Genomic DNA, 144,179 nt, shown 5'->3' on the forward strand with positions numbered 1-144,179 from the left:
TATCCAAAATACATAAAGAACTCATACAACTCCACACCAAAAAAACAAACAATCCAATTAAAAAATGTACAGAGGATCTGAATAGACATTTTACCAAAGATGACATACAGATGGCCAACAGGCACATGAAAAGATGCTCAGCATCACTAATCGTCAGGGAATGCAAATCAAAACCCCAATGAGATATCACCTCACACCAGTCAGAGTGGCCACCATCCAAATGACAAGAAGTAACAAGTGTTGGAGAGGATGTGGGGAAAGGAAGCCCTCATCTATTCTTAACATATAACTGTGTATTTTGTACTTGCTTTACACTAGGGAAATAATCTATAATTTAGCTAAAGTTTCTGCTTAATGCATTTCGCATAATGGGAAGTTCCAAAAAAAGTTCCTTTCTACATATTTATGTAAAGTTTTGGTAAAGAAGGATGAGTTAAGTGAGAAACAGGAAACAATTACTAGAAACAGGATTGGTGAGAGAACCTTCTCTTGGTTTGAAGGAGACAAATACAGAGACCATGCACCACGGAGGAAGACAGAGAACAGTGAATACCTTGGCATTATTCTGTTACTTAACTGGAATGGGTGCTGGCACAACAGGGAATGTGGCTATTAGCCATGTGAGAGGAGATGTATGGAGATATGTTCACTTCTTGATTCATGGTCTCAGGAATCAGCTGAGGGTTAATTAGTGGGGAATTAAGGCTTTGGGAGACTCTAGGCACCGAAGAGTTCCTCCCACCCTATATAATTGGAAAAGAATACAATACCAACCCATAAAATATAAATCTTACACGTGTTCTGGAATTAACATTTTTTTCTTATTGAAAAATCAGGGTTTTCTCTTTCTAATGTGTGTTTTATTGGATTGAGCTTTGCTTAGTTTTGTCAACTAAGTTATCGAGTACTGAGCAGTCAAAATACAAGGTTCTAAAAGGCCAATTAATTGTGAAAAGGAAAAACAGTAGTTAGTCTAAAATTCTCCAAATTCTAAACTGCATGTCCAGCAGCACTTCATGCACCCTCAAGCAAGGCATTAGACCAACTGTCGTCAAGCTGCTCTGGGAAACCTGAAGGTCCTGCAGAGAAGCTTCTGAGACTCTGGAGTGGGATGGGAGAGGAAGCGGGATAGAAGGCCACATGCTCCTCCCTCCTTTCCCACTTAAGTAGTTCCACTTTGATCTGTGTATCAAAAGGCCTACCTAAGATTTTGTTTGGAAATGGGAGTTCTGCAGCTGAAACCAAACAAAAGCAGAGCATTGTACAACTGCTATTTCAGTGCTGGTGACCGGTCAGAAAAATGGTTCCTCTGATGCTGAAACTAACCCCCATGAGTCAATCCAGCTATGCTCTCATCTCCGTGAGGACAGAAACCGGCCTCGCCCTCGCCTGCCTCTGCCCAGGCAGCTGGCGCGGTCCTGTACATGACGCGGACTAGCAAAGTGTTGTCTGAATACATGCCGTTGTTTTTTTCCCTAATATTATATTCAGGGTACAGCTTATCACTTGCTTGCAGGAAGTTCATGGAAGAAAATTAACACACTTTTTTCACTGGTGTTGATAAAACTTGTGGTACATTTAGTCCCACACTTTATGGGTCCCCCACTTATTAATAGTTCTCTAATTGTATATTTTAATAATTGATTTGGACTAAAATCAATCTAAAGTGGAGTCATATCTCCAAATTTTTAGTGAATTTAATTTCTTGGGATGCTTTGCTGCATGATATAGCAAAGGTGTTGGAAGTGTACTACGCACAGTGTTCTAATATCCCAGAGAAACTCTACGTGACTGACATGGGGGTGATGGCAGCTTTGCTCTCATAAATGACTATTTAAAAGGCACTTTTGGTATCACGAATTACAAAAAAAAAACACCCCAAAACAAAAGAAAATGTACCATTGAATTTCCCACAGAGGAAAGCAGAAATCATGGACTCCAAAGCCCTTGGTATAGACTCAGGGAAATGAGGTTTGCCCTGGGCCCCTCAGTACTTCCTCCCTTCAATCTGTTCACCTCTGTGTCATTTTTCACAATGCTTCAGGCCACTCCTTCCCTCCTGAAAAGAGAATTTGATAAACGCACTCATGCTAAGATGTCACAGGTGGAGGCAATTTAATGTGTCACCCTCTCCTCATGAAAAAGGCTGGCAGGTAAGAAAAATCAAGTCAATGGTGTCATATTAGAGACCTAGATACATGTGAGATTTTTCTCTTCTTTAAGAAAATTTTTATAAGGCCAGGGTAGGCTTGATCCTCTCAGCATCTTTATATCAACAAAGCGTGATGAAAAAAATTGCCCCTACCCTCCATGAACTTAACATGTGGTGGTGCATTCACAGATAACTTTTTTTCTTCGAGACAATTTGATGATAAGCATGCTCCCCAATACTAATTGTAGCTGCTTCTGCCCTTACTACTCTGACAGAGAGTAAGTCAAGATATGATCTGGGTGTACTGAGCTACCATGCTAAAGGCAAACACTTTAACCTGCCTTCCATGGCCTCCAAGGCCTTCCATGGTCTGACCACCTGCCTAGCCAACATTATTCCTTGCTAATCCCCAACCATCTGCAAATAAGCCATTTCAAGCCCTCGGCATACCCTACATTTTCATGTTTTTAAAAATTTCCTATTGCTATGGAAACAAACTGCCCCCAAAATTACTGGTTAAAACAATAATCACTTTTATTTTATTGTAAGTTTCTGTGGGTCAAGAATTTGGGAGGCGCTTAGCTAGGTGTTTCCAGCTTGGAATTTCTCTTGGAGGCTGCAGTCATGCCTGGGCTTAAGGACCTGCCTCCAAGGCGGCTCACTCAAAAAAGTCAGTGTTAGTCGTGCGGCAGGGGGAGGTTCCTCTCCATATGGATCTCTTTCAGGCTGTTTGAGTTTCAGTTTAGTCGCTGGCTTCCCTCAAAGTGAGTGATCCAAGAAAGAGCACTTAGGTGTGAGCTATCTTTTTTATGACCTAGCCTCATCAGTCATACAGCATCACTTCTACTATATTCTCTTCAGTAGAAGTGAATCACTAAGTTCATATTCAAGGGGAGGGGAATTAGACTCCACCCTTGAAGAAAAAGGCCAAAGAATTTGTGGACATATTTTAAGCCACCATAATGCTCTTGCCCAATTGTTCTTTGTTCCCTCTGCTTAGAATGTCCTTTCGCATAGCCCAATCCTACATGACTTTATATTTAGCAGTATCCCTGGTCTCTTTCCACTGGATATGAGCAGCACAATGAACCCCCAGTCATGGCAATCAAAGATGTCTCTAGGTGTTGTCAGAAGTTCCATGGTGGACACTAATCACCCCTGGTTTAGAACCACAGTGTTCTAGCTGTTAAGGTCTGTGATTCATTTTGTAACCCCAAGAGTAAACAGTTTTAGTGTGTTTATGTCACTGCCCTAAAAGACTATTCTAAAAAGGTTGGAGAAGAATATGACTATTCTTTCAGTCTTTATGCTGCTGAAAACCCTGACTTGTCCTATACAACCTTTTCTAGGTTTCCTTCACTCCTCTGGGTGATTCCAAAAAGCCTTTCAATAAATTCCCCCACTTTTGTGTGTTTTTTTTTGCTTGAGTTATCTCCTGTTGCTTTCTACAGAAAGAAACATAGCTAACGGAAATCATGCATACTTCAAAGCCTGGCTCAAATACAACTCCTTCCTGTTCGCCCAGATGTCCTTGGATGGAATTTGTCTTTTTCTCCCCTTCTGATTTCTATTAGAATGTTTTCCACAGCCTGGTAGTAGAGACAGGTTTACATATACCCAAACCTTCCCTCCTAGATGCCTTCCGGGGCCAGACATCTTGCCCAGAATAGTATAGGCTTGATCTAATTTTGAATGAAATGGATTTTCATTTGGGCTTTAATACAAAGGGATATGGGATATACCAGGTGACCACATCCTTAGGGAAGTAGAGTTTCGAGGCTAGCCTGGCAAAGCTTGCTCTCAATGCTTTTTTGCTATTTCACATTTATTACAAGTTGTTAGTAAAATGAGGAGGTTGAGTTACTCACTCTGGATCATGACTGATTAGGTTCAAATCCTGTCCCACTCACCATAAGAACTTGGATAAGTTACTTAATTGTTCATCTGTACAATGGTGATTGTTACAATACTACCTTATTAAAGGGGTTAAAACATACAACAGATTAACTTGGAGCTGCTCTAGCTGAATCAGGAGAGGGAGAGCCAGAGGCTTGCTCACTTGGCATTGCCCCCACCAGCTGTCACCTCTGAGGGAATCAGTGCAGCAGCTGAGGGCTCTCCAGATGAGTTTGAGACAAGCACTGACAGCCCTTCCAGTGGTTTCACTGATAAGGAAGTTAAACAGGTGAATAAAAAGCTTGCCCATGGCAACATGGCTAGTTAATGGCAAACAAGGAATAGGATCCAGTTTCCCCAAATCACAGATTGAGTGCTCTTTCCACTGACTCCAACAACTCTAGTCCTGATGTCAACTATTTCTACTTGGTTAATTCGTTTTCTTTTCTTGAACTGGCATTATTGTTTCCTGCCTTACCAATAGGCTCTCTGCCCTATACAGTCCATTCCTTTCTACAACTTCTTGACTACTTATCGCCCTTAAATTTGAAAGCTGTAAAATAAACTCCTCCAGGAACTTTTCAGATAAACTAACTTCTATTTTACTTTTTTCTCTTAGTTTAAAAAATCTTCCTCTTATGGCTTGTTCTCACATCATACCAAATTATTCATAATACATAGTTTTGCACTGCTTCACTCATTATTTTAATGGTAAAGATACAAGGCCTTTTATATGAACAGACAATTCTCCAAAGAAAAAATTCAGATGGCCAACAGGTACATGAAAAGATGCTCTACATCACTAAAATATCAGGGGAATGCAAATTAAAACCACAATGAGATATCACCTCACACCAGTTAGGATGGCCAACATAGAAAAGACTATGAACAAAAAATGCTGGTGAGGATGTGGAGAAAGGGGAGCCCTCCTGCACTGCTGGTGGGAATGTAAATTAGTTCAACCACTGTGGAAAGCAATATGGAGGTTCCTCAAAAAACTAAAAATAGAAATACCATTTGACTCGGGAATTCCACTCCCAGGAATCTACCCAAAGAAAGCAAGATCTCAGATTCAAAAAGACATATGCACTCCTATGTTTACTGCAGCACTATTTACAACAGCCAAAAAATGGAAGCAACCTAACTGCCCATCAGTAGATGAATGGATAAAGAAGAGGTGGTACATATACACCATGGAATATTATTCAGCCATAAGAAGAAAAACAAATCCTATCATTTATTTGTAACAACATGGATGGAGCTAGAGAGTATTATGCTCAGTGAAATAAGTCAGGCCAGAGGAAGACAAAGACAAATGATTTCTCTCATTTGCGGAGTATAACAACAAAGCAAAACTGAAGGAACAAAATAGCAGCAGCCTCAGTCTCCAAGAAGGAACTAGCAGTTACCAAAGGGGAGGGTTGAGAGGGTGGGTGGGGATGGAGGGAAAAGGGGATTGAGGGGTATTATGGTAAGTTCACATGGCATGTGTGGGGAATCATGCGGGAGACAGTGTAGCACAGACCAGACAAGTAGTGACTCTATAGCATCTTACTACACTTATGGACAGTGACTACAAGGGGGTATGGGGGGAATGCAATAATATGGGTGAATGTAGTAACCACATTGTTTTTCTTGTGAAACCTTCGTATGAGTATATATCAATGATACCTTAATAATAATAAAAAAAAGATACAAGGCCTTTTGCATTTAGTGAAAATTTGCTTTGTAAAAGTTCTCATACCCATCACTGATCTCTCAGAGCACTTAAAATTAGGTGCTTACCTGTGCTATACTAGTTTTTATATTGTATTATTTAATCTTTTTAACTAATTTCTTAAGTTTACTAATGACAGTAGGGATTGTTTACAATGTCTGTATAGATGTATTTATGTTAGATATATGGGAGACAAGTTCAAGCAGTAATTTTTCTCTGTATTCTCTAATATGGTTGATTCCACCAGCTAGAATGTGAACATTTCAAGACTAAGCATTCTCTTTAATCTTATAAACCCCAATAGTGCCTACTATAGAGTACTATCCTATAAGATAGGTACTATTTTTATTTTAAAGTTTAAAAATAAAACAACCTGAAACTTAGATGAAGTTAAAAAAAAGAAAAAAACCAGCCTCAAATCATTCAGCTAGGTAATGTCAGGGCTAGAACTTAATCCAGGTCTAATTTCAGAATTCATACTCTTAACTACCATGCAGTATGTACCAGGGCAAGTCTTCTCCATTTATTGAGTGGGGTTAATAGGAGGGCTTTGGCAAGGATTAAATGAGTTAATTCATGAACTTAGCACAATACCTTACGTATAATAAATACCCAATAATCTTCCCTCATTATCATGACACTATGACAGGGTTATAAGGCCAACTAAGACATGCTCCCTGTCCTTGAAAAGTTTTTCTAACTTGTGGTAGGCAGAATTCTAAAATGGCACCCCAAGATTTCCTGCCCTATGAATAAATACCCATGATTGTATTATATGCAACAGGGATTTTTTTCCAGATGTAATTAAGGCTACTAATCAGTGGGCTTTCAATTAATTGAAAGGGAAATTATCCTAGTGTGCTACATCTAAATACGTGAGCCCTTAAAAAACAGTTTTCTACAGCTGGTAATGGATGGAAAAGTCAGATTTGAATGAGACAGATTCAAATCCTCCACATATCAGATAAGATGTGCCAGATTTAATGAACTGTTGCTGGCTCTGAAGACTGATGGGGGTCACATACAAGGGCTGGAGAGCAGTCTCTAAGAGTTGACAGTGACCCTGGCCAATACACAAGCATAAGGAGCTGAATTCTGCCAACCTGAATAAGCCTGGAAGCAGACTTTTCCCAGATCCTCCAAATTAGAGCCCAGCCTGGAAGACACTGTGATATTAACCTTGTGGAATCCTAAGCAAAGAATGCACTGGAGCCCATCCAGATTTCTGATCTAAAGAAATGTGAGATAATGAATGTGTAGTCTTTTAAGTTGGTAAGTTTATGGTAATTTGTTATGTGGGGGCAAATTCAAAAAACAATTACATAGGGAAATATAAAAATATGAACAAGGGATTAGACTAGAAATAGAGGATATATAAGGGACAAGGAAAGAGTGTAACTCTACGTAGGTGGAGAAGTTGAAGAGAGCATGAGTCTTGGTGAATTTAGAGGTGATACTGTTTTGAAGAAGGAATAAAGTTTTCTGATGGTCGGTTGAGGGAAGCCTACATGAAGAGGGAGGAAAGACATTCCAGGCAAAGAGAATAGCACAAGAAAATGATGAACCATCAGAAACTGCACAGATTGTCGATGTACTGTCCAAAAGAGGAGAGCAGCCAGAGGAAAGTGCTTAGTAGCCGGGGGACAGAGAGGAGCTGGGCTGTGATGCCTTCTGTAAGCTGTGGAGAGGGGAATGGACTTGCATTCTGCTAGCCCTGGCAGCACATTGTAAAAGAATCTTTTAAGACTAATTGAAAATATCTGGATTGAAGACTTAATAGAACATATGCATGAATGCATATGTATATGTATGTATGTGCATCAATAATTTTATACTTTGTATGTATAAAGCATGTATGTTTTAATGCTTGAGGTAAATGGATGGATAACTCTTCTTAATACTTTCTCCCCTTTAACATAAAATTAAAATTGCTACAAGTTAAAATATATGTTTTTAAGGTGGCTAAATTCAACAAAAATGTATCCAGTCACAGAAAAGAAATGTTTTCTTTTGAGTAAACAAACATAAAAAATAACAATATGACATAGAAAAGTATCCATTTCCAAGATTTTATTTCTAAATCTGTAAAGTAGCCAGAAATACTTAACATTTCTTTTTAGAAAAGAAACAATCTATTTTCATATTATGAAACATGTTTATGACACAGCATAATTATGTATATACAAGATTTTTTCAATTCTCCTTTAGTAGTTACATTAAGAAATTATCATATCTCTCAAGGCAAGCTGCTGCAATTTAAAACATAATTCTCAGTTAAGATTGGGAACAGTTTTGCCTAGCTCTGCAATTATCAAACATGCCAGGATTGGTATTTTTTCCTATATTCAGATAAATTAAAATGTTTGTTAATATTTCCATAATAGTTTAATTTTTGTTAATTGAAACTTAAGGTACTTTGCTTATCAGCACATTGATTAGTAGGCCTCTCTCCTCAGAAGAAGGGTAGTTTTTTTCTAAAAAGAAATGTTAAATATTTCTGGCCACTTTACAGATTTAGAAATAAAATGTTGAAATAATAAAACCGAGCCAGGATTGCACACTTCTCTCACCCTCCCCTGAGGTGCTCCATGGCAATCACTGAAGGAAATGCATTAAAAGAAGGAATCTCCTTGTGGCTAACAGCAACTGAGTATCCTAGGTCCCTAATTTATTTTCAAGAATGACTTACACTCTTAGGGAAAATCTGTATCACTAACCTAAAACTAAGGTAACATATGTGGACTTTTAAGAGTACACTGTAAGGGTTCTATACAAACATTTTCATAAATGTTAGTTATACCAAAGCTATTAAATGTAGTCTTATAATAATTAGCACCAGCTATTATGGAGTATGTCTCTGATTAAACTGATTTCACAAGACTTTACTTCCATCAGTCTAGCCCACAGGGGATACCTTAAGAAAACAGCTAGAAAATTTCTACATGAATCAGTCCTTTTAATGTATAGAAGTTTTAAGCAAATGACCTTGACTTTCGTACCAATCTTTGGTACTTTAAAAAATAGACATCTATATAATACTTTTTAATCCAGAAGCTTGACCCATATTTAATTAAAAGATAAAAGTTACAAACAATGCCAATTATACAAGCATGTTATAAAAAAATAACACACCCTACGATCTTTTCAAATGCAATCTTGTCTTTAAAAAATCAAAGATAACATTTTTTCTAGTGTTAACTAAGAATATGCATGATCCATAACAAACCCGTTATGTAACTATTATTAGCAATAAAGCAGTAACATATAACATGCAAACATTTAAAACAGTAATGTCTTTGAAACATTAAATGCAAAAAGTCAACTCCATATTATAGTTTAATAATAGGAACAATGAAGAAAACTACTAGAATGCAAATGGTTATCAGTCAAAGTTTAATTAATGTTCAATAATCCACTCTTTTAAAAGACAATGAGTTTTGATAAATTCTGACCACAGGGACAGATATTTTTCATGCCAAAGCACTTCTCTTGTTCATAGTACAACAGTCTATCTATCTAGTACGGTTGTTCCTTATTCATGGTAACACAGGTGATTACATTCAAATGGCATTTAACATAAATAGCATCAAAATGCCCTATAATTTCATTTTGGACTGAATTAATTAACTTCTCAGTAGGAGGCTGAGATGCTGAACATGAGCCTAAGGAAACACTTAACTGCTTTACCTACCTTACATGAATTGTCTCTAAATCAAGGAAGCTTCCATTTTTAATAAATAGTACCAGGTAAAATGCATTTAGTAGGATCCTAAAGGGTAAAGATAAGGCATTTATAATAAATGGATTTAGTTTTCCACACACATGCACATCCATTTAAAAGAAGTCAGGGGGCAATGCAGACAGTTAAGAAAGATTTAATAAACTCTCCAACAGTTGGCATGCCTGATATTTTGAAAGACTGTTTTCCTTAGGGGGTGTGCATTTTTAATAACAAAATGCCTTTGTCCTTGTAAGATGTTTAAATAAAAAACTCACCACTAGGTAACAACTAAAGATAATTTACTATTCTTAATGCTATTGTAATTTATATCCCAGAGCTTGAAATGTAAATGTAATTTCTAAGACATTATCTTCAGGTCATCAGAATTACATCATAAAATATATATTCTTTCTATTATGTTTCTCCAATTATAATATTATTATCAAATCTGACAGCTCTTTGTTTCAAGTTTATAGTCTTCATATATCAAGAAACAAAAAGACAAACAAGGAATGTGAAAAGCCAGCTCATAAAAACCTGAAACGTCTTTTATTACATAGCATATTTTTCTCTGTCATAAATTTCTGGCTTATGAAATAAGAAAACAAATACTTTTTTTTCACAAACTCTTTGACAAAGTGTTTAACTTCGCATTTTCAGCTTTTTTTTAACTGTGAAAGGAAGGAAGGAAGGAGAAAGGAAAGAAGGGAGGGAAGGAGGGAAGAAGGAAACCCCAACTTTGTGTTATATCTTTTAGGAGGAAAGCACGACGTCAGGGAAGTGCAGCTGAAGACTTTAGCCTGATTTCAAAGGCTGTGTGACATACAGCGAGATGGGCCCTCCTGAGACATCCTGAATAATTTTGGGAGGAGAAGGAGGTCCTTGGTCAGGCTTCACATAAAATGGTTTTAGGAAAAAGGGCTTCAGCCTTGTTTCAAAGTTCCCCACCAAGGGCACAATTGCTAGGTAATTTCAGTTTGCATAAATTCTTTTTCCTGTACAAATTAAATCTTTATTTAGATAATACACATGAGCAAAAATGATAATATAATTTGGAAGTTTTAACACTGGTTTGTTATAAGGAAGGTTCCAATAACAACAAAAAAATATGTTTAGATGCTGGTTTCAAAAACAATTTCGCCTGCAGCATCCTCTAGCTCAATAATTTAGTGGCAAGGACAGTCATGATGCCAAAAACTGAGGTTTCAAAAATAAACAAAAATTCAAATACTATCAAAACTTTAGATTTTTAATACATCATTTACTAAATTGGCAATCACAACAGAAATTTACAAGAACTTTCACATTAGAAAAAAACAAATTAATCCTACCTTTTTAGGTTTTCATATATGTGATTGCCTCTATATGATATCAGGCAAGCATGTAGGACTTCCTTCTTATCAAATACTATGTCTATCCTGGTGTCTCCAGTCACAAGAGACCTTTTGTATCACTACTCCCTTGAGTTCTAATTCCTACTAGGAGTCCTGTGCAAACACAAAAGAAACCTGGTAGTTGCATCATTCTATATAAATGAAAAGAGGCTGCTACCTAAAAATGATGAAAGGCTCCATTTAAATTAACGTTGTAGTTTATCAAGTGTTTGTTTTACTTTATGATAATGTAGTTCTGATCCAAATAGAGTTCTTATGAGCTTTAGAAAGATCTCTAGAGGTTATACACAGGGCAGTAATCTAATTATTGTATTTGTATTGCTTGCAATGACATTTAAGATTCAGCGTGATATGAGATTTTTAGTGCTGTTGCTGACACCTTATGGAAAACTGTTTTATTTGGAAATTCTGATTAGATTTTTAAAACTGTTCAGCTCTTGTTTATAAGAAGTATTATTATAAAAAATGGATTTCTTATTCCTTTAAGGTATTCATCCTCTTACTATTTAGTCCCCACTTGATTTAATAATCCTGCTTGGGTCACTATGATTAGTTGCTATGGAAATTACCTCCTATGGAAATGATTCCAATGTTATTGTTAGAAGAATATGGCTTTTAATGAATAATATCAATAGCAGACATCAACCCTTACTAGAAAAAGGAAATCTAATTAAACTTTTTTAAAAGGATTAATTCTGAAAATTATCATCATGGCCAACTTTTCTGATATTTTTGATTCAGCCACCGGCTTTTTAAATAAGTATTAAATGAATTTTAAGGTGTTAATCAGCTACTCACTTACCAAAATTTCAATGTCACAATGGAAATTAGCACCATGCACAGAAAAGTGGAAGTAAAAACATTTCTTCTATCTTTTCTCTAAACTAATAAATGTTATGCTTCACTTATGAGAGTTAATTTCAATAGGATTTCAAGGCTCATCAAGGAAACAACTCTGAATAGCACATTTCAAAATCTCTTTAAAGATGAAGAATTTAATATTCTAGAATTTATCCCAGGAATATGAAAGGTCAGTGAGTTAACTAGTGAGCTAAACAATAGATGAGAGCCAGTGAACCATTAGATGAGAATTCCAGAATGCTAAGAAGAAATTTTCTTGGGTGGATTCTATAATTTGTGGTTTGAATAAAACTTTTGAAACATTCCATTAGTATTAAAATTTTCACAATGAGAACATGACTCATATTTAACACATTTTAAATTACTAGACAGTCTCTACCCAAAGAAAGTTTAATGCTTTCTTCAGCCTAGTGCTTGTTCATTGCCTGGTACTAATTTAGGAATAAATTAACCCTTCCAACCATTAGGATATTGTCTAAAAACTGCCTCTTGAACTCTGCTGGGGAAATTACTCACATTCTGAAAATCAAAAGTAAAAGAGAAATCCATTTCTTCATTATAAAACATTTTAAATACCTAATAGATCATTAATTATTGATGCAAATCATTATATTTACCTACATAATTATATATTACTACATCTGTAGTGCTTTTGAATTAAGCCTCACAGTTATAGATGCTGTTAAATGCTTACCACATTAAGGGTTTTCTATACTTGTGCCTGCAACCATGATCTAGGGTCCAAAATGTCTTTGATAGATTTCTGCCTTGGGGCTGGCACTGGCTTGACTTCAAAACTGGTTTTAGTGTCTGTGTGTTCACCATCAGTTAAACTAGTTTTCCTGGAAGGAAGGTTTTCGAGGAGCATCCACTGGTTTCTGTAAGTGATGCATTAGGGTTGATAATTTGGTGTCCAAATGTGAGGTCTGAGATACACTTGTTTTTTCCCAGTTTTCCTTAACCAACTTATCTGTGTTGCTCTGTGTGCCTAAGCTGAATGGAGTTTTATCAGGAGGAGGAAGGGGAGCTCGTCTCTTTTTCCCTTTCCCCTCATGGAACAGCTTGCTTGGAGGAGGTAATACCTTTTTCTGAACTACCAATTGATGATTACCATCAAAGAGTGTAGCCCAAGGAGGTGGTGAGGATTCTTCATGCTGTCCAATAAGGAACTGTCCATTTGTCTCTTCTATTTTCTTTTGTATTATATCAGTTAAACTTTCAAGTCTTATAGGTGAATCAATGCCTATAATAATTTTAAGAAAGAACACATGGGAGAGAATTCAAAAGCAGTACACACATTACCTAAGTTATTATTTTCCAAACCAATATGCTTTCTATAATGGTCATAAAAACAGAGTAATACAGGCAAGCGTTTGTTTTTTTTTTAACAAGCATTTACTTGTCAAAATAAGCAAACCAATAGCACTGCATGTTCACACACACACACACACACACACACACATACACACACATAAATACACAGAAATACATTCCTAAATAAATGAGTAAAATCCAGATTTCAAAGGACTGGAATTATATCAGGAGGTTTTTCAATTCTATAGATTACATATTTATTAAGTAACTTTTCTTGGATTCAAAATCCATTCTAACTTCTAGGTAAGAGTAGATTCCCTTTTTATAAAAACCTGATGTGTAAACTGGGAAAAATATAACTGGGTAAGTATTCTTTCCTGTATACCAGCAAAGTCTTTGTTAATAGAGAAAAAAAACCCAAAATCAAAACTCTAGTGAAGTGAAGTTCTGATATCATTTTGGTGATAAGGATGCTGGATGAAATGTTCCTTGGGAAAAATAAGAAAACAGAGATAAAAATCTATTAAATGCATCACTGGTATTTTCAAATGTGTAAATCCAAATATATCATTTTTACTCTATCATTTTAAAGTATTGGTAAGTACAGGGACATTGGTGGTAAAACAGACTAGAATTTATCATCGACTTGTGCTTGTTCACAACACTTTTCAATAAGGTAATCCTATAAAGATAAATAAATACTCTTCAGAGTATGGGAAAATGGAATATTAATGAGGTCTAGAAATTAAAAAATTTCCAGAGTATTAAACTTGGCCAATTATTTTGGCCTGAGATGAAAGCTTTCATTTATTAATATTCATTTACCAATGCTACTTTAGCACAAATTAAATAAAATATAGAAAAAAAAAATCACTGAACATGATTACATTTTAGAATCCACAAGTTTACATTTTCAGAATTTCCATCAGCTAGTCAGCTAATATTTACTTTCAGTGCACACTTACTAATTTTGAAGCCTTAATATTTTTGTTTGATCTTAAGCATTCAAACTAAGAAAAATGTGTATTCATTAATTTTGCATTAATTCATCTATTAAATATGAATTCCTTAATCTATAATCATGGTCTTTTTTCATTCATTTTGACTGTGTTCTGAAAATTTTAGCATTTTAATGTCAACAGAATAAGCTGCTTGAGTATGGACAATGCTGTTTTTACCCTGCAGCTTAGAAAAGACAAACCCCACTTACTCATATCATAGTAGACTGAGGTCGCCTCTTTTGTCAAGAACAAAGGTGGTTTCCGTGGTGACATAATCTCAATTTTCATAAGTGCTTCACAACAATGCTTCCATTGGCCTAAGAAAGACAGAAAAAGGCAGGCTAGTTTAAAACATACATATGAAGACATTTTCAATAGATATCAACACATTTTTTGCTTTGAAAAATAACAGAATTTATAAAGCACTGCCTTAAGAAAGCGACAAAAAGCTAACACTATTCATAATTTCATAGCCCAAGTCTGTGCATAAAAGTAATCATTTAAAAAATAAAAGTTCTATGTTCAGATATTAGGCTAAGATCTCAGGCTATTAAGTATTGTACTATTTCATAAATGGTCAGTAAGTAAAATTTCTATTCATGGTAAAAGTTTGTACAAGTCTTTTTCTTTTAAGTGTTAAATAAAAACATCCAGTGTTTAAGACGGTTGAAAGATAAAAATCAAATGAAATAGTTACCTAGGAGGAAGTAGAAAAACATGTAAAGGAGTAGGGGTTCTCAAAACCTGTTTTTACTTTGAAAATTCTAATTAAGAAATGAGAATTGTTTACTTAATAATCTTCTCAAGATGATTATCAAGATGAAAATCATATAGCTCTAGAAAAATGCTGTTTTCACTTAAGTAAAAGGTATGTAAAAGCCTATTACTATAAATACATATCACTCAAAATTCTAACTGGATCTAATTTATTTCAGGAGGGACACTTCAAATAAAGCCATCAGGCACTCAAAATAAAAAAATACTTAAATATGATGTTTCAATTATTAAGTTAAAATTTAAAAGTATAGACAACATAATCTTTCTTTCAATTATGTTTTACTATTTTCATCTTAAACTAAAGTTCAGATTTACTTCTCCTGAGTAGATATAAACAAAATTTAGTTTTTCCATATTTATTGTCCACCTGCATGCTGGATAACAACTGTGCTAGAAACTATGAGTCTATATATTTATGAGTAATTGAAGTTCCCCATTCTTATATTCTATCTTATGTCAGTAGAAAAGTAAATGTAATACACATATGTGACGTCTTAGAATGATTTTTATGATCTGTATTTTTGTTTTATTAATTCTCAATCTCCATATTCAACATTCAACTTATAAGTATTTTCCATGGCTTAAAAATTAAAGATATTTCATGTTTAGTCAAAACATGTATTCATTTTGTTGTTTTAAGTCTAATATACTGCCATGGTAATATGCATAAATTTTAAATCCATCACCTTAAACAGTTAAGAAACATAAAAAACATTTTAGTATGTCTTATTACAATGCTAAGTATAGAATATGATAAAAATTTCAAAATAACCACCACAGCAACTCATAAAAGGAATGAAAACTTGAGTGTAAGGCTACAAAGGTTGGTCTGCAGCATTTAAATCTAGTAGGATCTGAGATCTGATAACTTATTCCTCCCCTCTACTTCCTTTTTAAGATAAATATATAAAAGCCCGCTTTCCTTTCTTGGGGGCAGAAAAAAAAAGGCCTTATCTAATGGAAAAATAATGAAACATTTTAAACTAGCAAACATTTCTCTGTCATATCTTAAGACAAATTATAAAGTGCAGTATTTTCTCTATATTGATAGATGAAAAGTTTTCATTGTTAAACTTGTAGCAGAATACTAATCATGCTGAAAATTGGAATATAAAGTCACATTATCCCAGGTGTTACTGAAGTCAGATGTACAAATGTGGGACGTTCACTGGTCAAGGCTTCACAATGGAAACATTTATTTTACCAGTGAGTAAGTTAGTAGGCACAGATACACATGATATTAATAAGCTCTCATAAAAATAAAGGCCCTATGAAATAGTAAATGGATATGTTTTATTCACATGAAATCTATATGATGTTTCCCACAATAATATTTATTGTTACAATGTTCTCAGTCAGAATGATCTGTTATACTAAGCTACTTATGTAACTCAATGTTTATGTTATAAAATATTTCTCAAAAAATTTACCTTGGACTCATCATTCCTAGCTCTATCCTCTTTGATCATCCAGAACAAGTGTCGCTTCTCTTTTACATACTTGTGAGCTCTCAAATATTAAAAATTAGCTATTACATCCCCCTTGTTTCCCAACCTCCTCTCCTCGGGCTGCTCTTCCACAGACTAAACAGACCTAATTCAATTAATGTTTCTCACAATTTCTAACTATCCCAATTACAATCCTTTTATAGAGTTCTGAAATCAGCTTGTATCCCTGATTTTCTACTCTTCAGTGTAGTTAAATAATTGAAATTTTCTCTAAATATTAAATTACTCTTATTTTATTCTGGCCTAAATACCTATCCTCTACTTTGCCCTACCTATCACATTTCACCTAAGATGACAAGAGGCTCCACTTACACTAGTAAGGTAAAAAATTTAAAGTACAAGTCAATCTTTATTAGGATAAACATTCCATCATTGCTTCATATTTTCCTACACAAGGAATTCTAAAGTGCAAATGTAATAGAATTTATACTTAAAAACTAGATAGACTGGCAGGTTTTATCCCCAAAACTTAAAACACTAAAGAAGTAGCCAGGCCAGAGTTGTCATCACTTTCTTATTACTTTGGCAGTACAAAAATGTCATTAGATTTTTATCCCTCCAACTCCCCACTGTGCATGATAAATTATTGTGTATAAGCTGGAGAATAAAAACATTAGACCATCCAGTAGCAGTTGGTATCCAGACTATAATATTTTAGCATTTTTATCTCCCATTACCCCTTCTTCCTGTTTTATAGACATAAAAATTATAGAATACCAAAATCATTTCTAAAAATAATAGAGTCCTTTATAAGACAGACTCTCTAAATCTAGGCACTTATGAAAGCAGTTAAAATTTTAGCTGTGATCAGCAAATCAAAGGAAGCTGTTGTCTTTTAAGTTATAAACCTAAGATCAACTGAAATTTTAAATAAAGAAACACAGTGAGTGCTGATAAGCATGAAACAAATATTGAAACATCTATTGAGTGTCTAGGGATAACATAAAGAAAACATCCTTAAAGAGTCCAAAAGGGCCATGGAGAGAATCCTGTAGTTCCCTGCAGTAAGGTAGAAACCTCTTTTGGCCTTAATTTTCTCATCTCTAGAGCAAAGGGAAATAATTTTTTCCTCGCTGGGTTGTTATAAGAAATAAATGAAGCCATATGGTATGTGGAAGGTAATCAATAAATTTAATTACCTTTTTTGCCCTCTCCCCAACCATCACTGTAATACTTTACCAGTCAGTGGGTCAGAGTAGGTTTATAAAAATTAATCTGAGGATGGCAAGTATTAACCCTTTTATAGAGTTCCTGAAATCAGCTGTAAGAAGCCTTAAAATCATCTAGGATTATTTCAAGGAGATGCAGAAATTATTTTCTGTTGTTTGAAAATGGCTCTACTTTGTAATTCTCTAGAAAAAGCATCCTAAAGACATAAAAATACTAGTTCAATCTAACAGTATGTTTAGTTTGCTTAGAAATTACTGTTATCAAGAGCCTACATTTTCAATATACAATTCAGTATTTCCCTGTCGATAAAATTCTTCCTTAAATTGAGAATATTAGAACCTCACATATTTTATATACTACAACTCTATTACATTAATATCACACTGTTTTTCCATGTCATTGGACTGTATTATTGAAACTGAAAGATCTTTAAAAAAGATCCCTTTGGATGATGATCAACATAATATTATAACGAATATGGAGTTAATAGGTTACATAAAAATAAGTCTTCTTCTGAACATTTCAATATTTTAGTATCATCACAATCCTACAGAAGGTTTTTACTACTCAAATGGTTTCTTATCCCTTTGATCAAACACACTGCCTTTAGTTAAAACCTAATATTTAAAGGAAATGTGGTCTTATTGTTTTAGGTACCAGGGAAACTTAAAAGTAAGAGGGAGGGATACTAGGAATTCAATGATAGAATATACTATAGTCAGTCAGGCACTATAGGAAAGTTGAGAAAAAAAAAGCATCCATGTATTGATGATATACTACCATTTTATTCAAGAGCATAAAAATTCTTGATATAAACTATAAGATTATAATATTTTAATATTTAGATTGCTATGTGCATCCTTTCATACAACATGAATATACTATTAGAAAATCCAAACATCAGCTTACTAAGATCAAAGAAATGCTGCCAGAAGGCCTCCATCCACTTCTGAAGATCTTCTCTGTTGTCAGCTGTAAAAATATGAGTTACAGCCTGTCCAGCAACAGGGTTGATGACAGAGAAACTAAGGATTCTTTTTTTGGCATCTTTATTCATTGCCCGAATTCTGGTTTCCTAAAAATTAAGACAAAATTGGTGTTTTACAAGAAAATGTTTCTGTAATGATCAAATAAATGTTTTATTGCTTAGCTGCCATATTTATACCAGATGCAATTATAATTTTATTGCTGTTCATTTGAAATTTAAAATATGTAATTTAGAGAACTTTCAATATTCAAACCAAAATCTAGAATGTTTTTTAAAAAATGCTTTATATTAAAAATACTGAGTAATGTTTCAAAGTATGCTACATATAGCACTTATGTTAATTCACAGGAGATTAAAACACAACCTCTGTTTTGATCTCTCAGTCTCAGGGTTTGCTTTCTTTTATATACATCTCACAATTTGCAATTAAACAAGTACAGCATGTCATAAGTGTAATATGAATTATGTTAACTATATTTCTAACAGTAATAAAATAGAAGAATCAGTAAAGTATGTTTCTTATTCTAATATTCATACATAATATACAGGGTTATCAGTTAAAGCAGTAACATGGTATCTTAGGGTTTATTGCAGCAAAACAGGTTTTCCTCATTAACATTTATTTCACATGTAAAATTCATTTACAAAGCTCATAGCTAAAGATCCATAAAGTAATATAACCCTCCTAATGGAGGGTTTTTTTTTTAAGTGCTGAATGTAGCACTCTACAACAAAGACAGTGGTTCCACTCATGCCGAAAGCCTGAACCTTTTATCTGGATAATACTAGGTAGAACACTGTGTCGATGCTTATTTGTGGGACAACCTAGTTACACACAGACATGGCGATGCCACATGACAAGCTAGCAACTACACATAGTTTCCAAGGAACCTTGTGGAAAAATGTCTGAACAGGACTATCTACTACCTACTGCAAAGAAAGGATGTGGCTGCCTGGATAATGATTGATATTACATTACGCTAGAGAAATGCTGTCCATTAGAAATACCATGCGAGCCACATATGTAATATATGATTTTTTAGTAATAACATTAAAGAAGATGAGACTGGTAAAAATAATTACGTAATAATTAACTGTAACATTATTTTAAATAACTTATTTTATATAGATTAACATATCCAAAGTACTATATTAACATGTAATTACAAACATTTTTTGAGATATTTTACATCCTTTTTACTTGCTAAGTCTCCAAAATCCAGTCTGTATTTTATACTTACAGTGCATATCAATTCAGAACAGCCACATTTTATGTGCCTAATAGCCACTGGTGGCTAGTGGCTACTGTACTGGGCAGAGCAGTTCTAGAGGAACAGAATTAAGCTTACTGTATGTAGTGTGTACAAAAGAGTGTTTGCCTGGCAGTTATAAAAGCTGATTAAACAGTGGGAATAAATTCTTCACTTCATTCAGTATAAAGTGAAGAGAGACTATGAACAGTTACACATAAAAAAAGACATACACATATGATGATGTCTCTGTGGACATTACTGAAGTAGCAAAGAGTTAGGAAGGAAAGCTATCCAGTGAAAAATGGGTAACTATGGGCAGATGATCTCTACATACAGTAGCTCTCCCTTATCCATGGTATCGCTTTCTTCTGTTTAAGTTACCCTGAGTCAACCATGGTTCAGAAGCAGCTGAACCTCCTAACATTTTGTCAGAAGGCCAGCGGTAGCCTAACACTATGTAATAATACCTATGTTACTCATCTCACTTCATTTCATCACGTAGGCATTTTATCATCTCACATCATCTCAAGAAGGATGAGTACAGTACATAGTACAATAAAATATTTTGAGAGAACACATCCACATGACTTATTTACAGTATAGTTATAATTGTTCTATTTTATTAGTTTTTGTTAATGTCTTATTGTGCCAAATTTATAAATTAAACTTTCACATAAGTATGTATGTATAGAAAGAAACATAGTATGTATGGTTTAGTGGTTTTTAGACATCCACTGGGGGTCTTGGAACATATCCCCCACAGACAAGGGGGTCTACATAAGAAGTTTATTTCCAAAGGAAAGAATTCTTACTCAAAAATCACATGAGAAAAAGTGTATGCTGTATAAAGTAGCAACACCACTTTGAAACTTTGGAGTATCACAAAGTATAAGGACTTCTTAGAGACAGTCTATCCTGTAATTAAAAAAATGTGGGAATATGAGCATTTTCAGAGGATTGTAATGGACTTAGGGCCAATACTGCAACTTTATAAAGAAGTTTTTTTGCACTCCTATGCCTTGGTAATACATATCTATGAATTAACTCTTCAGTGATTATTTACCAGATGCAAAAAAAATGGTGCCCTAAATGGCATCCTTGGAGACTAAAAATGCATGTAATCAACTTCTTTAAATAAAAAGCTTATTATCACTAGCAGAGAATAATGTAAACTCTAGGAAGAATCTTTGATATGCTTCTCTACAAGACTAATTGAAGGCTGACTTACTGGGTGGGACAATGGGAAGAAAAACCTTCTATTGCTGCTAGTATTTAAAAAAACCCAAATAATAAAGTATGAAATCTTACTGGTGAAATTATGCTTCTCCCCTCTCAAATCCATCTTAATACAAACTTCTGACTACCATTTGTATATAGGCCTAAAATAGATTTAACTCTTAAGTGTGACTTTTTAAAGATGGATATGTTGATTTTTAATAACACCAAGATACCATTTTATATGAAAATAGCTATGTAGCAAATTAGATGAATTGGATCATTTATATTCTTCTAAGAAAATATAATGCAATAATATATAAATATTGTACAATGTACACTCTATTAATTCTGGTAACCATAAATACTGCTAAATTTTCAAAACACAAGAGGTTTTTAAGAGGTGCAGATGACATACAGATCACTTGGATTAACTTCTATATTTTATCATCCAGAATAACTTAACTAATGGGGATTTTTTTCTACCAAAAAACTGCTTGTCAAAGAAAAAGTAATTAAACAAAGTTTCCAATAATGTCAGAAAGTTCATGCAAGCTGATTTTCGGTGTAGGCAAAGTATATTAACAGGGCTCAGGATTTCACTTCTCAAACAATGAAGGAATGAATTAGAAAACACAAGGTGAATTTTAGGACTGTTATTACTGTAGGTTCACAGGATGTATAGATGAGGGATGTATCCCCTTCACAGGTACAAAAAAGAAACTTGAGTATTTTTGCCCCCACTATTTCTACCACCTAAATTATTGCTTGGTACCCACTAAGTGATTGAAAAATACTTGATGAATATGAATGAGCTAGGAAAAGAACAACTCAGATAATGATAAAAAGTTTTACACTGATAGACTCAGACTATAGGGGTAATCCTAATACAGCTCTAATTTATAGATGAGGAAATTTATGTTCTGAGATAAGAGTTCTATCAAAAGGTTAGAATTTCCTGTTTTGCTTTTGCTAATCCCAAACCTTTTAATTTGAATGCTTTATAGTCAATATTTATTGATTTGTGGAGAGATCTGAGATTATTCACTGTGCCATTTTAATTCTTGACTGGCTCTACTTTATTGTTAATCAGCACATATCAAACTGTAACGTTCCTCAGCATAAGATGGTAGGTACCTGGAGAAAGCCAAGTAAAATACGTAACAATATTATCTGAGAAGCTGATATTGTAACAAAATGAACTCTAAAGTCAAAGGAAGTTTCCTTTAGGTCATTCATTATTTTGAATTAAAACTGTACTTCACCTCTCCATTTCTGTGAAATGGAAGATACCAGATCAGGAAGAGATTTATTAATTATTTCTTAACTTACTTTTGACAATATGACCCTAAAAGTCTACTATGTATCCAGTTTATGGTTTCCTTAGAGAAATAGCTGATTCTGAGCGTGGGTCAGTATATATATATATAGGATGATCCTAGAACATCTTGTTCTACCGGGAATCCAAGATCATTGCATCAGAAGAACTCAAGTTACCTTGAAAAGGCTTCCAGTAGCCAAAGATGGAGCAATCTGAACATCAATAATAACAATAATGGATTGATGCATGAAATGTCTTTAAATCCATAAATTCATAATGATATTTAAAAACTAATTCATTGGTCACCTTTAAAGGATGCCAGGGAACCACCTCATTGTTTTGGTAACTAGTATATAAGTGCAAAATATCAAGCCTTTATCCTGTCTTTCCTATAAGAATTGTATCTCAACCAAACACCTGATGATGTAGAGGATTCCTAGCTAATAAATGAAGGCTGTATGTTAAAATAACACCAGCTTGCAATCACTAATGAAATAAATGGATCTAAGCAATACTCATCAATGAATGTTAATGAGTGGTACACCCAGACATATTATATGTCTCCAAATATAAGTACACAATAATTTCTAAGATACATTATTACTAACCAATCAACCAACAAACCTAAACCTGATTCAAATTTAGATGAAAAAAGACAACTTGAAGATGCAGTCAGCAAAACCCAGACCTATGGAACATTGTCCAGGATAAATGGCCCAATTTCTTCAAAAAATGAAATGCGTGTGTGTGTCAGGAGGGGGTGAGTGGTGGGGAGGAGAATGAAAGTCAATAGATTAAGATATTTAAGAGACCTAATCAATTAACTGCAATGTATGGCCCTTATTTGGATCCTGATTCAAAAAGCTGTTTAAAATAAATTACAAGACTGGGAAATTTGAAAACTGTCTGGGTTTTTGATGATACATTGGCTATATATATGGCTATAAATTTTCTTAACTATGACAATTGTAATGTTTACAGTAAAATGATGTGGTCTCTAGGATTTGCTTCAAAATAATTCTATGGTGGTGGTAATGTGTGAAGGGATAGATGGGTTCATTTATACTATTCCCTTTATAGATTATCTTGAAATTTTATGAAAAAAAATTTTTTTAAATAAAATACAAAATACTAAGTGCTTGCTTTCTTATCTGTAATACAGAGGTAGTATTTCACTCACACCCTCCTCAAAAATTTGTTGTAAGGATAAATTAGTTCTTTGAAAGGTGTTTGGTTTAAATCCTTGTTACTCAAGAATGAAGACAAAGTGTTGCTAGGTTAAAAAAAAGTTTTAGACTTTATGTAATATTCTAATGACAAAGAAACTGTATCTTCACGATACATGATAAGGAATGTTTAAAATATGTAAAGCACAACCAGAAATTAAACTAAGCATTGGGTAAGATTAGTATTAATGTCCTATAATTATTTTCAATTTATGTCAATGAAATCAGATATAAATTTCTAAAGGAAAAGGCTATTTAAAAATTATTTTTGCTGTATTTAAGAAAGGACAATCTGCATAGCTGATAGGGTTCAGACATTAAGAGGACTAACATAATCAGAAGAAAATACCATGTGCTTCATAATAATTTTGCTTGCTAGGTTCCATGATAAACATAATAGTTAAAAGCAATTTCAAGACAATTTAACAAAGGTCTATCACAACAAGTAGAGTTATTGACTTGCTTAATACAGATTTTATCATTCATCAAATGAGATCATGCATGGTATTCAAATCAAGAAAAGACTATTGATCTCAAAGACCCATACTTCTTTTCCATTACACCCCCACCCAACTGGCAATGGATAAAAATATGGCTAATAAAATGCTTTCTACAATGAATAGGAGAACCAGTGGCTTCAGTTAAGAATCCCTTATTGAGAATGTCTTGCTCAACAACATTCATAGGGAAGTTTTTTGAAGTTGAAGCAATCACTTTCAAGTAAATCATCCTTTCAGATTCAGATTGAAAAGGGGAGGGGAATAGCTTTTAGGCTTTTCTTTCCTTAATGTGACTATTTCCACAGATGGCTCCCTCTGAAAATTAATGAATTGACTTAGCCTTACAGGAAATATCATTTAGAAGGACAAGAATTATAGTTAGAGAACAGATCCTGTGATCAAAATAACAGAATCATTATTTATACATCTTAGCAACTGCAAAATTATGTTTTCACATCATTTTTAAAAAAGCATTAGGCAAAATTATTTTCTAAATCATGAAAGAAGAAAGACAACCAAAAGAAAGGAACTCTTATTTATATTTAATATTTAACATTATTAAGAATTAAAAGATCTTAGAGTCACAGCATTAGAAATATAAATTGAAACAAAAACACTATTCTTAAAGTTCTCCTGGAGCTTACCTGCTCTACACATCAGAAAATACAAAGTTGTCATTTATCAAAGATCCTGATTATTTAAGAATACAGTAATAGCATGTGTCCCTTAGAAATTTCCAAAGTAAGTAAAAAAAACATTTGACTTATATTTAGGAACAAAGTAATTTAAAGCATTAAATAGATAAAAGTCTATTCTGTAAGGAAAATGGAAATTTTATGGCCAGGATTCTCACCTGATCTTAATATCACCTACTATATACATGATGAGGTAATACTTAGCCTGCTTGAGCACCCCTTGGCAGTAAACTGTTTACAGCTGATACAGCTTTAAGGAGAGAGTGGAGCCCTGTGCTTGGAAGAAATAAGGGAGACTAGAGAGAGGAAAGCAGGAAAGAAGGGAGAGCAGAGCCCGGTGCTAAGAGCAGAAGGGAGCAGAGACCAAGCCACCAGTGGAGGCAGCGCCTGGGGAACAGAGCCAGAAGCCAGGGCCAGAGACTGAGACAGGTGGATGGGGTCTAGCACTTTACCTACTGCCCTTAGAATAAATCTTGGTATGAGCCCATTTTTACCCCCAACATTCCGTCGTACTTGTTCGGTCTCAGTGAATTCTTAGTGAACTAGCCCAGAGCAGGGGAACCCCTCATGGAGCAACTATTTAGTTAATGGAAATATTGTGGGGAGCAACAGACGGGACACTCATTTGCTACTTCTGGAGGGGCTAATACTATTCCAATACATATTGCCAATATCAGCACAATACCAATATGTAATACCAACTCTTTACTCTGAAAATTGGTAATTAAAACAGTAAGCATTTATCCTGCCTTTTCAGGAGGGGCTGAAATTCATTCCTAGTTGACAAGAAAAACTCCTTACAAAAGAATGCCAGTTAATACATATAGAACAAAGGCCAGTATGAGAAAAACATATGCAATCTCCAATGTAATAACAGATTCAGGCAAGGGCAATCAGGCCACTAAAAACATTTCAAGATTGTTGGACAACAAAGACAGTTACACAGTACTTTGACCACTTGCTAATTGTAAAGAGGAAAGATTACCTTTATATTGGAGAAAGCTAGTGGTCACCTCTTTAACCAAGTCAGTAAACTTGGCATTGCCAGTAGTGAAACAACCTGATATCATGTGCTCTATAAATTACATACATTTTTAGAGGCCCGTTTTTAACAGTTCCAAACTGAATAACTCAGAAATGAAATGTCAATGTTAGAGACTTATGTTCAAATGGGACAGTAAAAAATATAAATAAGTAAAGAGCTTTTACAAACTTCTAGTTATAAGATAAGGTCTGAGAGTCAAATATAAAACATGGTGACTACAGTTGATAACACTGTTATACAACTGAAATTTGCTAACAAAGTAGAACTTAAATGTCATGAAAAAAGCTAAAAGAGAAAATTTAATCCAATAATGATTGTAGTAATGATTACACATTTGTGTATTATTTCTCAAAACTATCAAATTATACACTTAAAATTGGTGAATCTTATTTTATGCGAACTATACCATAAAGCTGATTAAAAATTAAATAAAATCTAGTGTTTACCCTCCCAAAAAAAGAAAGCAAATATAACAAAATATTAACTGTTGAATCTAGGTGCTAAACAATCACTATAGTATTTTATTTCAACATCTCAGAAAATTTGAATAATTTTTAAGTTGAGAAAAAAAAAGTAAAAATTACTTTAATAGGAGACATATAACAGTCACATTTTTTCAGAAGTACCAAATAGTTGTCTTACCCAAAATGGCCATATTTTTTTAGTTTTAATTTTCCTGAATATAGTGATTTTTAAAAAATCGAGATAAAATGCACAATGTTGGGAGCCACACAAAGACAACAAGATGGCCACAGTTCATGAGGTTCCTGCTTCACTTCCTGGAGATTAGCTGCGAGCCCGCGCGCGCCAACAAGAAAGCCCGCGCGCGCCAAGAGATACTCTTCTCCCCCTCCTTCCCCATTATCATATGCCAATCAGAATGTAACGCGCTGCGCCATCCCTGCTGTGCAGCCAATCCCCTGCTTACAAGTATCCTATGGCCCACTCTGCCCCTGAACATTAGTATATATGTACCCCCGTCTTACAATAAAATTTGAAGGCTTGATCAGAACATTGTCTTGCCTTCGCTCTTCTCTCGCCCCCATTTTCTTTCAGGTCGGATCTCCCTCGTCCCCACAAATAACTAGGTCCCGCTGGACGGGACAAGTGGCGCCCAACGTGGGGCCAGAGGTGCAGATCCTTCACAGGCGGACCCCCGAGTGAGATATCGTCTGCGCAGACCCCTTCTTGATGAAACAATAGGAGACGCCTTTCGCCGCTCACGGAGGTCGTCGTCCCTGGTGAGTACCGGCCGCCTTACAAGAAAATGGGAACTAAATTAAGTAAAGAAGCGGTCTTCATAAGAGACCTAAAAAGTTCACTTAGGGAGAGAGGAGTTCGAGTTAAAAAGAAAGACTTGGTAAAGTTTTTTATTTTTGTTGATGAAGTCTGTCCGTGGTTTATCATTAATGGCCCCGAAATTCATCCTAAAAAATGGCAGAAAGTAGGTAGAGATTTAAATGATTATCTTATCAAAAACGGCCCTGACTCTGTTCCTGTTTCAGTATTTTCCTATTGGGGTCTTATCAGAGATATTGTTGAAAATACTGACCCTGATAAACGTCAACTCTTGTCAGTAGCAGAATATTGCCTCCGCCCCCTATCTCGGGCGGCCTCAAAATTGTCTCTTTCGAGTGATCCCCCTGCTCCAAAATCGGCTAAATCCCCCTCCCCTAGCCCGATACCATCTTTGCTCGGTGCCCTCCATGATACCCCTCCCAAATGTTGCACTTATCCGCCTCTCCCTCGAGATTCGGACTTTGTCGATACACAAAAAGTTTTTCCAGTCGTGACTAAGAGCCAAAATGGCGAGCCTTTAGATCCGGGAGACGCGGCTGAACTAGAAGACGAAGCGGCCAAGTATAACAACCCAGATTGGCCCCTTGCCGCCCCGTCGCTTAACCTCCCTTCTTACACACCCCCAGTTTTGAAAGGAGCCTCTTACACTCCCCCTATTCGGCCTCCCAATGTTTGCGCCCCGGCCTTTTTGCCCCCGTCGGCCCCTCCGCTACCCCCTCCGGCTCCCGGTCCTGTTAGCCCCCCTACCAGCACTGAAGACCTAATAGCACAGATAGTAGAACAAAGAATAACTTGCCATCTCCAAAAATTAGTTGTCTCCCAACCAGTTCGTCCCGCGTTATATTCGCAAAGGGACCTCTCTAAGAAACCGCTTACAGCCACAAAACCTAATAAACAACCTAAAAAACTGCTCTTTCCTGTTCTTACCCGAGCCTCCGCCCGCTCTGGCCCCACCTCCACAACACATAGTCCGGAAGAGGGCGATCTTAAAAGCGACGGCGAAGACGCCCCTGCTGCTCAGGAAATAGAAAGTGAGGGAGAGGAGCAGGCTGAGCCAGAGCCGGCCGAGCCTGCTGATGGCCCTAGAGAATTTCACAAAATCCATTTCAAAAGCTTAAAAGAGCTGAACGCGGCCGTTAAAGCTTATGGCCCCAATGCCCCTTTTACCCTTTCTGTTCTTGATTCGCTGTCTCGAGGAGGACATTTACTCCCAGGTGAATGGCTGCGTATAGTCCAGGCTGTGCTTACCCGTGGTCAGTTTTTAACTTGGAAGGCAGATTTTGCTGACCGTTGTCAGACCATCGCTGCTGCCAATGTAAAAGACCCTCATTCCCCAACAGCGTCCTGGACTTTTGATAAGCTTACGGGACAGGGCAGATATATCTCTGAAACCAGGCAGCAGCGCCTTCCCCTTGGCCTTTTATCTCAAGTGAAAGATGCCGCTTTGGGCGCTTGGATATCACTTCCTGCTTCCGGGACTGCTAACACTCCTCTAACTAAGATCACTCAAAGCTCGCAAGAAGACTATAGCGAATTTGTTAGCAGACTGTTAGAGGCCGCCGAAAGGACCCTTGGTTCCGCGGCTGCCAATGATAAGATTGTAAAACAGCTAGCCTATGAAAACGCCAATTCGGCATGTCGAGCCGTCCTCCGCGGTAAGACTCGAGACAAAACTCTTGATGAAATGCTGAGAATGTGTAGAGATGTCGATCCTTTTACATCCAAAGTCCAAGCCCTTTTAGCTGTAGGTGCCGCTGTTCAAACTCCCCCGGTTTCTTATCCTCCTTCCTTCCCCAGGGGCGCACCGCCTATGCGTAACTGCTTTAAATGTGGACAGCCAAGCCATTTCGCTCGCCAATGCCCTACCACAGCTCCTCCTCCTAGAGTTGGGTCAGTCCCCGGTATTTGCCCTCGCTGCCATAAGGGGCGGCACTGGGCCAAAGAGTGCCGTAACAATCCAACAAATCCTTTTTACAGTACCACAAATCCTTTCACCCCCCCTTTTCAGGGAAACGGGCTGAGGGGCCAGCCCCGGGCCCCCCAGCCAATTCCATTTCAGCCGGCCTCGGGGAACAGCCTAGCTGTAGCACTCCCGCCCTCTATCGGGCCACACCCGGGAGTGCAGGACTTGACCTCTGTGCCTCCTCCTCAACAATATTAACGCCTGAGGAGGGAATTACAATTATTTCCACAGGAATTTATGGCCCACCTCCCAAAGATACTTATTTTCTAATTTTAGGGCGAGCTTCCACCACAATAAACGGCCTTATTGTCCACCCTTCCTTAGTTGACAATGACTATACTGGAGAAATAAAAATTCTTGCTAGTGCCCCCCAGTGCCCTGTCAGCATTATGAAAGGTCAGCGCCTTGCGCAGGCGCTCCCCCTCCCTTTAAGTACATCTCACCCTGCTATTCATAAGCAGCGAGGCTCCTCTACCCCAGGTTCTTCAGACTTATATTGGATCCAAGCTATTACTAAAGAACGCCCCACTCTTAAACTTAAGATCCAAGGAAAAGTATTTGAAGGAATTTTAGATTCGGGGGCCGACTCTACGGTCATATCTCAGGCTTCATGGCCCTCCAGCTGGCCCTTACACGCTTCCTTGACCCATCTACAAGGAATTGGGCAGTCAAGAAACACCTTACAGAGCTCACAGTTATTAAACTGGGAAGATGAAGAAGGAAATACCGGATTCATTCAACCCTTCGTAGTTCCTGGGTTGCCGGTAAATCTTTGGGGAAGAGATATCCTCTCTCAAATGAAAGTCATCATGTGTAGCCCTAATGAAGTTGTAACACAGCAGATGCTTTCACAGGGTTACCTCCCTGGTCAGGGGTTGGGCAAACTAAAACAGGGAGATCCCAACCCGATACTGGCCACGCCTAAGATAGACCGCTCAGGTTTAGGGTTTGAAAAACATTTTTCGTAAGGGCCGTTGCTCCTCCTGCACTCCAGGCAGACAAGATTACTTGGAAAAGTGATGTTCCTGTCTGGATCGATCAATGGCCCCTTACCACTACAAAATTAAATGCAGCCATAGAGTTAGTGCAGGAACAGCTGGCTGCTGGACATATTGAACCTTCTACATCCCCTTGGAACACCCCAATCTTTGTAATCCAAAAGAAATCAGGCAAGTGGAGGCTCCTACAAGACCTCAGGGCGGTTAATAAGACTATGGTCTCTATGGGCGCATTACAACCGGGAATTCCCTCTCCAATAGCCATCCCTAAAGGGCATGTCAAATTAGTAATTGATCTAAAAGATTGTTTTTTCTCCATACCTTTGCATCCTGATGATTGCAAACGTTTTGCCTTTAGTATACCCATTACCAATTGTGTAGGGCCTTCTCCCCGGTTTCAGTGGAGAGTTCTCCCACAAGGAATGGCCAACAGCCCCACTCTTTGCCAAAAGTTTGTAGCCCAGACTATAGACCCCTTTAGGTTGCTCTTCCCCACTTTGTATATTATCCATTATATGGATGATATTCTTCTTGCCGGTCCTGACCAGCAACAGCTCTATGCAGCCAGTCAACAGCTAGTCACTGCCCTCCGAGATCGAGGACTACAAATTTCCCCAGAAAAAGTCCAGGTCCACCCCCCCCAACTATTTTTAGGCTTTGAATTATTTTCTAATAAAATCCTCACTCAAAAAATTCAGTTAAAGAGAAGCTCCTTAAACACTCTTAATGATTTTCAGCGTCTGCTAGGAGACATCAACTGGCTCAGGCCTTATTTAAAGCTGACCACCGGAGAGTTAAAGCCCTTGTTTGATGTCCTACGTGGAGACCCTGATCCTTCCTCCCCCCGCTCGCTTTCATCAGAAGCACAAAGGGCATTAACCATTGTAGAGCAGGCTATTTCTGAACAGACCATTAGCTACTTCTCTCCACATCTAAGTTTGTGGCTGCTCATTTTCCCTACCCCCTTCTCCCCTACAGGAGTCCTTTGGCAAAACCATCCACTATTTTGGGTTCATTTGCCAGCCTCCCCCCCTAGAGTCTTAGCTACCTATCCTCAATTAGTTGCTGCCCTTTTACGTTTAGGCCGAGAAGCAGCTCTCAAGTTGTTTGGGAGAGACCCTGAAGTTATAACCCTCCCATACAATACATCTCAATTACAATGGCTTATTCAACATGATGATGATTGGGCAATTAGCTGCACCTCCTTCCATGGGACAATAGATAATCATTACCCTGCAGACAGATTAGTCCAGTTCCTTCAAAAGACCCCGGTTGTCTTTCCCAAAAGGACTAAAACCACGCCAATTGCTGGGGCCGTGATAGTGTTCTCTGATGGGTCCTCCTCCGGTATAGCCGCTTTCAGTATTAATGGGCAAGTTACTCGAATACAGACAGACCTCTCTTCTGCACAACTTGTTGAACTAACTGCAATAATCAAAGTTTTTGAGCTTTTAATAGATGCCCCCTTTAACCTTTACACTGACAGTGCCTATGTAGCAACCTCTGTTCCCCTATTAGAGACAGTGCCTTATATACGTCCCTCTACAAATGCTTCCCCCCTATTCGCAAAATTGCAAAAATTAATTCTAAACCGCGATGCCCCTTTTTTCATCGGGCACATACGCGCTCACACTGGCCTTCCAGGGCCGCTTGCCAAAGGCAATGACAGAGTTGATCTGGCGACTCAATTAGTAGCCTCTGTCACGTCAGACTCACCCTTGGCTGCAGCCCAACGGGCTCATGAACTACATCATCTCAATGCTCACACTCTTAGACTCAAATTTTCAATCACCCGAGAACAAGCCCGCCAAATAGTTCGGCAATGTCAAGGATGTCTAACTCTCCTCCCAGAGCCTCATAACGGAATCAACCCCCGGGGGTTAGTTCCAGGAGAGATATGGCAAATGGATGTCACTCATTACCCTTCTTTTGGTAAATTAAAATATATCCATGTGTCTATTGACACATGTAGTGGTTTCCTATGTGCATCCTTGCAAACGGGAGAGGCAACTAAAAATGTTATTACCCATGTTCTCTCATGCCTGGCATATCTACCACCACCTAAAATCTTAAAAACTGACAATGGGCCTGGATACACCAGCTCTAGCTTTAAACAGTTCTGTGCGCAGTTAAGTATTAAGCACATAACAGGAATCCCCTATAATCCCCAAGGCCAAGGCATTGTTGAAAGAGCCCACTTAACCCTTAAAAACATGTTATTCAAACTTCAGTCGGGGGGAGAAGTACTCTATCCGAAAACAGGTAATGCAAAGACACTCCTAAATCATGCACTGTTTGTTCTTAATTTCCTTACTTATGACTCCGCGGGTAAAACCGCTGCTGATCGCCTTTGGCATCCCTCCACGGCAGATAATTATGCACAGGCTATGTGGAGAGATCCGATGACCAACACATGGCACGGGCCTGACCCTGTGCTCATATGGGGGAAAGGACATGCTTGTATATATGATGCTAAGGCACAAAATGCCCGATGGCTCCCAGATAGGCTCATTAAACTTCTAGACACAAATAAAAGCAAAAACAATAACTCTAGTCCAGGGCATGTTAACCCCTGAGAAGCCTTCCCTTTCTGTTTAATTTCAGAAGGCAAGAAGTGGATCCACGCATCTCATGTGAAACCTGTTGTGGAGAGCCCAATCTACCAAGAATCCTCTCCAGCTTAAGATCAGCAGAACGCCCCTAAGATGATCGCCTTCGAACTGTGTGCCATTGTACTGGTACTGTGCTCCCTTCCCCCAGGCAGATGTTCCAGCCCACAGCAGTCTCACAACTTGACCTGGGAGGTGATCAGTGGGACAGGGAACGTAGTTTGGAGTGTGTCAAAAATAGCACACCCCTATTCCTGGTGGCCAGACCTGTACCCCGACCTGTGTACATTAGCAATAGATGCAGCCAATTGGGGTTTGGAAGGACACACAGACTTCCAAAAACCCCCCTCCTCCCCTGGGAGCCTAGGATCGCCCCCTTGGGGAGGATGCGGAGAACCCAGCAAGAGGAGAGAGCTGAAAACCCTCACTTTCTATGTCTGCCCTGGTTACCATCGTAGCCAGGCCCTTAATTGGAAGTGTCAAGGATTATCAGATTTTTACTGTGCAAGCTGGAGTTGTGAGACCTCAGGTGACACCTACTGGCGGCCCTCCTCCTCATGGGACCTTATTAAAGTCACTGCTAATTACACCCACTCAAATCGGGGCAACGATGGCACGTGCAATACATGGTGTCACCCGTTGCGTATCGAATTCACCAATCCTGGGAAACGGAGTACTAGTTGGACAACGGGGGCCACATGGGGACTGAGACTCTACCAGAGTGGCTATGATAATGGAGTCTCGTTTACAATCAAGCTTAAAGCAGAGCCTCTTCCAGCTGTCCCAGTAGGACCCAACGCTGTCTTGCGAGACCAGCCGCGTCTCCCAGCCCCGCCCGCGCCAACCCTAGCCCCACCTGCAGACGCTGCCACCCCTTCCTTCGCCTCCACTCTTAACCGACCCACCTTCCTTCCTAGCACCGGATGGCGCTTTCTCAACCTCCTTGAAGGAGCTTTCCGAGTTCTAAATACCACCAACCCAAATTCTACCGAATCCTGTTGGTTATGCTTTTCCTCTTCACCTCCTTACTATGAAGGACTAGGATTGTTAGGCAATTTTAATAATACGACCAGCCACGAAGCCTGTAGCTGGGGCTCGCAAAAGTTAACCCTGACTGAGGTAACTGGAAAAGCTACATGTTTAGGAACAATTCCCTCAACCCATAAAAGTCTGTGTAATCACACCCTACCTATAGTTTCCTCAGGCGAGAACAGGTATCTAGTCCCTCCCCGTCAAGGATGGTGGGCTTGTAACACTGGACTAACACCGTGTGTTTCCACCTCTGTTTTCAATTCCTCCCATGATTTCTGTGTTATGGTTCAACTAGTACCAAGGCTTATATATCATGATGATTCCTCATTTGTCACTGAGTTCGACCCTAAAAATAGGTACAAGAGAGAACTAGTCTCGTTGACCCTAGCCACATTAGTGGGAGTAGGAATTGCAGCAGGAGTGGGAACAGGGACAGCTGCCATCATCCAGGGGAACCAAAACTATGAAGGGCTGAGAATCGCCATTGACGACGATCTAAAAACCATAGAACAATCTATTACCAAACTTGAAGAATCTCTGACTTCCCTTTCTGAAGTCGTCTTGCAGAATAGACGGGGGCTAGATCTACTGTTCCTAAAAGATGGAGGTCTGTGTGCAGCTTTAAGAGAAGAATGCTGTTTTTATGCAGACCACTCCGGAATAATAAGAGATTCAATGTCAAAGCTTAGAGAAAGGCTAGACCAGAGAAAGAGAGAGCGAGAAGCTAGCCAAAGTCCCTTTGAGTCCTGGTTCACTAAGTCCCCATGGCTCACAACTCTGATCCCCACCATCCTTGGACCCTTAGCAGGAATCCTCCTTTTAGTGTCTTTTGGCCCTTGGGCCTTAAGAAAACTAACAGCCTTTATTCGAGAGCAGGTTGACCAGCTCGTCAAGCCAGCAGTTGCTGTTCATTATCACAGACTTACAGCCTGTGATGAAGAGTCTAATACCGAGCCAACCAACGCTCCCGGTCTCCAGTTCTCAACTTTACAGGCACCTCAACCATGGTACCATCGATTCTGGCACCGTAATTAATGTGGCCCATATGCTGGTCGGCCAGAACCAGACATACCCCATTACCATTTATGAGGGTATGGGCATCGAGATGAGTGCGAGACAAAGTACCGCAAGGGAGGGTTCTTCCTAGAACCTCTCTGGTCCTCCCTGAGAATATGCCTGGCTTGCATAGAGGTTGGTATCCATATGTACATAAAGCCTTAATATCAGCTAGCAATTTGGCTTTCAGCTCTGCCTCTCCTCCCTAAAAGATACCGAGAGCATATAGGTAGACATTCGCAAGATGTTACCTTACTGGAGGAGCCAGGCCTCTATTCCCTCACTCGATTAAGGCCCACCTTTCTGAAATAAATAGAAAGGGAGGAGATGTTGGGAGCCACACAAAGACAACAAGATGGCCACAGTTCATGAGGTTCCTGCTTCACTTCCTGGAGATTAGCTGCGAGCCCGCGCGCGCCAACAAGAAAGCCCGCGCGCGCCAAGAGATACTCTTCTCCCCCTCCTTCCCCATTATCATATGCCAATCAGAATGTAACGCGCTGCGCCATCCCTGCTGTGCAGCCAATCCCCTGCTTACAAGTATCCTATGGCCCACTCTGCCCCTGAACATTAGTATATATGTACCCCCGTCTTACAATAAAATTTGAAGGCTTGATCAGAACATTGTCTTGCCTTCGCTCTTCTCTCGCCCCCATTTTCTTTCAGGTCGGATCTCCCTCGTCCCCACAAATAACTAGGTCCCGCTGGACGGGACAGCACAAATCTTAGTAGTACAGCTTAATGAATTCCACATCCAGATCAAGATATCATATGGTCAAATTTAAATAAGGAGACCAGTGGCATTCACTGTTAAGAATGCAGATTTCTGGTGAATGGAAGGGTTGAAAGGAAACATGAGGTAGTAGTAGGAACTGCGAAGAGAAAAGTTTCAACAGAGAAAGTGCAGGAATCAGCACTGGAGAAAATTAAGACGGCAATATTGCAAGGCCAAAGAATGGAAGAAACTGTCATCAGTTTAATCTTTGAAATCAGCAACTAAATTATATTAACCTTCCCATCCTCTTATCTCATGGTTTAATCTTAAAATTCTCTTCTGTACTTTAGACAAAAAGTCATGTACAATGGAAGGGATATTTATGTCATCAGTTCTCAGGATCAAATGCAACCCATGTTGTCCCAAAGTCTAAGGCCCAGTCAACACAAATTAGTAGATTAGTCATTTTCCTGTGAACTTGTAATGGTCAATTGTGGAGCCACCACTGGGATTTCCAAGTACGGTGATGTCAGGCATCTTAGTAATGAAGCTGATTGACTATAGAATCCTCTCGGTCGCCAGGTCATCACACTTTATTACTGGGGGAAAAACAAGTCAACTGGGAAAAGATCAATTCAGTCAGGTCACATAAATGATGTTAAGCACTTGTCTGGAATTAGTTTCTTGTTATCAGACAAGAAAATACAGAGGCACGGGCTATAATAAGATAAGTTCCACTATAACTCCTTTTAAATTAAAGTGGTAAAGATTCAACGTGTACCTAAGCCATTGCCTATAGGTAGATAGTGGCTTCAGGCTCAGAATCAGCTTTTCAGACCTACTTTCAAAACTGATTCAGAGTGGGTATGGAGATAGGCAAAAGTCTAATTTTGCCTTCCAAATCTAGTCTAGTGGTATGTCTATGAGTAAACAGAAAAACAGTCCATGAATTTTTATCTATCTTTTTTCTACTCATCAGGAAAAGAGTGAGTCATATATTTTTAACCTCCTAGCTAGACAAGTTCTCTGCATGCTTCTTCACTTAATAAAACAGAAATAATACACCCATTAAAAAAGGGCTGACTTCCTCACTCTGCCTACCCTAAAGGACAGAGATAAGGTAAAGGTTATTTTCAAATTAAAAAAATGACTTTTAAAATATCATTTGTTCAGATTACATTTTAATTTGGTTTATGACTATCCATATTCCATTGTACAATGTGAGAAAAAAGTGGTAGATTACATTTTACTAGATGGCTACCTATCAAAAAACAGTTGAAATCATCTCTGTAGAACTCTCGCCAAAAATGTTTAACCTGAATATTTAGTCAAGTAGTCAAATACGGATTTGGGGATTGGCCTGGACTGTTCAAAAATGTCAATGTAACCAAAGACAAAAAAAAGGACAGCAGCAAGTGGAGGGCACAATATGGATGAAAAGGAAACAAAGAAAAACATGTTGGCCAGATACACTTTGTGACCCTTCATGGGGTCTTGGATCAAACAATAGATAAAAAGTAGAAAGACCATTTGGGGGACAGTTGGGGCACTCTGCTCCGTATATTAGATAATATTATTTTATCCACAATGGATTTCTTGAGTGTGATAATATTATGGTAATAAAGGAAATGTCCTTGTTTTTAGGAAAATCATGCTGAAATATTATTACAGGGAAGGAATGTTATGCTGTTTGCTACATATTTTCAAGTGGTTCAGATAAAAATATTTTTATCTAGAAAGAAAGCGAATGTGGCAAAATGTTAACAACAGCTGAAGAATTTAGGCAAAGGGTACCCAGGTGTTCATTATTCTTTCAACTTTTCCAGTGCAATTGAAATGTGCAAAAGACTAAGGTGGGGAAAAGTGAACAATGCATAAACAAAACAAAATAAAAAGTTGGCAAGTAATGAAAAAAACTGCATGAATTTTCTAATAATAAAAATATGCTTTCATAAACCTAATTACCTAAACCAAAATAAATTCACTATATTAAAGTATTAAGGTATATTACTTAAGGGCAACACTAATTTTTCTAATACAAAAAATGGATAAATTAGGTGGCCTTAATTATATAACAAAAGGTCTCATTGAAGGAGTTTCCCTAAGTAAAAAGCTGTGTAATTTTTAAAAGCAGTGTAGAAACAGACCAAATGTTATTAGAAAAGATCACAGAAATTAACTCTAGTTCATCTTTATACAGCAGATCAGTATCTCCATGTTTCTCCAGACATAAAACTTCATATATTTCTTCAAAAGAAAATTTAAAGACAAATAGAACATGTATAGTTAAAAGATGTGATGGTCCATTTTTATCATATACTTCAATTCAACCACTCCAAAGGTAAGCACCATAAAACAACTAGAAACAATTAACTGCACTCCACAGGCAGAAAACATGATATTCTGGTCTGAATTCCATTAAAGTAGTTCAGAGCAGAAATTCTATATAAAGAGTGAGTGGGGAAGAACCCTCTAATAAACAGGACTTGGATGACAGTTGAAGATAAAATTTAAGATCGTGGGATAAGAGATGCCTTATCTTGAAAGTCTTCCTACAGATTTTTGAGTGAAAAATTTGTAACTAAACTTTAATAATCTTTGTAACAAACGGCATATGTACGTAAGTATGTATGTGTGTGCTGGTGTATGGATATACACACATATATATTTGATAGATTCTCAAGGTGGTGTAGTGTTGTTTAAATGCAGTGTGAGCACTCACATATTCTAAACAGACTGTTGAGGCTTTCCTGTTCTGATAGAAGGTTGGACAGTTGCCCATCAATCCCATAAGAAATCAGAAAGTAACTCAAGGAAGTCTTTTTATGGGTTCATTTGAATATTAATTAGAAAGAGCATCTCTGTAACATGAGCTAACAATTTATTGTTTAAATTAAATTAATTCATGACAAATTTAAATATCCTGTTAATGTGGAGTTACATTCTATACTTTAAAACCTGTTTACTGGTATAGATTTCCTATTACTATGTTTTCTTAGGAAAAACACATTTCCTTTACCAGATAAACTCTATAAGGGAAAGAAAAATAAGATTATTTTTATGAAATAACATATTTTTAGCAGTCTTTCCCTTTCCCTTATAAGACAGCAACAATGTGAACTGTATAGAAAAGAACAAATTTCATAAAATGCATATTTTCAAAACAGTATTTTATTTACCTTGTTAATGGATACTACCAAAGCTGGTTCCATTCTAGCTTCAATTTCTTCAGGAGTATAAAAACAATAGAGTTTACCCCCTCTTAAAACACAATATAACCTTCTCCAACTAATCAGACCTTTTACCATTTCCTGAAAAAAAAAAAAAGTAAATCAAGAAACCATCAACCTTCAATCATTATTAATCATCATGTTAACTCTAAATTCAACAAAATACTTAAACTATCAAAGTTAAATTAGTTTTTATTGAAATTCTCAAATGTGATAGTTATCCATTAATTTACCTGTTAACTCTAAATTCAACAAAATACTTAAACTATCAAAGCTAAATTAGTTTTTTTGAAATTCTCAAATATGATAGTTACCCATTAATTTACCATACAATAAGTCAATACCCCAAAATCAAAGAGTAAGTTAATATCAGAGTTTGGAATTCTCAAAAAGTATTATTAAGCAAAATGGAAGTGATGATTACCACATAACTTTTACATACATAAAATCATAAATCAATGCAGTTTTAGAGAAGCTAGTCTATTAAATATTAGTGCTTAGAATTCCCAACCAATTCATCTAATGACTCAGGAAAATTATACAAATAATTCAATATTCAAAATGCAATTTTCCCTTACTGTTCTCAAAACACTGGAAAATGTTGCCTACCCTGTAAGAATGCAAATTTTCTTTCCCCTTAGTGGAATATTTCAGAAAAAGCTATTGATTCATTGAATCCTATAATTAATTATTTACTGAATATAAATAACTGTGGTTATAAATAAATCAGGAGTAGGTGGCACAGAGGCAGCTCTGAAAGCCCAAAGGCCTAAACTACACCAAAAGCTGTCTACCAGGAAGTCCTTTATGTGAAAGGTGTTGAGCAATCCTCATCAATTTCCACAAGGAGCCCTCTGTAGCTGATTATACTGTTACTGCTGTTAATAAAGCAGAGGAACCTGGTGAGGTAACTCTTTAGCCATCAAAATTGCATTAGACTCCACCCCTTCCCATCCTTACCTCCTGTATCCCCCTTCTTCATCCTATGTCTAACATTTAGAAAACCATCATTTAAAAGAAGACTAAAAAATATTTCTCAATTTCAGAAGACCAAACACTGCCAGTATATTAAGATCTAAATTGGAACTACAATTGTTAGGATATTTAAAGTCCTCTAACCTGCTGATTAAGAAATCCTGCAAATGCATCCTCAGCCATACAAGCTGGCTGGGCAACTAATCGGCAGCACATGTTGCCATATAAGGGCAGCCAAAATGAAGACTCCTCTATTTAAATGAGAGAAAAAAATCAAGTTACAAATATGTTTACTTAAGATCATTATACATTTTGATTTTTTCTTTTTACATTTCTTTTTGCTTTATAGAAGAACATATGCAAAAGTTCTTAATTTACTCAATGTACTTATCTACTCAAATACCAATACCACATTTAATGACAAAATCAAGAGAAGAGACAAAACAGGATGACATTAAACTGATAGTTTACGGTATGCTACACCTGGAATAGACATGGAACTTTAAGTGTCTTGATTGATCTTAAAGTAATTAATCAATAGGAACAGTTCAGGACATTTTACATTAAGAAAACTCAATGTAAAAAAAACATTCTAATAAAGTGAGTTTTTATGTCAAATTCTACTTTTTGCTCTGATTTTCATTTTAATACAAAGCAAAGTGATCCTCTGGATAAAACATTTCAGAACACAACTGTGGGGAAAATGGAATTTCCTAATGGCCAGGATCCTCACCTGAACCTAAACCACTTGGTGAGGTAACTGGCCTGCTGCTAGGCTACTGCTTCCACATGCACAAGTAATAAGTTATTACTGACTGAGTCACTACATAAAGAGGTCTGTCCAGTGCTCTGTGCAGAAGCAGAGACAAAGAGGATTACAGACCTGAAGACTGTTAGATGCAGACATAATTCTAGGGCTTGGCCTAGCTTAGGGAGAATAAAGCCAGGTAATAAACTCTTTTACCCAAAGAGTAATTCCTCAGTCATTCCTCAGTCTTACTGGATCCACAGTGAACTTGCCCATGGCTGAAACCCACTGGCAAGACACCCTTCCTCTTCCTCTTGCCTTACTGAACGATTCAATTGTTAGCCATTAGGTGGAGACCATCAAGAGGGGCATCTGTGCCAGGAATTGGGGTTGGAGCCATGGTGTGCCAGGACAGGGTGCTGGAGCCAGGCAGGATGAGGAGGCTGAGTAGCACTGCCCCACATGAGTTATCAGAGCCTGAATGGGCTGAGGACAAATCACAGGACGCACAGTCTAGAGCTCAAAGGGGACCTCTGTTCAGGAGATGACCTGGCCTGGGGACTCAGAGCCCAAGGAGAGTAAGCAGTCATCTGTTTGGGATGGCTGCCCAGTGTGAGGTGTCAGAACTCAAGCAGTGAGAATGGTGAGCACATCTGGGTGGCGGCCCAGCCATGGAAGTCAGGCTGAGCAGAAAAGAAGCCATCCACACATTTGGTGACCCAGAACAGTGTGTCAGAGCCCAGTGAAAAGGCATCCAAGCAGGGGGGCAACAAGAGCACAGGCAGGTCGAGGAGGGTGTCCCCACAGAGTGAGGGTGAAGGCAGCCAGGCCTGGGGAGTTACAAGCCTGAGCAGGATGAGGAGGGCAGCCCTGTGTGGATTCTATGAGCCTAAAGCAAGGTAGAGAATGTCCACATGGGGCAAGAGGGAGCCCAGAACAGGGAGTCACAGTCCCAGCAGGAAGGAAGCATCTGTGTGTGGAAGAAGGGAGAACAGCTGCTTTAGAGACGGACCAAAGAAGAAAAAGCATTAACAATAGGTGACAGGTTTCTTCTCACTGTCAGAGAAAGGTAACAAATGTGTAGAATGAATTCTGTAGTGATGGATTAGAAATGGATGTTCTGGTATGAACTCATGGTTTTCACCATACAGAGATTAAGAAATAAGTGCCAAAATATATATGCATGTATGAAGCTCTGTCCACTAGGAGGGCCTAAGAATAGCAACACTCTGATAGTGACACTCTAAACAGCAATGAATATACCTAAAGCCCAGAACATAGCTCCTATATTATTTTCCATTATAAAGTACCAGCATTCTTTGGAGAAATGGCTGATTACAGGGCTGGAGCTGGGAAGGTGAGGACTCTGAAAAACCTAGTTATACCATAATGCAAGGAAGTACTCAATGAGGACATTAAAAAGACATGGAAGCCAGCCTGAATGTGTTCCTATTGGCCAAATTGGAGACAATTTGAACCTCAAAATGAACAATGCTATTAACAGGTTATGATGCATGCAATAAAACAGGAAAACATGAGTTCAATTGATATAAATAAGTCAGTGAATAAATTGGAAGTGAAATAAGAAATAATATACTTACATAGTTTAAAGGTATCACCTCCCATACACAAAATACATATTAATTATAAAGGGGAAACAAGAGTAACTTTAAAGCATAGAAGCTCGGCAGACACCACACAAACCCAGTGATCAAAGTGAACATCATCAGTAATGGGATGAATCAAAACTATAGGCCACCTGGTAAGATGGAGTGAAAATGTAACACCATTCCTGCCAGTGATGCGTACCTGAATCTTTTCCCAGGAAGATATCAAACACAAATTGAGGTACCTTCCACAAAATAACTATGATGTTTAAAAATATCAGAGTTATGAAAGGCAAAGAAAGATGAAGAACTGGTCCAGACTGAAAGAACTAAAGAAGCATGAAAATTAAATGCAACGAATGATTCTTCACTGCATCCTTTTGTCATAAGGGACATTACTGGGACAATGAGCAACACCTGAAAGGAGTCTGAGGCATGGATGGATATTCGTTTCCTGACTCGGATAGTTGTACCAACATAGCTGGTTATCCTGTTTGTTTGAAATATGTAATAGCATATTTGGAGGTAAGTCAGCACCACATTAACAACTTCCACTCATACATTTTTTGGGAAAAAGAGATCTTTGCATTCAACTTGCAACTTTCCTTTAAATTTGCAATTGTTTTAAAAAATTCTTTCAAAAACCATTGTGATACTCCTTTAATGTAGTGTGCAGGTAGATATGCAGCTTTCATATCTGTATGGAGGAAAGGACTGCATAATTATGCTATGTATCAAGATATAAAGACAAAATATGGCCCTTCATTCACAATGGACCACATAAAAATGATTTTTTAGTTTTCACTGTACCTCTGTTGACAGTGCTATAAAATAGCTACCCACTGGCTGTTACTATTATTGACCAGAAAGTTTTAGTAACTCTGGGAAATAAAACATTTTTGGTAAAAATACAATTAGTTAATATACTGATGCAACGTAACCAAAGTTTGGTACATCAATTAAATCAAAAAGACAGGGTGAAGAGCACAAAGTAAAATGAAAAATTTTTATTAACTTACATTCTACTAGAAAATAGCACACAACAAATTATCTGGGACTATTCAAATCTTTTTATTAATACTTGTTAAGCCTTCTATCTTAGAAATAAATGGTTTGACATGGGAGAAATAAATGTATAAATACAGGCAATGATTTCAAAATGCAGACATAAGTAAGTAAATAAATGAGAATCTCCTTTCCTAAAATAGGCAGGAAGTGAAATACGAATTCTATAAAAGCATGTATCTCAGTAATACATCTGAAATCAACTTTGTGATATATGAATTTAAAGCTTGGAAGCAAATTTCTTTAGATAGCAGTCCTAGATTTATGAATGGCTTATGTTCAAACTATCTGTAAGCTGTTTGTTTTTTAAGTTAGGAAGCACTTACTAAAGAAATAGAATCATAAGTGATGATTAGTTTTTCAGACCAGTTCATAAAGTTTGTTCAATCAGTAACGTATCTGGAACCTAAATACCACACATAACAATGTGCTTCTCTGGTCTAAGTTCAGAGTTCATGGCATGCCAAGAAAAATAACTCCTTCCTGATTGCAGTCCTTTTAGAGGGATACTGGATATAGAATACATTGCTCTATAGACCCCTTGTCACCAACCCTGCAATTACCTGTTCCTTCTGACCTAGGTTTCTTTACAGCTCAGCACTACTGTGGAGTAAAATGCAGAGTAACAGCTTCCTCTACTTCTGACAAGAAATATGGCATCTAGGCCGGTCACTTAACCTATCTAAGCATCAATTTCTCATTTTAAAAAATACTACCTATTATAAGTAGGATGGTTGTTCTGAAAATCAAGATAATGTGTAGATGACATCTTTCATTGCACTAGATGACAGGTCTGGCACATAATAGATGCTTCTCAGTTTCATACCCAGGGTGGTGTCACCCCTGTAACCATATCCTTTCCACTTTGCAAAGCTGTTGCTCAGTCCTCGTGCAACACATTTAATCAAAATACTTAATTCTTCTTTTCTGATCAAGGGAGGGACTAGGGCAAGATAAAATGAAACAGGAAGTGAAAGAGCAGTTTGACTTTTCATTTCTTTAAGATTTTATCTAATTTATCTGTAGTTTCAAATGGGGAACAAAACAGAGTTTAAAAACGACAGCAACAAAAATAAAACAGAGGCAAGAGAAAGAAGCCAGATAACATCTCGGTTCCGTGTGAGTCAGTCTTCATGATGTGGTTTCATTGTTTTATAAAAAGTACAAAAATTTCTTGGTGACAAATATAAACCTTAAGATAATTTGGCTTTTCCCTTCAACTAGCAAGAGTAATATAGCTGAGTTATCAATTTTGAAATTCTTGTATTTCCTCTTTATACTAGTTGGTAGAAATTGACAGAGCTTTACTTAGGAAAATCCATTATATTAACATAGATTTATATTGATGAATATATTACAAGGTGACTTTTTTCTATATCAAATTGTGTTTCTTTTTAATTACAAGCTTTCTTCTTTTTCAAAATATATTTGATTTACAAGATTTTAATTTACACACACTTCTAGGAATATATCCATTACATAAAAAGCATTAGGTATACAGTTTAGTGTTTCTTAGATTTTATTCTATGGAATCTACAAGTTCCAATGTCAACAGTTTTGGGGTGTTAGTTGTTATAAGCTTCTCACAGGCTTTAATTTGTTAGTTTGTATTGTGTTTCTCTAAGAAAGCTGTATTACACAGTTCCCATGTGTATTTGCCCATGAGCACTTTATTAAAGGAGAATCTAGTTATCTTATAGAACACTGAAAATGACTGACGAATCACTGCTAGCGTTTATGTTTCTCTTGTGAATTTTAGTTCTTTCCAAACTTTTCAGATGATTTGGTTGAAAGAATGGGACCTTTCATCATCAATTCCATTACTCACACACACCAACAGTATTCTGTGTCTTTGGGCACTTTAACAGTAATCATGCCTGAACAGAGAGCACAGCAGAAAGAGCACAGCCTGTCCTGTGCTCTTAAAAGTCTGGCTCATCCACTTGCTACTACATGATCCAGCATGTTACATTCTCTAAGCTATATTTTACTCATCAGTAAAATGAAAATGATAATAAAATGAGGAACTTTTGAAGGTCACAGAGCTAGCCAGTGGTAGAATTAGAATATGAATCCTTGGCTGATGGCTCCACAGCCCCACTATTAACCACTTCATTGTAATACTTCCTTTTAATTATACTCACAGAGATTAAGAATAAGAAGCGCTTTAAAAGTGTTTATTTATTTATTCTTACAGTGAAAAGAACACCTAAGAGGAGACCTAACCTTTTAACAGATTTTTAAGTGTTTAATACAGTATTGTATTGTCAACACTCTGTAAAAGAAGCCAGAAGATAGTGGAATTATATCTTTAATATCCAAAAGAAAAATATTTAAACTGCCTAACTTCTATATCCTGTAAAAATATCTTTCAAGAATTAAGCAAAATAAAGTCATCTCCTAACAAACACAAAGTAAGACACCAGCTGAGCATACTAAAAGAAATTCAAAAGATTATACTTCAAGGCATTAGGAAAATGATCCTAGATGTAAGGTACAAGAGTCAAGTAGTGCGTAGAAACATGTAGGTAAATCTACATAAATATTAAATGTATAAAACATTTTGTAAAATTTAAAAATCAAATAGAATTATAATATATAACAATAGCACATAGGTCAGAGTAATGGGTTTTCACTATTCTAAAGTTCTTGCAATGTCTGAGAAAAAGGTAAAACTATTTTAATTTTAGACTTTAATAAGTATGATTAGTGAAATTTCTAAAGGTAATTTGTAAAAGATGAGAAAAGCAATTATAATGTTCATTAGAACAAGGAAAAACTGAAATAATAAACTATCAATCCTTAAAAACGTAAGAGAGAACAGAAAAACCACCATGGACCACGTGAGACAAATAGAAAACACAGGATATGATGGTACATTTAAACCCAAATATTTAATATATGATTTGGGTTAGAAACTATTTAAAACACAAAAATATTGTCAAGTTGGATAAACACTAAAGTCCAATATATAATCCCATTTGGAGGCATAGCTACTATAAAAATAAGTACAGTTTGAGGTTAAAGAGTAGAAGAAAATACACAATTTAAAAACTGTGTGCATCAAATAGTAAACACTCAAATTACATAAAGCAAAATAGACATAACTGTGAGGTCTAGAAAAATCTACAATCATAGCAGATTTTATCACACCTCTCACAGTAATATACAACATGTAGATTATAGTATTTGTAACATAGCATATATAGAACACACTATTGAATTAAAAAAATGGACAAACCTACCGCAAGACTGATGATAAAAAAACAGAGAAAGTACAAAAAGCTAGTATCAGGAATGGAAAGGAGGTACAAATAGCTAGAAATCCAATAAAGTTACCATGAAGAAGTTAATGCTTTTAAACTTCATATTTTAGATGAAACAGATGCATATGTATAAAAATATAACTTATGCAGTACAGCACAGAGAAGACAAGTAGTGAGTCTATAGCATCTTACTATGCTGATGGACAGTGACTGCAATGGGGTGTGAGGGGGGACTTGATAATATAGGTAAATGTAGTAACAACACTGTTGCTCATGTGAAACCTTCATAAGACTGTATATCATGATACCTTAAAATAAATATATATGTATAAAACCTACTAAAATTAACTCAAGAAACAGTAAACCTGAAGAACGCTGTAACTGTTAAAAATAATTGAGTAAGAGATAAATACATAGTGATACAATCATATAATAAAATACTATCAGCAGTAAAATGCATATATCCATCACTAAGAAGATGTGATGTAATTCTATCCATTAAAAGTTCAAGACAAGAAAAATTATATGTGGTAAAATCATAAAGATACACAAGGAAGTGAATACCATAAAAATGGGGACTTATTTACTCCTGGAGTAATTTAGGGGAAGTAGTGTTGGCAATGTTATTTCTGACATCAAAGTGGTTTTCCATATATTCACCTCATAATTACTTGTTAAACTATACATTTACATTTTATGAACTTTACTTTTAATGTAATTTTTAGTGTGGAGCTTAAAAAATATTGTTGTAAAATTAACCATGTTATCAGTACAAAGCCATCCATCTTACAACATAAGTAAGGTAGCACATAATTTCATATATTCTGCTATGGAAAACAAGAGTAAATAACTCAAATCATATTTCCCAACTACTTTACCAATACCACTCTGTATTTTTTATCACAAGTAAAATAATCTGGGACAGTGGAAAGTGCTCATAAACCTTTCTACTCACTTAACTCCCTACTTCATCTCACTGTTTTTCTTTTGCATAAACTACAACTCCCAATATCATCCAGAGAGAAAAGGGTTAAGGTGAATTTGGCCCTATCTTCTCTCATATCCTCTTCTTCTTACCAACAGAAGGGTTGGCTTCCTCAATTTTAAATTTAAAAATAACACAGGCTTTCATTGCCAAGTGGAAGGGTGGTGAAGTCATCATTTTCAAGTAAAAGACAAGGATTCAGAATACATAAAACTTCTGTTCTCACTAAGCTGGCCTCACAAACAACTCTCTGGCTAATAGCATGGATGGAGGAAAACAAACCTGTCTTTTGGGGAAAAGGCTGGACATATTTGAAAGAACTCACAGAATCATTCATGTCTACATTATTTAAACCAATATCCACTTTAGGGGAACATACTAAAATTAGAAATTATTATGTTGCTACATATCTATCGACATAACATACAATAAGTAAAATATAGGCTGTACTTACCATTTCCATTAATAGACAGATTATGGGTCTTGAAGCTATCCTCAGCACTTTCCAAGGTTAGTGTAGTATGAGCTAGCAAATTATACTTTGCACCACTAATAGTGAGAAAGAAGACACGTTTTAAGTATTTTAGTGTATTTTCTATTATATGAAATATTTAGATGTTCAACAACCAAAAAATCCTGATTAAAAAATAGGCAAATATCTTGAATAGACATTTCTCCAATGATCATACAAAAAGCAATGAAAACATGCAAAAATGCTCAAAATCACTAATAATTAGGAAAAAGCAAATCAAAACCACAATGAGATACCATTTCACACCCATTAGGATGGTTATTAATTAAAAGAAAATTAAGTAACAAGTGTTGGCCAGGATATGAACTGGAACCTTTGTGTATTGCTGACAGGAATGTTAAATGGTGTAACCACTATAGAAAACGTATAATGGCTCCTCAAGAAAAACTTGAAACAGAATTACTATATGATTCAGCAATTCCACTTCTGGTTGTATACCCAAGAGAATTGAAAGTGGGGCTCAAATATGTTAAAGTAGATTTATTCACAACAGCCAACAGTGGAAAAAGCCCAAGTGTCCATTCAAAGATGAATGGATAAACAATGTGGTACAGACATACAATGGAATATTGTTTAGTCCTAAAAAGGAAGGAAATTCTAACACATTCACTAGATGAACCTTGAAAAACATGATGCTAAATGAAATAAGCCAGCCACAAAGGACAAATAACTACACAGTCCCACTAATATGAAGTACCTTAGAGTAGTCCAATGAATAGAAACAGAAGTAAAATTGGAGGCTGCCAGTGACTTGTGGAGGAGAGGAACAGAGCATTATTGTTTAATGGGTATAGTTTAAGAGGATAAAAAGGTTCTGGAGATGGATGTGGTGAATGCACTTAATGTCATTGAACTGTATGTATACTTAAAGGGGTTTAAAATGGTAAATTTTTATCCATGTTATGTATATTTTAGCACAGTAAGAAAATGAAGAAAAAAAACCCACATTTAGATGTTACAGATGACAGATTATAGTCAACATGAATGAATAATAAACTTAGCATATTTATTTCTTTATGCTATTTTATCTTAAGAAAATCTGAAAATTAGTTTAAGTCACGAATGTTTTTATGAAGGATCTCCATTCATTCAAAAATGTTAACTGAACACATAATACATGCCAAGTCCTATGCCAGGTGATGGTAATTAATGGCAAATGAGACTCACTATAATATCCTGATGCAGGAGGGAAGAAAAAAAAAAGAGTAAGCAGAGGACTAAATCAAATATTTGGCATTTGTTAAGTCATAATGCCACTTTTTCTATGAAGCAAAAGGGATAAGAAAACTGAGGACCTATGTTATGTAGGAATCAGGAAAGGACTCTCTGAAGAGGCAATAGTTACAAGTTCATAAAAGGATAGAGCCAAACAAAGAATGCAAGGGAACATTTCCAGCAGAGAGAACAGTATGTGCACAGAGAGGGCTGCACGAAGACCACTATGGCAGAGAGTGAGCAAGAAACATAGTACAACATAAAGTTGGAAATACAGGCAGGGATTAGATCACCTACAACTTTGTGAGCATTGGAAGAAGGGTGGATTTAATTTCAAGTGTAATGGGAAGTCACTGAAGAAGGTTTTTGAATAAAAGAATAGTGCTGGGATTTGATTCCCTAGGGGTAAGAATCAATTTTCTTCTGGTTTGCAAACTTAAATGACTTGGGGTTTTTTATCTATACTATGGGAAAATGGAGGACCTCATTACTAATTCCATGTTTCATTATAGTCCCCTTTATTAGTGTTAAAATAGCAGTCTTGCTAATGTATCTAAAAATTTTAATGATAAACTTCATATCCTGATACTTTGTGGTGATAAAAAAGTGCATTTTTCTTTAATAATAATAGTATTTTCTGTGCTAGTAACCTTAATCATATTTCAAGACTTTTCTTGGTTTTATAATTTTCCAAAGTAGTAAAATCTCAACATTGAAACATCAAAGGGCATGTTAAAAATAGGAGATAGGCAGAAACATGGACAAACTCTGGAAAGAGGAAGTCTGATGAGAATTCATATTAATTGTGGTATGTTTCAGAAACCTTTATTTCTTACAAATCTTTAACATTACAAAGAAAAAATATGTATACATGTAATGAGTATGCAATGCACACATGCACTTCTTTAATAAATAATGGCATACCCCAAAGAATGAAATTGCTCACTTAAACAACACCTTTTTTTTTCCAGTTTGAGAAATAGCTGACACTCAATATTGTATGAATTTACAGTGTACAGCATAGTGGTTTGTTTTATCTTGGTTTTTAATATAAAATCATCATAGTTTAGAGATACCTCTCAATACCCAGTGTTGTTTTGGTCAGTGATTACATAGGAAATGTTACGTTTCTATCTCTAAAACTCAACAAAATACTTTTAACAAATCGATGCATGAGTAAAAAATAAAAATTTATGTTATATTCTGAATATAACTGGTACAATATCAGACTCATATATAGACTTTTGGAAAAACTAAGCAGAAACAAATCTCCACCGCTGTACCCACCTCATACTCAGAGAATGTGGGCCATTTTCTACTATTAGTAACACATCCAGAACAAGATTCTGTAGTACCCTTCATAATTAGCTCTTATTTTTCCCTAGTGTTACACTGGAGTTTCCCCCAAAAGCTAAGGAGGTATTATAGGAAACTGTGAAGAATCAAAGCAATTGAGAACAGCAATTACAATGGAAGAGTAAATAGTACCACAAATGGAATTTCCCATTAGCAATCACACTAGTGTTTGGAGATCAGGGTGCAGTATGTTAAACATGATTTCAACATGATAATTTGTCACTGACATACAGGTTTTATGGAACCACATTATAATTTTTCCCTCTTACAATAATGGGAAAGGATTCCCTATTAGCATTTGAATGCAGAATGTGTCATTTTCACAAATAGATTATTGACAATAAGTGGATAGGTGATTCAAGACAGTGAAGCCAGGTGTGCTAACAAACAAGGCCAGTGTAGCTAAAGTACAGTGAGGCACAGGGAGAGGGAGACAGGGTGTCCAAGAAGTAAGTAGAAGGCAGACTCTGTACACTGCAGTGCCTCAGATGGTATGATAAGGACACTGGATTAAATTCTGAGTGAGATGGGAAGCAAATGGTAGGTTTTGTGCAGAGGTGTGTGCTACAATCTGACCTGTATTTTTAAATGGTCCCTCTAGCTGCCATATGGGAAACAGGCCATAGGGGCCAAAAGTGAAAATAGAGATACCAACAAGAAAACTACTGCAACTGACCAGTCAAGAGCTGATGCAGGCCTGAAACAGGGGGTGGTTGGAGAGTCAGTAAGAAGTGGGAAGATTCTCGATGTATTCTTAGAGTTGACCCAATGTGCACATGGGATGTGAAAGAAAAGAGTCAAGGACAACTCAAAGGCTTTAGGGCTGAGCAACTAGAAAAATGGAATTATTAACTGCAGAGAGGCTGACTGACAGAACAGATATGGGAAGTAAGAATTTGTTTGAGGCAAGTTAAGTTTAAGATTTCAGCTGCATATATGAATCTGGATTTAGAAGAGGAAAAACTACTGGAGAAAAATTTAGGAGTTACTATAGATGAAATTGAACGAAAGTTAGAAAGTTAAATGAAGTCTAAGGACTAAAGAGTGGGACACAATCACTCCATCATTTCAGATTAGGTTGAACACCGATGAACAAAGGAGAATGGTGAACAGTCACTGAGGTAGAAGAAAAAAGCACAGAAGTGGTATCCTCGAAAGCAAGTTTAAAAAGCATTTCAAGGACAGGGGTTGCTTGTGTTAAATAATGCTGAAAGGTCTGGGAAGAGGAATCCTGATAACTGACCACAGGCTCTGGCAACATGCAGATCACTGTTCACCTGACAAAAGCAGTTTCTGTAGGGTGGGATGGAGGTAACAAGATGGCAGCTGGCTGAAATGTTCCAAGAGAGAGGAAGAGGGAATAAGGAACATAAAAGACTCTTTTCTGTAAAGCACAGTTGTGAAATGGACCGGTAGAAATGGGAGGTATCTTAACATGTGTATATGTTGGTGGAAATGATGGAATAGAAGAAAAATTGATAATATAGCAGGGGGAGGGGAGGTTATGTGCAGGAGCCTTCTTTGGAGTAGTTGAGAAGATGGGATCTAGTGCACAAGGAGATGGCCTTAGATGAGGCAAAGGTAGTTCACAAGGAAGGAAAGCAGCAAATTAAGTTACACTGCACATAGACTGGTAGATTTGGTAGGTAGAGGATAGATATCCAACCTCTCTTCTGATGGCTTCAGCAGCATCGGTAACATATGAAGCAAAATCACCAATAACATAGGAAACAAAACAGTTTTGAATAGAAATGGAAAGGAGGAGGTACTGGATGTTTCAGAAGACAGTAGCAAGATGTGAAATGCTTATCCCAAAGAGAGGTAAAGTGGAAAGGTACGGTAACTTAGTAGATTGCTCAATCGTATTGACAGCTCACTGAAGGTTAGTGACCATGTGTCTAAAATAAGACCAGTCAATATGACTGTTTTTCTCCAACTTCCTCATCTATTCCTCATGAGTGCAGGTACAGAGAAGCTAAAAGTAGTATTTAACCAAGAATGGAATCTTTTTCCAAGGTATGTATGACAGAAGGAGAGAATGCTAAGGAAGAATAAAATGGTAAATCATGCAATCAAAGCTAATTGGAGTCAGACTACTGAAGGGAGCAAGCTAGAAATGTGGCAGGTAGTGGGAAGAGTCCAATACCTACTGTAAAGATTTTAAAGGGTATGCAGTTATTTGTAATGACAAGATATAGGCTACAATCATGGGGTAGACAGATGAAATAGGTGGGAGAACAAGATCCCTGGATGTAAGGAGGTCATGAAACTGACAGGTCAAGGTATTAGATTGTCTTCATGTATTTTAAGTACATCAAGAAAAATATCTGGAAGAGTGGGAGGCAGAGAGGGAGAGACAGAGAATGAAGAAACCTTTAAATTTTATATTTAGAAGTAATATTTTAATTTATTCTCACTGACCACTAGAAACATTTGAGTATTCTTTCCTTCAGGAATAGCATCATTTCAATACATAAAGGAGTATAAAAGAATGCTATTAGTGTGCACAGGAGTGTGGGTGAGGCGGCATGTTTAGAAAGCAGCTTGTAAGGCAGAATAGGCTAAAATGATGTGATGACCAAAGTATGTTTAATTTTTTTCTCAGACCTTAAGAAATAATTGTAAGACATCTTTTCTTCAACTACTTAAAGATGAACATGTAAGATATTTGCCTCTATTTCCAATGAATGATACATCTGAAAATAATACAAAAAGTTATTGATAACCACCTCTAAGAATGGTTAAATAAACTATAGTCCTTAAAATGATTATGTGAAGACTGTACTAACTTTAGAAAAAAGCTGAATGTATAATTACCCTGCATAACTAGATAATTAAACAGGAAGAAAAATAAAGGTTCAAATTATAAAAAGTACATAATTTTGAGTAGCTGAACTATATATAAGTAACTTTTTTTCTCTTCTAGAAGATTCTATTTCTAAAGTATATATTATTTTTGTAATGAAATAATAACTGTGTTGAAGTGATAATAGGATGAAAACCTCTCTAAAAATCAGAAACATGCAAAGCAGTATAATACTACATCTACCTACATGCAGTTTAAGGCACTGTGACAAGCAGTATCTTTTTAATGCTTCACAATAACCACTTGAAATAGGCAGGGCAGACAGATTTCTTGACCCATTTTTTCGGGCGAGGAAACTGAAGTTCAGCAAATGTAAATTACTTGCCTATAGCTAGCAAGTGGTATAGTGGAAAAAAAACCTCACTATACTACCTTTACACTTCAGTGAGAATAAATTACAATGTTACTCCTAAGAAATAGTTTAAAATTAAGGTACCTTTTCTGTTAAAGCAGATACACAGTATCCATGTTTTACTAATGCAAGAATTTTGAGTGCAGGGAGCATAACTTATTAATCTTTGAATCCGATGTATCACACAATATAGCTGCTGAATAATCATTTCTAAGATAATTAAATGAATGAATAAATTATACTCAATAGCTGAGTAATTCCTTAGTTATGTTTGAGCACTTCACCATTTACACATGCTACTAAACCATTAACACCACTGTTCTTAAAATATAAATAATCCATTTACAAGTGTTAGGATCCTTGTTTTGTAACTTCAATCTTATTCAAAATGTAGTAGAGTGGCTTATTTCTTTTCAAATTAATACACCTTTTGTCAAGTAAACAGTCACCCTCAATTTTACCAGCTTGCACAAGATGGTAGTTTAAAATGATGTATACTCATACAGTGAAGAAAAATGTACTAAATAGTTTTCAAGAAGCATAAAGTAGTTAATTCAGTTATTGGAGGCACTGAGGAAATCTAGCTAAAGTATTTCACTAAGCTATTTTCCACAAATAAAAAGAACAAATAAATCACATCAGGGAGCACGCTAAAAATTACTAAAAATGTTCACTGTCTTCCTTCAGATCAAACAATACTTTATGATATTTCAAGGCACTTCATTTTTAAACCATGACTAATTACAGTGCCAGTGCTTCCAAAACCAACAATGATCTCACTTTTAAAACATTCGTGTGAGGATAACATTTTCTTACTAAAACATTACACTCATTCTTTTTAGCCAATCCTAATATTGAGTTCCCAAAAGTTTAATCAGCTACATTTTTTTATCAAATAGGCCAATTGTTGTAACCTTGGTGGTGGTGTGTGTGTGTGGGGGAGATGTCCAAAAATGCTATGAAAAAGTAAATGACTACTTTAAATGGTATTTTTTAATCTGAAAAAATGCTTTTGTCAGGAAAACCAGCTATATTTGGTTATATGCCATATTACTAGGGAAGATATATACACATACATATTTGGAGCAATATATATATATATATATATATATATATATATATACACATATTGCCCCAAATTGATCTTTTATGCCCATTTTGGTTAAAAATTAAAAGCTGTTCTAGGAATCTTCTCATTGACCTAGATCACTATTAAGGAATCAAAATCCCCTTATGCATTGTGATTACTAATGCTATTTGCAAATGCCCATGATGGTACAGAAGTGGTCAGTTAAGGAAGAATGTATCAGATGAGAGTAGTCCTGGCTGAGTTTAACCTAGAATACTCTGGACTCACCAGAAGCTCAACAGAATGCTGGAATTAGCAGAACATGATTTGGTGAAATACTGTACAAGGTTTCACTCTCTCTTTGACCAAATTTAATGGTATAAATAAGCAAATGGCATGCCAAGTAACAAATATGAATAACAGAACAAACACTTCCAGACAAATATAACTGTTCCTATTAAAAAGAAACTAATACCAATAACGTTATTCTCAAAAATTCCTCTAGGTTTTGAAGAGAAATACAGACTAAATACAAAGTCTAACATCACTTAGATTATCTTCTATGAGGTTATAAACTATGGTTTTAAATTTGTCTGTACTTTGTAATATTACGTCCAGTTTCTAAACTGCAATGCTTCAGTATGAATTTTTAAAAAAATTCAGAAAAAGAAATGGTGTCAGAACAGTAAAAATAGTAACAATAATGGTAAGAGCTATATTTACTAAATGCCTATTACATTTTTGTGTTTAATTATTTAATTTTTGAGAAGCCTCAGTACTGTTTTCCATAGTGGTTGCACCAATTTCCATTCCCATCAACAGTGCACAAGGGCTCCCTTCTATCCACATCCTCTCCAATACTTACTGTCTTCTTGATAATAGCCATTCTAACAGGTGTGAGGTGATATCTCATTGCAGTTTTGATTTGAATTTCCCTCATGATTAGTTATGTTAACCATCTTCTCATGTTCCTGTTGGCCATCTGTGTGTCTTCTTTGGAAAAATGTCTATTTAGATTCTCTGCCCATTTTTCAGTAAGATTTTTTGTTGTTATTGAGTTGTATGAATTTTTTTAATGTTTTGGATGTTAACCCCTTATCAGAGGCATAATTTGCAAATATAGTCTCCCATTCAATAGGTTGCTTTTGCATTTTGTTGATGGTTTCCTTTGCTGTGCAGAAGCTTTTTTAGTTTGATTATAATGTTCCACTACTGGGTATTTATCCAAAGAAAATGAAAACACTAATTTGAAAAGTTATGTCACTACGTTTGTTGCAGCATTATTTACAATAGCCAAGGTCTGTAAACAACTTAAGTATCTATCGATGGATGAATGGACAAAGATGTGGTATATATACAATGGAACACTACGCAGCCATACAAAAGAATGAAATCTTGCCATTTGCAACAATGGATGTACCTTGAGAGTATTACACCAAGTGAAATAAGCCAGAGAAAGACAAATAATATATGATTTCACTTACATGTCATAGATACAGAGAACAGATTAGTGGTTGCCAGTTGGGAGGTAGGTTGGGAGGTGGGCAAAATGGGTGAAGGGGGTCAAGAGGTATAGACTTCCAGTTTATAAAATAAATAAGTCATGGTAATATGATTTCTAGCATGGTGACTAAAGTCAATATTACATTGCATATTTGAAAGCTGCTAACAGAATAAATCTTGAAAAGTTCTTACCACAAGATAAAAAAATTTGTGACTTTGTATGGTGACAGATGGTAACTACTAGACTTATTGTGATCATTTCTCAGTATATACAAATATCAAATAATTATGTTGTACACCTGAAATAATATGATGTTATGTCAATTCTACCTCAATAAAAAAGTACTTACCATATATATCAATTTCACAAATTACTTTTTGATTCTCATAGTGATCTATGGAATTAGATATTTGACATTATTATTATTATCCCCATTTTACAAACAGAAAAACAAAAACCTAGAGAGTAATGAGTCCACCTTGAGTTGCATAAATAATAAATGACAGGATAAAAAATTAGGTATTCACTACCAAACAATGAAGTTTTAAACTGTTTGGGAGGCCCACTCATTGTTTTTACATGCTCTAAATGTGTATGAAACCCAGAAATGTCTCTAAGGAGCCTTCTGAAAAGAAATTATTGTGTCTAAACATCCTCACCTTTCATATGAGAAAACTGAGGCCCCAGGAATAATGTAACTTGTCCAGGACAGTGCTGGTCCTGTCATTTTTTTAATATGGAATTTTGCTGCTTGAAAATGCTTTAAAACCAGTGAACTTGGTAATTACATCTAAGGTCTCTTTCAGTTCTAAAATCTATGTTTCAACCTAGAAATAGAATTGTTCATTTACTCATCAAAAAGAAACAGTTCCACTACACCATGGTTGAATTAAACCACTTTCCAGCATAATTTTGACATAATCTTAATTTAAGAAAATTTTAAAATGGCCTTAATTCTAAAGGAAGAAAATTAAAGGGTCCCCTTCATCCTTTTTAATGACATTTATATTAGGAACAACTTACATCTTCTATGAGTGGTTTTCAGTGGATGGGACCAATTCATGGATCATGAAATCTATTTAAAGATTCATAAGCAGTATTGTCTAAAAATTGAAAGTATCCAGAATTGAAAAAAATCTGATAACTGTATTATAAATAGCAAAGGCTAAATATTGCTTCACAGAATCTATCTGCTTATGTAGCTGTGCCCTCAGTTAGGATAAAATATATTTTTTAGCTTGGGTCTCAATCAAAACAGCTGAAAGCCACATGCTAGACTCCCAAAGTATTTTCCACATGTAATATATCTGATATAAAAAAGGTATTTAATTACATCTTGATGATTGACATTTCTAGGATCTATACCTAAAATATTGCTTTCTGTAATTATAGTAAAATTACTGTCATGCTGAAGACCCAACTCTACTAAGATATGTAAAGAAATTCTAGGAAGGTAGCCTGATCAACAGTTTTCCCATGAAACATAAACATAAAACTATTTGGGAAGTGACAAACACAATTTTTTAAGGAAGTATCTGAAAGAAACCAGGGCTCCTTGAAGAAATGAAGGCTCCAGTCTGGGCAGAAAAATAAAAGATGAACGGGGAACATCCTACATCTGAAAGCAAAGAAGTTGTCAGAGATTAAGTTGTATCAAAAGGATGCAGCAGTGAGCTTAAAGGTTTCCTGCGGATTAAAGATGGGACAATTTGGCTTCAAAGAAAGTAATAACTATAAGAGATTGAAACACAAATATAGAAAAATTCAAGGGTTCAAATAAAACAAAACACTTGTCACTTCCATAATTGCTATGATATCAATTAATTATTCTAAAATGGGGTAAATAAAAGAATCAAATATTTTTTTCCTCTTTCCTACACAAATTTTTTATATTTATAATCAGAGAGTTCATGAAGGAAAGCTCTTTGACAGAATTCAAAGTTTTAAAAAAAGATGCAGAACAAATTTAGAAAGTCACCAAGTTAGTACCCCTAATGAAATAATGAGTGGTCAGCAGTGGCTGCTAAAACCACTAAGATATAAAATGGATAGGGAACTTATTAATGGATGGATCAGGCTGGCAACACCAGAACTCACTGATCAATTTTAGCATGACTAAAAGTGGGACAAGGCCTCCTCATGGAAACTAGTAGGGAGCACATGTAATCAATATGAAGTATTGTGAAGTATTTATTGACTTAGAAGAGAACCTCAATCTAGTCAGTCCTCTAGATCAAACTACCAGTTGTAGGAAAGATAGAAAAAGATGTTTAAAAATACCACAAAGATACAATCAGCTAAATTCAAAACATGGAAAATTCTACAAGATCTGGTTTCTTCAATAAATAATGCCAAGAAAAAAGTAGATTGCAAATCATTAAAGATTAAAAGAGAAAGACTCACTTAAATACAACATTGTAGGCCGTATTTAGATCCTGATTTGCACAAATTGTAAGAGGACTTTTTCAGAATTGGGACAATTTAAAGAGACTGGATATCAGATAGTAAGGACTTATTTTTTTATTTTGCTAGATGTGATAATGGTAATGTGGTTGTTAATAAAGAAATAAGATATTTTTTAAATCTATAAAAATAAAGCATGACATATACAATTAGTAGACTGATTTGTAGCAAATACTTTGACATATATATCTAGTCACTTCACAAGAAAAGCACTCATCTTTCTGGTAGACACTGGAATTTCAAATTACTAAAAACACATTGTTAACCAACTTCCTCCTTTCAAAAGAAGGTATGAAGGATAGCTCAGCTGGATAAATGTCAGACATCCAAGTTTTGCTTCTGCTTCAGAATGTTTTTTCCATTTAAAATGTGAACTACACACAATACTTTAAAATGTCACAAATATATAATTATACTATGTCACTATATGTATTGTATTAAAAACTTACGGAATAGCAGAACTGAAGGACAAATACGTTTCATGATCGTCTTGAAGCACTGAATTAATTTTCTTCCCTGTAGCTTTACTTATAGATGTCTTCAGTTTCTTAGCTAGTTTTTTTGGTGTGTTGATTATAGAAGATTCCTCTGTACAGCAGCTATATACCTCCACCTTTATCTGGAAGTCTGGCCCTGCTTCACTACTAAAAACAAGGGCATTCACAACATTAGAAATTCAACGCAGTAGAAAGTAAAATTATAACATCCTTTTATGTTTTTATAACATTAAAAATCACCATTCATAAAGTAGCTTTTTGTTAATATATGTAATATATGTTAATGAGACAGAATCTCCCTGTGTTTATTTACTATCCAAATGACCTGAGAGAGTTACTTCAACTTCCATAACTACCAGCTTCTAAAGTCCTGGGGAATCTAAACGGAATGTAACCAATATATACAGATAAATTACTTAAAGACAGAAGATAATACCCTGGTCATCTTGTTGACAATGTTATTTCTCTTTGTCATTCCTTAAACATAGATATTTTTAAGGTATTTACATTTTATGTGTGATTTCCTAGGATGGCCATCCCTCCAAAAGAAAAAGGTTTGAAAACAATGAAACAAAAGCTTTCTTTTGCTGAAACCTTTAGTTCTCATTTCTTTTTCATAAAAGTCACTTACTGTCCACTCCCCACTTGCCCTGGCCCCACCCAGGGCCCACCTTTGTATCTAGTAATTCCAAAATAGTATTTCACTAGTTCGTTATCTAGGGGAAAAAAAACAAACAAAAAACAATACAAAGAGATATGCTTCAAGGCATGAACTGCTTGAGGGCGAGTGCTATCTGGGTAATCTTTGTATTCTTAACCTAGTATAAGTTCTCAGTTTATATTTATTAAACCACCATGTAGAAACTACACAATTTTAGCAAATGCTAAGACTGGCTTTGCCCTTTTTGAGATATAATGAACTAGTCACCATGAAAGACTGTGGTGGTGTTACTAACAATAAAATATACTTAAAACAGCAAAAGAGGTCTGTCAGCAGTAGATGTTGCCTGTAGATGGAAGATCCATCAGCCTCAGATATTTTTAAAATGCAGCATAGACTTTTCAAGGTTTAAATGGCCAATCTATATTTTAGATAATCCAAGGAATAACCCCCAGATATTTTTATAGTTTATTTGGCAGCTTTTAAACATACAGTATTCTTGCTAATGACTTACAAACGTCAATATTTACAGAAAAACCAGAGATTCATAAATATTGAATACTTATTACAAACAGTCATAACAAAAAGCACATTTTTAAACATTCAGAACATTTGTCAGCAGTTATTTTTAGAATAATTTAAAATATTTACAGAAATTTAAAAAAATGATAAATCATGTGCTGTCTTTTCAAGTAATTTACATTGTTTTTTTCACTGAAAAAAAATGATTTTTGTCTTTGTGGTAAAAACAATAGCAAAATGATATGAAAAGAAGAGCCCATTAACAGGATGATTTTGTCAGGAAAATAAACACACTAGCAATAACTGATAATGTAAATAAATGTATCTAGATAACTAAGAAAGATTATTCTTTTAGTCTTAATTATGTAAGCATTTGATGATATTTTGGGAATCCTAAATAAATTCCTTTGGTTCAACAGAGCTTGTAAGAAGGCCTGCACTATTGTTAATAACTCAGAACAATGCATTTTATTTTTCCATTCTATACAATTATTTATGAGACACTGGACAGAAGCCACAAAATATGGTTTGCAATAGTTTTTTTAATGTTATGTGAGTGGCAAAACTAGTACTCTCGAATCTCAGTTGTACAGCTCCATAGCTAGAATGGCAAAAAATATGTATGTTGATTTTAATAGTTAAGTAACTTTTAATATGTGGATACAAAGATAGTTGTCTTAAAACCCTGAAATACAAATCACACACTGATTTAGACCAATAGAACATTTGAAAGAGGCCAGAAAAAAATTATGTTAGTTAAAATTATTTCTATGGCTACCTGAGGAGTTCTTTTTGGTTCTGTATTATGACCACGATAAAATGAGCCTGTAAAAAAGCAGGGGCAATAAAAACAGCCCTGAGGATCACCCAATTTTTTATGGTTTGGGAGTACATGAAATAAGTACACCATAAGAAAAAGAACATCTTGAAATTTTACTAAAGTGCTTTTCCTATGGTACATATTTCAAGACTATCTTATAAATAAAGTTGTATCATTTAAGGTTTCTGTAACTAAATTCTCCTCATAAAACATAAGGACCCATTTTATGCCCAAATTCACTCTGTATAAATAATACTATAATGAGATTCCATTGTATCCATTGCTTAGTTAATAATTAAACTATATAAATATTTATAAAAATAAAAATTTATCATATCCAATAAGCCTGACATTACTACTACCTAATTTCCATTTTATTTTACACTGGAAAATTTTAAATGCAGAAATGGGCTTCTTTTGAATAAAGTAATTTTCAAACTCACTTTAAATCTTAATGATCCTAATGCTTCAAAAATAAGCCAACCACTCAATAATTGTGCCTTCCCTTAAAGGTAGAATTTTAGATTATTTTCATTCTCTTAAAGTTAAAAAAATACTTACAATATAGTTACATTTTCAAAACATATATCTGTGATTGTTTTATCCACAATCACCATGTCAGTATCAAAAACTTCAGCTCCCATTTTGAATAAACAAAAAATGGCATAGCGCTGTGATCCTAGAAGAAAAACATTTTAAGCAATGTCCATGTGATAAATCATGCCTATATTATGTTAAAATCTACTTGAAAATGAAAAATGTTAGCTTAAATATTTGTTAATAGATTCTTATTTTCATACATTGTACACTGTAATCCTTTTTATAGTGTCTGTTCTGTCACTATATATCAATACCTTACTTAACTGGAACACAACAATTAAACCAGGGAGCATCAAAAATAAAGCTAAAAATATAGGCCTCTCGGCAGCCTGAAACAACACCAAAGTCATTATTATTCCTAGAAAACTCTCTAAACTGTAATTAATAGCAAATTTATTATATATATATATATACTATTTACCTCGTCATTTTGGTTTCCAAATCTATTTAGGAAAAAGAAATTCTCTGTTATAAGAGGTTAAGAGCAGGCCCGGTAACAACAGCAAAACATTTTCCACCAAGGGAGGAAACCACAGAAACAATAAAAAGTAGACATGTGAACACAAAAAAACATAGCTGCTGGGCCTTTTACTTGGTGATGTTTTTAAAAAGTATTAGGTGATTAAAGGACAAACTCCTCATTATTGAGAAAATGTAGCTCTTCAGAACCACTTATTCTCTATAGTAATCAGAAAGATCTACTTAATTCCCATATGTATTCCTTTGTAAAATAAATTATATTTCCTAATTGAATAACAATTGAAAAACAAATATACTGTGATTTTAGACTCTTCATATAAAACTAATTATGCTCAATATGATTCAGTTTTTAAAGTATGAGGAACAAAGCTATCAAAATAGACAAGAAGATAAAGGATTATCATCACTTCTGTTTTGCCTCTAAATCTAGAAATCATTTGAGGTTAATTTCCATGACCTAAGTAACACATGAATTTGTGAAGACTATATAAAACCATAAAATGTTCAAGGTGAAAAAAATCAGATCAAGCTAAAAATCTTTCCCTTCCTGTTCAATAATCCGAAGTAACAAAACAAGGTAGAAAAAAGTCTCCTAGTTCTGGTCAAATAACAGAAATGTTGTCTTTACCATTACTCCTTAAACATTTTCTTTTGTTCCACGCTTTCCCTCCCCACAACCCATTACTTACTATATTACACAGATTCCTATCAACTAAAAGTACATTAGATATTCACTATCTTATTTAGTATTAAGCAACTACAACATATTTATTCCAAAAAATCAGAAAAAACAGTTCAACAAGATTATGATTTATTCTGTCAAATGACATCAATTTATTTCACGGTAGAAGCAGCTTTTTCTCCTCTTTCTCCCAATAATTACAAATTTACTATATACACTAAAAAAACTGAATTACAAATTAAAATCATACATACGTTCTTTATTGCTGAAGTGATCGGAGTCTTTCCACATTAGTGGTATTCGAATATCTATAAAGAAGGGGAAAAAGAAATGACAAGTAATAATTTTGAGTAAACTTCATTTCTTAGAGTGAAATGGAGCTCTGAATTCCATGACTCTAACCACTGAAGCCAATAATATTTATTATTTAAATATTCTAACACAGGTGATATTTTTCTCTTACAAACAGCTTAGACCAGAAATAACAAATCTATTACCCTTATTTAAGAAATTTACTAAAAAAAATACCCACCAACTATTACTTAATAAATTAATTTATAAGTAAAGTCTGTAATAAGTTTATGCTATAACATTTTCATTTTGTGATTTATTTTTTGAAATAGGTGAATTATGGGGAACCAGTGTTGAATTCCTATTTTGGGTGAGCAGTAGCAGCAAGTGTAGTTACACGTATTGTTCTCTCATTCACACATTCTTCAAACTCTAAAGTAATTGTATTAATGATCTTTATCCCACAAATTAATCTAGAGCTTTGACACAGTCAAAATTTTTCCTTCTCAGTTTCCTCATTGTTTCCCTCTCTTTTAACACTAGGTTACTAGTAGTAACAATTTTCTTCTGTTATCTATATATTTTCAAATCAGAGGATCAAAAGGTGTGAACTACAGCATACAGCACAGTAGAGATCTCAATGGCAAAATGAAGTTAGTTTTAATTACTCAGAAGGTACAAAAACTCTCGAGTATAAATACCTCAAACCTTTGTGGAAAATTTCTCTGACACTTCCCTATCACACTTAGGAAGTTTATGTGCATATTTGTCATACCTATTAAATATGTCACTTTCAAAAATTACAAATCTTTATGAATATAAGCTGTTTGGCTACATTTATGTTGTGCTTACTTTTAGATGCTATGGTCCTTTGTCTACATTTTTGTTTAGAATTCTTTTTAAGATTCTTAATGCCTATTTCTAATACCCTTTCTAGAAAAACTTTATATTACTCATCTCTACCCTGCCCAACCAGGTAGGCATGTATGAATGCCCCTCCCACAGCTGCCTCAGCAGATATGATAAAAAAAAATTGAGCTTTCCACACATGTCGAGCTAAAAATTATATACATCTCATCCAACAATACTTCTTAAAATATATTTATCAATAGTCAGGTAACAGGATTTAATTGTTTAGACCTGCATTTTCTCGATTAACAAGAAAAATGAATAGACTTACTGGCTGGTTCAGTGAATCTGTTTGTATCCATGGCCCATTTTAATTTTTTTAACATTGTTTATGTATTGTACTTTTAAAAGTTAATTTTTTAATCTATGTTAGAATTTTTGGTATGTGAGGTAAAGATGCAAATATTCTTATAAAAACAATAGCTCAGCTCCATTTATATATCTACCAGTACTTCTCTTCCTTACTAATGCCATTTTTTATCACATATACCATTCTAAATGTCTATTCCTTGGCTACACGCTTTATGAATCTAATTAAATCATTTATAAATTATTTCTATCCTAATACCAATACCATACTATATACTATTGAACCTTTGTAATATACTTTATCATGTTAGAAATAGATCATTCCAAAAATACCTTATTCTCAATTGCTAATTTCTTTATATAACATAAAGTTTAGAAATATTTTGTCAAAATTCCCCTTCAAGATGTTCTATTAAAATTCTATTATCCAAATTAGTCTGGTAACAGATAACTTTATAATATTCTGTCTCTACATAGAGTAGCATCATACAGTTTCCCTTATATTTTTTATTAAGGTTATTCTTGGGGATATTTAATGTTTTTGGTTTTTGCTGTTTCACTGTTTAAAAAAAAGATCTTTTTTGCCACATTTTCTCACTAGTTATTCCTTTTTTGAGAGCAGTTACCACTTTTTGGTATATTTATCTTGAATCTAGCCACTTACTGAGTTCTTTATTAATTCAAATTGTGCTTCAGTAAATTCCCTTAGATTTTGTACATCTGCACTCTACTATCTTCAATTAGTATTCAGTTTGTCTATTTCTCTTCAGTAGTTTCTTCTTTCATTTTTACTATTTTAGATAGAATTTCTAAAACTGTGTTAAATTATATTGATATAATAGACATTGTTATTTTGTTCTTGCTTTTAATGGGATTGCTTTTACTGTTTTATAATTATGACTTGGTTGATGTCCTGTCAAAGAGCTTGCTTCCTGCTTGACCACAGTTGCTGACTCATTTCATTTCACAACTGTTCTTAACTCACAGCTGTTCTTGTTCTGTTAGGGTGATATTAACTATTTACACTATCTTGGTAGGAAAATAGACTTTGACTTCCTTTGCTGTATACCCACACCTTGTGGGTCAGTCTTGCCCTTTCCATGCCTACCTATAACAGATCCTTAAGAGGAGAAAATGGACATTCCTCATCTATTTCCCAGGTGGCCACGTACTGTTCAGATGGTAAAGGATATGTAACCTACACAGTACATTTCTTAATTCAGCTTCAAATAGCAGAAATTCCTTCCAGATTTCTACAAATAGTTGATTCAGTTTTTGTTTACGTATTCTTACCTTTTTTTTAAATGTCTTCATTGGTACTTTCACAGTAAACTGGAAGAATCACACATAATAGGATGGCTAATGTGATGCTATTGGGTCCTAGAAGTCTATCATTTTCAAAAGTGATTATGGTATTTTGTTAACTGATTTTGCTCTCATCATAGAATTTAGTAGTCAGTGAATAAACTGAGACAATTACCACAATGCAATTATTTGGTGTTAAGCAGAAATAGTCAGGATACACCTCAATTATTCTTTTTTCCTTTAAAAAAAATCTGGCCATGAGTGGTGAAGCTGAAAATGGAAAACCCAAGTAACTCCTCACAATCAAGGTAATCTCAGGAACATTATAAAACATTGCTGCAAATACATTTTGACCAAAACAAAAGTCACATTTTCATCCCAATATCCAAAGAAAATAGATTTATAAAGATGAACTAATTTTTAATTTTCTTTGTTTTTATTTTTTACAAATACACAGATAAGATATAATTAAGTCTAAGCAAAGATGAAAAGAAATACATCTGTATCCCATTTTCTGAGACTTTCAGTTCCTTAATTTAATTTAAAATTATCTTTTGGAAAGAAGGAACACATGCAGAAATAATTTCTACACTTGAGTATTTGTGGTCAGGAAAATAGTTTTTTCTCTTACTTTAGATGCTTTTACTTATACCTTCTTCTAAATGTACAGTTAATGTTAATTTCATGAGTTGCTGCAGTCAAATGATTATGCAATGACAATAGCTATTAACTCTATCATGCCATTTGGGTCTTCAATAGCAATTTAACATGTCTCATTTGTGTACTGAGTGGCACTACATCAGAAGCAAGAAAGAGAGGATTAGGTTTAAATATTTTTAGAAAATGCCCTTCAAAGATCTATATTTATTCACATTAAAATGTATTGAACATAGTAAACAGCTCTATGGAAAAGTACCATGGTTGACATCAAAAGGATACAAAGAGGTATAAAACATGTTTTATTCCAATCATATAATTGGAAAGATGAAAAAATGAATATAAATAACTACAAAACAAAAGATTTTTATATAGTTGTTATTTTTCTGAAAGAATTTTTTGCTGGGGGCAATTCTTCTAATTTAGGACAATTACATCCTATGTAAAATTCAGGTCTATCTTTCCTATATGAGGACTTTTGTTTATACATAAAGACATATCTAAAAACAGCTCCTTGGGTGAGAAGGCCTGAAATGCAGCAGCAGGCTCCCTGGAGTTAAGAGAAGGCTTTTGGTCAATGAAACAACCTAGTAACTACTCAAGGACTGATGGAGGTCTGTTGTTTTCAAATGTACGGATGAGATAACATTTGTGAAGATACATTACCTAACTAGCATACAGGAGTGAACCATGTGTTTACTTCAATCTGGCATCTCCAAGCCATTGTCTTCAGCTTCCTTAACACTTCAGAGAAACTGAGACAACACAGCGTAAGTGCCATCTAGTGGTGAAGGATCTCCTAACTGCACTAAGAATTCAGAGAAGGGAAACATCATTTCTAGCTGGAATAACAGGGAAGGCTTTATAGATGAGCAAACAAATCCTAAAGATAACACAGTTATTTCAAGAGCTAACTAGGTGTCAGAAGCATGGGGTGTGTTGATGGAACATGGAGAGAAATGTCTAGCTAAAACAGCCAGCTTATGTGTAATATAGGGGTAGTAGAAGATATGGCTAGAAAAGTAATTCAGGGTCAGAATGGTAACTGGGGAAAACTGGGTCATTATTCTAACAAAAATGAGGAACAACCATCCATCCAGTCAATATCCACTGAGCAATTACTATGTGCAAGCACTGTGTTAGCTTCTGGGCATATCATGGAGGACAAAATAAACATAGTTCCTACCCTCATGAAACTTACAGCCTAGATTAACATTGAAAGTATTATTAAAACTTTTAAGCAGAAAAGGAATAGAGAATCAAAGATTTGAGTTTGCAGTCCAGCTCAACCACTTACAGGAAGCCATTTAACCTCTAAGTCTAAAGAAAAAGAGAACTACCCTATGCATTTCACAAGACTGCACTGAGAAGAAAATTCATAATATATGTAATATATGAAACAGTTTTCTCACTGTTACAATTCTATAAAAATATGTAGCATGATGAAAACAATGTTATAAATGTTCTGATAGATGTATCCGAAATAAAACGAAGTAAGAGAATGTATGCAGGGAATTTAAAACTCCACCAACTCTAGGAAGTTACTTACAGAATTTATACAGTAATATAAAAATGATGCATTTGTACCATACCTGATACGGCAATCTTTCCCTTACATGCTGTTCGTTCTTTACTTTCAAAATTCACATCACTGTCAAAATGAAAAAAAAAAAATTCTCTAGTAATTGTTATAATCTTTCACACATGTCTAAATATTAAAATAAAACACATATCAATGAATAATAATGACTTCCAGTTAATATAAACTACTTGACTCAAATGTTACGATGTTTAGCCATCAGCTAGCTGGCTTTAAGAGGTATACAGAGGCATTCTCTGATTTTCCATGTAAGTTTTACATCGCCTTTTGATCATGTACTGGCTTACTCTACAATGAAAGCCTTTTGTGACCACTTACACATTTATAAACAAGATGTACAATATTTGTACAGGTCCCAGGAAGTGTACTATTTTGGATCACCATGTCATAAATTAGATTTCTAACTTACTAGATTATAGTTGCCTATAAAAGTTAACTCACTTCCCAACCATGAACTTGCTGCCAGGAGTACCTTATCCTTATAAAATCCAATAAATAGTAAAAAATTACTCTCTGCTATATATTTATATGAAGTATTATATTAATTTCCTTGAAATTCAAAAACACAAAGCATACACTAAAATAATACATTAAATGGCAGAGGAAGGGAGCGGCTCTGTAAAGAGAGTAAAATGTGGAGGAAAATATTATTATCACAATAGAAAAAAGGCAACAAAGGAAATTCTTTGAATATAAGACATTTCCAGATCTGACTTTAGAATATACTATTACCCATTAAAAAAATTTTCAAAATAGTTATTTCCTATTAGACCTACTATCTCTCATCCTTGAATATTTCCCTAATATCCTATAACCTGCATTTAGAGATTAATATGTCATTTCTAAAGCAGTATTTCCTTTTTGTCCTTTTTTTTTTTGGTCTCTATTTATTTTGGCTAGCTAATTAGCTGCTGGCTAATTTAATTAGGTGCTTCAAAAATGTGATAAGATAGAAACTTTTCATGTGAATACTGTTCGACTCTAAGAAGGCTTCCGGAGAAAGACTTGGTGAGAGTTTGAGGTGTATTTAATTTTCAGAAGAGTATGACACCATCTCATAGCCTTATTAAAAAGATTGCATAATACATCATTATCATGTATTCAAATTTGAAAAAAAAATCAGCTTACTTTTCCTACTTTCTTATGGATTAAGCAAATAAACATCACTATTATAAGTGAAATATATTCCAAATTAGCTAAAATAATATACTGATGTACTTAAGTTGGTAGGTATGTTTGGGACACTTATATGGCATTTATAGAATTGCACACTAGGTATAACTAAAGTAATGTAGTAAACTTCAAGCTATAAATTCCCAGGATCCTATCTAATTACATCAGTATTTAAGTTAAAAATAGGGAATTCACTATGAAAAATAAAAGCACTCAATGATTATTTTAAACTAATATTTTGTTTAATCATAAATTTAAAAAAAATCAAGTTCAGTATTTTATGCTTGTTTAATTTTTCATGTTGGAGAACATTAGCTTGCTTATTCATCATAAAATAAAAAATTCAATTATTGAATAGTCTTCTGTATTTTGGTGAAAATAATATAGTAAAAGACACTAGAAATTTTAAAAATCTTTATTTCTTCAAATTAGTACAAGAAATACAACATAAATATAGTTAGCTGACATTTTCTAAAAACACCTTCTATACGAGCAATACATATTATTAATTCTTAAAATACTTTTATCAGTGAAAAATAAAATTTTTATTAAAAAAATAAAAGCTCTAATATGGTGAGTAACTTGAGTATTAATAAATAGGTTACAGACATGCTGAAATTGAGATCCATTAGGTATTATTAATATATTGTATAAATTGGATTAAACTTGGTGGGCAAGTGAAAATCTGAAATACTAGAACCACCAAAAGCAAATTTGCTGAATATTTATCAAAAAAATTCTTCCTCTTCCAGACTATTCAACCATCTGGCAGAGCACAGCTTTCTTCCCTGTAATTAAAAATTACTTGCACAGGCATTTCCAGAACCAGCCAACAAACTTATTATATACAAATATTATCAAACTGTAAAATAAATATAATTAACCATACAATCTTAAAGAATCTTAAATAATTAAGTCTGTCTTTAAAAAATGAGATGAACTGACTGTTCAGCCTCATTTTCCTGAAGCTTGAACTATTTTCAACTCAAATAACTCCTGAAACACTTAAGGTGTTAAAATGTGATGTTTTTCTAATTATTTCAAAATTGACAATAAAAATTGTTAAACATTATCTGTTTAATAATGTGCTACTATAGCTAATAGTTTGCCACAGTTAAACACTTGTTGGAAAACCTGCAGAGTTAATGCCAATTCTAAATGCTACAATTAAAGAACCAGCCTGAGGTAAAGGCAAACAACCACAAAATTATATAAACAAAAGCACAGTTAAATAATAGCATACCATATTCTTATGAACCCAGATTTTAATATTATTTTGGTGAGACTGGTAAATGCTAATGTAAAAGATAGAGATAAAAATTCAAAAGATCGGTTTTTAACTTTATTACTTATATTTCTGCTTGTAGGTAAATAAAATGACCAACAGAGGGTGCCAAGAAGCCACTCTGTTGCTCAAAAGTCTGTATCAAAAATGATTGAGTAAATACAGATTATCCTATTTTATATTGCTCCATATGGGAATTTAAAATAGCATTTCTTGGCCAAAATTAATAAGCTATAATAAGATAAGATACAGCACAACGATGAAAGTATTTTTTATTTTCTTAATGAAGTACTAAGAATTCTAAATGAGATGTTATTATTTGAAAGCAGGTTATAAAATCCTTCATCTTTTATGCAAATAAGTGAAAACTAAAACAAGCAGAATGCTTAACATGGAATTTTAAACCATCCTAAAATTATGTGGTATAAAATTATAATAACTTCATAAGTATCTAAAATGGGGAAGATGAAATTTCTATTTTGATCTTGACATTACAAACTCTTTTCAACAGACACCAAACAATATAAAGCTTAAAAAATAAAATCAGTAATGTCTTTAATATACCATGTTTTATGGTAGAAATACAGGAGTACATAATCTTTCACTTGCAACCTACACTTATCTTTTTTTTTTTTAGGTTACATGACTCATTGCAAGCAATGAACTAGGCAACTGGAGTATAAGAAACTATTTTGTTATTTTGGCATTATTAAAATCACAATTATGTTGAATGAGACACAAAATTAGGTCCTATAAATGACTTTGATTGCATTATTTTTACAAAGCCAAATAAAGTATTTCAGTAGTTGACAGAGGAGATACATTGAAAGATTGGGGCAGGGGAGAATGTTACTCCTAAAGTGTAAGCTCTGTAAGCCTAGAAATTTTTAAATTTATTTTGTTCACTTAAAAAATCACCAGTGCTTGGTATATAGCTCCATACATTCTAAGGCCCTCAATAAATGTTTAGTGAATACTGAATGAAGTGAAATAGGATATGGTCATTTTGATAGAACAGGGAGTAGTTTTAGTAGATTCTGACTAAACTCTTAGGTTTGAATCTTACACATCAATAACTAGCTATGTCAATGAGTTGCTGTTAGCCTATTAACCTCAGCATCTTGAGGTTAAGCAGCTATAAAACGGGATAATGATCTACCTACCTCATAGCTACTAAATGAAATAATAGTGTTAATACATTCTATATCATTCTTAGAAATGTTACACAAATGCAAGGATTACTTTTTGAGTAGATTTTTGGACTCAATATTCAACTCAGAGCTTATTTGGAGGAGGCACTAAAACATTTACTAAACTGATCAGAGTATGACCTACAGTTCCTGTACCATAATGGTAGCCACCTAAATTGGAATCTCTTCAGGCATCCTACAAAAGCTTTCAGATCAACAAGGAAAGCAAATAAAATCACCTAGAGCCAACACCTGTTAGGCAGAAAAATAGGTATGAGTGGGATGGGAAGAGAATAAGGCTCATAAAGCCCACTTAAAAGGAACTCAAAGAGTTAACCAGTTAAAACTAGAGAGCCAGAGACTCACAGAGTTAATGAGTTAATCAGCTGAAGCTCTAAAGGCCAGGAGTCACTTGGAATATCTGGATATTCCCCAGATAAAGAAAAGTATCCCAGCGCAGCCCAGGTCTTCATTGTGTCAATTAGATCATGCCATTGTAAGATTTACTTTAGCCTGCTAAAAGGCCCAGCTTATTCTTTAACTTAACCTATATGCTATTTTTTTCTCTTCCTCAGCCCCTAATCAAGTAATTTGCAACCCAGGCAGGAGATAAGCATCATGATTAATTTTCCAAACAAGCCCAGATATAAACAGCATAGTAAAAACAGGAAATATTCCATCTTAAAGCTAAGATTGCATTTTAAAACCCAGGAAGTTAAGAAGTAAGATTCGTAACATTCTTTAGCAAACAGACAATAACTCAGTCCACCTTCGCGGCAGGGCAGGTGGTCTTGATTGATATGTTCCCAGAGGGAAGCTGCTAGGAGGAATCAGATCAGTAAATTTCTTGTGTTAAGTCAATTTTGCAGAATTACCTGGAGGATTGATGACAGAAGAGAAGAGACTTAACGTCTCTCATCGAAGATAAATATCTTGAGACCACTTATCAAGTCTACACCCCCTAGCCCTTTGTCACATTCCTGAAAAATCCTTAAAAGGGGGAAGCCCCATTCTTTCAGGGCACACCTCCTCTGAGCTCGCCCACACTTTTTCTCAACCTTTCGGGGCATGACTCTCTCTGAGGTTGCTCACACTTTCTCTCTTTAAATAAAACTTAAACCTTTCAGTGTCTCTTCTGTGAGGTAGCCCACACTCCCCTTTCTCAAAGTGTGTACCTTTTTGCCTTAAATAAAACTTTTTCTCAATCTTTCACGGTGCAACTCTCTCTGAGGTCGCCTGTACTTTTTCTCTAAGCACATAACTTTAAATAGAACTTTTACTCTGCTTCACTGCTGGGTCTCTTGCCCTTCAATTCTTTGTGTGGTAGGGACAAAAATGGAAGAAAATAAACAATGCCCCTTAACACACCTACAGCATAACTAGAAAGCACAGCCTACTACACACTTCAATTTACATGTAAGTGGGGACATTAGCAACTGAAACCATCAAATTCAGCTTCTGGAGGCTTTAACTCAAGTAAAGAGTCAGATATGCAGTGTAAAACACAAATAATGTCAACTTGTGATCTCCCCTAAAAGAAAAAAGAGAATAGATATAAGACGTGGGGAGTACTACAGCATTGGATCCTGGGGAATTGAAAGAAAGAGGCTCCAAAAGAATTCTGGTTCAGAAGTTGTTAGTCTTGTGAAGAAGTGACACACACAATGGGGAGGAGCCCTTTAAGTCTTGGCTATAAAAAGAAGACAATTGAATTTAGAAACACCAAGAAACAAAATCATTTCAAAGAATTAGAAAATCAACCAACTAACATCCCCAAAGGCACCATTTATTAAAGTAATGGCTCTTCACAGCTCTAAGAGAAAACACTCTTGAACTAAGAAACCAAGAAATCCCTTCTGTCTATCCCCAACCCTACCCCAACCCCTGTTACTTGGCTCAGGAAAATCCTACATCTTATATATTTCATTGGGGTTGGGGGAACAAACATCCATAGAAAACCACTATAAAATTCAAGTAGAAAGAGTCAAAATGCTTCAGCTAATAAAAAATACTTCACTAATCACACTCTAAAAAATATAAAGAAAAACTGTAACATGACACTCCAAAATGAATTAAATAGAGTTAAATAAACTATTGTAAATATGAAAAAAACTAGGAATATGAAATCTAAAACCTGAGACTAGTAAAGGACAAACAGGCAAATATGCAAAAAAAAAGAAAAAAAAAGAAAATGAGAGGAAGAAACAAGGAAAGAAATTGGCAAAAAATCATTTCTGAAATAAAGAGTAAAATATAAGGTGCCCTAGGACAAAGAGATAAACTTACAGTATATTAAGGGATAGAGTGGATGAGAATGAAAAGGAGCAAATGAACAAAAATGAAACAGAGTTTAAAAACATCACAGAGAACATGATAGACACAGAAGACAGGCAAAGAGGATCTAACTTATGCATAACTGGAGTACTTAAATGAGGCAAACAAAGTAATGAGAATTCATTCTTTATTCTGGAGGTTTTTACTTCAACTTTCTGAAAATAAAATAACTGAATCTACATGTTGGAAGGGTTCTTAGTGAGCCAAAATGCTCTACCATAGGCATTTTCCAGTAAAGTCAGATTTTAAGATAAAGAAAACATTTTCAGCCTCTAGGCAAAAATACCAAGTCATTTAGAAAGGAAGAAAATCAGTTACCTACAAAGAAGAAAAAAATAGACAAGATTTGTTGATAACAAGGCAACATTGGAACAAAGTTTTCAAGAAACTCAAGGAAAGAAAGTGTTGGCCAATGATTTTGTATACAGCGAAATTGTCCTTTAAGTACCTACACTAAACAAAAGTACTCTGAACATGCAAGAATGTAAAGAAAACTATACTCATGTTGAGAAATCTACTAGCTTGTCTCTTCCTCCAAACAAGAGATGATTTTGGAAAGTAAAAAAAAAAGGACAGGTAGTGAACATTATACATATTTAATTATAGATCAATGACTAAAACAAAGGTGAAGATACAAGTACAAAATTAGCATGTAAATATTATATATTCTGCAGAAGGAGAAATAATACAATCTAAAAAAAAGGTAGAAAAGTAGAGAAGCAATGGGAATGAAGAATAAATTTATTGATCTCCACATAGGTAGAAACAAAATGATTATCATTTAAAGCAGAAAAACAAAATAGTAGAAACCTAATAAGGAACAAAAAGAGCTAAAGTCATTATAATGTTATCAATATATAGTTTTTTAGTAAAAAGTTCCACTAACTACTATGACCAATAAAAATCTTCTTAATATTAAAAAAAAAAATTAAGAGCAAAGAAAATAGACCACATAGTAAAAGACAAACTATAATACATGAAAACTAACATAACATAGAAGAATATGACAAAGCTGGCACCAAATGCATCAGTAATATAAGTGTAAATAGGCTTAACACCCATAGTAAAAGTATTTTCAGATAGGCTCATAATGTAAACCCAAATTTGGGGTGAATAGAAAAACACACCTTCAACACAATGATTCATAAATGCTAAAATAAAGATGGGAGAAGATATACCAAACAAATGCAAACAATAGAGAGCAAGGGATATGATCTTGTTATCACTTAAATGAAGAATTCAGGTCCAAAAGCATTATGAGACAACAAAAGGGCACTTTATAATGCTAAAGTTGCAATTGACAATGAATATATAACAAGTACTAAAGTACCAAATGCTCCATAAAAAAGAAAGTACAGGATATGCAAGGATGACACAGCAAAACCTTAATAACAAAAATCCTAACCTTCTCTTTCAGCCCAAATCAGTTCAAGTGCTCAAAAAACAAACAAGATCTTAAAAAAATAATAACATAGATCATTTGAACATAGATATCAATCTTTGTACTCCGATAAAACGAAATGCAACTTCAAAAGCCCATGAAACAGTTACGAAAATTGGCCATATTAAGTCAGAAAGAAAATTTCAAAATATTCCAAAAAGTAGAAAAAATAAAAATTTACTTGATTAAAATGTAACAAAATGAATTCCTCTTTTGGTAATGTTAGAGTAGCTCATATTAGAGCAACTCTCCACAGAAAATATAAAATCTGAAAACTATATAAAAACAACTACCTAACGAGACTGGCAAGCAATCAAAAGTGGGAAGAAACTGGAGAAGAAACAATGCTAGAAGAATGGAATGGTGCCGTGTACATACCTACAATGGACTTCTGATCAATAAGGAGGAACAAATTGTACTGATACAAGCTAGTTACATGCTGAGTCTCAAAAGTATTATGCTGAAGGAAAAAATAGAGTACATACTGGAATTACATTTATATTAAGTTCAAGAACATAAAACCTATAGTGGAAAAAAATCAGAATAGTGTCTGTCTCTTGGCATGGGGATTAAGGCAGCTACTACTATTTGGGAATAGGAAAAAAAGAAACTCAACATATCCAAAAAGTATAATTTATTCAAGAAGTTGAGGAAAAAAAAGGCAAACCCAATCTGGACCAGCAACAAATGACTTTGTTTGTGAAACTGATAACATAACTATACAGAGAGAAATAGATTATTTCAGGTAACTTTTAAACATAGTTTCCTGACTGTCTAACTACAAGAATTTATGTCTATTTGTATGTATATAGGCATACACAACCACATATACTCTCATGCAAAAGAACTTTTTTTGAATTATATCATAAAAATAAGATAAATTAATGCATGAATAAAAGGATATAGGATAAAGCAAATAAAGTCAAAGTAATAATTAGAGAATCTGGGTGGTAGGTATATGGGTCCTCACTGTAAAATTTTTCCACTTTTCCATATGTTGGGAATTTTTCATAATCTGTCTTTTGAAAAAGAACTGCAAAGAAATCTTGAACTTGCCTCAGTGGGTTTACTGTCAGTGATCTGGGGTACTATAATTATGAAACTGTTTTACACAATCATAGTATAAAACAAATAAGGAAATATATTAGTCTTTACAAATTAAGATTTTCAGTATAAGAAAAAAGAGATACAAATATAAATAAAATAATTCAAGAAAACAAAAGCCTATAAATATCAATAAACCCAAAAGGGAGTGGCATGATATATTTAATGCAATGAAGCAGAAGGGCCTCAAACCAAGAATACTCTACCTGGCAAGATTATCATTTAAATTTGAAGGAGGGATTAAACAATTTTCAGATAAGAAAAAGCTGAGAGAATTTACCTCCCACAAACCACCTCTACCGTACATTTTGGAGGGACTGCTATAGATGGAAGTAGTCCTAAGACTAAATAAATGTCACCCAAGGGATAGACAAAGAGTACAGAATATGATTCATAACATACAAAGAACGGAGGAGGAACAAAAAGGAAAAAAAAAAGAATTTTTCGGTTGTGTTTGTAATAGCATACAAAGTGAGTTAAATTAGATTGTTACATAGTAAGGGAATTACCCTTTAACTTTTGGTAGCCACAAATCTAAAGCCTGCCATGGCAATAAGTACATACCTATCGATAATCACACTAAATGTAAATGGTCTGAATGCACCAATCAAAAGATGTAGAGTCACTGAATGGATAAAAAAACAAGACCCATCTATATGCTGCCTACAAGAGACTCATTTCAAACCCAAAGACATATACAGACTGAAAGTAAAGGGTGGAAAAAGATATTTTGTGCAACTAATAGGGAGAAAAAAGCAGGAGTTGCAGTACTTGTACCAGACAAAATAGACTTCAAAACAAAGAAAGTAACAAGAGATAAAGAAGGACATTACATAATGATAAAGGGGGTCAATCCAACAAGAGGATATAACTATTATAAATAAATATCTATGCACCCAACACAGGATCACCTACATATATGAAACAAATACTAACAGAATTAAAGGGGAAAATAGAATGTAATGCATTCATTTTGGGAGACTTCAACACACCACTCACTCCAAATGACAGATCAACCAGACAGAAAATAAATAAAGAGACAGAGGCACTGAATAACATATTAGAACAGATGGACATAACGGACATCTACAGAAAACTCCACCCAAAAGCAACAGGATACACATTCTTCTCAAGTGCACATGGAACATTTTCAAGAATAGATCATACACCAGGCTACAAAAAGAGCCTCAGTAAATTAAAAAAGACTGAAATTATACCAACCACCTTCTCAGATCACAAAGGTATGAAACCAGAAATAAATTACTCAAAGAAAATGAAAAAGCCCACAAACACATGTAAGCTTAATAACATGCTCCTAAATAATCAACGGATCAATGACCAAATAAAAACTGAGATCAAGCAATATATGGAGACAAATGGCAATAATTCAACACCGCAAAATCTGTGGGATGCAGCAAAGGCCGTCTTAAGAGGGAAATATATTACAATACAGGCCTACTTCAGGAAAGAAGAACAATCACAAATGAACAGTCTAAACTCACAATTAATGAACTTAGAAAAGGAAGAACAAATGAAGCCCAAAATCAGTCAAAGGAGGGACATAATAAAGAATAAAGCAGAAATAAATAAAATTGAGAAGAATAAAACAATAGAATCAATAAAAGCAGGAGCTGGTTCTTCGAGAAAATAAACAAATTAGATAACCCCTAGCCAGATTTATTAAGAAAAAGAGAGTCTACACACATAAACAGAATCAGAAATGAGAAAGGAAAATTCACTACAGACACCATAGAAATACAAAGAACTATGAGAAAATACTATGAAAAATTATATGCTAACAAACTGGATAACCTAGAAGAAATGGACAACTTTCTAGAAAAATACAAGCTACCAAGGCTGACCCAGGAAGAAACAGAAAACCTGAATAGACCAATTACCAGCAAAGAAATTGAATTGGTAATCAAAAAACTACCTAAGAACAAAACTCCTGCACCAGAGAGTTTCACTGCTGAATTTTATCAAACATTTAGTGGAAACCGAATACCCATCCTCCTTAAAGTTTTCCAAAAAGTAGAAGAGGAGGGAATACTCCCAAACTCATTCTACGAGGCCAACATTACTCTAATACCAAAACCAGGCAAAGAAACCACAAAAAAAGAAAACTACAGACCAATATCCCTGATGAATAGATGCAAAATACTAAACAAAATATTAGCAAACTGAATTCAAAAATACATCAAAAAGATCATCCATCATGATCAAGTGGGATTCATCCCAGGAATGCAAGGATGGTACAAAATTCGAAAATCCATCAACATCATCCACTACATCAACAAAAAGTCGAAGGACAAATACCACATGATCATCTCCATAGATGCTGAAAAAGCATTTGACAAAAGTAAACATCCATTCATGATAAATACTCTCAACAAAATGGGTATAGAGGACAAGTACCTCAACATAATAAAGGCCACATATGACAAACCCACAGCCAACATTATACTTAACAGCAAGAAGCTGAAAGCTTTTCCTTTAAGATCAGGAACAAAACAAGGATGCCCATTCTCCCCACTTCTATTCAGCATAGTACTGGAGGTCCTAGCCATGGCAATCAGACAACACAAAGAAATAAAAGTCATCCACATTGGTAAGGAAGAAGTTAAACTGTCCTTGTTTGCAGATGACATATTGTACATAAAAAAAACCTAAAGAATCCACTCAAAAACTGCTAGATCAAATATCTGAATTCAGTAAAGTGGCGAGATACAAAATTAATACACAGAAATCTGTTGCATTCCTATACACTAATGATGAACTAGCAGAAAAAGAAGTCAGGAAAACAATTCCATTCACAATTGCATCAAAAAGAATAAAATACCTAGGAATAAACCTAACCAAGGAAGTGAAAGACTTATACTCTGAAAACTACAAGACACTCATGAGAGAAATTAAAGAAGATACCAATAAATGGAAACACATCCTGTGCTCATGGATAGGAAGAATACTGTCAAAAAGGGCATCCTGCCTAAAGCAATCTACAGATTCAATGCAATCCCTATCAAAATACCAACAGCATTCTTCAATGAACTAGAGCAAATATTTCTAAAATTCATATGGAACCACAAAAGACTCCGAATAGCCAAAGCAATCCTGAGAAGGAAGAATAAAGTGAGGGGAATTACACTCCCTGACTTCCAGCTCTACTACAAAGCCATAGTAATCAAGACAGTTTGGTACTGGTACAAGAACAGACCCATAGACCAATGGAACAGACTAGAGAGCCCAAATATAAACCCAAGCATATGTGGTCTATTAATATACCGTAAAGGAGCCATGGATATACAATGGGGAAATGACAGCCTCTTCAACAGCTGTTGTTGGCAAAACTGGACAGCTACATGTAAGAGAATGAATCTGGATTATTGTCTAACCACATATACAAAAGTAAACTCAAAATGGATCAAAGACCTGAATGTAACTCATGAAACCATAAAACTCTTAGGAAAAAACATAGGCAAAAAATCTCTTGGACATAAATATGAGCAACTTCTTCATGAACATATCTTCCTGGGCAAGGGAAACAAAAGCAAAAATGAACAAGTGGGACTATATCAAACTGAAAAGCTTATGTACAGCAAAGGACACCATCAATAGAACAAAAAGACATTCTACAGTATGGGAAAATATATTCATAAATGACATATCTGATAAAGGGTTGACATCCAAATTATATAAAGAACTCACGCACCTCAACAAACAAAAAGCAAAGAAGCCAATTAAAAATGGGCAGAGGAGCTGAACAGACACTTCTCCAAAGGAGAAATTCAGATGGCCAACAGGCACATGAAAAGACGCTCCACACCGCTAATCATCAGAGAGATGCAAATTAAAACCACAAGGAGATATCACCTCACACCAGTTAGGATGGCCAACTTCCAAAAGACAAACAACAAAAAATGTTGGCGAGGATGTGGAGAAAGGGGAACCCTCCTATACTGCTGGTGGGAATGTAAATTAGTTCAACCATTGTGGAAACCAGTATGGAGGTCCCTCAAAAAACTAAAAATAGAAATACCATTTGACCCAGGAATTCCACTCCTAGGAATATACCCTAAGAATGCAGCAGCCCAGTTTGAAAAAGACAGATGCACCCCTATGTTTATCGCAGCACTATTTACAATAGCCAAGAAATGGAAGCAACCTAAGTGTCCATCAGTAGATGAATGGATAAAGAAGATGTGGTACATATACAGAATGGAGTATTATTCTGCCATAAGAAGAAAACAAATCCTACCATTTGCAACAACATGGATGGAGCTAGAGGGTATTATGCTCAGTGAAATAAGCCAGGTAGAGAAAAACAAGTACCAAATGATTTCACTCATCTGTGGAGCATAAGAACAAAGCAAAAACTGAAGGAACAAAACAGCAGCAAACTCACAGAACCCAAGAATGGACTAAAAGTTACCAAAGGGAAAGGGATTCAGGAGGATGGGTGGGAAGGGAGGGACAAGGGGAAAAAGGGGAATTATGATTAGCACACATAATATAGGGGGGGCGTGCAGGGGGAAGGCATTATAGTACAGAGAAGACAAGAAGTGATTCTACAGCATCTTACTACGCTGATAGACAGTGACTATAATTGGGTATGTGGTTGGGACTTGAAAATAGGGGGAGTCTAGTAACCATAATATTGTTCATGTTATTGTACATTAAAATAGCAAAAAAAAAAAGTGAATCAAGTAGAGAATAATAAATGACAATTGAGGCCAAATAAAAGACAGTAAGAACCTAAGAACATGGAAGAAAGTGACAAAAAGAAAAATGCATAACTGGAATAAAATTAACTATCATTAAAGCCCTATTTGCTCACCGTATACAAGGAAGGGAGAATGGGACAAAGCATTATTTATGAAGCATATGCTAAATTGTTCTTAAGTACATACACAGCACTGTTAGGTGTTCTGGGGGGATACAAAGGAGAAAGAGAAAAGAATCAACACTAGTTGCGTTGCCTCCAAGTTCCAAACACTAAATCCTCACAATAACCCTATAAAGTGTGTGGTAACATCATCTCTAATTTCACTGTTTCAAATAGGTCAAGAAGTCATTGTCCCTGCCTCCAAAAGTTCATAATTTAATTGAAAACATATGTTTATAAATAGCTACATTAGAATATACTGTATTACAGTAAGATATTCATGGTTCAGATGCTACTAGAACTAAGAGGGGGAAATGATTTTTTGAGTCCTTACAATGAGCATAAAGGAAGAAATGACCTTTTCTGAATAGACTCACCCAGGAAAGTTTGATGATGCAGGTAGCAGGGTGCAGAACAAAAGAGGTCATGTTCAGTGGACATGGAATATAAGGCACTTCAGTATAAGCAAAGGCACTGGAGATATGAAAATTCAAGAATTGTTTTGGGGATACAGATGAACTATTTGAAATAAATTTGTAAAGTAAAAGTTTGAGAAATAAGACTATGAAAGTAGTTTGAGATAAGAGCACAAGGATCCTGGAATGCAATGTGTATCTAAGGAACTTCAGTAAATGGAAACCATTAGCTCTTCTTTAAGGAATGGACTCTTTTTAAATAAGTTTTTACGTAGATAAAGCTGGTTATAAGATGCAAGAAAAAGATAGGGAGATATTCTTGTTTACCAATCAAAATACTAGCAAACTGACAGACTGCTGTAACCAAACAATCCTGTCCTCTAATCTGAGGCGTGTGTTCCATCCCTTACCTTCTAACCATCTGCTGTCTACTCAACCTAGAAAGCTTTCTAGATAATCCCTTTTTGACTCATCCTGACTCTATTGTGAATTGTATACAAACCTGGGTATCTTTTGCATATTTAGGCATAAAAAATATGTAGTATACCTGAAGGTGTTTCATAACTACACACAATTTAGGGTAACAAAGCTCTTGTTATATTACTAGAACATTATGGTAATGGAACATTTAACCCGTTACCAATATTCTCAGATATGTGGCTTTAAAAAAAGGAACAAATGATATGACTCTATCATTGATTTCTCAACTGGTGTTCCTAATCTAAACCACAGAATGACTCCTTTCTCAATTCTCTCAAGAATGGTAAAAACTAGCATTATTGTAGACACACAGAGGTTAAGCCATTGTATACAACACAGGTCTGCAGGTGTTATGGCTTAATTCTTTTCTAGAACCCCAATTTAAAAAGGCTGTAAAATTAAGTGAAACTATTTACCTACTTAATTAAATTCATAATAAATTGGAAATATTTTCAGAATGATTGTTTCTGTATAAAGAGCACTTGAGTGAAGGTCAATCAATCAGAAAAAAACAAAACTCATGCACTAGTTTTGATATTTCTCTCACCAAAAGCTACTTACTCAAACACTTCTATGTCCCTCCTTCTTAAATGCTTTCCCTAAAGGTTATTTCAATTATTTTGTTTCACTCTCCTTTTCAATATTCTACTGCCATATGACCTTCCCAATACCCATTTCGTCATGCCACTTTCTTGATGAAAATAATGTACTAAAAAATAGACAAACAATGAAATAAATGTAAAGCCCTATAATAACTCACCAGGGCAGCTTGGGGTAGTACAAAATATATGGGTTTTTGGGGGCAGAACGGGAGGGGTACTCAGACTTTTAAGTCATCAGGGTTTACATCTAAGCTACATAGTCACTGTATGTAGATAAACAGTTATCTAATATTTCTAAGTCCTAGTTTATAAGTCCTTAATAGAAGTTTATACCTCTGAGTTTATTTGTGAACACAATAGCACAATATCTAGCACCTAGAAAGGCTGTCAGTTAGTAACAACTAACTTGCTAGCATCCTAAACCTTCTTGAATCTTGCTACTCCCTTCCTTTTCAATTTTGGTTTAATCTTCAGCCTCAAATCTCTTCACTGCTCTTGAATAACTCATGTTCATCTTTCACCCTAAGCTTTTATTTTGCTATTTTCCTTTCTTGGAATGCTGCTTTCTTCCAATTCACCTAACCAAACTCTATCCATCCTTCATGATCTAGAAGATTCAGACCCAATTCTTCCATTACATTTTCAATTCTACCATTTCATACTGATTTGATTAGAATCAAATTTTTTGATACTGTTAATTTATTGATATTTTATCATAAAATTTTGTAGAAAGTGGACTAGTGATAGGCAGTAGACTCGTTAAAAAGCTACTTTAACTCTGGTAGCAATGTAAAAACAGAACATTTTTCTACCTTTAAGACTATCAAAACCAAATTAAGGGACAGACTCCTGAGTCTAAAGGTAAAATATTTGACTGCTGATATTCATACTTCTCATATTTTGACAAATTCTGTTCTTTGAATTTGGATATACTACCACAGCACTTAATAAATGTTCTACAAGTAGTAGATATTTGGTAAATATTTAATTGACTAAATGACATAATTTATATTACTTTCTTCAAGGAACTAAAAAAACTATCCTAAGACTATCATTAATCTTTAGATCATTTTTATGTAATAAGAAGGCAAGAACTATAATTTCCAGTTTTATCTGATCATTGACCTCAGATTATATCTGCACATAAAATGAAGTTTAAACCAAAGAATTAACACAGAATATTCAGATTTTTTAAAAGAAATACTTCAATAATTAAGGGAGATAATGGTTTTATATGAAGGACAAACAAACCATGATGTATATAGCATCAAAGCCATTTTCATCTATCAAAGATAATTCACTAAAGAAACTGAAAATCATATACATTTTCAGTTGAGAGTCCCAATATTTTTTCCTATCTTTGTTATATCAATCCAACACAGATTAAGTTTATTTAACATTTTTATAAATCAGCAACTTCAGAAAAGTCGTACTGCCAAATTAAGAAAATGGCCAATTTCCAATTCATTATAAATATTTAAAGAATGACAATATGGAGGGTAGATATGATTCCCAAAGGAATATTCCATATAACTGTGAGAGATATGAATTTATTTAGCCTGACACTTTACATACACCTGTTTCTCAGACTGCTCCACTGAAACAGCCCCCCTTGACAAAATATCCTTACAAGGGCTGGGGAGAAGGAACATATATCCCCATGAATAGCATAACCCCAAATTATGACACAATTTTAAATTTCCCATGCTTTATCTTAAAAACTCATGCTACAAGCTGCGCCATATTGACTCTATGGCTTTACATATTTTCTGACACATAATCATATACTCTCAGTGACACATGTGACCTAGTTTGAGAAGCACTGACTTAAACCAATATATGTCTATCTGAAAAATATTTTCTTGGATTATGATACCAGAATATTTCATTTTATAACATGAGGAATAAATAATAATGAAAATTATTTGACATTTGCTAAGTACTTATTTTGTAAAAGGTATTACATTAGGTTTTTAATATAAAAATTCTTAATAAAATTGTATATAATCTTAATTTTCAAAATGTAAATATTATCATGCCAACTATAAAGAAGGAACTGAGGCACAGGGGATTAAACAGTTCTCCCTAGGCAATATAGCTAATAAATATTAGCCACTTATACACAAGTCTTTATTATATCACAATCTTATCAATATTTTATTTTTACAGAAATCTCTTTTTGACCTGTTTTTTACCTTATTTTCAAGAGTTTAATGAAGGTGCAATGTGAACAGTCCAATGGGCACTAATGTCTATAAAGAAACTTCACTAGCACTAGAGCTTTAAAAGTGATCAACAGTGGGGTATGTAAGATCATTTATATTAAAAAAGAAACCAACATCTAGCCACCAAATTTAGTCAATTCTTAGGTCTAAATAAGACTTAGCATTGTAAACAGGATAGGATGAAAATTTCATACACAAATCCTATACCTAATCCAAAAGGGCAGTGTGAGTGACAGAGAACAAGGACTAGAAGCTACTTACAAATCCTAAGTAACCTCTCATTAGCTTCTGTCACTAGCTAGTTACATGTCTGAGCAAGTCACTTCCTGTCTTATACTTATTCACTATATGAAGGGTATAAGGTTTTACACATTTTTAATTTTGCCACCCACTCATTTCAATTTCTGTACCTAAGTTTCCATTACTTTCAGCTAGTACCTCTTTATTAGAATATTTTCAAGCAATTAAAAAATTTACATTTCTATATACTCATCTATCATTCTTGGTCCTGAATATATTCCCTCAGTTCTTCCTTCTTAACCATCTCATTTTATAAATCTGTAAGTATGGAACACAATACAACTGCTCAGTGAAAACTGCCACCTTAATAGTACATTTACCCTGAGCTCTACTGTCAAAACGTTTATGATATCAGAGGCTACTTCAAGGTATTTATTTTTTAAAAGCTTTGATGATTTGATATTTGACCATATGATTTAATTATATCATGTTTTTAATCCAAACATTTTAATTCAAATATTTAATTACATTAAAAGTCATAGATAAAACATGCTACTAACCATCTTCCAGTCTGATTTGCAACCTGCTCTTTCAATTTCTGTAGCTCCAATGTATAAGCCACTATTCGAGCATTGCATACCATGAGATTCTTTACTGCATGCAAAATCTGATCTTTCTGAGTGCTCAGGGAAAGGAGTTTCCATATTCCTTCTCGCATTCGAATTTCTAGATCTATTTTTTCTTGAATGTTGTAGTCCTTAAAAAAAAGGAGAAAAGTATTTTTAGAAGATTGAATATGCAAAATTGTAACATTTCTTTTTACTCCTAAAGATGTAAAATGTTCTAGATATCATTATAATTTCATAACATATTGGGAAAGTAACAGTTCTGATGTATGACAATATAAAAAATATAGCTATTTTAAAATGTTCTTTTCAAAACCTTAATTTCTTGCCCTTTTAAGAAGTCTTTATAACCTAGCAGATAAACAGAACATAAACAAAGGTGAGACACATTCATATTCTTACCTTAATGGTCAAAGGTTGAACAGCATCTCTCAAATATTCCTGTCCTCTGAGAACCTGAGAATTGTGACGTTATTTGGATATAGAGTTTTGCAGGTGTAATTAGCTAGGATAAGGTCATACTGCATTTGTGTGGGCCCTACATCCAATAACTGGTACCATTATAAGAAAGCCATGTTAAGACTTGCAGACACACACGAGAGAACTCCACATGAAGACAGAAGCAAGGATCAGAGCAATGGTCTACAAGGCCAGCAAACACCAAGGATCGCCACCACCAGAAACAGGAAAGGCAAGGAAAGATTCTTCTCTAGAGCCTTCAACAGGAGCCTGGTCCTGCAGACACTGTGATTTCAGACTATTCAGAATATTACATATTATTCAGATGTATTCTGATAATATTCAGAATATTACATATTATCAGCTGTATTGTGGGGTGACAAGATGTGGTTTGCGACACTAATTTCACCAAGGAAAAAGTTTCTAAAAAAGCAAAAGCTGAATAAAGGATTTAAGGTTTAGCAGCAGGTAGGTAACAGGCTATTGTCATGGTAAGCACAGTAAACAAACCTCAGAAACACACTAAGCACTGTGATTAAAATATGTCAGAAGCTTTAGCTACTGGAACAGAGACTTAGAATATATTTTTGGGTTATCTTTATTTTAGTTTTAAGAGTCACCATAAAACTACTAAGTTAGACAGAGGGGCGGAAGATGGCGGCGTGAGTAGAGCAGCGGAAATCTCCTCCCAAAACCACATATATCTATGAAAATATAACAAAGACAACCCTTCCTAGAATAAAGACCAGAGGACACAGGACAACATCCAGACCACATCCGCACCTGAGAGAACCCAGCGCCTCGCGAAGGGGGTAAGATACAAGCCCCGGCCTGGCAGGAGCCGAGCGCCCATCCCCCCAGCTCCCAGCGGGAGAAGAGGAGTCGGAGCGAGAGGGAGACGGAGCCCAGGGCTGCCGAGCACCCAGCCCCAGCCATCCGGGCCAGAGTGCAGGGCGCTCGATACTAGGAAAACAGGGCAGCAAGAACAGTGAGCAGGCACTGGAGGCTGGGCGACAGAGGACATAAGAAAAGCGCGTGACCATTTTTTTCTTTTTTGCTTTTTTGCTGTTTTGTTTTGGCGAGCGCTTTTTGGAAGTCTTAAAGGGATAGGGACCCCAATACTAGGGAAACAGGGCAGAAAGACCGGTGAGCAGAGGCCTGAGGCTGGCACCGGAGAATAAAGAAAAACGAATGACCACCTTTTTTTTTTTTTTTTTTTTAATTACAAACTTTTTTTTTTTTTTAATTTAAAAATTTTTTTTTCTTTTTTTTTTTGGTGGTCGTTGTTTTGTTTTGGCAGGTGCTTTTTGGAAGTCTTAAAGGGGCAGGGTGGGTCACTTAATCCAGAGGTAGGGAATCCGGGATCTCTGGGCACCCTAACCCCTGGGCTGCAGGGAGCAGGGAGGCCCCTTACGGAGATAAATAGCCTCCCAGCCGCTCCTGCTCCAACGCGACTCCACCATTTTGGAGTAGCTGCCCGAGCCAGGCCACGCCCACAGCAACAGCGGAGATTAACCCCATAGCAGCCGGGCAGGAAGCAGAAACCCTGTCTGCGCGCAGCTGCGCAGCACAAGCCACTAGAGGCCGCTGTTCTCCCAGGAGAGGAGGGCCACAAACCAACAAGAAAGGAAGTCCTTCCAGCCGTCACTCGTCCCAGTTCTGCAGACTATTCCTATCACCATGAAAAGGCAAAGCTACAGGCAGACAAAGATCACAGAGACAACACCAGAGAAGGAGACAGACCTAACCAGTCTTCCTGAAAAATAATTCAAAATAAGAATCATAAGCATGCTGACAGAGATGCAGAGAAATACGCAAGAGAAATGGGATGAAGTCCGGAAGGAGATCACAGATGCCAGAAAGGAGATCGCAGAAATGAAACAAACTCTGGAAGGGTTTATAAGCAGAATGGATAGAATGCAAGAGGCCATTGATGGAATTGAAATCAGAGAACAGGAACGCATAGAAGCTGACAGAGAGAGAGACAAAAGGATCTCCAGGAATGAAACAATATTAAGAGAATTGTGTGACCAATCCAAAAGGAACAATATCCGTATTATAGGGGTCCCAGAAGAAGAAGAGAGAGGAAAAGAGATGGAAAGTATCTTAGAAGAAATAATTGCTGAAAACTTCCCCACACTGGGGGAGGAAGTAATCGAACAGACCACGGAAATACACAGAACCCCCAACAGAAAGGATCCAAGAAGGGCAACACCAAGACACATAATAATTAAAATGGCAAAGATCAAGGACAAGGAAAGAGTGTTAAAGGCAGCTAGAGAGAAAAAGGTCACCTATAAAGGGAAACCCATCAGGCTAACGTCAGATTTCTCAACAGAAACCCTACAGGCCAGAAGAGAATGGCATGATATATTTAATACAATGAAACAGAAGGGCCTTGAACCAAGGATACTGTATCCAGCACGACTATCATTCAAATATAACGGTGGGATTAAACAATTCCCAGACAAACAAAAGCTGAGGGAATTTGCTTTCCACAAACCACCTCTACAGAACATCTTACACAGACTGCTCTAGATGGGAGCACTCCTAGAAAGAGCACAGCACAAAACACCCAACATATGAAGAATCGAGGAGGAGGAACAAGAAGGGAGAGAAGAAAAGAATCTCCAGACAGTGTATATAACAGCTCAATAAGCGAGCTAAGTTAGGCAGTAAGATACTAAAGAGGCTAACCTTGAACCTTTGGTAACCACGAATTTAAAGCCTGCAATGGCAATAAGTACATATCTTTCAATAGTCACCCTAAATGTTAATGGGTTGAATGCACCAATCAAAAGACACAGAGTAACAGAATGGATAAAAAAGCAAGACCCATCTATATGCTGCTTACAAGAAACTCACCTCAAACCCAAAGACATGTACAGACTAAAAGTCAAGGGATGGAAAAACATATTTCAAGCAAACAACAGTGAGAAGAAAGCAGGGGTTGCAGTACTAATATCAGACAAAATAGACTTCAAAACAAAGAAAGTAACAAGAGATAAAGAAGGACACTACATAATGATAAAGGGCTCAGTCAAACAAGAGGATATAACCATTCTAAATATATATGCACCCAACACAGGAGCACCAGCATATGTGAAACAAATACTAACAGAACTAAAGGGGGATATAGACTGCAATGCATTCATTCTAGGAGACTTCAACACACCACTCACCCCAAAGGATAGATCCACTGGGCAGAAAATAAGTAAGGACACGGAAGCACTGAACAACACAGTAGAGCAGATGGACCTAATAGACATCTATAGAACTCTACATCCAAAAGCAGCGGGATATACATTATTCTCAAGTGCACATGGAACATTCTCCAGAATAGACCACATACTAGGCCACAAAAAGAGCCTCAGAAAATTCCAAAAGATTGAAATCCTACCAACCAACTTTTCAGACCACAAAGGCATAAAACTAGAAATAAACTGTACAAAGAAAGAAAAGAGGCTCACAAACACATGGAGGCTTAACAACACGCTCCTAAATAATCAATGGATCAATCACCAAATCAAAATGGAGATCCAGCAATATATGGAAACAAATGACAACAACAACACTAAGCCCCAACTTCTGTGGGACACAGCAAAAGCAGTCTTAAGAGGAAAGAATATAGCAATCCAAGCATATTTAAAAAAGGAAGAGCAATCCCAAGTGAATGGTCTAATGTCACAATTATCGAAATTGGAAAAAGAAGAACAGATGAGGCCTAAGGTCAGCAGAAGGAGGGACATAATAAAGATCAGAGAAGAAATAAATAAAATTGAGAAGACTAAAACAATAGCAAAAATCAATGAAACCAAGAGCTGGTTCTTTGAGAAAATAAACAAAATAGATAAGCCTCTAGCCAGACTTATTAAGAAGAAAAGAGAGTCAACACAAATCAACAGTATCAGAAACGAGAAAGGAAAAATCACGACGGACCCCACGGAAATGCAAAGAATTATTGGAGAATACTATGAAAACCTATATGCTAACAAGCTGGGAAACCTAGGAGAAATGGACAACTTCCTAGAAAAATATAACCTTCCAAGATTGACCCAGGAAGAAACAGAAAATCTAAACAGACCAATTACCAGCAACAAAATTGAAGCGGTAATCAAAAAACTACCAAAGAACAAAACCCCCGGGCCAGATGAATTTACCTCGGAATTTTATCAGACATACAGGGAAGACATAATACCCATTCTTCTTAAAGTTGTCCAAAAAATAGAGGAGGAGGGGATACTCCCAAACTCATTCTATGAAGCTAACATCACCCTAATACCAAAACCAGGCAAAGACCCCACCAAAAAAGAAAACTACAGACCAATATCCCTGATGAACGTAGATGCAAAAATACTCAACAAAATATTAGCAAACCGAATTCAAAAATACATCAAAAGGATCATACACCATGACCAAGTGGGATTCATCCCAGGGATGCAAGGATGGTACAACATTCGAAAGTCCATCAACATCATCCACCACATCAACAAAAAGAAAGACAAAAACCACATGATCATCTCCAAAGATGCTGAAAAAACATTTGACAAAGTTCAACATCCATTCATGTTAAAAACTCTCAGCAAAATGGGAATAGAGGGCAAGTACCTCAACGTAATAAAGGCCATCTATGATAAACCCACAGCCAACATTATATTGAACAGCGAGAAGCTGAAAGCATTTCCTCTGAGATCGGGAACTAGACAGGGATGCCCACTCTCTCCACTGTTATTTAACATAGTACTGGAGGTCCTAGCCACGGCAATCAGACAAAACAAAGAAATACAAGGAATCCAGATTGGTAAAGAAGAAGTTAAACTGTCACTATTTGCAGATGACATGATACTGTACATAAAAAACCCTAAAGACTCCACCCCAAAACTACTAGAACTGATATCGGAATACAGCAAAGTTGCAGGATACAAAATCAACACACAGAAATCTGTGGCTTTCCTATATACTAACAATGAACCAACAGAAAGAGAAATCAGGAAAACAACTCCATTCACAATTGCATCAAAAAAAATAAAATACCTAGGAATAAACCTAACCAAAGAAGTGAAAGACTTATACTCTGAAAACTACAAGTCACTCTTAAGAGAAATTAAAGGGGACACTAACAGATGGAAACTCATCCCATGCTCGTGGCTAGGAAGAATTAATATCGTCAAAATGGCCATCCTGCCCAAAGCAATATACAGATTTGATGCAATCCCTATGAAACTACCAGCAACATTCGTCAATGAACTGGAACAAATAATTCAAAAATTCATATGGAAACACCAAAGACCCCGAATAGCCAAAGCAATCCTGAGAAAGAAGAATAAAGTAGGGGGGATCTCACTCCCCAACTTCAAGCTCTACTATAAAGCCATAGTAATCAAGACAATTTGGTACTGGCACAAGAGCAGAGCCACAGACCAATGGAACAGACTAGAGAATCCAGACATTAACCCAGACATATATGGTCAATTAATATTTGATAAAGGAGCCATGGACATACAATGGCGAAATGACAGTCTCTTCAACAGATGGTGCTGGCAAAACTGGACAGCTACATGTAGGAGAATGAAACTGGACCATTGTCTAACCCCATATACAAAAGTAAACTCAAAATGGATCAAAGACCTGAATGTAAGCCATGAAACCATTAAACTCTTGGAAGAAAACATAGGCAAAAACCTCTTAGACATAAACATGAGTGACCTCTTCTTGAACATATCTCCCCGGGCAAGGAAAACAACAGCAAAAATGAGTAAGTGGGACTATATTAAGCTGAAAAGCTTCTGTACAGCAAAAGACACCATCAATAGAACAAGAAGGATCCCTACAGTATGGGAGAATATATTTGAAAATGACACATCCGATAAAGGCTTGACGTCCAGAATATATAAGGAGCTCACACGTCTCAACAAACAAAAAACAAATAACCCAATTAAAAAATGGGCAGAGGAACTGAACAGACAGTTCTCCAAAAAAGAAATACAGATGGCCAACAGACACATGAGAAGATGCTCCACATCGCTAATTATCAGAGAAATGCAAATTAAAACTACAATGAGGTATCACCTCACACCAGTAAGGATGGCTGCCATCCAAAAGACAAACAACAACAAATGTTGGCGAGGCTGTGGAGAAAGGGCAACCCTCCTACACTGCTGGTGGGAATGTAAGTTAGTTCAACCATTGTGGAAAGCAGTATGGAGGTACATCAAAATGCTCAAAACAGACTTACCATTTGACCCAGGAATTCCACTCCTAGGAATTTACCCTAAGAACGCAGCAATCAAGTTTGAGAAAGACAGATGCACCCCTATGTTTATTGCAGCACTATTTACAATAGCCAAGAATTGGAAGCAACCTAAATGTCCATCAATAGATGAATGGATAAAGAAGATGTGGTACATATACACAATGGAATACTACTCAGCCATAAGAAAAGGGCAAATCCAATCATTTGCAGCAACATGGATGGAGCTGGAGGGTATTATGCTCAGTGAAACAAGCCAAGCGGAGAAAGAGAAATACCAAATGATTTCACTTTTCTGTGGAATATAAGAACAAAGGAAAAACTGAAGGAACAAAACAGCAGCAGAATCACAGAACTCAAGAATGGACTAACAGGTACCAAAGGGAAAGGGACTGGGGAGGATGGGTGGGTAGGAAGGGATAAGGGGGGTGAAGTAGGGGGGTATTAAGATTAACATGCATGGGGGGGTAGGAGAAAAGGGAGGGCTGTACAACACAGAGAAGGCAAGTAGTGATTCTACAACATTTTGCTATGCTGATGGACAGTGACTGTAAAGGGGTTTATAGGGGAGACCTGGTGTAGGGGAGAGCCTAGTAAACATAATATTCGTCATGTAAGTGTAGATTAGTGATACCAAAAACAAAGCAAAAAAAAAAAAAAAAAAGGGCAGTTCCTGTGTGGTAACCTCCAACGAGTTCTACACAAGGGTATAAAGGGCATATAAAAGTGTAGGCAAAGGGTCTGTTTGTGTTTATACAGAGGATCAAAGCCTAATTGGGCTACCCCGAAAATGAACTAAGATACGATATGAAAAAGAACTTCCAACATCTGCACTCTCTGGAAGACTCATGCCAGAAGATGATCATCAAAAAACCCCAACAAAGATCCACGCACTGCTACAGCTGTAGATGCACTCATCTCACCAGCTCCTGGACTTGCCATGGGAATGAGGAAGGAGATATCTAAGCTGGTCTGTGCATACAGTAAAACAACAAATTTGACTGGATCTATACTGTTGGAACTCAACCAAGAATTTGGAGAAGTGCAAATTGTAGCGCTCCAAAGTCTTACAGCTACAGACTATTTACTGTTAAAAGAACATATGGCATGTGAACAGTCCCCAGGAATGGGTTGTTTTGTCTGATTTCTCTCAGACTGTTCAAGTTCAGTTGGACAATATCCACCATGTCATAGATAAGTTTTCACAAATGCCTAGGGTGCCTAACTGGTTTTCTTGGTTTCACTGGAGATGGCTGGTAATTACAGATATGCTTTAGTTATGTAACTATACTCCTATTATGTTAATGTGTGTGCGCAATTTAAGTAGTAGCTTAAAACCTATACATGCTGAAGTTACTCTACAAGAAGATATGTCAAAGAAATAATCAATCTTCCCATGTTTTCTTCCGCCTGCTACTTCTATAGCTTTTCTTCTTCCTTCCTAATTACAACCCTTAAATAGAATTCGTGCCTCATATCAAATTTACCGAGTATCATAATTCTTCCAAGTGGTAAAGATACCTCAAGACAAATGCTGGGCATAGAAGCCACAGGGCATAAATATGCAAAGAAGTAAAAAGCTAACCTTTTCAAACAATAAGGCTTCCCTCTCACTTACCAACTTCACATTTCCCTGTATGGCCCCGGAAGATGACTGGTTAGCCAGAGACGGGTAAGATTCCTCAAGGGAGGAACAACCTAAGACAGGCACAGTCACAGGGGGGCCATCAGGTGAGAAATTGGGGATCAACAGAGTTGAGGCTTAGAACCTCACCCCCCCTGTTCTGAGAGAAATCTTCTGCATATGTGGATGTTTTATTGCCCTGGTCTAGCTTGGATTAACACATAGTCTACAGGCACACACCTGATCATCTACATTTGCTCTCTTACAACACTAAACTATGTTTTCTACCTTTATCTTGTATCTACCTACCACTTCAGCATTTTATTAAAAATCATAATAATAAAGAGAGAAATGTGGTATCCACATATAAATCAAGTATAAAAACCAAATGAGTATTCATATTTGAACTGACTGTTTAGAGTTCATAATGCATGAGCAAAACCAAAAGTTTCTGTGATGACTGCCCTTGTACTGTTCACTATGTAACTTATTCATTATGTAAGAATTTGTTCTCCATGTAAGAACTTGTTTGTTATGCCTCAGAAGATTGGAGACTGACGAAAATTAGGCTTGGGGTGGATTAATGATTGTGCATTGAGCATTGACTCCCGTATACAGAATTTTATTGTCGTTAACAACCATTTGATCAATAAATATGAGACAAAAAAAAAAAAAAAAAAAAAAAGGACAGACTTCCAATGGTAAAATAAATAAGTAACCAGGATGTAATGTATAGCATAAGGAATATAGTCAAGATATTGTAACAGCTTGGTAGGGTGATAGCTGGAACTTAGAATTATGTATATAAATGTTCTACCACCGTGTTGTACACTTGAAACTAATGTAATGTAATACTGTGCATCAACTACCGTTCAATAAAAAATAATTATTTATAAAAACAAAAAAAAAACTACTAAGTTATTTTAGTTCTGAAAGTCTTTTATTCCATATAACAGTCTTGTAATGGCCTGGATCTATATACAAGTTTCATATGTAACATTAAAATTCTATTAACTGAAACACTGTTCTCATTTGATTCACAGTGGTTCTTTAAAAATTATAAATCATCAGATGCTCTTTACTATATTACAAACACATAATAATGCTCCAGTATGTCTATTTCTAAAAGTAAAGCGACCATCCTGGCATCTGTGGCAAAAAAAAAAAGAACACTAAAATTCACCTTTTCATTGGGTCAAAATCTGTATCAAAAAACGTGAATCGGACTCTAAATACAAAGTTCCAGATACTATAAAGACAATCTTTTCAAAAACAAACTCTGAAGGTTAGGACAACAATAGCCTATGAAGACTACCCAAAAAGAGAAACTTCAGATTATTTAACTTAACTGTTCAGATCAATCAAATGTACAATTCACATGCAGAAAACAGATCTGTTTAATTACTTTCTGTAATTACATCATGTAATCACCCATAAAAACCTTTAGTAGTATAACTCAAAACTGGTATACTATATAAATGTAGTCATTTGCTGGTTTTCCTTCTTTACACATGGCTGAATTTCACAACTCCATATCATCATTTTATGACTTGTCAGCCCCAAAGAAAAGTCTTCTTTAATGTGATTAATAATTAATTGTAAAAATTATCTGTGTAACCCATTATGTCTATAGACTTACTCTGGCAGGCTGGTTAGTACTGGGGAGTGCACATAGGGTGCAACTCGAAGCTGGGCTGAATAGATTTATACCACAACTCAAATATAAACAAATACCATCTGGTGCCATTAAATTCAATTTTGTTTTCTAAATGCTACAGTGAGGCAGCCAGTGAAAATAGTACAGCGGGTCTTAAAGCTGGCTGCACACTAGAATCACCTTGAGCGGACTTATAATGTACCACCCCCAAAACAATTAGGACCTCTGGAGATGGAGCCTGAGCATGTTGTTTTAAGTTCTTCTGATGACTGAAGGCACAGACTGGGTAGAGGACTACACTACTGCACGGCTACTTGAAATTCACAGCAATCTGGAAAGTTGCAACAACCTTAAGGAACCAGCAGATGGCCACAGCCACATTAAGGAATAAATTTGGACTAAAGAGTTTTCATTTTGAAAATAAAGATTGCATTCTCTTCATCACTTACTGATAAAGACTTATAAAATTATAGAGGCTTGGGAAATAGTGGGAAAAGGAAATGTAAAGTCACGATTTTTAAAAAACCTTATTTGTAATAGTAAATATTCATTAAGGAAATGGGATATTTAGCAGATATTAACATTAGAATTCTATTCTTTAGAGCAGGAATCAGCGAACTATAGCCTGGCTTAGCCCTGTTTTTGTTGTACTGAAGCATAGTCATGCCCATTTGTATTATCTATGGCTACTTCCAAGCTACAATGGCAGAGTTCAGTAGGAATAATGTGGCTTAGAAAGCTTAAAATATTTACTATCTATCCTTTTACAGAAATAGTTTGCTGATCCTTAAACCAGCCAAATTAACATTTAAAGTAAACTACGACCTTAATTCCTCTGCTCTACAGTGAGTAGATGCGGATCTGGGAGGGCTGACATAAGAGGGATAAATTTTTAAGTGAATGTATGCTTTTGAATGTAGTCAGGGTCAAAAGAGCTATTGTGTTAGCCAGTTTTGTGTTCTTCATGCAACTTCTCTCAGGACACATCTCTACTTTACACACAGAGAAAACTGCTTTGGTCAAGATAAGCCACTCTCGGCAAGAAAGGCTTTATGGAGTCACAGGACGTATCTTTAGTTAGTAAGGGGTCCAGAACACTCCTAGACTAGGTGTTGACGTCTAGTGCTCTCCAGGGAGAACAATGCTTTTGTGATGAGGGCACCCAGTGAACATTCAAAGGTGATGTTTACTGACCTCAGAGAGGACGAGAGCTCAGGAGCTCAACACCATCACGGCTGCTGCCTCAGCCACACTGGCAGAGTCAAGACTGATTAGGGCCTATGACAAAAAAGCTTCTTTCCCTGGACTCATCCCTCTAGACGTGTTTGAATCCAAGTCTCCAGGAAGAGTGGAGAATGCGGAGAAAACCATCGTCTTGCTATTTCTTCTGAGTAAGGGCTTGCTTGTAATGAAGTCAAACAGAAGGCTATGGCACTATCTTGATCTTGCAGACCAAGTTAGACTGATAAAAATAAATAGGGCAAAGTGAAAAATGAAATTGAGAGATGCTTTAAAAGTGAAAATCTAGAGCCTCTGGGCTCTGAAAACTAGACAGTGATCATTAAACCTGGCTTGAGTCTCTGTTTAAAAAAAAAGTGAAAATCTAAATTATGCAGAAAACAGAACATGCTAGCTTTTAAGAGTCAGAATGGCAGAAAGGAAGTGCAAAGAAAATGGCCTTAGTGTTGGAATTAAGCAGTGACTTAAAACAAAATGAAGTTGGGCTGCTGGTAGAACATCTGTAGTAATCCTAATATAAACTATCACCCACTTAATGCACACAGTTATACCATGTTAGCTAGGAAACCAAGATGAAAAAGAAGACTGCAATAGAATATACAGTAAACATTCTTCTAAGATAAATTATACATATTCTAAATACTGTTCACATACAGAAAAAGTCTGGAAATTGTTAACAGTGGTCATTCTGATGAATGGAATTAAAGAATTCTTAAGTTCATGTTTCTGCATATGTTTACTTTTCTGCAATGCTATAGTACCACTTCTTAAATTTTACTTTTTTAAAATTTCAAAAGCTTAAACATTTATAAGAAAAGGTAAGAGGCTGCTCCAACTGCTCAGATATATAGGACAAAAGACAGCAAAAAAAAAGTCATCTCTCAAGCACGTTCTGAGTGTTAGGTGCTGTGCTAAGTACTTTAAGGAAATTCTCTAAGTCCAACAACTGGAATGGCCCTTTTTGCCCATTCTACAACTGTGGAAATGATTTAGAAAAGACAGTTAACTTATTTAAGGTTGTATAACAAGAAGAGGTGGATTTGACCTTAATCTGACTCCAAAGCCAACATTCTATACTGTGAGTAGTCACAAATGACTCTAAAGTTTGAGTAGAGGTGTTTCACTAGTGTATGACCACCTAGAAATCTTCGGTCCTATCCCTATTAGATGGTAGATTCATTAATGTCAAAGAAAATACAACAAATAAAAATTCAGAATTAGTTCATCAATGACCTGTAATATTTCTGTTAGGTTGTAATCTATTACTATTTTGCCATTTTTCTCCAAGTTCCAAACACAAACTATTCCACAAATCAATCATTTGAGTTTCTTGCTGCCTAAGAAATCATTAAGTATTATACCTTCCCATATGTAAATAATCCAGCCCTTCTGTATATTTAAATAGCTAAACTTATTTCATGACCTTATACTCTTGCCCTTTTGTCGCCATTCCTAATTACTGCTGCACACAGCTCAACAAACATATCTGAACAGCTACACTGACACCTAGATGATATGTGCAAGAGCATCAACAGATCAAGTCACCAGAAATCAAGACTTTGTTCAATCAGGAGAGCCAAAGTACATGACAGCATAGAACAGAAAAGAAGTACTTTACATCAAAATGTTTGACATTTTTGTAAATGCTGGCATAAAACAGCATAAATTACTGATAAAGAGTTACTGGATTTTTTTGCATAATGATTCCTAATGTCTTGCTTTGTTTTTCACAGAATTACTGAAGACTTCCTAACAAATCTGTGTCTGCTGAGGTTTCTAAAAAAGGTATAAGTTTTCTAAGCAAAGATAACAGGTTGGAAATTGCTAATATTCCACCAATTTTGACCTACAAAACTGGTCATTTCATATGGCTTAGCCTACTTGAAAAGTAGGAAAAAAAGAAGGTGGAGATTAAAATGGAAGATCCAGTTTAAAGACATCAGAGTTTTCCTTTAAGTCCTTCAAGTTATAGTTAAGCATGGAAAGTATATTTTAATAACCGATTTTGCCAAGAAATAACATCGATCTATATTAAGTAAAAAAAGTTTCCTAACACATTTTACATGGCTAAATAGCAAACTTCAAACTTCTCTCCTATTCAATTCAAAAAGAATCCAAGAAGACAACTTTTTCTGAAGTTGAGATTGCAGTTTACTTCTCCGCCCCGCCCCCTCAAGTTTGTGTTGTGTGTAGACTCCAGTAATTGTACTTTCCACCAAATCTAGTAATAATCGGACTGTCCTCAATCGGCCTCGGTAGGCTTCTAGAAAATCCTCAGTGTCCCATTTCCCCGGGGTCACCTACGCTTGCAAAAACACCGACTATGCAAGCGGCGGCGGACAGGTGCGCCCGGAAACGCACGGCGGGACTCGGCATCGCTTCCCCCTCCCGCCGGTTTCCTCCCTGAGAGATCCAGGAGAGGCCAGGACGCGGGGGATTTCCGAGCTCCATTCGGTCACAGGAGAGCAGTCTCCTAGTCCCTCCCTTTGTTTCTGGCAACGGCTGAATACGGACGCGGAGTGGGGGCTTTCCCGACGACGAGACCAAACGGCGGCGGAGGACCTGGCGCCTGGCCCCGTCCTCACCCACCTGTTGGACGGGAAGCCCCGCCGGGGCTAGCTCCGCACCGCCCAAGGCCGGCAGCTCCATCTCCAGCGCCAGCGCCAGCGCCGGGGCTGCCGCCACGCCCCCAGAGGTAAGATTTGAAAAGCCCGCCCCGAGCTGGGCCGCGGAGGACGCCAACCGCCGTCCCGGCCGTACCAAGTCCGGGCACAGGAGAGGGGCCGCAAGTGACGGGCGTCGGCGCGCGCACGCGCAGTGGCCGAGCCCCGCGCCCCTGGACCCCCTCGCAGGAGGCACCAGGGTTTTCAGTGCGGCTGGGGAATGGGGAGCGGCGTGCACTTTTAAGGCGCTGATGGGGCCGTGGGCGGGGCCGTGGGAAAGCGCTGGCCACTGAACGCACCCGACCCGGCGCAGGCTTTAGGCAAGTGGTTTTCGAGACACGCCCGTTGCTCGGGGTACTCTATGTCTGCATCCCAGCGTAGGCCCTCCAGAGTCCGAGTGCCACTAACTCGGGGCTGCAGTCCCTGGGCTCCCACAGACAGGTCAGAGACACTTGGTGTCGCTCCCAGGAACCAAATGGCACTGCTGTCTGCACTCACTTCACACCGTGGAGTGTTGTCACCCAGGGTCGCTCAGAGATCATGGCCCTATTAATCAGACTGGTGAGACACCATCTCAGACATTTCACAAGGTCTTTTCTTTTGTCCCCGGTATTTCTTTATCATTCTAGATGTCCTCCACCACCACCCAAGTAGTCTGTTCTTTCTGTCGAAAGACCTCTCATTAATCTTTCCCGACCAACATCCAACGTGACAGCAGAATGAGGTATTATTTCCCCAGAGCCCCACTTCTTGCTGTCTGTCCCTACAGACTAATACCAGCCCTTTTAAATTAAAGAACTTTACTGTTGATCATAATGGGAAAGTATAGAACCTTTAAAAACAAAAGTTAAGTGCCAACAATTTCATGCCCTTGTAATGTCCTTAAAATCCATTTCCCTGGACTATTCTGGACTCTCCTGACTTCCCTGTGAAAAGACAACTGGATGCCTCTTTGGCTTCTGACATTTTTTCTCTTGGAAGTTCTATCATATCAACCCTCCCACCCTCACCTCGTAGAAGGATTTGAGCACTTTTCTTTCCATAAATAGGGTGACATGTTTTTTATTTGCCTGAGAAGGTACCTGTTTGGGTCTTTTGTCCCCTTAATCTTGCAGTTTCTCCCACACAAAGTGGATATTAAATTATATGGTCATATTATCCACAAAGCCCTTTTTAAAGCAGTTTATTTGAAGATCTACTTCTAAAAATAGAAATAGTGTCCTTCCTCTCAGCGGGTAATTCACCTTTTTGGGGCTTGTATTAGGTGATACTAGAAGCTGCCAGCCAAGAATGCCCCTCCCTTTATGTTAGGAATGTATGGGTCATGACTTATGACCCATATCCTTACACACAACTATAAAATATGAGATCTCAAACTTAACACAGAGTTCACCTTATTCTCTCTAAGCACATATCTGAATTCCAGAGTCATTAGTATGCTTCTCCCACTGCACACCTCTCTCTTCCACTTGCCACTTGGTGGTATATTTACTCATGCTGCAGGTGAACTGCCTGAGCACAGTATGGTGCCTGACTCACTAAAGAGGCACACCAGGGGAGCTCATCATCAGATATATATTCTCATATAACACACGGTGCTCAGCCTCAGATCAAAATACTTGTAGAAGCCATCATTCATGGAAACCAGCAGGCCTACCAATTTTAAACTGGACACTGATGTAAGAATATTTGATGAGTAAATACTAGGTACATAACTGGAAATGCATGTATCGTAATACTAGAAGAAAGAGATCTAGGAAAGGTCGTATTGAGTAATTATCTGTAGAAGAGACGGTTGCTTTCTCTTTGGAGAAGAAGATAGGATGTGGTCCTATCTCTTTATTATTCATCAAGGGATGTGCCCAGGAAGTGCTTATGATGACTGTTAGCTACTACAGAACTACTCTGAGGTGATTAAAGTACCTCAGAGTAGGAATGCTGTTTCCTTATTTATCCCAGGTCCTTTTTGGTAACTGCTGGCTGCATCAATTTTCTCTCTGCTGTATGCAATGTACCTAAAAATAAAATAACTCATAGAAGCTACCGAAAGTTTAAAGAGTTTACATGCAATAGTTTTATTAGCTTGAGAATGAATGAATGAATGAATGTAAGAACTCCCTGAAAGTAAGAAGTACTATCTTACACCATCTCAACTGTTTGAGAGAGAACATTTGGGCATCTCTCATTTGAGAGCTAACATCCCACTCTCCTTGGGCTCCCAAAGTAGGTGGATGCACACCCAACCACCCAGGTGTAGCAGCTTCAGCTGGAGTTTGAGTGATGAAATTACTATCCCAGCAATATTGCTGTCCACTACAAGCTCAATATTTAATATTAATTATAAGTATTAGTTATATCTAATATAACAAACAATATTTAATAATTAATTAATTAATAGAAAATCAGTATTTGACATAGCCAATTTAGAAAATACTGAAAAAGTTAGTCTATTTTTTTTCTCTTTATTCTCTGTATTCCTCTTTTTAACTCTCTCAAAGCTCAAAAGAAAGGACAATTCCTAACTTAAAATCAGCCTTCTTATATAGAAGACCCATTATTTTTTAAAATGTGATTTGCCCCAGAATAGGTAGCTGTTATAGTTTCTGATATCCTCCTAGACTCTCTTAAAATTAAAAAAAAGGCCTATTAAAAATTCTCTTGGTGCTTCCTTTACTCATCTTTTATGTTGTAGGTAGTAAATTCAGAGTGAACTTTGTAGACTAGAGCTGTATTTGAATTATACCCAAAAGAGAAGAAACTGAAGTGAAGATGCTAAACAGAGGCACAACATTTGCTTACATAAATAGGCCGTCATTTACAAACAGCTAAAGCATCATATAATCATAAGGAGGATATGGAATTCAGAGTCTGAGGATTTAGCCTTCTGACCTTGGGCAAGCCATTCAGTGTCCTTACCTATAAAACAAGTATAATAATATCCAACTTGTCTTTTAAATAGTTGTTGGGAGACTCAAATAAGATAAGATTTGTGAGAGTGCTTTGTAAACTAGTTATCTCACACAAACATGAGGCATTGCTACTGCAGGAAGAAAACATAAGTATCTATGGGCAAATGTACAGGACCCGCAAAATTCTGAGAACTGAATGAGAAACTCTTATGTAAATAGGGCTAGATAGAGTCAAGATAGATCACTGACTGGATAATGGTCAAAACTTATGGTAGACATATTGTAGGAGAGTAAACCCAAATGGCAAACAAATGGTGAAAGGTTGCTCATCTTTATTAATAGTTTTAATCTGTAAATTTGCAAATTTGTTATTTAATAGATTAAGCCCCCTATGAGATAATACTTTATAGTCACTAGATTGGTAATAATAATAAGTTTGAGTATTACTAAGGGCTAGTGAAGATGCAAGTCAGAAGGATATTATATGCTAGTGGAGGAGATGTAAATTTATTAAATTGCTTTGGAAAAACATTCAGAACCATCTTACAAAGTTGAAAATGTGTATACCCAGCAATTCCATTCTTACGTATATATATCCTTAGGGAAATTTTTGCAAATGTGTCCCACCAACATTGCTTGTAATAGCAAAAATATTAAAACAATTCAAATGTATATTTCAGGAGAATGGACAAAAAAACTAGTGATTTTACCCAATGGAATATTACATATCAGTAAAAATTAATAAACCATAGACAGATGTAACATCATTCTTGAATTTAGAAATATTAAAGAAAGCAAGTTGTAGAGTACATAGAATATATAATTTTTATAAAGCTGAATAATAAAAGAATCTAAACAATACATTGTTAAAGAATACATACATGTGATAAAAGCTTATTTTTAAAAAAGAAGAGAGTGCTTCTCTTACTAATTATAATGGATCACTATTACACATCAAAAGTAAAATTTTTCTGGAAATGAATCTCATAATGAAATGGACAAAACCCTTGGTATTGACTATCTCTAGGAGAAAGGCGGGCGTGTGATGGAGATAGAGCATGTGGATATAAAACTACTGGTAATATTTTAGTTCTTGAGTGATGGATTCACAGGTATTCATTTTAATGTTTACCTAGTAATGTACATATATACTACATATATTCTTTTGTATGCCTCAAACATTTCAAATAAATAATTCAAACAAATTTTATAAAGTATACTTAAGATGTATGGGTGAAATGATGGTGATATTGTATGGTATTTTTAAAGATACTTATTTGTCAAAATAGTAATACATTTTTTGGCTTTCAAAATTTGGCTTACATTTGATTTGTTTCCAGTACATTTTACTGTGTGAAGGTGTGGAAGTATAGCCAGAATGCACTAATGCCTGTGCCCAGTGAGAGGCAAGAACTGACCGTGTGGATTTATCTGTGAACATGTACAAGCCACTGCTTGGGAGCTTGGGTGGATGGTGAGGCAGTGGGATTTGCAAAGGATGTGAGGTTTTTGTCAGCAGGCGAGGACAAATTCAAGGGCAATTAGAGTTATTACTATTAATATGACCTGCATATTACACACAGGCTAAGGACATTCAAAGGACAATAGAATCAGAGGGCTTCTTACTGAGAAAGCAAATCATCCAGAGGAATTAGTTACATGACTTGAATCAGTTGTCTCAGACTGCAGGCACATAAAAACCGTTCAAAGTTTATAAAGGCTTGGACAGTTTTAAAGGAATCATCGTCAAGATCTTCAACTTCCATTCCCTGTCCTAAAACTGACTACCTAACTTGCCTATTGTCTAGACTTCACATTGGTCCCCTTTCAAAATCATATTTTCCTGCTCGACAAAAGAAAGGCATCACTTGTACCCATCCGTACTGCATTGCCTCAGCACATGAAAACATCTAGGGGCCAAAGAGACAATTAAATTTATTGGTATTGATACTGCTGTAAGCAATGAACCAGAGACCCAGTGCTTATATTTGTAAAAATAAACACCAGATGTGGGCTTGATGTTGAAACTTGACTCATCAAGCATTATTTAATAGTCACCCATGGATACATAAACTAATTGGAGGGACAAAGAAGGGCACATCCATTTCATTATAAGATTCATTTCCAGAAAAATTTTACTTTTGATGTTTAATAGTGATCCATTATAATTTGTAATATACTTTGTTTTTTCAATTGCATACTACCTGTAATTTTAATATTGCAATCCAAAAGAAAACTCTTGACAATTGAATCCTATGATCACATGAAATGTACAAATGTATAAAATTCCAATTTACATGCATGTTTGTTGCAGAGAAACATGATAGGATGAGCAATAAAAACCTCTTAAGCATAAAAATATTTCATACGAGCACAAAAGTCTGAGGAGAAAGTGAAATAAAAATTCAAGTTCAAGTAGGAAAAGGAACAACATAAAATTTCCAACTTAAAAAGTAATCCACACACTTTTTAAATGAATGATGGTGGCTATGTATCAAATCTTTAACATTTTTGGGTTCCATTGGATATACTTAAAAAATACATTTTAAATTTTAAATTGTGATTATTTTTCATACACCAGCAATTACATCCTTTGTAACCATTAAATGTAAAAACAGATGCCATGTTAAAAACACAGAAGTAGTAAAAATTTTTTAAGCTTCTTTTGTGTTTTGCACAAAATTTTTTGAAAGCTGCTGATTTTGTTATCTAATAGCATCATACTGCAATACCCAGATGCATCCATCTATGTTAAAGGAAGGACATACTTGTAGACTCACTTCCTCAAATTTTTCTCTGATTTCTGCTCTTTCCAATTCCCACCACCCCTCACAGTCCCTCATATGCACCTATAGTTTTCCAGGGCAGACTCAGCTCCTTCTCTAGGTAATTTTTTCTTTAGTTGCATTAATACCATCATTTGAGTGAAGACAACTTCTTTTCCCACTTGGTTCTGGAAATGGTCTCTTTATAAATATTCACCATCATTTTCTCCCTCTTGAGAGTATCCTGGCTATTAATGGACCTTTGCTCTCTCACATAAAATTTTGAATCAGCTTCTCAAGTTATGAAGAAACAAAAAAACAACCCTGTTGGAATTTTTATTGGAATTGCATTGAATTTAGAAGGAAACCGTGTATTTAGGATGTTGGTCATTCCTATCCATGAACATCACATATGCTGCAAATTTAGATCTTCTTTAATGTCTGCCAATTAAGTTCTACACTTTTTTCCTCATGGGCCTTGCACTTTGTTCCATATATTTTTGGGTTCCATATATCTCTTCTTGCTACCATAAATAATGTTTTAAACATATGTCTTCCCTCTGTGGCTAGTGTATAGAATTAAAACAGATTTTCATCTCTTGATGTTATATCCAGATACTTTGCTACATTAAATTCTCTTATATGTGTAGGTTTGGGGGAGTATTCTATGTAGACAACTAAGTATGAATAATAATTTTGTTTCTTTGTTTTCTAATTCTTATTCTCTTTTACCTGACTTACTGCAGAGGCTAGGACAGGCAGCCTAATACAGTGTTAAATGGAAATGGTGATAATGGACATTCTTGTTTTCTTCCTAATTTTAAGGGAAATGTTCCTAATGTTTAACCATTTATTTATCTCACTAAGTATATATTGTGCATTTTGTAACTTTGGATTTATAGCCTTCATTCTTAAGCAGTAACCCTTCAAAAGATACCTCCCTGTTCTCTCTGATCTGTCACTTAAGTACTATGGTAAGACATAGGTTAAATCTCATTCACTGGTCTTAATATCCTAACCTTTATTTTGTATTCTCCATTTTCTTGCCTCTTTGCCCTGAATTCTGAATATTTTTTCATTTGCTATTTCTTAATCTCTTCTTTATCTGTGATTAATTTCCTCTTAAATCCAACCACTGAGTTTCTTTATTTCAAGTCACATTTTTCATTTGTAACAGTTCTGTTTTAGTTACCTTTTAAAATCATCCTGGTCATTTTGGGTAATCTTTGATACTGACTCATTGATGCGATTCTCTTTAATTTCTTTTAATCTTTCTCATAATTATTCTTCATTCTGTATGTAGTCATTGTACTATTTGTAGTTTTGGGGGATACTAATTTGATGTTTCCAATGACATTTACTCATGGTAACTTATTTCCTTGTATTTTGTAACCTGTAATTGGTGTTCATATTTAGCTATTCTCAACTCTCTTCCAGAGGGTTTTGCATATGCTTCTGCTGGGAGCCTAGATACCTGAGATGTTAGCCCAGATTCTTAGGTTTAATATAAGAATTCCAGGTGCAGCTCCTTGTACATGCCACTGGCAGAGCAAAATCATTTGTGTATGTGCATATGCATGTGTGTACAAATAGCTTACAGCTCAGATTTCAACTCAAGATTTTGTTTGTATGTTTTTGTTATTCTATTTTTAGTCCCTTAGAGATTTTTTCTCTTTCCTGAGATCCCAGCAATGCTACAAAAGTTATATTTTATGCAAAATTTGTATTTCATGCACACTTATTCAATAGTAAAAGGAACCATTGCTCATGAAGTCCACCATACTGCTGATATAGAAATCCAGATGAAAGAATATTTTAACACTAAAAGTGTAAGAAGTAGGTAATTGTAAGTAGAGAAGTCTTCAATTGCACACATTTGTTTTTAAGGAAAACTCACCATATTATCTTTGTTTTTCTCCTTCTGCAAGTGGAACCACTTTTGTTAAGGCTGCTCAGTGTCCCAACAAGGTCATATTCCCTGATGTTCATTTCAAATGTGTCCAAAGTAGAAAATGGAGAAGACAGAATTTTTTCAGAGGGTGGAACAAAGAGCCATGGAAAATGAATGGACTGGAAAGCCCTTCCAGGTCTAATCAAGGAACATTTCTCTCCCCTTGGGATAGAGGGTCCTTTCATTATCTGCCCACTGGGATTTTACACTTGCTACAGATCAGCAACTGCTGTGTTTCCCATTTTTCTCCCTTCTAAAGGGGACTAGTTAGTTATTGAAGTTACCCCAAACATGTTTCACCAGGGTACATTGGATATTTGGGGAGCAATGACTTGGGTTTTTAGTTCAAATGTTTTTTGGTTCAAGAAGACCCACATCCAGACATGAGGCACATTTCTCCATGATGCAAGGACTACAAATGTATCACCCGTGGACCTTGCACTTTGAGCTTGTTGTCCACACTAAATGGCATTTTTTGGTTTTCTCCTTCAGAGAGGGCTGAATACTACTGCCTAAAGGCAGGATAGTGAATTAGACATTTAGAAGGACTGACTGTGGTAATCAGTGACATTCAAAAATATCTCTGGTTTGGTTCACTTCCTCAGAGCTTTGCCCACTGCAGCTAGCTGTGACTATCAGGTGTTCTTTGGCCAATGAACCATGAGCAGGAGGGTCTATGCAGCAGCTTTGAGAGCAAGTGTGTAATTTGCTAAAATTTTCTCTCCCTGTGTCCCAATGACAGGCAACTTTCCAGATCATGAATGGTATAATATCCTAGATTTCAGAGTGAGAGAGCTAAAGAAAGCCCCCAGACATCTTTTGATGGATATGCATTAAGAGGAGGAAATGTATGTTTGTTGTTTTGAGCCTCTGGGTCTAGATTGTCCATCACTGAAGCATTACCCACCCCATCCTGATTGATAGAAGTATCAGAGTGAGAGACAGGATGTTAAGTATAGTCTTAGCTCTGCCACCTAATATCTACATGCCATGTCACTTGACGTCTCTAAACTTGTAATATAGGACTCATAATTCTTCCCCTGTCTGCTTCACTGGCTCAATTTTGTTACCCAGTATTTGTAAAAGTGTTTGAAAAATGTAAAGTATGTGCAAATATATGCCAGTAGTATCATTAACAACACTGAGTTGGTTTGTTCCCATTTATATGATGCCAATCCCATGAAGAAAATATTAGGGAAATTATGAAGACTCAAGATTTAAATCAGATAGCAATGGAATGAATGGCTTGATTATTTCAGCATGAAGTAGGGATAATTCCATCTAAAGTATCTAAAAAACTATGCACACCTTCTTTTGTAACTATAAACTTCTTTAAAGAGTCCTTAGTGCTTTTGAAATTTTATTGTAAGTTAAAGAATTGTAACTGACAAAAATAAAACCAAAGGTAATTTTGAAAGAAAAAAGTTTATTTTGACTTAGAAAAATACCATATTTTTTATTTTGTGTAACATCAAGGTGAGTGTTGAGTTAGCTTGCTTATGACAAATTACAGAGCAAAACTTATTAAACTGTTTTGTTTCCAAACTCCATCTGCCTTTCCTTTACCCCCAAATTCTGAGTTCCCAGGGGTTGACCCTTGTCTTCCATTGAGATCACCACATTAGAAAGAATGTATCATGGAGTCTGGTAAAAATGGCCTTCCTAATATTTTCTAAAAGCAGGAAAATATCCTGCGACCATCTTCCAGAATGTGTGAGCCTGTTTAACAGTTCTGCATTGCCTAACACAAACCATAAACTGATCACCAAAGCTGTCTTTGAGAAGGAACTCTGATTCTTATGGGATTGTTGGTTTTGACTTGCCATGAGCTGTGTTATGAATGGCCAGGCATGTAGGGTGGGGCTCCTTGTTAATTTCATAAAGTGTGATGTTGACTGGTACTATCACAGTAATGATGATATTGTGTGATGAATAATTACACATGAAACTCTGAGCTCCTCTCATATATAAGTCATTGAGATTGGATAATTTATCTCTGTCCTTCCTGGCTTTGCTTTGGGAAATACAAAAGATTCAGGATTCATTTTAGACTGTATAAGCTTTACTGATTAGTTATGCTCAAAGTAGGTGTTAAAGAATAGCTACTGCTAAGGGTAACTTATTTTTTGCTGATCACTGTTCTAATTTCTTTCCACTTATTAACTGTGCTATGAATATAATTTCATTTCTTCAAACTATTCTCTGTTACTTAGAGAGATGATCATTTATAACACGCACACTAAATTCTTTAGTTGAAATATGTAAACAAATTGTAAAGTAATATATAGTATCAACAAGAAATTTTTTGTCACTTGTAAATCAGATAGTGCAGTTCTGACTATATGCTAAAGATATAGTCATCAGATACACATCCTTATTTTTTATCTCCTAACAATACCTTCATCTTTTAGAGTTTCATTTCTTTGCTCTGTGGATGTTTCTCCCTAATATAGTATAAATAAAATCTGAGATTTTACCTGCAGGTTTAATCTGTCTGTCTTAATATGTAGCTCTAAATACTTTGAAGAATTTTGAACTAATCATACACTTGATTTATATTCAAAAGTGTCTAACCAAAACAGTCTTTTAAAATGTTGCTGTGTCCATAAAAAGACACTCGTATTAAATAGAAAAGACCAGGCAATTTCTGTGCTGAAGAATTTTCTTCCCAATGCCTGATATATTATTTTTCTGCATACTTTTTATTTAATTGAATTCTACTCTGCTTTGTTGCTTAATAGTTTCTGTTTAAGCTAAATAAAAATTATGTACAAAATCATATGTGTTTTATTATCCAAGGTGAAATTAGTTCCCACTTTAAGACATTATTTACTGGAACTCAATTTGCCTCTACTAACTGTTTCAAATTCATAAATTTAATAAAAAGAATAGTTAAAGAAATCAGGATTACCATAAATTACTTTTTAGCATAATGTGGTTTTAAAAAAACTGACTTTGCCAGTTGAAAATCTGTGGAAAGGAATAAAAAAATTTCTTAAAACCCTTAGTGAATCCTACAAACTTTTTTTTTTTATATCTTAATTCATTAATAGGGGAAACAAACTAATTATTGATTAGGCATGTTATTCATGCCTTATTATTCAAATTAGCATGTTAATCACCTTTTCTTAAACAAAATATTTTCCTTTGAAAAAATTTTGGTTGTTCAGAAAATTTATTTTAATAGAATGACTGGTTAGATTTGTTGAATAAATAGATTTTACCATATGTGTTTTGAATATAAGAGTGGTTAAGCAATTAGCAAATGTGCAAGGTAGATACTATGCTGTTTTTCTAAGGTACAGAATAAAATCTATTGTGTAACAATGTTAGCAAAGAAAGATCTAGGTTGATGTCAATTCTTATGGCTTAATCAGGTTAGAATTTTCATGACTATTGGCAAAATGTATTACAGGACTTTCAGAACAAAGATTCAATCACAGAATTTTAGAAATCAGAAAAGGCCTTTAAGACTATCTAGTTCTATTCCACAGTTTTATAGAAATGGGTAGAAACAATGTAATCATTACAAAATGTTATAAAACTAACAAATAACTTACTACTTATTAGGTACCATTAACATACGACTGGGGCATACTAGCAATCTCTTCCTAAAGATCGTGAGTAATATGATAAATTGCTAACTTTCATTGATGACATATTTGTGTAAACATTGATATATACTGTACAGCATCTTAAGGCACTATTCCTATATCTGATAAAAGAACACTTTGCAAAATGAGTTTCTGATATGGCCTTTTCAATGACAATACTTACTGAAGGACATGAATTGGTTGTTAATGGTGGGCTACCACAATATTTTTCCATCATTTTAAAATGACTGCTTACAGTATTGGCAAAAGTTTCACCAAGGTAGCAAAACATGATTTCCCCAAAGACCGTTTCCTTATGTTCACCTCTTGAGTACAGCAGCAATACATGAAAGGCTCCTGCTAACTATTTGTCTCTCCAGCTGTGAGCCTAAAAGTTGTAAGTGCTGTTGGACTTGCAGACAGTTAAATGGGTAGAAAAGAGTGAGTGAGAAAGAAGAGGTGCCTGCTTGTGAATCTCCTGCTATGCCACTCGTTTTGCTGCCTTCGACATCCAATTGTCATAGTTTATATAAGATTCATTAATCATCCACGACCTCAGAGCTCGTGTCAGTTGCAGTGTCTTTGAAATAGAGTGCTTCCTTGACTGCCCTATGCTAGCTGCACCGGCCACAGGACAAATATATTTGTTCATCCACTGAGAAAGTCGTTTTTTTTCTTTCTTTCAATAGCAGCAATTTTTCTCTTCAAAAATAAAGCAAAATTTAGCTTTTAAGATAAAGCTCTGAACAATAATAGTCACATCTCTTTCTCTCTCTCTCTCTCTACAGCCAAGATCAGACTCAATATAGTTGAATCAATTTCCAGGTTTTATTGAAAAATGCTACAGTTAGAAGTAAAACCTAGCATAGGATTTCATCTGCAGTTTTAAGTCTTTAATTTTTCATAGGAAAAGTACAACAGAAACCTTACCACCTCCACCCTCAGGCTCAATACTCCCGTACGCTTTGCAAAATTCTATGTGTTGAATTAATTTCTCAGGATCATTATTATTTACTTCTGTGGCACCTTTCAAACATCAAATTAACAAGATTAATATCAAAAGGTTCTACAACAGTAAGTAAAATGTCAGTCTGATGCCATAGTAATCAATTTAAAAAATGAGACTAGAAATCTGAATCTATTATTATGATCATATTTATGATTGTATGAATAAAGTTATTCACTCCAGAATGCTAACAAGATGTTTTTCATGTATCATTAAAATAACTTATGTCAAATACTTGGCTAAATTATTGAACTGCTTTCAATATTAATAATTTCATATAAATGTCTAGCAAGAATAAAGTCAAAATTAATTAATGATCAACTAGGATAGATTATTTCTCTTGGCTCTCATTTGCTTTCCTAATAATCAATTTGCTTTTTTCTAAAATGGACCCATATGAAATTCGTCCTAGTCATTTCACACTTCTATTTTTTAATAAACCAAAACTGTTTAAAGAATTAAGTGATTCTCTTGTAAGTCATTAATCCTTATGGCTATTATAAATCATGTTTCATCCTTTAAATTTGATATGCTCATTTTCTCTTTAATTATTGTATAATAATATGATAATATTGCAGTAATTTTATTAGTTCTACTTCTAATAGATTTTGTAAAAACTGATTTATTCTAAAATTAATCATATTTGACTTCATAGTACAAACATCCCTCTCATTATTCCACTATCGATTAGAGAAAACTTATTTTCAAGATGTTTAGCTCTAATAGTATAAAAGGGGACATTAACATCTTTAATTTTGTAATTATTTTGTACTCTGGTTTGGATTTTTGTGACTCAATGTTTGGCACATGAATCTCCCATAAATTTAGGCTACAATTCAAGACATTAAGAATCAAACTCTTTGATTTTCTTTTAGCAGAGGATATAATATTAGCAAGTGTCATGTTATCTAGCAAACTGTAGTAAGAATACAGATCTGAAAAGTCAAGTAAGAATTAAACCTTTGGATATTAGGCATGTTGAAGAGATGGTAGGTTTCTGACAAAGGGTTAAGCTCTTTCATGGTTAGTGTATTTGAAAAAGGTCATTCCCTTTATGTGACTGTATAATATACCACTTCATTTAGCAACCACTAAATTACAGATGAATATTAAAATGGAAAAGAATTGATGAAAATAACTGTACAATAAAGATACAGTAAGCAGCTATTATCCTGAAAACAATTCTTTCTTGAAAATTCTACAAGCCAATAATTCTTAATGTTAAGTTTATCTTTTAATTTAGTTAGGGTCAATTCCTTTCTCACCTACATTACTGAAAATGGCTTTGATTTCATACCTATGTACCTACTCTTAAATTATTTCTATTTACCTTAGTATGATAAATAAATGATATGCTTGGAGAAGCATATACCATTTCTCTAAGCATTTTCTGTACTTTCTAAATATTTGTCCCATTTAAAAATGGAACTGGGGTTTGCTTGCTTAAAATAACAACTTAATCTTTTCAATAACCCTATGATACAAAGTATGCATTAGAGACTTCACATGTAATAATAAAAAAAGCAGAAAGTAATATTTTCTTGGTATTTTTGTTTTGCAGTTATGATGCTTACTGCTTTATGTTCTATCATATTTAATCCTCATAACCCTGAGGCAGGTAAATACAGAAAAGGAAAGGAGGAAGACTCACCAGTTAAGTAATTTGCTTAATTCACACAGTTAATAAGGGACCAACCCAGCCAGGGATTAAACCAGATCTGTTTGATTCTAGAGCTTACTGTACTACCTTTCCAACTGGGATAGAATAGAATAGAATAAAATAGACTAGAACAGAATACAATACAATATAATGCAATACAATACAATATAGTAGGAAAGCCTGTATCTGAGAGAGTTGGAACCATATGTTGCGATAAAGCAACCATTGCTATAAAGTAGAAATGCCAAAAATCTGGACTCTACCCCAGACAAGATTCAGAGAGATGTAAACTCCAAAGGGCTTCCCCATAACCACTCCCATACTTGATCAGCTTCAATTAAGTTAGATAAAGTGGAAAGTGTGAGGAGCAGCTAAGAGACCTCAGAAACAGTCCCTGGGAAAGGAGTGTTGATAGAAACCCAAGATAGGTCGGGGATCCAAATAAGAGGACCTGGGCCTCATTCCTGGGTACAGACTGAAGAAGCAGTAAGGCCCCAGAGAAGAAGGGCGAGGTGGCTAGGTAAGGAGATGCCCTAGAGAAGGGCCAGCAGTTTACCTTGCCTCTCTGTAGGAACAGGAACAGGAACAGACGGTTTCACACCCCCTTCCATGCCCAGAGCAACAGCCCTCTCAGAGCCCAACAGCATGGGAGCAGCGTGCAGATCCCAGGACATCTTGAGGGTGGCACTGAAGTTGCAGAGAAAGCGTTGGACCTAAGGGGAACTTGGAGGCAAGACAGTCGCCATCTCAGCATATGCCACTCAAAGTAGAAGTTGCTGAGGCCAGGAACCCCTCCCAGAGGCAGTGACAATATACAAGATTGCCACTGCAAGTGGAAAGAGCAGGCATGAACTGAAGGATCACCACAAAATGAAATTTTAAGACTTAGTAGAAATATGTATACCTTGTTCACATAAATGGAATCTTTAAATAGAAACTGATGCAAGGGTTGTTTTTCCTTCTTGCTGTGTAACAACCCTTGATTGAAGAATTTACTTATTTCATTTTTCTATTATTTAATCTGTGACATCATCAGCCTGGGGATTTTAAATATTCATTTTGTTGGGGAGGGAAGTTTCTGATCATTGTGCTTGCCCACAGCCATCATCCATTCACTGCGTCTGCTCTCCCTTGTGATGTGGAAGCCAACCCCCGGTGACCTGCATCTCCCAGGCGCTTTTGCTGCTGGCTTCTGGTTGGTTCCACCAGGCGGAGGCACTAGCAGTAGTTGGAGGATGGAGTCGTAGAGAGGCTGGCATTTCTTCATCATCCCCTCCTACTTTGAGTGGTGGCTGTGCCCCTTCCCTGGCTCAGCCTTCACTCCAAGGCTCCAACAGCCATTGGACTTCAGTGCTGTCATTTCCTCCCTTTGCCCTTCAGGTGTATGGGCCCCAATGGCTTCCTCTGTTGCTGGACCCTTGGTACCTCATCATGCCTTATTATTTCCCTTCACTCTGCTCACATCTCTGGTAAGAGGCCCTTCATTTGAGTCTTTTGCATCTTTTGAGTTGGATTCTCTTTCCTGAAGGTATCCTGTCTGATGCAAAAGATTATTGATTTATTTTTACATTTTGAATTTAGAGTGTCTTGGTGGGAGCTAATAGAGATTCAGCTGGGAACTAAAGCTCCCTTGAGCCACTGCTTGGTAATGTTCTGGGCATACAGTTGTGAATAAACCAGATGTGATTCCTGACCTGATAGGACTTCTAACAGGAAAGAAATTGCTAATGTGTAAGTCCTCATTTCTCAAGATGTGGTCCTGCCTCAGAATGTACCTAGTATGTTCATTCAAAACTGATACCCAGGCCTCACCAGGACTCCTGATCTTATTTTTCCCATGGACATTGATATTCAAACTTCTTGGTGTATCACAACCATTTTTTAAAATATATAAAGTAAATAGTTCATTTAATTAGCATAAAATTATTTTAGTACATTTAAAATATTTCAACAGTATTATACCTATTAAGGATAACATTAAATCAAAAATTAATATTTGGATATTATGAATGCAAGTTGCAGTCATAAAGTCCTTTAAACATTCACATTTGGCAGGAGAGTGTTATAAAGTGCTGAGAAAATTTGGATTCACAGAAGCTAGTAATGGAAATTGTACTACTTTTCAGCCACTCCCCTTACAGTCTCAGGGTGTTCTTTATTCAACTAAACAGTAATGTTTAAGATTTAAAAGTAATTTCACTTCTTAGTCTTAGGAAAATAAAATTAACTTACATGGTAGCAGGTAGGTAGATCTCCAAGTTGGGATTTTTAAACCAAGTTGGACAGTTGTAAAAAATAATTAGAAAATGTTTTACAAAGTGAAATTTGAATCAAATAGTTCAGAAAGTACTTCTGTGGAACCCCAGGGTTGGTCAAGGGCACTGCCTGAAAACTACCATACTGGGCACTGTGTCAGATTTTGCTCTACTTAGTAAGATAGTGATTTAGCAATACTTTTGTTAAGCTGGAAGTCAACAAATTTAGATTAAAGAGAATGCACTGTGTTTTTCCTGGGCAATTAGCTTAGTAATTAATAACCTAAATCACTCAGTAAAAAAATTAAAATGTTAATATAGGGATAGTGTATGAGGCTAAAACTATTAGAAAAGACATATCTAAATATTTCTAAATTCTCTATTATGGAAAATATTAAACATAATTCAAAGTGAAGAGAATGACTGAATGAATTCTCGTGAACCCATCTCCTGTCTTTAACACTATCAAATCATTACCAGGCTTGTTTTTATCTATATTGGTGCCCACCACCTTCTTCCAGACCGGCCTGGATCAATTTGAAGCAAATACCAAACAGCATATCATTTCTTCTAAAAGTATTTCAGTAGGCTCTGTAAAAGATAAAATCTTTTCTTTAGGAACATAACCACAATCACTTAATTCCAGTAATTCCTCATTATCATCAAATATCAGGTCAGTGTGTTCATAGCTCTTATTGTTGCATAATAGTTTTATACTATGTATTCATCAGGGCCAAAATATGTTCCATACACTGCAATTGCTTGATATGCCTCTGAAGTCTTTTCTAGTTTCTTTTTCTCTCTTTCTTGCATAATATTTGTAGAAACAAAATAGGTCATTTTACCTATAGGATTTCTCACAGTGTAGAATTCGTTGATTGCATCTCCCTTTCCTCCGTAGTCTGAGTATCTGGTAAATTGTAGTAGGCTGTAGAGCAGGATTCTCAGTCTGGGTATTGTGACCCCCAGGAGACAATTCTCAATGCCTGGAGACATTTTTGGTTGTCACAGAGAAGGGAAATGTTACTGAGCATCTAGTGGGCAGAGGCCAGGTGAATCGCTAAACATCCTATATTACATGGAACAGCCCACTCTCCCAAAAAAGAATTATCTGGCTCAAAATGCCAATAGTGCCAGAATAAAATACTCTAGGGGCATGGTCAAATTCAAGTTTAATTTTTTTCTCCCTATTATTTTTCAGTTTATCGAAATAGTTTTGTCCTCTTCATTTTTTTAGGCACTAAAACTTTGCATTAAATCAATTTTAATTATTTTTAACTTATAATTTGAAGCATACCATAGATTAAAAAAAACATTCAAATGACTTTAGAAAAAGTTCTAAACTACAATTAGGATTAGTATTCACCTTGGTTCCCTGATCAGATTGTATTTTATTCATGAAACTGTCATCACACTCAGAAGAGTTTGGCCTCTCAGTGTAATTGTGATGGGGGTACCAGGCTCATTTTTTATACTATTCATTCCACGTTAGTCTACCTGCCCTTGCTGATAGCTATTTTCTGAACCCACTATGAAAAATGAGAAAATTTAACATTTATAAAATTGCCTGCAAAATTCTGAGAAAATTCAGTGAAAGGCAGTAACAAGTTTGCTTCTCATTATGTACAGCTATAATTAAATTTGAAAGTAAAAAAGCCATCTGTCCTGGCGTTTGAAAAAATAAAGCAACAGTATTTAGAAAAAACTGGAAAGAAGATCTAACTTACAAATGATTCAAGTCTTTGAAAGTTAGTCACTGAAAAATGCACTAAAGAAATACATTTTTTTTTTTACTGGAGGTAGCCTAGTTTTTTTTGTTGTTGTTAAGAGAAGAAAACTTCTGAGTCCCAATTCTGTCAGTCAACTGAGTGCAGCTTTTATATCTTTATGCTCTATGCTCTTTTTCTGTTAAAAAAAAAAAGAAATTTAAACAGTGAGCAAAGGAATGACATGCATTTTCCAAACGTGTCCTAGTCTTATTTTTATCTCAAAGATTGAAAACAAGATAAAGAGTCCTATGATATATTAACTGATTCTATGTTGACACTGCACCAAAACCCTGTCTGAGAGATAACACTTCAGTTATCTTCTTGGTAAGTGCATGAATATTTGGGTCAACTTATATGAAAATATGAATGGCAAACCCATATTTTAAAAATGAATAACCTTTAAATTTTTTGTTTCTTTGGTAATAGTACCCCAATTTGTAAGAAATTTATCTTCAGTATTTTGTAATTTGTAACAAAAAGTAAACTTTAAATTGAAGTATTTTATAATACATGATTGGTTACAAAGGACGGACACTAATTCTGAGTAGCTTAAATGAATGAACTATTTTTCCTCAGGCACTTGAAAAATCCATGGGTAATCAGTGTGGTAGACTCTGCTAGTGGTCTATCACCCCGTTCTACCTTTCTTTTTTTTTTTCTTTATTTCTGGAAGGGCCTATCGCACTGTGGAGATGAAAACTGACAGATGTACACTGTGAGTAAAATTGTAATATTTCCAGAATCTCTCACCTGGCCTTAGTGAATCTCTGTATCAATAGGTGTTTCCAAGGGATGGAGAGAAGTAGGCCATCTCTATATCAATAGGTAATTATGTGGGCGAACCAGGGCATATCTGGACCAGAGAGGTGGGGTGGGGCCCCTTTTTTTCTGCAACCAGGTTGCAAGAGACACGGGAGAGCAGCAGTGGACAGGAGAGCAAAAGTGGAGGACTGCTTGTAAGCAATAAACAGGTTTCTCCCACTTTATTTTTCCCTTTGACTGATATCGGTTTCAAAGGTATTTTGCCCCAGGATTTTCCCCTGGAGTTACATACACTTGCTCAGCTTCCCTTTCCATCTGCATATGGGCGTGTGACCCAATTCTGGCCTAGGAGTCCTAAGGAGAAGTCACCTTGGGACTCTTGGAAAGATCTTCTTTCTTGACAAAAAGCCTTAAGGAAAAATTTACTTTTCTTCCCTGTCTTTGGTCATGGGTATGTGTAGATGTGATTCAGTGGTTAGACAACAGGTGTGGGCCAAGAGCCCTGATTTGTTCTTTGTGCTAGAACAATCTACTTCTGAAATCTTTGATATATGAGGAAAAGAAATGTTCACTTTTAATGGAATGTTTTCTTATTTGTAGTCAATGGCATTTTCATTGATATTGCTGACTTCAGGAATGGCTGGGTTCAAAAGCTTAAGGGATAGTATCAAATCTTTATTTATTTATAGAGGAAAAAAGAGGCATGACTTTATCTCTTGACATCTTTTGTTTAATAAGTACAGATTTATTCTCCTTCTTGACTTTAGACTTTGGTCATGCTATCAAAGCGCTTTTGCAAAACAACACTCCCCTCCTTAAACTTACATTATTATAAAAAATGTATCCTAAGGTTCATATTAAGTTGGGATAGCCATATTTAGACACAACTTGCATTTTCTCTTAGAAGACATCTTCCTCTATAGAAATAAAGAAGATTCTCATCTCTTTCCCACCCTCTTTTGACTACTTTAAAACAGCATCAGCAGCATTGATTAAAGCTGACATCTGAATATGAGAGAGAAACTAATATTTGTTGGACACATATTGAAAGATTTCAGTTTTGAGGCTTAGCATTTTTAGTGTCCCATATTTGTTATTAAATTCAAGAAAGTATATTCAAGAAAGAAGGCATTTATTATGCTTCTGTTATTCTTTCAGAAATGAGAATGGAAAGAATAGAAATGAGCTTTGAAAATATTTGAAACTATATAGATCTAGACTGCTACTGTGGACATTTATTTCAAAATTTTAAAGCAAACATAAAGGAGTGCAACAATGTCACACATATTATTAACTGTGATACATTGATTTGAAAATATTCGTTATGACCAATAATGAGAGGAACAGAATTCTCTATTTGTTTAAGTGATCAGAAAACTCATTTGGAGGAATAATGGGCTTTATCTGGGAATCTGACACAGGAAACTATTTGAGGACATACTCAGCTATGTAAAGTTTATCTCTGTTTTTGCTTTTACTGGGAAGTTTCAACCTTTTGTAGATGAACCCAGGTAATGATTTTGGGAAGTAGACTGTTCTGAGGTTGTACTGAGCTAACTGGATATTTAACTTGCTGCAGTCAATGAAGTAGAACAGCTAGAACAGGAAAATGAGAAATTTCCACAATTTAATATATGGGATAAAACAGCTCACTTTATATTATTACTCTGAACAAAAGGAAAGTCCCCTCTTCTGAATTCAACACCATTAAAGGAAGTTCTCTTAAGATTTGTCACTCTATAAGCCCCCCACTGTATTGTTCCCACCTGTTCTTCACTCATCATCTCAGCTACTGCCAGAGCAGTGGAGAAAGGGACAGTGCAGTGGAGAAAAGAAACTGAGATCACTAGCCCTTCAGTAAATTGTGCTGGACAACTTGAGTGTCTGTGTGGAAGAAAATATGCCACAGTTATATTGTAGATCTAAATATGAAAGACAAAACAATAAAGCTTTTAGAAGATAACATAGGAGAATATTTTCATAACCTCACTAGGGAAAGATCTTTAGAAACAGAATAATTAGAATACAGATATGGATATTCATCATCATTATTTATAATGGCAAGAAATTGGGAATAATCTAAGTATTCAATAATCACTGATTACTTAAATCATGAATAGAATTAATATTACCATGCAAGTAATATTTTCAAATAATATTTAATAATATGGAAAAATGTAATATTAAGTGACAAAAGCATCATCCAAACTATAAGGGTTAGTTACTGGAAATACATACAGAAAATATTATCTCTGGCCTATCAGTCAGCTTGCTACAGGATATGGTTGGCCTACTCTGACTAAGTACTTTGAGGAACATTTAATAAAGGGACTATTTACAAAGGTGTGGACAGAATTTAAAGAGAGCAACTGACAGGATCTAGAGAGAGTCACTGCATGGAGTGAGGCCTTTTATAGGAGCTGGGGCCTTTTATAAGGAGATACAGCCAATCCCTGGAGGGCTACCAGGGAGGGAACAGAGTGTAAATACCCCAACATCTCTCTCCTCTGCCCTTCAGTTTCTTGCTGGTGCCTCCCATTAGCCAAATCCAACTGGAAACCAGAAGATAAGGGGTCTGTTAATGCAGCCAATACAGATGAGGCTCCCAGAACCTGAAGCAGGGCAAAGAAGGGTGGAAAGTAGATTTGCAGGGGCAAAGGGAGGTATCCAGCACATCTGGGTAATAGCACACTGGGTGATGATGACTTCGTTCTTTATAGTTTTTTCCTTCAAATTTCAAGAAGTAGCACGTATTACTTTTAAAAGGGAAAAATGTGTTATTAAACCCTAGATATATTTTCTTAATATCTAAACATAGTGTGAGGTAGAGGTTAAGGGGGCATGTGTATCCAAAAGGAGTTAGGAAGCATACACATGCACCCTTTCATTATAAAATCCTCCGTTTTAACACTGAAAGCACCTCAATGCCCATCCACAATAGAGTGGATAAATAAAATAAAAGCACATTCCCACAATGAATCCTCTATGTCAATATATAGAATAAAACCAGATGGCTTACTTAGAAAGCCCTGGCCCTGCCCATCTCACCAGCATATCTTCCTCTTCCTTTCTGCTTAAGCCATTGACTGTTCTGTTCCTCAAGGGTGTCACTTCATCTACCTTAGAGTCTCTGACATAGGTGTTTCTTCTACCTGGAATGAAGATCTCCCTGTCTTTCCATGGTTGGCTACTTCTTATCACTTAGATCTCATCTTAAATGACACCTCTTCAGAGAGGGATTCCTTACCACCCCATGTAAAATAGCTCTCAAATCAACCTGTTTTAATGCTCTACTTTAGTGTATAGCATCCATGTGTATCTGATATTTTTCTGCTTATTCATGTATTGTATGACCGTTATTTATTGTCCCCTCCCACCAGATGTAAGCTCTCTGAGAGCAGGCATGTCATTGGTCTTGAACATTATCATCTCCATCTCTCGTGCCCAGTTCATACATAATCAGTGCTCCACTTCTGTCTGTTTAATGACTGTATGTCCACACATAACGTATATGCACCCAGGGAATGCAGCAGGGGTGTGGAGAGGAGAGAACCATCAATCGGTTTATCATAAGACCAAATGAGTACAAAATACTTTCAGGTCTGTTTTGAAATCCAATGTTGAAATGGTGATAAGAGGTTACTTAATCTTAATTTCAGAAGTAAAAACCCCACTTGCCAAGAGAAAACTGTTTTTCAGAGGACATTAAATATCCAATTACAAGCTGGTTTATCACGCTGTGGTGAGCCTGATTTCCCATTTAATAATAAGGAACAGATGTGCCGCACACACAGGGGACAGGAGGAATCTGTCCTCCTTTCTCTTATCTCCCATCCACAAGCCCACCAACTAGTCTCAGATGTGGGTACATCTACTCTCCAAGTTCTACAACACAGAATCAGGCACAAGGCTACCAGCTTCCTGACATTTGATCATCATTTGCAAAGAAACACTTTTAGGCTAATTATAATAGAGACCTCCTCACACAAGTTTGTAACAAACCAGGGAGAAGGAATGGGGGTCAGGGGGTAAAGTTCAGAGGCAGAAAACAATTTGTGTGGGTTAAAAGACCAATATAGAATGTGTTATTTTGAATCTAATTATATTTCCAACAGCAATTGATTACCAAGGGCTAAAATCTTTATTTGAATCGGTAGTAAATAGAGAATGTATCTTTTAGAAATTATACTTAAATACTTTTGAAATTATTTCACTACCATTTTATTGCATATGCCTTCTAACATATCTTGTTTCAAGTATCGAATATATTTTGTTTCAATTTTTACTGATGTAGTATTTATTGATGGTTTGCTTCTTAGGAATTTACATTTAAGACATAGAAGAATGTCTTATTGGTTGGGGTCCCATTTTCCAGAGTAGCGGGGGAATTGAGTGTGGAGAATGAGCTACCCAAAGGGCAGCCTGGGAAGTAGAGGCTGTCAGGGGTTAAGGCAGACAACGAAGACAGCGAAGAAATGACCGTGCACCCAGAGGGGCTCCCAACTAGGGAGAGAACTGAGATCACTAGCCCTGTAGATTGGACAGGGCAATGGTGAAAAGTTAGGCAGGCAATAATGTTAGTAGCCAAGAAGGTTTCTAAATACCATAATTCTGTTTTTTTTTTCAATTGGGTTGAACTAGCAGAAGGCTTTCAACTTTTTAATTTCCCAAGTAAGAGCATAGAGGCAAACACTGCCTGTTACCTACTTAGCAGCCTTTTTCTCCCTAAGAGTCAGACTTGTTCAGTGAGAGAGGGAAGATTATCTTGATCTTAGGAAAGGCAGGCCTCTGCTTTAGGGTGGATCATGAAACTCAGGACCAGTTTGGTCATTCATTCATTCATTCATTCAATGTTAATACACCTACTGTGAGCCAGGCACAGTTCGTTCTAAGCATTAGGGATATAGCAGTGTACAAAACAAGAGAAATCTCTGTCCACAAGGAGCTTATATTCTAGTAGGAGACAAACATAGCAGTTACTAAATGTGCAAGCAAATAGAGTATGCCAGATGGTGGGCTAGGGAGAACATTAAACAAGATGAGATAGGAAGTGATAGACTGAAGTGGAGGAAGGTTGTTACTTTACATAAAATGGTTAGAGAGCCTCAGTGCAAGGGGAATGAGTCATACTGGTATCTGGAGCAGAGGATGCTGCAAGTGCAGAGGTCTTGAGGAGGCATGCTGGGTGTGTTCAAAGAACAGAGGCCAGGGAGTTTGGAACAGAGTGAGTGACGGGGAGAATAGGAGACAAGATCAGACAGGGAATGCAACGAAGATGTCATATTATATAGAGCCAAATAGACTGGCTTTTATGTTGAGTACAATGGGGAAATCACTGGAGGTTTGAATAGACGCATGACATGATCTGAGATGTGTTTTTTTAAGAAAGCTCTCTGTCTTGATGTTGCCTGGTCAATGATCACAAAAGTTGTTATGTGACCCAGTTTTGCCTAATGAAATATAGAGACATCCACTGCAGAGGGCTTCTATTACCAAATTTTTAAAGAACTAAGCATTGTGAATTGAAGGCCTTTGCCTTTTCCTTTCTGCCTGGAACTTGAATATGATGTCTAGAACTGCAGCAGCTGTCTTGCTACCACAAAGTGAGGCAGGAACATGCTAAGGATGGTGGAGTAGAAATATAGGAACCTGGGTCATAGATGACTTCAGTGAACCTTCACAGCAGCCCTTAACTACCCATTTCCAAACTTTTTGTTAGACCTATTTTAATGGACTATTGTTCATTGCAATTGAATTCCAAACTGGAACTAACAATGAAAATATTTAAAAAGAAGACAATAACTATTACACCCTTGAAATGACATTTAAGTACCAAAAGGAGTAGGAAGGGCATAATCTCAAAACACATTATAAATTTTTAACTAAATCACCTTAGCTTTTAAAAAAATCTTGTAATTGCATTTTAATTCTTCTTTTCTCCCTGGGGACCAACAAAATCTTCATCATAGACTAAGCTCTGAAGAATAAGGACAGAGCAGCTGCACAGTTTAGCCAACTGAGCCCTCAAACAGTGGTCATGCTCTTGATGCACACCACCAATGTTTGGGTAATACTTCAAGGTCAGGTGACCATGTCTCAAGGTTTGCCAAGGACAATCCTGGTTTATGGTTGCTGTCCCTGCATAATTATGATAGTCCCTCTTTCACCCTCAGAAGTGTCTTGGTTTGGATAATAACTCATAACATTATACACATGCACACACACACACACACACACACACACACACACGTACCCACACACAGGATGAAAGAATAAATGAATAAAACCTTTCTGAAAGGGTTTACAAGGAAGTGAAAAGAGGCTTTCCTTTGAAAAGAGCAAGTTTGTGGAAGAGTTTTTTTTAAATATATTATTTGTTTGAATTTTGCATCAAGTGTTTTACTTTCAAAATTAAAAAAACAAAGCTTCAAACAACTAAAGGAAGCCCCTACCAAATACAAGAAGGATTCTAAACTTTATTTTTCCTATGTAAAATGTCAGTCATGGACAAAAATGTCAGATTCGATTGAAACAACATTTGAATGAGACGAAAACTAATATTTGAGAATAAATGTCAGTTACCTGGCACTGAGAATCAGTCAGTCCATGAGGACAGAATCCCAGGTGCCTGGTTCTGGTTCTGGCTGTGCCATGTACTCAATGCCACCTGCCACCAGGGTAAACAGCTCACAGATTGAAGACAGAATGGAAGTAATTTCTGCAACTTTCAATAAACAGTTGACACATGTTTTCTGAATGCCTACAATGCAAGAGGCCCTGGGCTGGACTCAGTAATTAAACCTACCTGCTCCTTGCTCTTGTGGAACTTACAGTCTAGTAAGAAAGACATACAACAAACATATACACACATATATAGAGAATTACAAATTGTAATAAGTATTGTGGAGTTTCATTGTGAAGTTAAAATTATTTACAGTGCTACAAAATAAGTAAATGCTAGAGAATAAATAAATGAATGAGTGAACTAGCACACTACAAACACACTTATTTTGCTGAAATAACAATAATCACAATGAAAAAAAAACCCTGAAAGCTTGTATTTCTTCCTTATTTGAGGGGAGGTAGTGTCTAGGAGCAGAAAGGAGATAGGATTCAGTTAGAAGTCCAGTTCTGGTTCTGCCACATAATTATACTATGACTGTAACAATGACCAATATTCTAAACTTCAATTTTTCAGTTGAACTTTCATCATTAGGTTGCTGTGAATAACTAAACATATTTAATCAATGTATGTGAAATGGTATAAAGTACTATTTATTATCTATTCTCTCAATGAACAAATATTGAGTACCATTTTTGGGTTGGACTTCTGTGCTAGGAGCTTGATATAAAAAGCTTCAAGATACAGACTGTAGTCACAAAAATCTGATTTGGTGAGAGATAGTAATATATGTAACTATGTGTGTTTGTGTGTGTGTGAAGTTTACTTTTTTCTTTCTAAGGATGCTTTTTACACAAATGGAAGTAAAAATGCCCACATAAAAGATTGATTTTAAAAGTCTTTCCAAAGTTTTGCTCATGCATTAGTAGACACTAGCTCAATATTTGTCATCATTTTTAACTATTATCATAGGCAATGAGAACAAATGTTTCTAATGTGATGCTGTGGCTCAGTCTTAATGGTGCCATTTGAATCACCAAAGATTATATAATCATCAGCAAAAGCTTGTGTGAGAAATAAACCTAAATACATGTAGTCAACCAACTATTGCAAAGGATGTAGGAATATGCACTGGGGAAAGGATAGTCTCTTCAATAAATGGTGTTGGGAAAACTGAAGGGCTACACACCAAAGAATGAAACTAGACCACTATCTGACACCATACACAAAAATTAACTTAAAATGGATTAAAGACTTGAGTGTAAGACCTGAAAGCACAAAACTCCTATAAGAAAACACAGGCAGTAAGTTCCTTGACATCAGTCTTGGTGATGATGTTTTGGATCTGACTCCAAAAGCAAAAGAAACAAAAGCAAAAATAAACAAGTGGGACTACATCAAACTAAAAATCTTCTGCACAGCGAAGGAGAGTATCATTAACAAAGTGAAAAGGCAACCTACTGAAAGGGAGAAAATATTTGCAAATCATATTCTAATAAGGGGTTAATATCAAAATATATAAAGAACTCACAAAACTCAATGGCAAAAAAAAACCTTACTAAAAATAGGCAGAAGATTTGAATAGACGTTTTTCCAAAAAAGATGTATAGATGGCCAATAGATATCTGATAAGATGCTCAACATCCGTAATCATGAGGGAAATGCAAATCAAAACCACAGTGAGATATCACCTCATGCTAGTTTAGAATGACTATTATCCAGAAGACAAGAAATACCAAGTCTTGGCGAGGATGTGGAAAAAAAGGAACCATTGTGCACTGTTGGTGGGGATGTAAACTGGTGCAGCCACTGTGGAAAGCAGTATGGTGGTTCCTCAAAAAATTTTTAAAAAACTACCATATGAACTAGTAATTTAATTTCTGGATATTTATCTGAAGGAAATTAAAACAATAATTCAAAAAAATTTATGTGCCCCCATGCTCATTGCAGCATTATTTTCAACAGCCAAGATTTGGAAACAGCCTAAATGGATAAGTGGATAAGTACATAGATGGCTAAATGGATAAAAATGTGGTAAGTAGATAGGTAAGTGTACACACACACACACACACACACAAATACTATTCAGCCATAAAAAGAATGGAAATTTTGCCATTTGTGACAACATGGATGGATCTTGAAGGGCACTATGACAAATGAATAAGTCAGACAAAGAAAGACAAATAACATATGATCTCGCTTGTATGTGAAATCTAATAAACAAGCAAACAAAAACCAAGCTCATAGTTACAGAGAACAGATTCGTGATTGCCAGAGATGGGGCTGGGGTAGAGGATGGGAGAGAGGGATGAAAGGAGTCAAAAGGTACAAACTTCTGGCTATAAAATAAATGTATCATGGGGATGTAATGTATGGTATGGTGACTATAGCTGGAAAGTTGCTGAGATAATAGATCTTAAAAGTCCTCAGCACAAGAAAAAAAATTTTTTTTAGCTATCTATGTTAACAGATGTTAACTAGACTTATTGTGATAATTTCATGATGTATACAAATATCAAATCACTGTTATGCACCTGAAACTAATATATATCAATTATTTCTGTTTGTATTTTATACATGTGAAAAAACAATATTTCATATAACTTAAAAATGATCACTGTCTGGAATTTCAGTTTATGGTAACATACAATTTCATGATGACTATGCCAAATAAATGAGCTTTCTATATTAAAAAAGAAAAACACTTTACAGTTTAAATTATGGACTATGTAAAGTAAGTGATCTGTGGATGAACTGAAGATGATTTTGCCAAAACTGGAGTCTTTTAAATAACTGAATAAGTTGGAAAGATTGTTCCCTCAACTAGACTTTCTCAAGAGTTCAAGCAAAGCCTTTATTTATTTAAATTTAAATTTAAATAGAAAGGTTAAAATATTCCTTTTGCATGTTTAAAAATGAAAACTAGTTATTTGGTTCCCAACTTCTACAGTTGATTTACCTGAAGAGATTGAGTTTTTATGATTGAACTGATGAGATATTTTAGTGTTAGTCTTATACCTATAGATGCCCAGAAATCACCAATGTCCACATGCCCTCTCTAGGGGCCTATTTCTTTTTCAAAATGATCTCACTTACCTACCAATGTTTAGTATAATCTTTATAATGCATAGTTATGTATGCTACCTGAATCAAGTAGTACTCTAAAAGTTATTGGAATAATTAAGCTGTTCCCAAACAAAATTGAATAAATAATAAATACAAGTGGGTGAAAACTTCTTGAAAATTCATTTTGGTGATTATTTATTTATTTATTAAATTTTGGTATCATTAATATACACTTACATGAACAACATTGTGGTTACTAGATTCCCCCCGTTATCAAGTCCCCACTACATACCCCATTACAGTCACTGTCCATCAGTATAGTAAGATGCTATAGAGTCACTACTTGTCTTCTCTGTGCTATATACTGCCTTCCCCATGCCCCCTACATTATGTGTGCTAATCATGATGTCCCTTATCCCCCTTCTCCCTCCCTTCCCACCCATCCTCCCCAGTCCCTTTCCCTTTGGTAACTGTTAGTCCATTCTTGGGTTCTGTGAGTCTGCTGCTGTTTTGTTCCTTCAGTTTTTGCTTTGTTCTTATACTCCATAGATGAGTGAAATCATTTGGTACTTGTCTTTCTCCACTTTGCTTATTTCACTGAGCATAATACCCTCTAGCTCCATCCATGTTGTTGCAAATGGTAGGATTTGTTTTCTTCTTATGGCTGAATAATATTCCATTATATATATGTACCACATCTTCTTTATCCATTCATCTACTGATGGACACTTAGGTTGCTTTCATTTCTTGGCTATTGTAAATAGTGCTGTGATAAACATAGGGGCGCATATATCTTTTTTGAAACTTGGATCCTGTATTCTTAGGATAAATTCCTAGAAGTGGAATTCCTGGGTCAAATGGTATTTCTATTTTGAGGTTTTTGAGGAACCTCCATACTGCTTTCCACGAAGGTTGAAGTAATTTACATTACCACCAGCAGTGTAGTAGGGTTCCCCTTTCTCTACATCCTCACCAACATTTGTTGTTGTTTGTCTTTTGGATGTTGGCTATCCTAACTGGTGTGAGGTGATATCTCATTGTGATTTTAATTTACATTTCTCTGATGATTAGTGATGTGGACCATCTTTTCATGTGCCTGTTGGCCATCTGAATTTCTTCTTTGGAGAAGTGTCTGTTCAGATCCTCTGCCCATTTTTTAATTGGATTATTTGCTTTTTGCTTGCTAAGGTGCATGAGCTCTTTGTATATTTTGGATGTCAACCCCTTATCGGATATGTCACTTATAAATACATTCTCCCATACTGTAGGATGCCTTTTTGTTCTACTGATGGTGTCCTTTGCTGTACAGAAGCTTTTTAGTTTAATATAGTCCCACTTGTTCATTTTTTATTTTGTTTCCCTTGCCCATGGAGATATGTTCATGAAAAAGTTGCTCATGTTTATTTTCAAAAGAGTTTTTCCTATATTTTCTTCTAAGAGCTTTATGGTTTCATGACTTACATTCAGGTCTTTGATCCATTTCAAATTTACTTTTATGTATGGAGTTAGACAGTGATCAAGTTTCATTCTCTTACATGTAGCTATCCAGTTTTGCCAACACCAGCTGTTGAGGAGACTGTCATTTCCCCATTGTATAGCCGTGGTTCCTTTGTCATATATTAATTGACCATAAATGCTTAGGTTAATATCTGGACTCTCTATTCTGTTCCACTGGTTTATGGGTCAGTTCTTGTGCCAGTACCAAATTGTCTTGATTACTGTGGTTTTGTAGTAGAGCTTGAAGTTGGGAAGCAAGATTCCCCCCTGCTTTATTCTTCCTTCTCCGGATTGCTTTGGCTATTTGGCGTCTTTTATGGTTCCATATGAATTTTGGAACTATTTGTTCCAGTTCATTGAAGAATGCTTTAGGTATTTTGATAGGGATTGCACTGAATCTGTAGATTGCTTTAGGCAGGATGGCCATTTTAACAATATTAATTCTTCCTACCCAAGAACATGGGATGAATTTCCATTTATTAGTATCCTGTTTAATTTCTCTTAGGAGTGTCTTGTAGTTTTCAGGGTATAGGTTTTTCACTTCCTTGGTTAGGTTTATTCCTAGGTATTTTATTCTTTTTGATGCAATTGTGAATGAAATTGTTTTCCTGATTTCTCTTTCTGCTAGTTCATCATTAGTGTATAGGAATGCAACAGATTTATGTGTATTAATTTTGTATCCTGCAACTTTACTGAATTCAGATATTAGTTTTAGTAGTTTGGAGTCGATTCTTCAGGGTTTTTTATGTACAATATCATGTCATCTGCAAACAGTCTGGATGCCTTTTATTTCTTTGTGTTGTCTAATTGCCATGGCTAGGACTTCCAGTACTATGTTGAATAAAAGCAGGGAGAGTGGGCACCCTTGTCTTGTTCCCAATCTTAGAGGAAAAGCTTTTAGCTTTTGGCTGTTTAGTATGATGTTGGCTGTGGGTTGGTCATATATGGCCCATTTGGCAATTATATAACAATTTAAAACTACATTGCTCTTTTCTCTTATACACATGGCCCTACTCTACTTAATTGGGACCTAATTATTCTGTTTCTACATTATTTATGCTGCTTCTTTCCTTTTCCCCTGTTACAACTTGATGTTTGTCCTAGATGGCTTTTAACATTTTTTTCTCCTGATAGTTTTTGTTATGAAATCTGCAGAACCTGGGATAGTAACTGTACTTGATAGGGATACAGTAAATACTGATTGGATAAATTAACTCATCTCAGGCTTGGGTCTTGTTAATATGCATGACACAGGCTAATGGTATAATCATGGTTGAATCACCATAACAGGAATCATGGAACTTAATTGACAAATAACTAACACTAGGCAAGACTCTTTGTTTCTCAGGACATGGCTTTTTTATTTTAAAATGAGAATTTGGGGCAAGATCACTATTTCAAAAATTTTTTGTTTGTTAGCTTTGTTTTAGTAATGATACTTTTCCTCAAAAGATATCTTAAGTGGGATATCAACATGCTTTATACAGCTACTAAGAACAGACCCAATTCGGTTTGAAACAGCCAGAACATCCTTGGCTTGGCAATTCTACTTCCATTGCTTTCTCTCCCAGGATGAGCTTTGAGTCAACTTTTGTGGAACCCTAAGCTTTCAGAGAACACAGTTTGAAAGCCAGTGGACTTACTTTTAATATTCTAGTTTGAAACTTTTATGACTGCCATGAAATGTTGTCATAGTGAGGAAGGAACACACAGTTCTCAATAATAGGTGAAATTAAGCTTTAGTTCTACATTATTGTATAATGTTGTGTCTCAGTTTCTTTCCTATCAAAAAGAACTATACTGCTAAATAGTGGTTATGATGATCAATAACTAGAATAACTTAAGAGGTAATTGTTCTGGTTACCTATTGCTATAAAACAAACTTCCCCAAATTTGGTGGTTAGAATACGATCATGATGGTCCAGGATTTCAGGTGGAGTTTGCTTAGGGGATTTTTCTGTTTGCTTAATGGTAATCAGCTAGAAAATTAGGGCTGCTCTGGAGGGTCCAACCAGCTTCATTTGCATGACTGTCTCCTTGGCAGGAACAGAAGGCTGAGGGCCTGGACTCAGCTGGGACTGTCAAGTGGAGGACCTACTCCAGGCCTTTCCATCGTGACAGGTTAAAGGCAGTCAGATTCTTACATGGTGGCTCAAGACTCTAAGAAGAATGTTCCAGAAAACAAAGTATAAACTGTGTGCCTTTTATGGCCCAGTCTTAGAAATCACCTAGCATCCCTTTTCCCATACTCTTATTAGTCAAAGCTGTCACAGGCTTGTCTAATTCAAGGGGAAGGACTGAGATCTCACCTCTTAAGGGAAGGAATGTCAAAGAATTTGCAGCCATATTTTTTAATTGCCAGAATTATTCTCTTCTTCTGTATCTGTCTTATTACCACAGAAGTCAAGGTAAATTGGTAGGAGTAAGTAATACATTTCTCCCCGCTATTATCATAGGAGGAGAATATTGCAAAGTATTCTACACTTTCTTGTGATTTAATGTAAGCAAAGCCAAATGATACTGGGTTTCTCGGGTTCAGTTCTTCAAGCAAACCTCACTCCTGTGCTATAGAATGTTTTTTGGCAGAATTCTTTGCCTTCAGGATCATTCATTATAAACGAGGCTTCCTTAGTTAGGATATACTAAACCATTCAGGCATTGTTTGGATAATGGAAACAGGACATGTACATTTGTAGGACTGCTTTTGGAACTGTGACTGAAAGTTCTTGGCATGGTGGTTTTGTTATACAACTAGAACTATTTGGGTATTTTCTTTCCTGACTCCCTGTGATACCAGAAACAAATACGTTGAAACTATAGAAGGTATGTTGTCTGGGGAAATATATTGAATGCACTTATGGACACAGCTCTTTTTTAAAAGTGTATTACAATGTGGAAAGAGAATGTGAAAGTGTTTAGGAAGCTAAATTACCTACTGTCCTTGCTGATAATAGATGGACTTGGCTGGGCTTTTCCTACATAAATGAAAGGCAACAAGGAGTATTGTTACACCACCAAAAATTATTTCCTTTCTTCTGTCTGTTAATTCCACATGTTGCCTGGGAGAATTCCTTTCTAGTGTGGAATTCACAACTCAGAATTTTTAAAGACACATAAAAGAAAAAAATTTCAGGAGTCAAATTAGTTTTTTGGAGTATCATTACAGAATTTTTCATAAAACTATATATGAAAGATTTTTTTAGTATCTTGCACAAAACTACTTTTTACCAAGTGGATCTGCTGTCAAGAAGGACATCACCACCCAAGTGCCTCTTAATTATCACAGCAATCTGTAAAATCCATTCAGGGAAAGCTCTAGTTTAAATCAAAGTATGGGTCAACTAGAGTTCTTGCTGCCCCTCAGAGAGGTAATTAATGATTATCAGCAAGAACTATAATACTGTTATCTAGATAAGTTGCTGATACTCCCACAGGGAAGGTAACTGTGGCTGGAGTGAGGAGCACTGCCCCACAACAAGCCAGGGAGACACAGACGAGGATGCTGTGAGCAAGAGGCAGAGAGGGGAGCTGAGTGGGGAGCAGGCTGGAGGAGAGCGCCTAGGTAAGTGCTGACTGTTGTGGTGTGTACAGGGTGAGTCTACCTCCGTAAGTGTCCTGGCTGGGAAATTAAAATGACCTGTTAACAGTGGGGTTATAGTTAACCCCTACTCTTAGCCTTACCTGGGCAAGTGTAGAAAAGATGGTAAAGATTCAGTGAAATGGCACACCTACAGCATCTAGCACAAAAGAAGCTCTTGATAAATGATAGCTGTGTCCTTAGGTTCCCATAAAACAGATGGCACATTCCAACTGTTAACTGAGGAGAATTTTGATAAGAAACTCTTTATAAAGATCTGGGAAGAATATAGTAAAACCCCAAGTTTAGTACAGCTGGGCAGTATGACCACCTGAGGCTGAATAAGTAAGCAAAGGGGGCTGTTGCCAGAATCTGAGACAGAAAGAATAATTGGAGAGGGCTGTCTGACAGGAGCTGTGACTTTCAGTAGGGGGTTGAAACCAGATTACAGCAATCCCAAAGAGAGGGACCTGGGAGAATAAGCCTACTGGAGCTGAAGAGTAAGGGAGCCCATTGATGACATCCGTATGGGTCGGCCTCCAGCGGGTATAAAGTAGGGTACATGAGCAGTGGATTTTGGTGGGCAAGTAGAAAAGGGACTCAGCATAATATCCATAAGAATAATTATTATTACTTAAAATGTTTCATTATTCCAAAATCTAGTACCAGAATACTCAAGACTTAGCACAGTGCCTGGAACCTGAATGCTCAGTAACAATCTGTTGAATAAATAAATGAATGAACAAATTCCCACTCATGACTGTATCAGTTAGGAATTAAGTTTTTTTGCTATTAAAAGAAATCTAACTATAGTAGCTTAAAAACACATGAGTTAAAGCTACATGATGGAACTCTGGAGGCAGATTTTCCAAGATTTCCAAAGAGTGGTATTATTTTGAGTGCCTTTTTATCTTGAATAAAAACCTGCTAATTCTAAGGAGAAAGTCAGCATTCTCTTGACTAACCAGGATGGACCTCAAAAACCAAAGATAGAGACCTGAAAAGAGGTAGCTTTGAAACAGCCAAGTAAGTTATCTCCCCTACTTGGGTCTGAACTTACCAAATAAACTAGTGATCTGAGACAATTATCTGGATGCTGGAAGAGAAAAAGAAAATCTAATACCTGAGGCATTTTGGAGGGGTGGTGATTATATCTTCCATTTTTAATTTCCTAACCCCCTCTCCAGCTCACTATTTGTGCAGCGCACAAACCAATCGTGATGCTGAATCAAATTCCAGAATGTCCAAAAGAAAAAAAAAAAGAAAGTTCTAAAAATGGCTGCACAACATCATTCAACCTAGGGCTCAAATGAATTGTTTGTCTGTAAATTTAAAAAAGACAAACAAGAAAAAGAATTTTAAAAATTCAGAAAAGCATGAAGGACAATATACCTAACTCCCATGTTCTCTCCAGTCATAACAGAAAATGAACATTTCAAAAATATTTATAATAGTAAAAATTGTAAAACAAAATCCCCCTGTCTGGGCCATAGCCAAGTGCATAAGAAAAGTGGAGGGGGATGCTTGAGGCAGGGCCTTTTGCCCAGGTTCACATTTGAATTTCTAGGGGGTATAGACTTGCAAGTTTCTCACATCCCAACCTGGGAATTGGCCACATCAGTGACTGAAAGTTCTCTCCATGATAGATATAGGGAGGATTGAAGTCTACTTTCCAGACCTCTTTTAATTCCTGTTTACCACTGATTGGGCCCAGGGCTTCTTGAAAGTACAGGTGGGCTTCAAATCACAAGACAACTCTGTGGACGTCAGCAGGCCTGGGCAGCGTGGCCTTACAGCAGCGGGGTCAGACTCAGAGCAGAGCCAGATGAAGGGTATGGGAGAGACCCAGGAGGCCTTGAACACCAGCGAGCACTAAAGTAAGACCAAGTCATCCTGGCAGCCCCAGGTGGCTGGACCACATTAAGACCAGACAGTAAAGGACACCAGTGGCTGACTTCAGCTGCAGGGGCCAGCAGGGGAAGATGACAAGACAGAAGAGAGAGTCATCCCTAACCAGATGCTATTCAGGGAGAAGTAGGATAAGTCTGAGGGACTGGTCATTTTACTCAGAGGCACACAAAAGATACTACCTAACTCACTTTCATAGGTTGAATGTTATTGCTTTTTAAAAGATGCCTCCTAAGTGTCCCAGGCACCCAGTGAAAAGTATATAATCTTGGTACATCTAAGAATATTGTTAGCAAGTTCCATGACTTTACTTCATATTCATACATACATGTAAGCACACAATAAAAATATAAAATTGGGCTCATAGTCTACAAACTTGTGCAACATTTGCAAGATAGAGGTCCACTGAAGCCAGTCCATGTAAAAGGCTTACAGAAAGCATTTACAGAGGATGACAAGGGAATTGTCTTGGAAATCTAGTAGCAGAGGCCAGGTTACATCAGGCCCTTCGTGGAAGAGACTGGCCCATGGGTCTGGATCCCACACAGCCACTGAGGCCTCAGCAATAGGAGCTGGAGTCCTCGCCACAGAACTGTGCTGACAACGTGGCTGGCTGACCTCCATTGGTCTTTTTGCCATGCCTTCAACCACTTTCTCAATTTATTCTTTACTTTTGGTCCCCCACAGTTTCAGTTTACTACTTCTTACAGTGGCTCCCCTGGTTTCAATTCTACCTTGTAACCTTTTAGCTGAGCCCTCACCCTTATGGTATCATGATTTCTGGGTTACCAATATAAATTTCAAATTTTGCCCTGCTCATTTTCCTACAGAGTCTATACAGACAATAGGTTGTTGACAAGACTACTGAATGATTACTCTTGGATCTGTTACTCCTGAGCCAATCAGCCATCGTGGTGGGAGGAGCCATGTCCTGAAACAAGGTCCTCTTACAACAGGGTGTGGTCAGGGGAGGCACATTAGCATTTCTAGCATCCAGAATCACTGTCACATTATTTCATATTATTTAATATCCCCATATGATTATAAATAACTGCACAGTCATCGGTCATGTAGAAATTCTGTAACAAATTCTGAATTTCAACTGGTAGACATTAGTGAATATATGTAACAAGGAGAAAGGTATGAAATAGTGATGAGCACTGAAAGGAGGGCAAGAAATTGAGCAGAATCTGATATACCTACCCTCTGCCACCCCCACCCCACAACCACAATATCCATAAGAAAGGAGAATTAGAGCACAGTTATTTTTCTGGAGAGGAACCCTATACCTTTGTCCCCACTGCTGGGCCAGTCCTTGAGGGAGCTTTGGGTATCTAGCAGCAGAAATGTGTGCCTCACTTCCAGTGTGGAGTCAGGGGAGTCAGCAAAGTTCAGTGGATCCCCTTTCAGCAGTGTGGCTAGGAAGAAATAGAGTAGGTATGGTGAAGAGATGTCTGCACGGGGCAGCCTGAGACACCCTCACATGATCCCCCAAACCTAGGAGGTCTGGGTGGGAAGGGGGCAGGTGCAGCAGAATGCTTTCTTGGGAGACCAAGAAATGGGCAAAGGCCATGAATGGAGAGCTGGACCTAAGAGACTTTGTGGTCAAGAGCAGGCTGGATCCATATGTACCCTGACCTGAGCCCAGGTGGTAGAGAGGGTATTTCAGAGCCTTCCATCAAGGACAGATGAGAACCAGGAGCCAGGGTCCCTCCTTGATGCCTTGGAATTACCTAAATCCCCTGGATTAGACACAACTATGGGCAGGGATGGGGGTGCATTAGATTCAGGGCAGTAGGACATAAAAATAGAAATGAAGTCAGTTACAAAAAAATGAAATACATTTTTAAAACATGCACTTGTGGCCTGAGATTCTTAACCTGCTACACATATTTTTCACGGGTGCAAATATTTGCACTTAGATAGCCTGTTAGAGCTCAACAAACACTTGAAAAAAAAATGTGACTTAAGAATTAACACTCCTTTGTTTTTTTAAGTGTTTTTACATTTCATTAATAGTTGAGCTTGTGTGTCTGGCTCTTCAGATACTTTGATAAACATCTCAGAAATGGACATATCATGTTCACATTTTTATAGGAGTGGCTTTTCAGATTTGGCATACTGTAGCCATAGAACCCTCTCTCTTCAAACAAATAGGAAGAACCTCAACATACAAACAGCTAGGAGGGATGTTCTGGTGGGAGATCAGTGTCTTCCTCCCTCACTGTCCCCTTTCATCCCCTGAGATGGTTCTGGAGATACCCCCTGGTAACCCTGGTAACTTGTGCACAAGGTGGAAATCCACTACTTGTTCCGCCTGCTTTAGTCCTGATGGCCTCATAAATAAGAAACAAAGCAGTGACATTGCACTAAGCCAGCTGGTCCTCAATCCCCAGTATGTAAAGTGATCAGCATGGACTAACTCAATGTGTTATAGTCATTAGACTCTCCCAAGTGGCTTTAAGGATGTCTATGTCCGCTCTCCACACCCACCCTGTCACTGAACTAGTGTGGAGTGGGGCCCAGGAATCTGTATTTTACCCCCACCACCATTCTAATATGCAGCCACATGAGAACCATGGAGAAAGATGATCTTTGAGGAGTGCTCTCAACAATAAAATTCCATGAGTATGAATTTGTGGAGAAAAGACATCTTCTTACATATTAACCAAATCTTTAAGTGATTGGAATAATTCACTGACTTACCTTAATTTGACTATCCAATTGAAACAAACTCTGGAGGGGAGAAAAGTCTTTTGAGGACTCACAGAAGTAACATTTTCAGTTTCAGTGGTGTTAAATCAGACAGTGAAGCAGAACAAATTCTGTTCTAAGAAAGCAAGAAATTCTCTCTAGCAAGAAAAGAGTCCTTGAAATGACTGTTTGTCCTTGGCTCCTTGGAAAATCATATTTCATTGCTACGTGGGTAGAGAATAAGGATAATTTTATTTATGTGAATGTCAATATTGCCTTCATGAGGTAGGAATGTTAAAAACAGTGCTTGAAAATGTTGGAGCCTAGTTACCATATAATTAAATCTCAACTACAATCTTACCTTCTCTGAGAAAAGTATTATTCTATTTTTGTTAAATATTTAAAAGTTAACCCATAAGGAAATGAAAATCATCATTTTAATCTTGCCTCATATTTGTTTAATAATCTCAAATGATTAATTTTCTAATTAAGGAAATGGAATTGATTTTGGAAAGTTATCATGTAGTATTCATGGTTGAAATGTTCAATATTTCATTATGACATTTAGCCCAGTTTAATAAAAATTCTGCAGCTTTCTAAAAGAGCATTCCCAAAATGTGTCCTATTGCTGCTGCAAGAGGTTAATAGAGGTCACGCACACAAAACATTTCTGGATTGAAAGAAGTTTAGGCAACACAGCATACATATCGATAAGTTTGGGTTTGAATTTCAGCACCTTAGTTAATGTTCTAAGAAATGTCCTTGTAATAGGTGCTTTTACCTCAAGACTATTTATAGACGCAGGATAAAAAGCAAAGACAGATTGTTTTTTTGAACTTGTTACTCCCAGCCCCATCTCTATTTACTCAGAGACCACAACAAGGGGCAACCCCCTTCTTCTGATTCTGGGTTCTCCAAATGGAGATACTGGCAAATTACATGACCATTCTAAGCAGCCCTCCACAGATCAAGGCTGGAGTAATGAGGTTCCTCAGAATTCTGAACAGGAAGTAGATGAAAAGACAAAATTTGAAGATAAGCTATTGAATTTTATCCCTTCAGCAAGGTAAAGTCTGACATGTGGTATAGCACCTGCACTGTCCAATATGGTAGCCACTAACCACAGGGGACTATTCAAATTTAAATTTAATTAACTAAAATTAAATAACATTTAAAATTCTGTTCCACAGATGTACTAGCCACAATTCAAGGGCTCAGTAGCCACAAATGAACACTTCAATCATGACAAAAAGTTCTATGGTAAGCACAGGTTTAGGAATAGTTCCCAGTCATTGACCCTAACTCAGAATAAGAGTTCTGTACTCTCCCATTGGTTTGGGGCCTTCCTTTTTCATTGACACTGAGCTCCATTGTCTTGATAATTAGTTTTTAATTTATATTTCACATGATTTTCTTTCTCTAGGTTCCGTTTGAGTCCCTGCTGTCATATTTCAGTTATATATTTTGTTTTCATGATTCTGAGAGTTAGCTATGCTCAGTTGGTAGTTTTTCCTCTTCACGTGGCATTGACTAGGCTCTGCCATGTGAGTGCAGTCAGCTAGGATCCTCATGTGACCTGGAATGTCCAAGATGGCTTCATCTACATGCTCACCTCTCAGGAGGGTGACTGGAACAGTTGGAAGCTGCCTGAGTCTCCTGCTCACTCTCTATCACATTACAGTTCACCCCATAGACAAGTGAAAGCAGAAGCTGCCACACCCCTTCGAGGCTGGGCCTAGGATTTCCCCAACACCACTTCCCTCACATTCTATAGGTTAGAGCAAGTCACAAGCCAACCGGAGTCAGGAGGAGGGGCATCCTCACTGCCTAGATGGAGGAACAGTCATCTTTGCAGACAATCCATGAAACTATCTAACCCCTTTATGGTCATCACGTAAGACAGTTCTTAATGACAAATATATAACACAACTGTATAATGAATAACAACAGGTCAATGTTAACAGCTTTTACATGTGGTAATATATACTCACAAATAATATTTCCACAGCATCTAGGGACCAGAGGTAGAATCATTATAAACTGTTGTGGTAAGAAAGGTGTAACGGAGGAAAGTAAAATGAAAATTCTTCCATCAAACCCCTCCTCTACCCCTCCTCTTGGAGAGTCACAGTGCACATGGGTGTGAAACACCTGGGCCATCCTGCAGAAAAGAAGCTGTTTTTCAAAGGGAAAATTGGACTTGTCTTCCTTTGTTTTTACCTGTCATGCGATGAGTTCTCACTTTTCTTTGAGATGCTTAAATCCTTAGATGGGCAGTTCATAAGTAAAAGAAATATGTAATGCTAAAACTCATTAACAATTTAAGATGCAACTGAAAAACAAGAGATCATATTTTATGAATTACATTTTCCATAATTAGAACATTAGTAACTTCTAGGATGAGAATGTGTGTGGAGAGGGGTTGGGTACAGGGTACTATAAATTTGTGGCAATATACCTTTAAACAACTTTTTAGAGGGCATTTCAACAATAATTATCCAAATTTAAGAGGTATTTCCACTTTTAGAATTTGCTCCATTTAAATCTCCCCTTAAATACCTCCATATATTTAATGATCTTTTTTGTCTCTTGAGGAGAAAGAAATATCAAACTGAAATATCTGTTCACAAGTAGGTCATATTGGGATTGGCATACTCCTTTCTCAGAAAGAACAATTTCACATTGGCACAAATTGAATGTGTAATGATTGTGGAGTTTATGCAAACCTCTGTACAATAAACTTATCCAGCATGCTGTTCAATGTTTAACAAGTTAGCATGAGGGACTTGGAACACCCCAGTGATTTCTACTTTAAGGAAGGTAATTCAAAGAACAAAAACCTACTTGCTGTTTGAAGATGCCATTCACCTATAGGCAAAACCTTCCACAAACATCTTGGTAAAACATGGTGAGCCCAGCTCAGATATTTGAAAGAATTCTACTCATCAGCAGTGGACTGCAGCCAATGTGGTAAATAAATAATGTTGCTTTGAGTAGAGAATAAAGATTCTACATAGTAATCCTTTTTAACTGGCTTCTGGGTCCCTTGGGTCCCTGAGATTTATGTCCCTTTACTTATTATAACCAAAATTAGGATATACTTAGAGGGCAATCCTTGATTTTCAAGTACTTAATTCAATTTGATAGATAAACTCACATAAGTATGCAAAGGTATCCATACAGGACTGATCATTGCAGTAGTATTTGCAATAAAATAGGAGAAACATCCCTAGCAGGGATTGGTTACCTGGATGTTGTGCATTCATACAATGGAATGCCAATATATGTAACAATTAAAATGAAAATGTAGAACTATATATACTTGTACGGAAATGATGCCAGGGTTCTTGTTCACGGAGCTGAAGAATGAGCTTCTCAAACACTCAAGGTAGAAGAGCAAGGTAGAGGCTTTTATTTAGAGTTAAAGTGAAAGGACAGAGCTCCTGGCTCAGGAGGGGACAAGAGAGTCCGTGATGGCGTGTTGTCTAGGGGTTTTATAGGCAATTGAGATTTTTGGGAATGTGATAAAAAGGCTTATGGGGGTGGACTTGTACCACCTGCCCTGCCTTCAAGGTGGGTTGGGTTGTTGTCTGTTTGCTAGGGCTGTTTACAGTGAAGTCACAGGTTATGGGTTATGCTGATATCCTTCTTTATTTGCGGAACACTCAAAACATTCCAGGCCTAGTTGCTCCTGGCCTTTTGAGCTTCAACTGATCTCACTGAAGATGTCTATATCCCTAGTCTGGTATCTTTACCCTAGAGAATTAGTGTGACCTTGACTTTGCATAATGCTTAACACAGAGTTTCAATAGGGATTTCTTTACACATTGTTACATTACTCTGACTGTGATTATGTTGCTTTGCTTTTTTTTTCCAGATGCCCTCACCCTACTCTGCCTAAACCCATGGTCCCTGTCTCAGAAAGATGTGCAAGATAAGTGACAAAAGGAAAGTGCAGAACGGTATGCAAAATATATATTTACTAAGTAAAAAAATACATGTGTTTGTGTTTGAATATAGACAAAAAAATCCCTGAAAGGGACTATGTAAGAAATTGAACAGTAGTCATCTCTAGAAAGGATGTGGGAAGAGGATGGAAAGTTTTACTTTTAACTGCACTTTTATTATTTGATCTTTCAAAAAATATACAAGCATTACTTTTAAAATTACTAAAAAACTAAATGGTGAAGAGAAAACAATTGGCAAAGCAAAGGAAAAGGAAATTTTTAAAGTTAATGTGTTCTAAAACAATCCCATATGAATGTAGTTAAATGATCATTTTAATCTGAAGCACATGGCTATTGATGGCTTTATGATGCACAAGAAAGAATAATTTGGAGTCAGACTTATCTAGGATTAAAGTCCCGGTATCCAGTCCTTAAGAATAGAGTGTTGGGCAGGTCACTTGAGCCTCCAGAAACTCAATTTTCACTTCTGTCAAAGGATATAATCCTATCTTCCTGACAAGCTCATCATGAGAACAATTATGTTGGTAAAATAGCCAGCATGCTGCCTGTCTCATACTTGCTCAGTAAAGGGGTGCTGCTGTCATGTTATAAATAATCTATATAGACTTGAGAAAGTCTCACCTTTAGTTTCTGCATCGGAAAACAGGAAAAGTTAGCATAGATTATATTGAGTATAAAGAAGTGAGCTTATGCAATTGGCAAATGAAATTTTTACATCTTTGCATAAATTTCCTTAGAGCCACTTTGGGTATGGTTTCAAACTCATGGAATAGAGGAAAAATATTAGTTTCTATTAAATCCCCTCCATGATCAGCCTACAAGAGACAGTTCTAGATGAATGTCCTCCCAGTGGCATTATCTTTTTATATATTTTTGCTTACAGTCTTTTTAGTTGATTCCCATGTTGAAGACTGCTGGCTTGCACCACTAGGCATTAAGGAAAGTTTACATCTTAGCAAATTTACTTTAGTCAGTTGCTGGTGTAACCCCGAGTCTGAGGTTGAAGGCCTAAAAGCAAGAGGGCTCCTGGTGTTAAGTCCCTATAACTCCGGGGGGAGGGAAATCCCAGGGCAAAATACCTCTAAAACTACAGTCAATCAAAGGGAGAAGTAAAGTTAACAAACTCATTATTTCTTACAAGCAGTTGTTCCATCTCTCTCATGACCAGGCTGCAGTAGAAGAGAGTTCCACCCAACCTCTCCAGTCCAGATAGACCTTCACAGGCCCGTGTAATTACCTATTGATATGTAGTTGGACTAATCCTCTCCATCCCTTGGAAACACCTATTGATACGCAGATGAACTAAAGCCAGGCGAGAGATTCTGGAAATATTACAATTTTACCCACAGTCCCAGAGTCCAAAGGCCTGAGAACTAGGAGCTCAGATGTCCAAGCATAGGAAACATGGATGTGTAAGCTCAAGAAGAGATAAGGGGAATTCACCCTTTTTCCTCTTGTATGTTCTCTTCAGGTCCTCAGTGGATTCAATGATGCCTGCCCACATTGGTGACCATATTTATTCAGTCTACTGAATTAAATGCTGATCTCCTCCAAAAACACCCTTGCACATACACTTAGGGATAATATCTTACCAGCTATCTGGGCATCCCTTTGCCCAGTCAAGTTGACACATAAAATCAACCATCACGTGGTTTTCTGGTTTCACTCTGAAAATATTCCCACCCATCCACAATTATATATACTGAATTATTTTTTCCCAAAATATTTGCTAGCTTATGTATAGAAATAGATAAAAAGAAAAATAATCTATGAGTGGATTTTTTTAAAAAATGGAGTCTTTGTCAATGACAAAGGCCTCTGACAAAATACCAGCCCAGCTTACCATGTGAGGTCAAGCAGTGGAATTTATTTGTTGTGTGATCATTGTCAACTATGTGCGTATACTTGTGAGTAGGCAGAGATAATTGGCATAAAAATCTTCAAGGAAATATATTTCTCTCTTCTCAATTCACTCAATGTGGAAATTCTATAAATGTTATAAAATTTAACCCATAAACTCTTTAGTCTGTATCTCTAGTAGATATCACCACACCCAACAAATTCAACAGTGATTCCTTAATACCACCCAATATACAGTCTGTATTTGAATGCCCCTAATGACTTTAAAAAATAATTTTCCACCAGAGTCCAAACAAGATCTGCATATTATATTTGACTCTATATCTCTTAAGTATATGAAACAAAACTTACAAATCTAAAGTGAGAAATATTCAAGTTCACAAGGCTAATGGAAGGATTTACATACTTCTTTCACTAAGAAATAAGAAAGAGCAG

The 144,179-nt window shown here is 36.1% G+C and overlaps 1 protein-coding gene across 1 annotated transcript; it reads right to left on the reverse strand.

Moving 5' to 3' along the window:
* Positions 1-8,804: 8,804 nt before the first annotated feature.
* RTKN2 (rhotekin 2) lies at positions 8,805-100,158 on the reverse strand. Its single transcript, XM_036895093.2, is given in 13 exon segments — positions 8,805-12,595; positions 12,597-12,984; positions 14,266-14,373; positions 18,421-18,586; positions 38,606-38,737; positions 39,776-39,882; positions 47,757-47,851; positions 59,109-59,303; positions 61,721-61,838; positions 63,176-63,229; positions 67,985-68,043; positions 85,925-86,121; positions 99,809-100,158. Coding segments are annotated over 13 exon segments (1,824 nt in total). The 5' UTR covers positions 99,869-100,158; the 3' UTR covers positions 8,805-12,450.
* Between the last annotated feature and the right edge of the window lie 44,021 nt (positions 100,159-144,179).

Source organism: Manis pentadactyla, chromosome 8 (genome assembly GCF_030020395.1).
Source record: "Manis pentadactyla isolate mManPen7 chromosome 8, mManPen7.hap1, whole genome shotgun sequence".
Lineage (NCBI taxonomy): Eukaryota > Metazoa > Chordata > Mammalia > Pholidota > Manidae > Manis > Manis pentadactyla.